Source organism: Acipenser ruthenus, chromosome 4 (assembly GCF_902713425.1).
Source record: "Acipenser ruthenus chromosome 4, fAciRut3.2 maternal haplotype, whole genome shotgun sequence".
NCBI classification, from domain to species: Eukaryota; Metazoa; Chordata; class Actinopteri; order Acipenseriformes; family Acipenseridae; genus Acipenser; species Acipenser ruthenus.
Genome location: NC_081192.1, coordinates 12,040,282 through 12,168,989, shown reverse-complemented (window position 1 = coordinate 12,168,989; position 128,708 = coordinate 12,040,282). Strand labels below are relative to the sequence as shown.

The 128,708-nt window shown below is 37.6% G+C and overlaps 2 protein-coding genes and 1 long non-coding RNA gene across 6 annotated transcripts; 2 read left to right on the top strand and 1 right to left on the bottom strand.

Moving 5' to 3' along the window:
• Positions 1-11,927: 11,927 nt before the first annotated feature.
• On the top strand, positions 11,928-89,615 carry LOC117400318 (neurabin-1-like). The gene is made up of 20 exons (XM_059021186.1): positions 11,928-12,134; positions 13,820-15,273; positions 49,835-49,967; positions 50,284-50,404; positions 54,739-54,843; positions 59,538-59,673; positions 60,032-60,187; positions 61,023-61,076; positions 62,131-62,360; positions 67,826-67,922; positions 68,846-69,026; positions 74,055-74,212; positions 75,801-75,879; positions 77,146-77,303; positions 79,168-79,360; positions 79,799-79,874; positions 80,079-80,162; positions 81,597-81,792; positions 88,265-88,447; positions 88,651-89,615. The coding sequence occupies exons 2-20, from the start codon at positions 13,927-13,929 to the stop codon at positions 88,855-88,857; spliced, it is 3,894 nt and encodes a 1,297-aa protein (XP_058877169.1). The 5' UTR covers positions 11,928-12,134; positions 13,820-13,926; the 3' UTR covers positions 88,858-89,615.
• A 12,094-nt stretch (positions 89,616-101,709) lies between these two features.
• On the bottom strand, positions 101,710-124,571 carry LOC117399513 (pyruvate dehydrogenase (acetyl-transferring) kinase isozyme 2, mitochondrial-like). Of its 3 annotated transcripts, XM_059022011.1 has the most exons (11): positions 124,064-124,569; positions 122,091-122,232; positions 120,633-120,704; positions 117,972-118,156; positions 115,651-115,740; positions 115,204-115,281; positions 110,643-110,719; positions 109,480-109,578; positions 108,908-109,018; positions 107,491-107,604; positions 101,710-106,953 (listed from the first exon to the last, which is right to left on the bottom strand). In XM_059022011.1, exons 1-11 carry the CDS (start codon positions 124,179-124,181, stop codon positions 106,810-106,812), a joined length of 1,230 nt encoding a protein of 409 aa, XP_058877994.1. In that variant the 5' UTR covers positions 124,182-124,569; the 3' UTR covers positions 101,710-106,809. The 3 variants fall into 3 exon arrangements, with proteins under 3 accessions (XP_058877994.1, XP_058877995.1, XP_058877996.1); XM_059022012.1 differs by lacking the exons at positions 101,710-106,953; positions 107,491-107,604; positions 108,908-109,018 and having other exon boundaries at positions 109,480-109,520; positions 124,064-124,570; XM_059022013.1 differs by lacking the exons at positions 101,710-106,953; positions 107,491-107,604; positions 108,908-109,018; positions 109,480-109,578; positions 110,643-110,719 and adding an exon at positions 112,528-114,969 and having other exon boundaries at positions 124,064-124,571.
• Positions 124,572-125,605: 1,034 nt separating this feature from the next.
• On the top strand, positions 125,606-128,412 carry LOC117400734 (uncharacterized). 2 transcript variants are annotated; one of them, XR_009328399.1, is made up of 4 exons: positions 125,606-125,945; positions 126,049-126,091; positions 126,347-126,418; positions 126,737-128,412. It is a non-coding gene; the product is annotated as an uncharacterized LOC117400734 (long non-coding RNA). The 2 variants fall into 2 exon arrangements; XR_004544242.3 differs by having other exon boundaries at positions 126,347-126,465.
• Positions 128,413-128,708: the final 296 nt, after the last annotated feature.

The window sequence follows — 128,708 nt, the reverse complement described above, 5'->3', positions numbered from 1 at the left end:
CTAACAATGTTCACTTGACTGCCACTGAATGTACCATGTACATCTTCCTTGAGTAATGCAAAAATATAGGATTTTCTACCCTCCTTTAAAATGTATTTATTTCCCTTAAAATAACCTTGATGTTTTTTTTTTTATTTAACTTGTAAAGGGGCTGTTGATTGTTGAAGGGATTCACCTGTGTGCTGCATTCATTTCAACTGCGGACATTCTCTCCTGTCAGTCAACACTACTGGCTTCCATATGGACAGGGATTTGGAAGTAACCAACCACCTCTGATCAGCAAAAAAAGGCTTTGAGGGAATGAAAAAAATATATATACCAGTATGCCACCACCTAGCATAGTAAATAAAACCACATGTATAGTGTCTACAGGCGCCTATTTTGTGAGAAAGTGAATTCCTGTTTAGTCATTGGTTTGACATTTTTCATTGGTTGAACTAGCTGCTGGTTGATGTTGCTGGGTCTACCAATCAAAGTCATTAATAATGAGAGATGTGTAGCAAAAGTAAGAATTAACAATTTAGCTACTCTTTTAAAGGAAAACAGGTTTAGATACAATAAATGTGCTTTTATTCAATACACTTGTTGGTGTCATTGTGAAATGATTTTTATCAAGAGCTGCTCACACTAATGCACACCCATGCCTTTACGCTGGAAACCCCGTCCCACACAAAAGCAAGCGGCTTGAACTGACAGAAGATAACGAGTGATTAACCTCATGAAACGGTGCACACAGGTGCACTGTTTCATGAGGTTAAACAAGATGCTCAGATATATTGTGAGAAGCGTTGCATTTAAATCAAGGGAAGTAATGTTAAAACTTTACAATGCATTAGTAAGACCTCATCTAGAATATTGTGTTCAGTTCTGGTCACCTCGTTACAAAAATGATATTGCTGCTCTAGAAAGAGTGCAAAGAAGAGTAACCAGAATTATCCCGGGTTTAAAAGGCATGTCGTATGCAGACAGGCTAAAAGAATTGAATCTATTAAGTCTTGAACAAAGAAGACTACGCGGCGATCTGATTCAAACATTCAAAATCCTAAAAGGTATAGACAATGTCGACCCAGGGGACTTCTTTGACCTGAAAAAAGAAACAAGGACCAGGGGTCACAAATGGAGATTAGATAAAGGGGCATTCAGAACCGAAAACAGGAGGCACTTTTTTACACAGAGAATTGTGAGGGTATGGAACCAACTCCCCAGTAATGTTGTTGAAGCTGACACCCTGGGATCCTTCAAGAAGTTGCTTGATGAGATTCTGGGATCAATAAGCTACTAACAACCAAACGAGCAAGATGGGCTGAATGGCCTCTTCTCGTTTTTAAACTTTCTTATGTTCTTATGTTCTTATTATGTTCTGCTCTGCCTTTTCACACGGTCCTATTAGATACATATAGACACTGCTTGAAAACTGTCTGTTCTCAGTACCACCACTTATACAAATAGCTTTATTTAGGCTCAGGTAAGAATCAGCCCTAAGTATTGGCACTTTTTCCATTTCCAGCAATGTTACAAACTATAATGTGTTTAATATGATGCACAATTGTAAAAAGCCTGTATTGGTGTTAATTGCATGCCCAATATTTAGCATGCTGTGTCCTTATACAGTATTTTAAGTTGTATTAAGGTGCACCATTGTTTATATCATTAAAATAGATTCCAGTGTTAGTGTATATCACATAACTAATGCAATACTGGAATTGGAAAATTGGAATCGGAAATACAATAAGTGTTACAGAGGTGATGCTGGAGTGGCTATAACGTTCAAGGTGTAACAGTAACAACCTCAGACTCACCATCCATCTGCTCGACTGCCCTGCATCTGCTTAATAATATACTACTGAAGTTTTGGCCAATCCTCCAATCAACGTTTTCATGTTTGACATCGGAACATCTGACTAAAACAGCTTATTGACATCAAACATAAAGGAAAAACAGCATAAGCCTGCTATATATATATATATATATATATATATATATATATATATATATATATATATATATACACAGCCATATTGATAGATTAAATAGAAAATCACATGTGTAAATAAACGTGTCTAAAAATATTATATGCAGACCGACAATAGACAATACTGCCTAAAAAACAGCAATTTAATAGCACGCACACGTATAATGATCAAAATGCATGATAGAAATATATATTTAAAAAAACAAATAATACTTATCTAGTTTTTAAAACAGTAAATGTAAGTGTTTAAAAAAGACCAGTTTTCTGCAGAAAAAAAACTATTCTTGTTTATGCCAAATGGTCATGTTTTCCATATGTCTTTTTTAATTAAATAAATTAAAGATAAACCATTTAAATTTGTATTCCCATACATACCAATAATAGAAAAAACGACAAGAAAGCTTAAAGATTCCATTATCTTTGCTGGAAATGTAAGTATATTTCTGCTTATCGTCGCTGATCTCTGTAACTTGACAACAAAGCATCCTCTTGCTACATTCCTCTCTCCCAACGCATTGTGGGAACTACCAAGCACTGGTTGGTTGGAACATCTGGCACAGATGCTGGAAAATTAGACGCCATGTGGGGCTGTAAAGAAAGTGAGATTTAAACAGCTGTGTGTGTGGAAGAGTTAAGAGGGACAAGGGATATCGAGGGAGAAGCTTTCAGAGGAATGAACGGTTATATCTCATTTTTATCTCATTACATACAGTAAAGCAGTGCCTGAAAATATAACATGGACTGCTATTTCTCCACAGTAGTGCATTGCAACTTCCTTTCATTTTCAAATGAGACTTCTAAAACCGAGAGACCACATGAATGACACTTGGCATATCTGATACTGCATATCTGAAAATCACTGGTAAGCAGGTGACCAGCAAGAGGAATTGAAAGACATTTGTTACTGGTTTCTTCTGGATCATCTAAAACCCAGTACAGGTTTACAGCATTCACTTGATGAGTACAGTAAATTCTCTCTTCAACCAACATCAGAGTTTCTTCTAGCATGACCAGATAAAAACCAGCACAAGGTGCCAAAAGGTTAAATGCAACAATACACTTTGGATATGATACAATTTAAAACAGCTTTTAAAATAAAAATAATAACTATAAACTTTAGGATATCTAGGTATTTCACAATGTCTACACCCGTGTCCTACATGATACAGTGGCTCTCAAAAGTATTCACCCCCCTTGGACTTTTCCACATTTTATTGTGTTACAACATGGAATCAAAATGGATTTAATTTGAAGTTTTTGCCACTGATCAACACAAAAAAAGTCCATAATGTCAAAGTGAAAAATAAAATCTACAAATTGTTCCAAATTAATTACAAATATAAAACAGAAAATAATTGATTGCATAAGTATTCACCTCCTTTGCTATGACACACTTGAAGCTCTGGTGCAACCAATTGTCCTTAGAAGTCACATAATTAGTTGAATGGAGTCCACCTGTGTGCAATTAAGGGGTTTCACATGATTTCAGGTTAAATACACCTGTCTCTGGGAGGTCCCACAGTTGGTTAGTACATTTCCTAACAAAAACTACATCATGAAGGAACATTCAAAGCAAATCCGGAATAAGGTTCTTCAAAAGCACCAATCAGGGGTAGGATATAAGAACATTTCCAAGGCATTGAATATCCCCCGGAGCACAGTAAAGTCCATTATTAAGAAATGGAGAGAATATGGCACAACTGTGAATCTGTCTAGAACAGGCTGTCCTCAAAAACTGAGTATCCGGGTGAGAAGGGCAATAGTCAGGGAGGTCACCAAGAGCCCTATGGCAACTCTAAAGGAGTTACAGTCTTTCACGGCTGAGCTGGGAGACACTGTGCATACTGCAACTATAGCCTGGGTGCTTCACAAAACTGGCCTTTATGGGAGAGTGGCAAAAAGAAAGCCATTGTTGAAAAAAAACAACATCAAATCTCGGCTAGAGTTTGCCAGAAGGCATGTGGGAGACTCTGAGACCAAGTGGAAGAAGATTCTATGGTCTGATGAGACCAAAATAGAGCTTTTTGGCCTCAACGCTAAGCGCTATGTTTGGCGCAAGCCTAACACCGCACATCATCCTGAGAACACCATCCCTACCCTGAAGCATGGTGGTGGCAGCATCATGCTATGGGGATGCTTCTCCGCGTCAGGGCCTGGAAAGCTTGTGAAGATAGAGGGCAAAATGGATGCAGCAAAGTACAGAGAAATCCTGGAGGAAAACCTGCTGAAGTCTGCAAGAGACCTGGGACTTGGAGAAGATTCATCTTCCAGCAGGACAATGACCCCAAACATACAGCCAAAGCCACACTGGAGTTGGCTTAAAAACAAAAAGGTCAATGTCCTGGAGTGGCCCAGTTAAAGCCCGGACCTCAATTCAATTGAGAATATGTGGAAAGAGTTGAAAATTGCTGTTCACCAAAGGTCCCCATCCAACTTGACGGAGCTTGAGCAATTTTGCAAAGAAGAATGGGCAAAAATTGCAGTGTCCAGATGTGCAAAGCTGGTAGAGACTTATCCAAATAGACTCATGGCTGTAATTGCTGCCAAAGGTGCCGCTACCAAATATTGACTCAAGGGGGTGAATACTTATGCAATCAATTATTTTCTGTTTTGTATTTGTAATTATTTTAGAACAATTTGTAGATTTTATTTTTCACTTTGACATTATGGACTTTTTTTGTGTTGATCAGTGGCAAAAACTCCAAATTAAATCAATTTTGATTCCATGTTGTAACACAATAAAATGTGGAAAAGTCCAAGGGGGTGAATACTTTTGAGAGCCACTGTATATGACACCTTTGGAAATTCATTCTGCAATAACTGGATGAAAACATGTTATTCAGTTGAGACATAACCCAAGCCAATATTTACTGTCCAAATAACAGGAAACAGTCTTTCTAAAATACTTGATCATATAATGTATTTTCTACATGTATCCTTGAGCAACTTTTGTGCATTACCCTTTCCCCTATTAAATTAAGTGTGGTGGACTCCATTAAGATCACTTTACCCTCCTGTGGGGAAGTGACAGGACAAAAGGCTCAGATAGGTGGTGATCCTAAATCCTCTCTCTAACCATTCTGCACAACTGGAAGGAGGTTAGTACTTATCATGGGGAAGGGATTAATAAATAGTATTGTTGAACTGGGTATTCTTTAACACCTACACCTTCATGCTATTGTTCCTTCAGTCATTTTCTACACAAACTATTTCAATGCCACTAACCTCCCTCCCTGCATGTAAATTGTGAATCTTCATGAGTAGATTCAGAGAAAAAAAAGATGTTTTGCAACAAAAAAAACCTACAAAAATATTTTGTATGTAAGTTGTGCATGTTTTTTCCGCATAGAAGATTGCATGGCAATGTCAGAGGACTTTAATAGGTGATGGCAAGTTGCAGGGTTTTTTTTTTACATTAAATGATATATTTGGCAGAATTCTCCCTGAATGTCATTAAACAATACCTTGTTAGCAAAACAACTATGTAACTTGCTGTATATTGCTGACACTTCTCTATGCAGCCACATGGAACATGGTCTGAACTGTTAATTTAAATAATCAAGGACATTTTTTGGAAAAACTTTCTTCAGTGGAATAGGATTAATAAGTTCATGATCCTTGTAGTGCCTGAATGTGAATGTTTACACTGAAACTACAAACCTACTTAACATTAAACAAAGCTTTCTTTGGGTCGTAAGGCGATCACATGTGCAATCACATCAGCATTCCCATCCCAGGTTTATAGAATTTCTCATTTTCAGGCATCTTTCGTTTGACTAGTGGAGGCGGTGATTTTTGTTCAGTTTTTTCAAATGTTGTTTGTGAGAACGTTCTGAGGCCTCTTCTGAGGTTTTAAATGTTCATCTGAAGTGTTAATCACCTACTGTATAGCTGCGCAGTAACACAATTTAGAATGACAAGACAATATTCTATAAACGGTAGAGTATATGTCATATTTTCTCGTTTTTATTCTTTAATCCATTCAATTTATTACCATGCCCTTTGGGTTGCATGCTGATGCGCTAGGGAGGCTGCACTGTGATTGATCCCCGGAGCCAGCATTGCAGCTGTTGTGTGTGCTGATGCGCCAGGGAGGCAAAATAGGGTGATCCCTGGAGCCAGCTACACTTCAGCCATCAACACCAGGCAGAAGGATATCTACATCATCAGATGTCAAGAAACGCAGACAGATCACATTAGTTTACAGTAAAAGAAGATATGGTGCTTATCTTGCTGAGAGCTGAGTCCAATATCAGCATGAATTGTAACACCTACTCTCATGTTATGGAAATCATGCTGTGGTGCTGCTAGAAATGTCAAACTCACACAGTATGTCTACCTATGCCCTGTTGTCACACACAACTGATTTGATTGATATTGGGTGTGTTTACAGAGAGAAACACAGAATTTTCTAATCAGCCAGAATTTAATGTGTTGAATCTTTAATTATGCTTTTGATCAGTTTATCTGGAGTCACTACACTGACATCTAGAGGTTTAGGACTGAATTGCAGGTTAGTCACGTTGTTCTAATTTTCCAGTGTATTTCAAAAGGGCCCTAGTTATGAAGGAGGTATGTTTTGAATGGATTGTAATTGTTTCCCTTAAAAGAAAGAGTTACTGCCATTTCTTATTTTTCAGAAACATGTCCACACACTTTAAAATATAATTTTTTTTACAGTACATCTAAACATCATAAAATTGTTCCACAGATAAAGAGAGACCTGACACACGGAGAGAAGGACACACTGTAACCTTCCCTCTGCCATTGCTGCTGTTAACATAATGGATTTTGGTGTTTTTATTTATTTATTTATTTAAATTTTAACATTGAACCACAAAGGGCACATTAATAAGAACCAACAAATTTCAAGAGAATTTTTTGAGATTCAATACTATACTAAATATAATAAAATTACAACATCTCTATATAATTTAAAAACACCAGCCTCAATGCATCTTGTTAACAGCAGCACTTAACTAGCCATTCGAACACAATATTGCCACAATATTGCCAACTTGCTGAACTTATTTAATTATTTAATAAATAATCCTTTGATAGAAACCCTTTTCATTCTACCTTGAAGTTTACAAAAAAGGGCATTTTTTTTGTTATAATGCATACTACACTTCATTGTTTTTGAGCATATGAACATAAAAAAAAAACAATATTGCTAAAAGAAGCTTTGTAAACATTCCAGTGTAATTCAGTTGTTTTTCAAATTTTCTACAATAACATAAAACACGTAATCAAACTTATTATTTTTATTTTCCAGATTGCATGTGGTGTCTGCAATCGCTGGTTCCACCTTGTTTGTGTGGGAAAGCCAGAACTGAGCCATGCTGACAGCGATCATTGGAATGTTTGTAGGAGGAAACACCATGTTTAAACCTTGAGTCTGTGGATTGCATTCTTTTTTTTTTTTTTTTTTTTTTTCTCGTTAATCAGAATTGATACCCTGTTGGTACCCGGTTGTTTTCTGTGATTCTCTCAATAAAGCTCCATTACAGGTGGTGTACTGTAAAAATGAACTGTTTCAATGTCACATTCTTTCAGCCTTTAACCATGTAAATGATGTAGACTCCTACTTTACTGCTTTATTCTGTGATTCTTTTAATTCAGTAACAGTACAGCTGGTGTTCAGTTGAAATGTATCGTGCCAAATTGTTTTTTTCTGGACATGTCAATGATACAGATCTTTTTTCTCATTTCTATCATTACTTCATGCTTACAAACCATTTGATCTGATAGGACATAACCCTTAGACTATGGTACCGGAGACACGTTGGTTTTGTTCTGCAAAACTCTAATTTCTATTTGTAAATACTTTTGATATGAATTAAACAAGCTGTATGTGTGAGGACATGGATACACCTATTTTGTGAGTTTGACACTTCTAGGAGCACCACTTGCATGATATATATAGGGGGTACCAAATAATACAGGCATGACATTGTTGGCTGTATAATTTGGTATCCCCCGTGTTTCTCACTGTAAATATGTCCAATGTCAATCAAACCATTTGTGTGTGACAACAGGGCATAGATAGACATACTGTGTGGGTTTGACATTTCTTGCAGCACCACTGCATAACATATATAGGGAATACCAAATAATACAGGCATAGACTATGATATTATCAGCTGTCTAATTTGGTATCCCCTGTGTTTCTTAATGTATATACACCCAATATCAATCTTGTGTGTGTGTGTGTGTGTGTGTGTGTGTTTGTGTGTGTGTGTGTGTGTACACTGTATATAAAATAAATATATAAACAAATAGATGTAAACAATAACGTTATATCTAACACATGTGCATTTTAATATAACTTACACAACTTGTGTTTATTCTAGACATAACAGCACGAGGCAGAGCCACAACATTCATTCTCACATTACTCATTAGAAAACTTTTGTGATCGTTTAAAGTTTTGAAATCCCCCAAAAATATATAAAGAAAATAGGTTACTTTGAAATCAGCACAATCGTTTATATAACACGTCGGTTGCATAGTTCACACACTAAGCATTAATTCGTTAGACTAATGATAAGTATATTGTTTTAACTGCGAGTAATATCATGTAGGCTTGTATTATCACACACAAAAAGACTCGTTTTTAACCAAGACAAAACTCAACAGGTTGCTCAAGTAAGATCATTGTAATAAGTTGTGTATTAAATAACACGTCAAAGACGTTTTTAATGAAAACAGACCATAGCTGATTATACACAGCACAAAGAAATCATGTCTTCATGTCGAAAACGTTATTAAATGATTGCAAATTGCAGACGACACCTGCTGCGCATGCACTTCACTCGTACTTACGTCAGACACGAACAAAACGAAGAATCAGCCGTACCCGTGTGAAGATCTCATTTTACTTATGCGCATTGCGACCGGGGATATAGCTTCCTGAGCGGGTACTGAATTGGATAACAACGGCTTAATAAACCGTGAATTCGAAAACCTACAAAAACTGAGTGAGCCTCCTTCAGTTCTACGCAATGCCACAATATGGATTGATGTATTTATATATTTATTTATGTATTCATTTATTTATTTATTTTTCACTTTGCCATAAAATAACCAGGTGCATGAAACTATAATTTAATTAATACAGAACATTTATTAAATTAGCTTACGTTAAAATGAGCTCTCTAACTTTATTTTATTTCTCTCTGTCCTGACGTACTTGCTTTATTATTATGTTCTATTAAATGTATCTTCTCTTGTTTCTCCATATCTCCTGAAACACACGTCTGTTTTGTTTTTATCCGCTTTCACTACCTTTCAATTACACCTGTCCAACATTACCCACATGTCGACCTGTTCCTATCCAGTTTTAAATAACTTTAGCTAACAGAGGCAGAAGTGTTAAAGGGACTAGGAGCTCTTAAAATCTACAAATCCCCTTGGCTGGATGAGATCCTCCCAATAGTACTCAAAGAAATGAAATAAGTTATTTACAAACCGCCAACTAAGATCATGCAATAGTCTCTTCAGTTTGCAATTCTCAGACTGGAGAATTGCAAACGTAATACCGGTCCACAACAAGGGAGACAAAACCGAACCAGGTGACTACAGACCAATAAGCCTGACTTCTATTACATGTAAACTTATGAAAACTATATTAAGATCCAAAATGGAAAATTAACTATATGGTAACAGTATCCTGGGAGACAGTCAGCAGGGTTTTGGGAAAGAGAAATGTGTCTAACTAACTGCTTGATTTTTTTGAGGATGCAACATAAACAATGGATAATTGCAAAGCATATGACATGGTTTATTTAGATTTCCAGAAAGCTTTTGACAATGTCCAGCATAAAAGATTAATTCTCAAACTGAACGCAGTAGGGATTCAAGGAAGTGCATGCACATGGATTAGGGAGTGGTTAACATGTAGAAAACAGAAAGTACTGATTAGAGAAGAAACTTCAAAATGGAGTGAGGTAACCAGTGGTGTACCACAGGGATCAATATTAGGTCCTCTGCTATTCCTAATCAACATTAATGACAGATTCTGGTATAGTAAACAAACTTGTTAAATTTGCAGGCGACACAAAAATAGGAAGAGTGTCAAACACCCCTTATGGAAAAAACATATTTTTAATCTATGGTAGAAAAGTATGATCCTTATATTTTTCATATCTATAAATTTGCCCCTTTTAATATACTTAAAATATACAGTATTTTAGTCTGTAATCCATATATTTATTTTATATGTTGAAAACATATGGTGCACCATATATTTTCATTAGTCTGTAATCCATGGGCAGACGCATATAAAAATAAATTCCGCATTCAGAACTGGGCAGACACATGGCAAATTACATTTAATATAGAAAAGTGTAAGGTACTGCACGCAGGCAATACAAATGCACATTATAAATACCATATGGGAGATTCTGAAATTGAAGAAGAAATCTATGAAAAAGATCTAGGAGTTGACTGAGAAATGTCTTCATCTAGACAATGTGGGGAAGCTATAAAAAGGCCAACAAAATGCTCAGATTTATAGTGAAAAGCGTTGAATTTAAATCAAGGGAAGTAATATTAAAACTTTACAATGCATTAGTAAGACCTCATCTAGAATATTGTGTCCAGTTCTGGTCACCTCTCTACAAAAAGCATATTAGAAAGAGTGCAAAGAAGAGCGACCAGAAATATTCCGGGTTTAAAAGGCAAGACATATGCAGACAGGCTAAAAGAATTGAATCCAGCCTTGAACAAAGAAGACTATGCAGCGATCTGATTTAAGCACTCAAAATTCTAAAAGGTATTGACAATGTTGACTCAAGGAACTTTTTTGACCTGAAAAAAGAAACAAGGACCAGGGGTCACAAATGGAAATTAGATAAAGGGGCATTCAGAACAGAAAATAGTAGGCACTTTTTAACACAGAGAATTGTCTGGAACCAACTCCCCAGTAATGTTGTTGAAGCTGACACCCTGGGATCCTTCAAGAAGCTCCTTGATAAGATTCTGGGATCAATAAGCTACCAACAACCAAACAAGCAAGATGGGCGGAATGGCCTCCTCTCGTTTGTAACCTTTCTTATGCTCTTATGTTCTTATGAATGTGCGTCATTAACATATGTTTCTCATTTAAATACTGAAGAGTAATTCCGCCATTGTGCTTCATTTTATGATGGAAACAAAGTTCGGGATAAGAGTCTGGTTCAAACAGACTGAGCCCGCGAGTTTCAGACTGTCAGAAGACACTTTTGATATTCAGGGCCACCGTGACAGTAAGCAGCGTCAAGACAAGCCTCTTAATAAAGCTAACTGGTTCCCTTAAGAAGTAGTTTTCATTGTTCCCGATCAAAACAGTCCATTCCAGCAGTCACTAACAGTATGTAGGATTGTTGTTTTTCTGTGAATGGTTGAACTAGTCTAGTCTATAACAATTGTGTTATGAAATATAGGAACAAGCAGAACAAGGTGCAATTTAATCTCAAAGTGTTGTGTCTGGGTATTTTTTAAGTGTTTCATGAGACCTTCCCACAGATTACTGTTTCCAATTTGTTCCGCACTTCTCTGCACTAACTCCATGGTATTGCCAGCAGTTTCAATTATGTGTTGGTATTTACAGGACTGCAATTCTCCCCCCCCCCCCCCCCCCCTCCCGGGTCCCCATCGTAAACTTTCCTTTTTGCAGTTTACTGGATCAAACCATTAAGGGCAGCGAGGTACGCCACCTGTCACACGTATGTATTTATAATACAATCTGTACTCTGCAAGACAATTTTTTTCATAACATCCTATTGTAGTTATATATATATATATATATATATATATATATATATATATATATATATATATATATATATATATATATATATATATATATATATATATATATATATATCCTTGTCGGTTGCCTACGCTCTACAACCACCCCTATATTGTGTGGTTGGAAGTGCCTCTCTTTGCCTGCAGTGGCGTTATGTAGCGGTGTTAGAATTGAAACAGCAGTCTGTCAAACTGGTTGGTGACACAGGTTGGAGTACGACATGTGGAGAAAAAAAAAAGCAAATAAAAAAGGAAACAGACAGCCGAAGATTTTCCAGCTACATGCCACTGTCTCTTGATGTAATGTACCAACCGGAACGACGTGGAGTCTTTTGACCACTATCTGTTCTCTATGAGAAAAGACATGCAAGTAAGTGTGACTCTTGTTTTCTACAACACGTATGCTGGTATTTAGTGAGCTATTTTCTTTGATCTGTTTAGTGGATTTATCAGCTGGTGCTGTTGTGGCCAGACATTTCTGTAGATACAGCGGGTCCTTTCTGCTTGTGAATGTATGTATTGATATATTTTTGACATTCATTTTTATTGTAATGTAATCTAACATTATTGACAATATTTTGATGGGTTACAATATAATTTTTGCAATACCTTGTTGTGTGAACATGATGTATGCAATACAGCGAGTTTATCAAGCTTATGTACTCCTTGTACTGGAGCGTTTTGAAGAAAGTTAGTTAGAACAATTTCAGAACATACATGTTAGAATTTAATTACCGGTATGTTATTTTTTTTTATCTGAAGATTTACACCAAAACCATTACATTAAATCAAGCTGTACTGTTGTTGTGTACGGTTGTTTACGTCACGTGTTAATTCTTACTTTGCAGTAATATGTTCAGGCTTGATACTGTGTAGCCTATTTTTCATAGCCTCGCGGGTGCACTGTGGTTGCAGCACATTTATTCTGATTCAGCACCAAATGGTATGCATTTATTCAGGTCTGCATTAATCTCGCAAAACTGTATGTACTGACTGTCGTTGGAAATGTGTACATGGAATTCATACCGTATTAAATCATGAGTTAATTCATTGGTTTCGTATGTGCTATGATGTATCTGGAAAAAAAACAAACAAAAAAAACTACGGTTTATTGTATGTGTTTGCACTGCAGTATGCAAGCAAAAAGTACTGCCTCGCCTCATATGTTTTTATTAATTTATTTATAAGCATACTACAGTATTTGTAATATAACACACTTTACATGTAAATATATATATTCTAAAGATGTTAGACTGTGCTGCTTTTCAAATCGCTAAATGTAAATCACTAATGCACACCAGTAGCGCTGTTGCGTTGCACGCTAGTCTAAGCCTTATTGAAAGAACTCTTAGGGAATGCGACATTTTTGGATTTGCAAAATAAATAAATAAATAAATAAATAAATAAATGCGGTTCATTTGTGCAATATATGTCAGATTATGTTCTACCATTGCCCTAAGCACTTTTACGACCAAAATGGTTGAACATAACCTGATGCTGCTGTCTGGCAGAGGATATTTGACACAATTTTGCATCATGTTGATTGATATCTACCAGTATAGCTTTGCAGGTTTTTTTAAATAACGTGTCTGCAGTGATGCATTGTAGTATATTATAACTGTCACGAGTAAGAATAATGCGTTTATAAAGGACCATTTAGTGTCATCACACAAAAGCTATACAATAAAATATGATTATGTTTATATTAATGTAATAATAGAATCTGTTGTACAATCATTCAGATAATTATAAAAACGAGTGTATACCCAAACCCTTAACATTTTTCCTCTTATTCACTTTATTTTCATCAAAAGTTTACAGTGCATTTCATGTTAATTATGCAATGTCTGTCTCTTTCTGCCTTAATTTAATACAGAACAGTAGTTGAAAATGTACCAATGTTACTAGTGCCAAAACTTTAGTCGTGGGCGGGTTCTGTTTTGTAGAATCTGGCAGTATTAAAATATGCACCTTGCAGTTTCTAGTTATGAAATTATCAAGTGCTCCTGTGTGAAATATAGTTTATTCTTTCTTTCTGCTTTCTGTTTCTGACAGCAACACCTGAAAACACCTTTATAATTAGATGCCTGAAAAAAAAATGTGCAGGATTTGAAACTCTTGATATGCAGATTGTGTCTCCTGCACTGAAATAAAAAAAAAAAATGATGAAAACAGAGGCATCAGGAGAAAGATCAACCCTTCGAAGTGCCTCTCCTCACCGGAATGCGTACAAGACGGAATTTCAGGCACTCAAAAGCACATTTGACAAGCCCAGAATCGATGGAGAACAAAAACCAAAGGCAGGAACTCAGAACACTCAGCAGACTAGAGGGAGAAGATATGGCTCCAATGTTAACAGGATCAAGAATATATTTCTGCAAATGGAATCAGGACCAAATGACAGTACTGGGACGCCATCTAAAGCGAAGGGAAAACTAGGTACTTCTCCTCAAAAGATACAAAAGCCCAAAGACTTTGTGGATAAAGTGGATGGATCGATTGTAAAAGTGGTAACCACAGTTGGCAAGCAGGTTAGCAAATGTGACACTCGTCGGGATGGACCCTGTCATTCCAAATTCTCTGAAACGCGGAAGATGTTTGAGCAGACCAGCTGTACAACATCTTTAAACAAGGACAAAAAAGGTTCTCAAGAGTGTCTGGATGACTGGAGGGTATCCCGTTCTAACAGAAGCAGCACAGATTCTCTGGACAGCTTGTGTTCAAGGACAGAGGCCTCTTCTCCAACAGTAAGCCAGCTCAGCGCTGTGTTTGAAAATGTTCAACAACAAAATGGAAGCTTGTTGGAAAAGTCTGATGATGGGGGACACAACAAGCTTAGTGAGGAGGACTGTAGCCTGCAGCAATCACAAGTTCAAAGAAATCAGGATTTTGTTGAGTGTAAACAAAGAATTCCACCTTCCTCATCTTCAGAGGACCTCTTAAGCTCCAGTCCTTTGTCAGATAAAACAGAAGAAATGGGTCATCTGGGAACTGGGGGGCAAGACAAAAATGAATTTGTTCTTAGTAACACTGTTGATTTAGATGCTTTGAATAGCACTAGACCAGTGGGAACAGTGACAGATACAGAGTGTCCATTATCACAATGTCCTGACCTCCAAGACAAATCAAAGAGAATGACTGCACAGAATGAAATGGTGGTGGGTCAAAAGGAATTAACAGGAAGTGAGGACTCCTCAGTTTGCTTTGAGACTGAGATCACTGAGTGTACTGACTTCAGTTCTACCTGGGTTTCTGATGACCAGGTAAATGACATACATGTAGGATATGCAGAAAACAAGAAGATAGTTGATACTCCTGATAGAGACATTTGTAATCAGGGTTGGGGTGAAAGCTATACAGAACCTGAGGATCAAGGAGGCAGTGATGAGAGCAACTATTATGAACTGGATAACAGTACTTGGGAAATTCCTGGCTTGCCTGAAGAAGAAGAAAAAGAAGAAGAGATCCCTTCAAATAGAAAAATTAGATTTAGCACAGCTCCAATCAAGGTAAGATTTGTTGTACATAACAGCAGTTTATAATGTGAAATGTTTGGGAGAAGGTAAGTCTTCAGTTGGCAGCAGTCCAGCAGACAATGGTATGTATTTCTTATTCGCAATAACACTGTACCAATGCAGGCTTGAGGTGGCAGACAAAACCAACATTGCTGAGAAGCAAGGGGAACGAGGAGATGACTTTTATTGTAACGTATAGCAAACACTGTCTGTTTTGGGATTATTTTCCCAGAGATTTTTAGCTGAGTGCTGAAAACCTTAATCTTGTTTAAGACCTGATAAAACCTTATTCTTTCAAATATGACATTTGTTTGTGGAGTCAATGAAATGTAAAATGTACAAAATAAATAACATTTTGAATTGAAAACTTTTACAACACACAATTTATGACCAAATTTATTATTAAATATACATACGTTGTATTTTATATTTTTTTTAATTTTTATATGGCGCCTTTCACAGTGGACCGCCATCACAAAGCTCTTTACAGATGCAGACTGTGAACTGTGCATTAATGCAAAGTCACTTACAATAGGACATTGATTTAACACATCATTCGCAGGATTGAGCACAAGGAGGTTAAGTGACTTGCTCAGGGTCACACAGTGAGTCAGTCAGTGGCAGAGGTGGGATTTGAACCGGTGACCTTCTGGTTACAAACCCTGGACTTAAATTTATTATTTGTTTAATTTTAATTTTAATTGTAATAATTGTTTAATATTCTTATTTTAAGCCAAATATTGATTACTCAAGGCTGCTTCTAATTAACGACTTGCTGCTATGAGAAGCAAGGTAGGAGGCCCGCAATCCTTTTGCTAATGGTCAGCCAACACAGCTTAAAGACTCAGACAAGCCTTTCAATATGTCTTTCCTTTTCTCCTCTCCCTGGCATCTGTATCACGCTTTGGGGGTTAGATGGGTCCCTGAACCCAGGATCACTGAGAGTGATTGCAAACATCATAAAATAGTGAGGGAAATGTAAAAAAAAATATTTAAATGCTATTTTTGAAGCTAATTTCTCTTTAACCTAAGGTTATCCATCCCAAAATTGGGCAATGGTTAGAAACACAACATTTTCTATATGTTCCATTATAGTTTACAGAAACCATGGTTGAGTTGTCACCCAATAACCATGTTCCCTTTAAAAGCAAGTCATTAAAGCTAGATAAGGTAGGACAACAAGCAATAGAAAAGTGTTTCATTTAAGTTTTAGATGTATTCATTGACTCGTAATGTGCCACATACGTTATGGGTTTAAAAACAAAGTCCTGGTTACATTTTACCAAAATGAATAAAAGACAACGGCCTGGAAATGCCTCTGTAAATTGATATATTGGTCGAAATATTAGGTTTTTAGTGGATTTTTAGACAGATGGAAAAACCTAGCTATTACTCTTTTTTTTTTAATTATGCAGAGAAACATAGAGAACTATAGTTTGCAATCTTCATATTCTCTGAACAATGCATCCTGTTAATCAGTGTTACATCTGACACAATACCACCTGCAAATCTTTTTTTTTGTATACCTTTGTATTTCTTTCACTCATGATAAATTATCTGCTTCCAATAATCAGTTCAGAGCCAACATATATGAACATTTTTTAAACTGGTTGAATGAGCATTTGGAATACTTCTTTTCAAAAGAATGTAACCTTCCCTAATCTCTCCTTTAAAACTGTGCACTGTGTAATGTAATAGGCAGTTCTTCACATATTGTATGACAGAACAGATTGTTTCAATCAAATTGCCTGTTAGCAATGAAGACTCACTTCAGATATTAAAGAGTTTCAGTTTTTACAAGGGGAGTTGCAGGGGTTTGAAGTTCCTGGGACTACAACATCTTTATATACTCAAAGTTCAACAGGAAAACACGAAGACTAGGTTATTTGTAGGCACCTTTTCTATTGCTTCATTATAGTGTGCATACCAGATTTTTCTAGGGTTGCCCATAGCAGATACTAAACACATGACGTGAGCAATCTTTAGATTTATATTTGTGTGATTGAAACAGCACATTAAGTTAGAGTTGCACTTAATTCATTTAAAATCATTGAAATGCATTCATTTCCACAGAATTGCTTTATAATTAGGGCATCTGTTTTTCGGTGTTTAATCATTTTATTTTTCGGTGCTCATTTTTAGTTATTTTTGAGTTTTATAAGTTTTTTGGGGGTCTTTTGTACTATACTGTATAAAATTAGTGTTTTCAGTTACTTTCCAAAATGCTTGAGCATTTTGTTTTCTGTCAAAATATGTATAGTAGTAACTGGACAGTACTTGCACACTTAAGTTGTACCTTCTTTCCTTTGCTGTCTTCCGCAACGTAAGCACATTCTTCTGGGGTTTTTGTGTGTAGGCATTTTTTTACATTTCGCCACAATTTGCAATTCTGTTTTAAATCCTCCGTATTTTAACTGTAATACATCTTTAAATCCTGCTGACAACTAGGAGTGTCACTATATGACGGTATGATGGTATACCGCAGTATTAACTCACCACGGTATTAATACCGTAGTAAAAAAACATTATCGCGATAACCGTGGGATCACGGTATTGTAAATAAGAGTCTGGAAGGCAGACTTTAGCACAGAATTCACCCGTACTGCACTGCTAGATGGCTTGACTAGTAATAAGGGAAAGAAACAATTGTTTTAATGTAATTTACACACATTATTTGTTAGAAAAAAATACAACTGTTTAAATAAATTAAACTAAAAAAGTCCTCTTTTTAAATTCACTTTGTGGCATTGGCTGACATCAGTATAATGATTTAAGTAGTCTGCAGCGTCTCGACTCCACCAGACACAGTATGTGTTATTCTCTGTTGAACTGTATAACTCACACAGTATTATGAATTCACACTGCCGTAAAACCACTGCTTCATTGTACAGATCCAGATAAAATGTGTCATTAAGCAAGTATAATATCCGTGGAATAGTCTAAACTGGAGCTAAAAATACATTCAAAAAGCTGTACAATTAGCCCTTAATTCACTTGACTCAAGTGAAATAATGTAATTCACTAAATATCCGAAGCTCACCACTGCTTGGACGATTAGAAAAATAATAATTTAAAAAATACAGCGGCAGCTGTAAAAACGAAAAAAAAAAAAAAAGCTAAATGACTAAATGTTTGAAATTTGAATCAAATATACATTTTTTTTTTTACTTAACAGCTAATATTTAACTTTTCCTCACCAACAGTTTACTAAACTCATCAATGCATATTCGCTGGATGTGATTTGAACATTGTGGAAGCATGCGCCTGCGTAGTGTAGATAATGAAACGCGATGCACATGGTAAAGCATACCTGATAAAGCAACGTCAAAGAAGTGCTGCAAAAGAAAGAAATCAACGAAGATCGATTTCAATCGGCTCGCAGTTTAAACATGTTTGCAATGCGATTCCCTCTCATCGGGGCAGTGTGTCATACCCACTCGCAAGTCTCAAAGTCAGCAGCCAATTGTAAATAAAAACGTGATTAGGTATAATTTAATTAAAACACTATTAATATTAAATTAATCGTGGTTGTAGCAACATTTTTTAAGTATTGTGTAAATATTTCATAGTTAAAAAGTACAATGCTTATGGGGTTGTCAGGGCTTGTTTTTAAAAGTTGTCCAACCGGACATATACAAACCAACAGAATACCTTGTATGTATGTATGTATGTATGTATGTATGTTGTGTGTGTGTGTATGTATTAATAGAGATATGCATGTCTCCAGTCATGTGTGGTTTTCACGATCATGCCGCCATCTAGCCAAAATTGTATATAGTACTGCCTTAGCCTTATGTTTTTGTCTATTGTCATTGATTTTACTTACCCAGGTCGGCCAGGTTGTCTTCGGCTCACCGCGCAGCAGCGACCCCTGTAGTCTGGCCGGGCGCCTGCGGGCTTGCCTGTAAGCTGCCCAGAGCTGCGTTGTCCTCCGACGCTGTAGCTCTGAGGCGGCTGCACGGTGAGTTCGCAGTGTGTAAAGAAGCGGGCGGCTGACGGCACACGCTTCGGAGGACAGTGTGTGTTCATCTTCGCCCCTCCCGAGTCAGCGCAGGGGTGGTAGTGGTGAGCTGAGACTAAAAAATAATTGGGCATTTCAAATTGGGGAGAAAATAATAAAAACTAATTGGCAACGACTAAATTAAAAAAAAAAAAAAAAAAAAAAGCAGAGTGAACTAGGTTATCCCCAACACTCTCTTATAAATTATGTCATCACCCACTGGGGGTCAACATATGCAATGCTATCAAGACTTCTGGAGCAGCAGCAGGCTGTTTGCGCAGTCCTTGTGGCTGATAGAAATACCTGGCATCTTGTGCCCGAGGATGGTAATGTAGCAATCATTGAAGATGTGGCCCAAGTGCTTGGCAGTCTAAATCCATTTACTGACTCACTGGTAAGTGAGAATCACATCAGTGTATCTACACTACGAGCGGTTCTGCAACATATTCAGAATGAGCTTCCTTGTAGCTCAGATTAAGCACATGATTTCAACTGATCTCTCTTCTAGATATGAAAGTGAGAACATCAGCAACATCTTAGATATTGCTAGCTTCCTGGATCCAAGATTCAAAGAAAGATTTGTTTCAGATGTTGATGCTACCCGTTTGCTAATACAACAAGAAGCAGTTGCTCTTACAAATTGTAACCCAGGCACAGAACAAGATGGCCACCAAGAGCCCTCCACATCTTTCAATGCTACCAGGCTATGCGTTGAATCTGCTCCCTCTCAGGCAAGGATGTCGCAGCAATCCAGTGTACCTGATAAAACCAAAGGTCTGCCTGGATTACTCAAGTACATAACTCAGAACAAGCAAGCTAATCCTTCTACAATCCCCAGTGACTTGTGTGTAAAGGAAGAACTCTACCACTACAGATCTGCTGTATGTCTTTCCGTGGATGAAGATCCTCTAACTTGGTGGAAACTTAATGCTTCTCATTTTCCATGCCTAGCGAATTTGGCCAGCAAATATTTGAGCATTACAGCTACCAGTGTACCCTCAGAGTGCATTTTTAGCACTAGTGGGCACATTCTAACACCGTTTCTTTCACTCCTAAGCACGAAACATCTGAATATGCTTGTTTTCTTTTTTACAGAAACCTAAAATAGACTTACCGAGCATTCTGATTTTGACTGCTCTTTAAGAAAATAGGAGCATAACTCAGGGCACTATTTCTTTCTTTATTTTAAGTATTCATTGCTCACAGTATTGCGCTGTTTTTTGTAAACTTTGTTTTAATTAGAAAAAAACTTTTTTTTGGATATATTTAAGGCTTGAATGTTGCTTGAAATATGCCTCTTTAAGTGTCCACATTGTTAGTGAAAATGTGAATGTTTCAAGGCTATTAAGCCCTATCTAGCTACTGTAAGAATGATGCTTGAGTGTGAATAGCTGAATAAGACATTAGTTTGGGTATTTTAGTAGCATAAAAATAAAATTGTGGGTATATTTTTTAAACAATTAAACAGACTCAAATTGGTGATTCTTTTTCTTGTTTGTGTATGCCTGATATCATTAGAACGGCATTTTTTAAGAACATGAAGGGACCCAAGTTTGCCCTAATTTTTCTGAAAAGAATAACACAATTTTAAGATTGTTTCTTACTAGTTTTTCAACTCAAAAGAATCATTTAATTACTCCAACCTGCAGCAAATGTGTTTCTTGATAGTCTCATAATATTGATGATGCTTTTTCCTTTCAGAAAAAAATGGGGGAAAACTTTGCAATTACTTCAAAATTGGACTTGTAATATCGAGATACTCACTATATCGCGATCATTTCTGGACTAATATCGTGATAATGAAAAAGTTAATATTGTGACATCCCTAATAACAACCCTCTATTCTGAATTGTAATCTCGTTTTAAATCTCTCAAGAGGAGTCTCCAATGGAAATGTAGGAATGTGCTGTCACTCAGTCGTGGGGGCGGGTTTAATGTATTCAGAACAAATCAATGATCGATACAAGGCAGGAAGGCGGGACATTGCCCAGCTGTGCTGGGAAATGTATTTTTGTATTCGTAGTAGGTTTTATTTTTTAATGGGAAAGGGGTGAAGTCAACGTGAATTGATTAACAATTTCCACGGTTTTTCTGGTGGTTTGCCGTGTTTATTGGCTATCCACCGATTTAAAACTGAAAATCAGAAGCCCTAGTTATAAGTTCTCTTTTAATTTCACAGACTTGCAAATATGAAGAATACAATTGAGACAAGCAAATTAGCAATATTATCAAGATCATTGTAATTCTGTATTGGAAAATAGTTTATTATATACAGTATGTGTCTTAACATGTGTTGATATTAACAAGGCTTATATAAATTTGATATTAGTCTGGCATAGCAGCAATATATACAATATGTACCATGCACCATGACACCAGTGTTGGCATTGGGGATTTTGTCTTCTGTTCTTGGAAAATGTCATGCCCGGAGCAATATAACAATTTGCTTGAAAGTTCCTGAACAAATAAGAAAGGCTCTTCTAAACAAATTAAAACTGACAGCTGTTCCTGTATATTTTCTAGCAACGTTTCACGTTTTTCAAAGGATTTGTATCTCCTTCAAGTCCTTGGGTCACTATTTGTTGCTATTTTGACATATTTTGCCAAGGTTTTTTTTTCTTCAGTGTACTTCCCATAAAGCAAGTCAAGAACATTTTGCAACTAATTTCCCCTGGTGTTCCATGTGTGCGATTGAATTTATAGCAAGATTTTATGGACATACTCTAGTAAGATTGTAATGCCCCAAATGATTTAGTTGTGAAAAGGTGCATATTTTGTCATATATTTCAGAGAAGGAAGTAATGCGGCTTTAAATACAGACACTTTTTCTTGAGCTGTGACCCCTAAAAAATTTAAATCAATGTATGTGGCAGCATACTGATGATGGGGAGATAGGACCTGGTCCATCAGTCTGTGATGATGGGGAGATAGGACCTGGTCCATCAGTCTATGATGATGGGGAGATAGGACCTGGTCCATCAGTCTGTGATGATGGGGAGATAGGACCTGGTCCATCAGTCTATGATGATGGGGAGATATGACCTGGTCTATCAGTCTATGATGATGGGGAGATAGGACCTGGTCCATCAGTCTATGATGATGGGGAGATAGGATCTGGTCCATCAGTCTATGATGATGGGGAGATAGGACCTGGTCCATCAGTCTATGATGATGGGGAGATAGGACCTGGTCCATCAGTCTATGATGATGGGGAGATAGGACCTGGTCCATCAGTCTATGATGATGGGGAGATAGGATCTTGTCCATCAGTCTATGATGATGGGGAGATAGGACCTGGTCCATCAGTCTATGATGATGGGGAGATAGGACCTGGTCCATCAGTCTATGATGATGGGGAGATAGGACCTGGTCCATCAGTCTATTAAAGGTGGCAGGGGCTCCATGCAACCTGAAGGGCATGGTCCGGAAATGGAACAGGCCATATGGGGTAGAGGAAGCAGTTTTCTCTTGCAAGTGAGTGGAACCTGCCAGTATCCCTTCGTCAGATCCAAAGTCGAGATTAACTGCGCCTTTCTAAAGTCCACACAGAACTGAGTGGAGCCATCCTTCTTAGGCACCATCACAATCGGACAGCACCACTCTGTCCGGGAAGGTTCAGTGACTCCAAGCCCGAGCATATCCGCCACCTCCTTGAGAATGGGACCCCTGCGGCTTTCCGTGATCTGGTATGGTCTCTCCTGAACCTTGACACCTGCTGGAATAATAATAGCATGCTGAATAACGTTAGTTCTACCGCGTAAGTCAGTAAAAACATCATCAGACTTTTTCACTAACTCGTAGAGCTTGCATTTCTGATCTGGAAATAACTGTTCCCCCATTGGAATGTTAGCTGTAGCTGGTGGGTTAACAGTGGGACCAAAATCCTCTTCTAAACTGTCATGAGCTATAAATAGGGCCTCCCTTTCCTTCCAGTGTTTTAGCAAGTTAATATGGTACATTTTGGTCTTATTCTGGCGATCGTGTTGTCTAATTTCATGGTTTAGATTACCATTTCCCCTTATCTCCTCATATGGCCCCTGCCACTTAGCATACAGCTTAGATTCCGAAGTAGGATATATCAACAGTACCTTATCTCCTGGCTGAAAAGTCAGAATCAGTGCTTGTTTATTGTACTGCTGCTCCTGGCAATGCTGAGCTAGTTTTAAATTTTCTTGGGCCAAACGATCAACCAATTCCAGGCGGTCTCTCAACATTATTACATACTTGACTATGTTTTTAGAAATGTTTTTGCTCCTCCTACCCTTCTTTCCCAAGATCAAGGATACCTTGGTGCTGCCTCCTGTAAAGCAGCTTGAAAGGAGAGAACCCGGTCAGGCTATGAGGCACCTCTCTCACTGCAAACATTAGGTAGGGGAGGAGTTTAGCCCAATGTTTCTGCTGTTGGTTGACAAACCGCTTCAGCATCTGTTTCAAGGTCTGATTAAAACATTCCACCAAACCATCTGTCTACGGGTGATCAATGGATGTCTGAATGGACCGAATTTGCAATAATTTATACAGTTCCTTTAAACATTGTGACATGAAGTTCATTGTGTGATCAGTCAGGGTTTCTTTGGGAATCCCTATTCTCGCTATGATCTGTACTAACTCTTGTGCAGTTGCAGCAGCACTAGTGGATCTCAATGGTACTGCCTCTGGATATCTGGTCACGTAGTCCACCACTACTAAAATGCGTATATCCAGAGTAAGACTGGCTCAATGGGCCCACTATGTCCATAGCAATGCATTCAAAGGGAATCTGAATCAGGGGCAGTAGGACCTGACATTGCTGACATTTCGGGCATTCCGCTACATATTGTGTCACCTCAGTAAATACTCCCATCCAATAAAATCGAGCCAATATTTGTTCTCGAGTCTTGTCGCTAGCTAAATGTCCCAAACACGGGACATCGTGAGACAACCACATGATCTCACATTGAAAAGACTGCGGAACAAGTAATTGTTATAATCTGACTTGTGCTCGTGGCCTGGGATACTCTATATAGTAAATGCCTGACAATAATGTGATGAGGATATGTAAGCAGTCGATTGCCTTCAACCTCCATCCCCTCGATAGACCGAACCTGCCTCCAAATGTGAGCCAGCGTGGGGCCATTTTTTGGTTCCCACACCAAATCCACATCTCGGTCCCAGCATTAGGGGCCGCAGTAACCTGCCCCCACAGGTCACAATGGGTCCCAATGTTCTTCCCTTGCATTTGGTAGACCTTGAAGATTCCCCCAACAAACCCACAAACCCCAATCTTGTGTCCCATTTTTCCATCCTTCGCTCTCTCTTTGGGTGGAACCGGGAATGGAACAAATCATCTTACAGTGGGAAGTTGTCTTACCGGAGACTGGCTTTACCGTTTTACTAATGACTTTATTAAAATGGGGCCAGTCTCAACCCAGAATCACAGGATACAGTAACCTTTTTGCGACAGCCACAATTACATGTTCTGTCTGACGACCAACTGTCAATTCTGGAACATAAGAAAGTTTACAAAAGAGAGGAGGCCATTTGGCCCATCTTGCTCCTTTGGTCATTAGTAGCTTATTGTTCCCAGAATCTCATCAAGCAGCTTCTTGAAGGATCCCAGGGTGTCAGCTTCAACAACATTACTGAGGAGTTTGTTCCAGACTCCAACAATTCCCTGTGTAAAAAAGTGCCTCCTATTTTCTATTCTAAATGCCCCTTTATCTAATCTCCATTTGTGACCTCTGGTCCTTGTTTGTATTTTCAGGTCGAAAAAGTCCCCTGGCTCAACATTGTCAATACCTTTTAGAATTTTGAAAGCTTGAGTCAGATTACTGCGTAGTCTTCTTTGTTCAAGACTGAATAGATTCAATTATTTTAGCCTGTCTGCACACAACTTTTAAACCTGGGATAATTCTGGTTGCTCTTCTTTGCACTCTTTGTAGAGCATCAATATCCTTTTTGTAGCGAGGTGACCAGAACTGAACACAATATTCTAGATGAGGTCTTACTAATGCATTGTAAAGTTTTAACATTACTTCCCTTGATTTTAATTCAACACTTTTCACTATGTATCCAAGCATTTTGTTGGCCTTTTTTTATAGCTTCCCCACATTGCCTTGATAAAGACATTTCTGAGTCAACATAAACTCCTAGGTTTTTTTCATAGATTTCTTCTTCAATTTCACTATCTCCCATATGGTATTTATAATGCATATTTGTATTGTCTGCGTGCAGTACCTTCCTTTTCTCTATTAAATGTAATTTGCCCATGTGTCTGCCCAGTTCTGAATGCTGTCTAGATCATTTTGAATGACCTTTTTTGCTGCAACTGTGTTTGCCACTCCTTCTATTTTTGTGTCGTCTGCAAATTTAACACGTTTTCTTACTGTACCAGAATCTAAGTCATTAATGTAGATTAGGAAAAGCAGAGGACCTAATACTGATCTGTAGTACTCCATTGGTTACTTCGCTCCATTTTGAGGCTTCTCCTCTAATCAGTACTTTCTGTTTTCTACATGTTAACCACTCCTTAATCCATGTGCATGCATTTCATTAAATCCGTACCGCGTTCAGTTTGAGAATTAATCGTTTATGCAAGACTTTGTCAAGAGCTTTCTGGAAATGTAAATAAACCATGTCGTATGCAAAAAAATCAAGCAGGTTAGTTAGACACGATCTCCTGTTCCTAAAACCATGCTGACTGTCTCCCAGGATACTGTTACCATATAGGTATTTTTCCATTTTGGATCTTATTATTTTTGGATTTTATTACACTTTTAATTTCCTTCCTAGCTCTCTGAATTTGTTTTGCAGGGATCTTGATCTGTCTCTTCCAATGTTGTTTGTACTGATGTGGATGACTACTACTGGGTCGTCTCCTGTTCGTTCTAGGAGCTTGTCCATGTTCTCAGTTATGTGCTTGACAAAGGCTCCTGGAAGGCAGCACACTGTTGTTGTAAGGGGGTTCAGACTGCGCACTGAACTTGCTGTGTTTCTCAATATGGAGTCCCTGACAATCATGACCTCCCTTCTTTTTGCTGCCTGGCCAGCACTGTTTATAGGGTCCTGGATGTTGTTCCTTTCGTTCTCTTGATGTTGGATTTGATCATCTAAATTTTGAAGTGGAAGATGTTTTGATTTCTGGTGGTTGAGTTTGACTAAGTTTCATTTTTTTCCCTGGCTCTGCCTACTTGAATCCAGCTGTTTGTGTCAGCTCTTCAAGTTCCTGTTGCTCTGTCATTTCGTTTAAGCAAGTCCTGGATCTTGCAGCACTTTACACACACTTGGATAAGTTCTGCTGGGTTTTGTTGGATTTCCCACATCATGCAGGTGTCACAGATTACTGGCTTGAAGGCCATTTTTTTAGTGTAAGTTTAGTTTCTGCAGCTGTCAACCTGCTTTCAAACTGCTTCAAAACTGCTCCGTACTTTTACACGAGTATTTCCCTACAATGTCGCTCTCCCACTGTCGCTGTATGAACTGTCTTGCTTTTGTTTGTGCCTGTTTGTGTTATTAGCTCCGCCCCACCCCCTTGTCTCAGAACGGCGCCAGATTTGAATCAGCTGCTCTGAGTTTCAGTTTGTTATCAGAAAAAGACATGCAGCTGTTAGAATTTAAGCTGCGGTAATTTCCCCATTTCTGTATTTTCTGATTTAAGCAGTTAAAGACTGATTTTCTCCTTACTGCTTCAAAAGTGGTCTGTACTTTTCCACAAGTACTTTGCCATGATGTCGCTCTCCTGCTGTCACTGTATGAACTGTCGCTCTGTTTTAGTTATGGGATGTGCCCTATTATCCCCATGGATACAGGAGATGACCACGGAACCCTGTGACCACCAGGGCACCCCCACCAAGAGAGCTTCCTCAATTAAGGTTTGCCCGGCATCCCGAGTCCACTAATGCGTGGGTGCTCATATTACCAACCTGTATATCAACAATGCAAGGCCCCTCCCAATAGACTTACCTGGTGCTGGTGATAAGTAATGAGAGGCCACACCACACTTCATGGCCACTGGGCATTTGCTAGCGAGGTGGCTGGCCTCAGGGCACCGGTAACAGGTTTGGGGTAAAGGACGCCCATGGAGCTTGTATATCCCGCTGCCGGCTTGGCAACAGGGAGGGAGCCCCTGATCTAACCCAGCTGGGGGTCGACCTTGGCCTCCATTGTTGCGGAGGGAGGCTGCCCGTTTGGTGTTGAGGAGGTGTCGGTCCATGGGGGTGGGTGTGTAGTGCTGAGGATGTCCCGTCCTCGGGCCTGTCGTCTTCGGTCGGTTGGAGGGGGAAATGGGCATTGCGGCCATCGGAGGTGCCAGTGGAGGTACAGGCTACGAGTCCTCATACTCTTCAGCCAATCAGACTGCTGCCTCCAACGTCATGTGACGGTGTCGGCTAACCCAATTCTGGGTGTCTGGCCCCAGCACCTGCATGAACTGTTCAATGGCAATCAGTTGTAGGTGCCGGTGCTGAGCCATCGGGTCACGTGATCCACTAGTTGTTGTGCCACCACGCTGGGTCGCTTTTAGTCCTGGAACCGGCGATGGTGTGTCTCCTCTGTGATGTCTGAGCCAGTTTCACTCGGTCGTAGTCTAACGTGACCGCATGTATCAATGCTTGGTAGGTTGCAAGACCACTGGGCTGCAGTTGCCTGCCTCTCGAACGCCACCAGATAGGTCTTGGGGTCATCCTCCAGTGACATCTTCACTACCCTTGTCTTTGGTAGGAGCACTGTTGGTTTGGTCACCGGTTCCCTCCTCGGCTTCCAGGAACATGGTGTGCATTCGCTCCATCATGGCAATTCTCTCCTGATGTCTCTGCTCCTGTGCCTCCAACATCGCCAACAATGTAGCCGGGTCTATCTTTGTATCCCTCTTCTGAACACCAACAGTGATCAAGTGTGAGTGGTGTGTACAAACTGATGGTCCAGACAGTAATTCTTCCAAAAACATCTGTGTTTATTAAATACAAAAATAAAGATCCTCCCCTCAACCAGCGATGGTATCGGGGTTTCCGAAACCCAAAAACAAAATACATAGTAATCCAACCCACGTCCACAGTGCACGAAACAGTGCTCCTTTTAATCCGGGGAAATCGTGGTGCGTGTTGGTGATGTGCAGTGAAGGAAGTGCTCAGGGGTTAGTGCTGGCTTTGCCTAATGAAAGTCTATTTCTTTTTTTTTTCTTCATAAATGTCTTTGATTGTTTTAGGCATATATGCCATAGTTTTGGCCTAGTAACAGGATTACTCAAGGCATCTTTAAACCAGTCAGAAAACAGTTTTCATTGGCTGCAAATGTTGCTCATTGCTGCATCTAGAGTTGTTAGTTTGAATCAGCGGTGCAGCTATTGAGACGGCTGTCATTTTCCTGAACACTCATTTGAGAATAAGATTAACAACAGCAAGGTGTATACATCCAATTAAGAAAACACATTGTTGGTGCAAGTGCATTTCATTAAACTGAAGGAATCTAATATACTATATATATATATATATATATATATATATATATATATATATATATATATATATATATATATATATATATATATATATATATATATATATATCGTCACCTCCAAAATTATTGGCACCCTTGATAAAGATCAGCAAAAAAGGCTGTATTAAATACACAACACAGGTAATGAGCTATATTTTATGCTCAAATATATGGGAAAACCATATTCTTTTATTGTAATACAATTGCTCAGAGAAAAAAGTTTTTTATTAACAAGTAATAAAAAATGTTCTCAAAAAGATAGATGTCAGAATTATTGGCACCCCTAAAGATTCTTATAAATAAAATCAAACAAAATTAAATCTGCATTAACATTCTACTTCTTTACGTTCATCTCAGTCTTAAGGAACTGTATTGTGGCCTTCCATGGCTTCCGTTTCACTGGGGTATAAAAATGAGGTAACATGCAAATGAAATCCATTTGTCATCCATCACCATGGGGAAAGGCAAAGAACTCATAAATGAAAAGAGACAAATGGTTGTTGACCTTCATAAATCAGGCAATGGGTACAAAACAATAGCTAAAAAACTAAATATACCACTTACCACTATTAGGGCAATAACTAAGAAGTTCAAAACCACTGAAACAGTGGTAAACTTGCCTGGTAGAGGACGCAAGTGTATCTTGTCCCCACGCACAGTGAGGTAGATGGTTCGGGAGGCAAAGGGAAATCCAAGGGCCACAGTTGGAGAATTGCAGAACTTGGTTGCATCTTGGGGTCACCAAGTCTCCAAATCTACAATTAGATGCCACCTCCATGACAATAGGCTATTTGAAAGGTTTGCCAGAAAAAAAGCCTTTATTGAGAGCAACCAACAAATGTAAGTGCCTGGAGTTTGCTAAACGGCATTGGCACTTTCATTGGAACCGGGAGCTCTCTGGCCACACACACCAGCGGTGGGTTTGGTGTCGAAAGAAGGATGCGTGTGCAGAAAAGAACCTCATACCTACTGTAAAATATGGTGGTGGATCTTTGATGTTACGGGGCTGCTTTGCTTCCACTGGTCCTGGGGCCCTTGTTAAGGTCAACAGCATCATGAACTCTACCCAGTACCAGGACATTTTAGTCAGAAACCTGGTTGCCTCTGCCAGGAGGCTTAAACTTGGCTGCAAGTGGATCTTCCAGCAAGACAATGACCCCAAGCACACATCAAAATCCACAAAGAAATGGTTAATTGACCACAAAATCAACATTTTGCAATGGCCATCTCAGTCTTCTGACTTGAACCCCATTGAAAACCTGTGGTTTCAATTGAAGAGGGCAGTCCATAAGCACAGACCGAAGGATATCAAAGATCTGGAAAGATTCTGTATGGAGGAATGGTCTAAGATCCCTCACAATGTGTTCTCCAATCTTATTAAACATTATGGAAAAAGACTCTGTGCCGTTATACATGCAAGGGGAGGGTGCACAAAGTACTGAAAACAAGGGTGCCAATAATTGTGACACTTCATTTTTTTTGGAAAGAAATTTATAATTTGAGAAATGTGTAATTTTGGTTGATTCCATTGAATCATTAATAAAGTCAAATATATTCCACATGTTGGAAAATTACAATATAGCTCAGTACTGGTATTATTTATTTTATATCGTCTTTATCAAGGGTGCCAATAATTTTGGAGGTGACTGTATATATACTGATGCACAATTAAAACACAACAGTATAAGTATAACATCAGTAGCTCATTGGGCACATACATAGTGTTATTAACATTTTAAATAGTGAGCAGACAGGTTTGTTTGAGTAGTATTATTCCTTGGGATAACAAAATACTGAGCTCAAGTCTTGTGATTTTATAAAAACACCAGGTGCTCAGTGTTTGGTATTTGAGTTGAGTTAAAATTGCCAAAATGAGTTGATTAAGAATCTGTATAAACAGCCATTCGAAAAGACATGAATTTAATTAATTCAAGAACAGCGAAAGATTGAGTAATGAAGATTGCCAGGATTGTGTTAATGCTCAGGGAGGTCATACCCGATACTATCTTTGTAATGTTTTCATTTTGACAGTGTGTCATGTTTCATGCTGAAAAAGGAGTGTCACTTCACAAAAGGCTGGGGGGTGGGGGGAGGGGGGGTAAAAATGCATTTAGGGGCCCCCTCTCCATGATAATAAAACTCTGCAACAAACTTTTAAAAAAACAAACCTCCGGCATTGCATCAATAAACCGAGTGAAGCAGTGCATGTCGCCTAGGCTTCATTTTTACAATCTTTTCTTTTTTTTACCAATGATTTTTCAGTTGCCATTACAAGCAGATCACTCAGATGAGGATTGGTCATGGAAGTTCGTAAATAAGTTTTGAAAACAGATGCTCATTGCTTGCAGTGGTTTACAATATATATATATATAACTAAGGGATTTACATTTTTCTGTCATGTTTATTTAAAAAGCAGGTGATAAACTAAGTTTAAAACACAAAATGCAGAACTAACACAAATTAAGATTCATATGAAAGCTGTGTGGATTGGACATTAATAAATTGGGGAGAAAACAATAAAAATAATTGGAGACCATTAAGTTAAAAAAAAAAACAAATGAATATAGCATTTATATTGGAAGACCACGTCACGAACATACTCTGCATATAATATTTTCTGGCTTTGCATGGCTTCCATCATATGCAGGGGTTACAGTTTTGTTCAATGACTTTCAGCACACCCACTTTAAAAATTGTTCCAGTGCCACTGCCCGTTGGTGATGCATATTCCCAGAGAATGGAATGTAATATGTCATATAGTATGAATAAGAGAATGCATGAAAGAATCACTGTGACTAGGATGGCTGCAGGGGTGATGTCAGACCAGGAATTGAAACCAAAACAGAGTGGTAAGTGGATTAAATTGCGCTGTTGTGCTGGTTTATTATAAATCAAAAGGTTGAACAAAACAAAAACACTTTGTAAAATAAAAACGGCACAGTAGCCAAAACAGACAAACAAAACGAACAGACACTAACAAACGGGACGAACACTACATAGACAAGTATCGTGGTGGCCCTCCAGCACAATACTTATTTATTTTCTCCTCTTCCCTTTCTTTCTCCCTGAACAACCAGCCTCCAGTGAGTGAAACATTAACCCTTTTATGCACCTGTACCGAGATTGCATTGCTAATCAATCATTCAATTGGAATCTCTGTACATCTGCACGTGAACTACTTTGTACGCTTCCCATGCTTCCATACAAATACCCCTTTTAATCTGCATGTGAAGTGATTGTGCCATCCTTGTGTTTAAATACAAATATACATTTTATAACCCTTGTGCTACATAACCCCACATTATATCCCATGCACCAATATATATACACCAATATTACTACACCACAAGCAACATATAAACATAAAATACACACAGGGGCGGGTGTACACTGCCACAATCACACTGACATTTTTAGGGCTTCTGGTGTTAAAAGATATGTGTGTAGGGAGTTTTTAAACCAATCATAAAGTACACATTTTAATAAAGTCTGCTTACAGGACATTGTACGTGTCACATTTTCTCATGCATATAAATATTTAAGAGCTTTTGCCAAAATTAAATCCCCTTAAACACTATATATAAACACTAGACAGTATAAAAGTAGGGCAGAGCTGGATTTGCTGATGCTTTATAGCAGAAATAACTGCTATTCTAATGAGATTCACAGCCTAGAAAGATAAACGACTTTGTATAACACACAGTTACTTAGGAACTGTTTTCTACTCATTAAACCAGTTCTTCTAATTGTATTCAATTTAATTGTTTTGCATTATCAAATGAATTAACTAGACCTAGTAATGTGTAGTTTTATTAAAATGACATAGTATATTTTAATAGCCTACTGTAGGAATTAGTTGCAAAAAAGAGATTGCTATAAATTAAAGATTAAATAATTGTAAATAATATAGATAAATTCAACTAATTTTGAAAAGAAAAATGTCACATTATTACACAGAACTACATTCTGTATTGTACTGTTCATACAAGTTTTTTATTCATGTTGTATGTTGCACCGAGGAATAAACAGAAGGTATTTAATGTTTTCGATGTTGTAGGCTTTTGAATGTAACTTGACTTGACTTGTTTCCTCCCAATTTGGATCTGGAAGCAGTGTTTTGAAGATGTGGCCTGACAAACTGTACAGTATATAGAACATTCTACCACTTAGAAGTGCTGCCCTTAGCAACAACCTCTCTGACCAGCTCAAAGGCATATGTCTGCAAAATGCTAAGACCCCTCTAAGAATGTAACACATCTGATACTTCCAACAGAAACAGAAACTGTCAGGTTATGATTTATAAACAGATTCTAAGGGTAGGGAATCCAAGCTGCCACCAACAGTCTCTGAGCTGCATCGATCAGAGTTGTATTACAGTTTAAATGCAGGGGGAGCAATGATGGTGTGCCAATTTCAACTCCCCCCCCCAAAAGAAAAAAGCTCAAAGCCTTACATTGTTGCCTGCAAGAAAATTAAAATAAGTCATTTAGGTCATCATAGACAACATGGCGTGAGGGTACATGATTGCTGCAGACTGTGATGCTTGCAAGTCAAATGAAGAAAATATATATCTAAGTTATGTTAAAAACTGTTTTAGAATTGTAAATATATGTTTGAAAATAGACATCCATTCATGTACTGTTACATTCAGACAGTATTTAATTGTTTCCACTTTGTACTTTTAAAATGGAGCTTCGTCAGCCATAGAATGAACCATTCAAAAAGATGCTATTAATTATGCTGTTATTCATCACTGCAAATAACCGTTCCCATCTATCTCACATGTATTGTATATCAAATACAATAACAGAATTTGTTGTTGTGCCTAGTACAATAACAGCATTTGTATTCACTCATGAGACATGGTCAGCTATTAAAACAGCTGTCTTGATTCTTACTATCTGTGGGCTGTACTGTAGGTAGGAGTCATGGCACCAAATGGTAATAAGCAGCCAAACGACATGGAGATGCATTCTTGAGGCACATAAGCTGCCTACAGAGTTAGCTATGCGTTGTGTGAAGAAACATTGATTGTTGAAGTTCAACCTTTAAAGCTGTATGTCCTTTCAGACAGACTGGCCTCCAAGAGAAAATACTATTTTTTATAAAGTTTAATAATAAGCAATCATCAATAAAAACATTTTGGTTTTATGATTAGGCCTTCCTCGTTTTACTGTAGCAGTGATATTGTTCAATTTAAACCTTTAGTGAACCCTCATTGAATTTTTTCACTACAAGCATGCTACCTCACATGTTATACATATTATAGCAAATGCCCTCACCACAATTGTTTTATCTCCTGGTTCTCTTGGGTCATAATCTGCTTTTGGAAAGCTAAACTCATTTCACTCCCCACTTTAAAACAAAAATATCCAGAAGAGATGTAACAATGGTTGTGATTGGCTGATACTGGGGAAACATTAACATATATTAATAATATAGAAGTATTGGTCTTTGATAAGGTAAATACTCAACCTTATTTTCAGTGACTTGACCGATCTCTTAACAGGAGTTATGCACAAATAGTAGATATATTGCTACTGAGGAGCCCAGCAAACAACATCACAAACCTGAGAATTTGTGTATAAAATAGAATGCCACGACTTTAAAGTATGGAAACTACTGTAGGAAAACAAAAATATATTATTAAAGAACATGTGCAATTTACTGCTTATTGACAGATGGTTCAAAAGCTGGCCATCCGTTCTAGTTGCTAGTCATAGGCATAAGTCAGACTAGCTGATCAACCAATGTCTTCATAGTAAGAGCCTGTGTCATCAGAGCACATTGGAACTAAATATATTGAAAGACGTAAACAAAATCAGTAAAAATGTTGAAAAAGTCATTTGAAGTTATTTACTCATTAACCATTAGATTACCTAATCCTGACAGTTAATACTGCGTAACAAAAACAATTACCGATAATTACAGTGCATGCTCTAGTTAATATAAAGAATGACAAGTTTTTCTTTTGTGCCTGCTCCCTTCCTTGCATGGCCAAAAGCTGTGTCCATCTGCATCTGCAGTCAGCCCCATAATGTCTTGTCTCTCTGCTCCTCAGATTGTATTACTGATTGCAACATCAGTGCCTTCTTGTATTAAGGACATACCCTCTGATATTATCGGGCCAAGGCCAATTTGGATTTCTGTCACTTACAACAGGATCACCTTGAAACTGTCCTCTATCACAGTCAGTCCTGCTAATATCACTCATGTTCTTGTCACTCTGCACTATTTATGACCAGTTTGAAATGACCTGGCCAGAATATGAGGGGAATCTATGGGGAAAAAGGTCCTGATAATATCACATTGGTTATTATCACACTCCGGTTAATATCAATCGGGTTAGAATTTTCATTATAACATACTCCCTGAAACTACTCACTGACCTTGTGAAATTAAGGCTCCCTGTATCTGTGTAGGAAACAGGACAAAAACATATATATATATATATATATATATATATATATGATGTAACTTAAAAAAGAGGATGGTGAGTAAGTAGATTCAAGAAACTGCACAGAGTCCTTTTCTTCAGTCAGTTGTTATGTTTATTGAAATATGCAGGGAGTCTGGTCCCAGGTACAGGACACAGAATACTCCTTCTTACAATTGTTGCATGACATTAAATACCCTTCTGCATAGGTGTCTCTCCCCTCCTCTTTCTCTGACACTTAACCAATAGAAAAGGTACAACTCATTATCATTATGTGTGTGTGTGTGTGTGTGTGTGTGTGTGTGTGTTCTAGTGTGAAGATCTCTGAACTCAGTGCTTTCTTCAGACCCTGGTGTCACAAAGGTCCATACATCTGGTTTTTGTCATCTTCCTTGTTCCTATCTCTCCGATTTTCCTAAGACACTTTGATCCCAGTGGCATTATCTCTTTTTGGATCTCTCTGAAGTCTTAGAGCCTGGTCTCTTCGGTCCCCTTTGAAAACTAGCTTTATGACCCCGTCATAAACCAGCTGTATTTTCTAAGCAAAAACCTGTTAACTAGTTTTATAACCCAGTGGATTCCCCAAATTTCATGTCAGGGCTGGAGATCAAAGGACTTGTTTGTACAGCTGTGTTCTGCTGGCCAGCCATTTGCTTTGACACAAATGAATCTTAACTTCTCTACCATATTGCAGCTTTCATCTATCACAGCAGTGCTTGCATTTTTGGAACTAACAGTTTTTTCTATCCAATGTTAAATCACTTTTCAGAAAAATAACATGAATACAGCCGTCATTCCTCATGCGTAGCAAACTGCTATTCAATACTTGTTCCATGTTTTCCAACAATATATATATATATATATATATATACTGTGTTAAAATGGCATGTGGCCTAGACTGGTCAGTGGTACGAATAGTAAACCCAGACTCAGAACTGTAGTTCAGCGTTTCTTGCACACTTTTATTTCTCAAAACCAAAACAAATACAGGAACCAAGCAAAAGGTTTTAAACAAAACACTTCTAAATACTTCAAATGAAACCCCCCAACTTCGGCTATCGTGGTGTATAACCAGAGAGCTAACATGCTTCTCTCTCTCTCTCTCTCTCTCTCTCTCTCTCTCTCTCTCTCTCTCTCTCTCTTTCTCTCTCTCTCGTCAGGCTGAACTATCTCTCATGCCATCTGCTCCCCCCAACAAACATTTCATTGTTCTTTATGTAGGATGTGGCCAGACATTAATCAATAATTCAATCACCACCTAGCCACATTCCACACTTTTCTAATTACCCAGTTGCTCAGTTGTGTTACTCCACAGCTGAGCCAAGATGGCTGCCAGCAACAAAAGCACATTATTTCCAGGTGCAGGGCTTCTGCCCCATCACAATATATATGTATATATGGTGCCTCACCCAGTTTCTAGACTGCATATTATGAGATGCAATTTCAAAACGGCTCACTCTACTGAGGACTATTAACAGGAAGCAGTTATTCACGATATCTTGGTAATCTAAGATTGCGATCAGTTCAGTTACAACTCTGAAGAAGTTGTGAAGTGCTAAGCATTTTCTTCCTACTGGCAAATCTTTATCTTTGGCAGCTGGGTTGAAATAAAATACGAACAGCATATCATGTACAGTATACTCAAGTACTTTCCTGTCGCTTTATCTGGTATTTAGGCAGGATTCGGCACTTTTTAAATTATTTGTTTCCCTTTGAAGTCTACAGATTTTAATTATAATAATGTGAGTCAAGTCTCAAATAATGTCAATTTTCTAAATAAAGATTAAAAACCTGTGATTTACCATGTTGACTTTACCAATGCTTTGGAGGTGGAGATGTTTTCCTGCATTCTCATAATAGAGCATCTCACTAGAGCACGCACTCAATTATGTTGTGATTCATAAACAAAACACCTAAATGGTTAATACAACATCAAGAAGCAATTTAAGATACCATGGGGGAAAAGTCATTTATAAGATCAATGCGGTATTTAAAAAAAAAAAAAAAATCATATACTGTAGACAAATCAGTTTTGCCCAAAGAAAAATCTTTTTGATCAGTTATTCTTCTAATCTATGAATCAGACATTATTTAATTATATGTTAAACATTATTTGTAACTGGGCATTATGGAAACCTTGTAAGTAATTTCTGGATGTTGTGACAAAGAGGTGCAATTCTCTTGAGTGTATTTCTGTATGTGCATATGTAAAATGGGAAGGTGAGGAAGTGAGCTTGTAATATGTGGTTTCCTGTTTTGACATTTAGATGAGTTCGAATTGCACTTGGGTGCACAAACAAACAAGCTCCTGATGAGAGGTGACAGTATGAAAAATGATTGGGACAGCAACTCTAAATGAATTATTAAGTAGAGAAAAGTGGACATTATCATATATCATTGAACAAAAAAAAAATGTGCCCAATGATGGAGCTTCCAGTTTGGGTGATCAAGGCTTTACTCAGCAGCCTCTTTGCAAGATCCAGTGTTACTTTCAAACACAAAAGGGATGTTTGTTGTGGCTGTGTGGCAAAGTGGTAATCAGTTGAGCAGGTGAAGTGCAGGTGCAGTAATCCAACAAGAAAAGACAGACAACAAAGTACGGGTGAAATGGTTTCTGTTTTATTTGTAATCCAAATGGTCTGATGATCCAACAGTAAATAATAGGAGGACTTGCAATACACAGTGATATGTATTGTGCAGGGAATAATTATGGGTTGCAGTCCCATAAACAATAGTAAACAATAGTCCAGTACAAACACACACAAGATACAAACACAATTTATCCGTGATACAATGTGCAGGGTTGTCTGGGTTTAGTGCTGGCCATGGGCGACAGCTCCAGATCGTGTTAGCCGTCTAGTCTTTATAAACAAACAAACAGTACGTTTTAGACAGACAGGCAAAACAAACAAAACACTCATGGTAATAATCACAGTATCGGTTCTTAGCATAACTATCACAAGGAGCAGATCACCTCACTACGTCCCCTTTATATACCGTCAACCATGACCCCTTGGGTAACGAGCGCACCAGCTCCTCCAATCCGCGGATGCCACACCGTTAACCTTCTGTGTCAATGATTTTGTGTACTGTAGCTCAGTCCCCTTTCTAGATGGCCGAGGGAATGAACTGTCGGGCCATCCAGTCCAGGGTACTCTGTTCCCTTTAACCCTTTGCAGTCCATTTATTAAATGCGCGTCAGGCATGCCAGGGCTAATTAATTTTCACACGCGCAGTTAATTTTAGACGCGCTGTTTAAAAGTGTTTTTTTTCAGTCAAACGGGCCCTGCATATCAACAAAGCACTCACTACGCATCTCCAGCCCCGCCCCACCCTTTCGTTTGCTATAGCTTTCACCTCTGTAAGAAATAAATAAATAATAATAATGATCAATCATCTCCTGATCACTTGTTTTATCACCAAACTCCTCAATAATGCGATCCAAGTCATTATTTTATTGCTATAAAAAGCTCTGCAGATGTCCGTGTTCTCTGTGCGGGGACTCGCTATCAGCCAGCTTGTTTACTTATGATCGCCCCTTTATCTGATACCAGGGCCATGTATGACTATTCATGAGATACGCCTTTTTTTTTTTTTTCGACTTGTCTCGGCTCCTGTCCTTCCCACTCGGCCATTGACTGGTTTTCTCGACTTTTTCCGGAGAAAAAACGACTAAAACCCTTTTTTTGCGTTTCTATAATGATGTCGGACAGGGTCCGACAATGGACCTGATAGGAATAATTGCAATGTCGGACCAAGTCCGACAATGGACCGCAAAGGGTTAATCAGCACCCTCAGAGGTTGGGTAGGAGATCAAACACCAAGAATCATTCTATCTCTGTCACAGGCTGTCATGGCTGTAGCATAAAAACTTAAAGAGTTTCAAGGTCAAACTTCTTCAATTAATGTGTAAGAGAGTTGTCTTTATTAGGCCATTGCAGGAGCACATTGATTAAATTTCACAGTTAAAGTTTTTATTGTTTTGCTTCTGGAAGCAGAACATTCTGGCAGTGTTTTTTTATATATATTACAATTTTATTATACTTGCAGTACAACCAGTGCTACAGATAAGGTTTTGGGTCATTGAATAATTAACGCTGCAATTGTTAGTAAAGGCATTTACTCATAAGTAGCGTCCTCATTTTCGGTTTATTCCGAATTTTACCGAAAAATTACAGGGTTTTTTTTTTTAACCGAACCTTGGTTTTTATTGATTTGTACCCCTATTTTATGATTTTCAGTATTTCTTTTCAGTATTTTCTTGGTACAGTTTTCTAGGAAATGTTCAAACATTGCACGTGATTAGTTCTCTGTTGTTTCACAAACATATTATCACCAGATTCTGTTGGCCAATGGTCAATCAAAGTCCGATTATTGTGGCAAATATTCTGCGTAGTAACTAGCTTGATCAGAAACTAAATTGAAATACTTACACAAAAATGTTATATTTTGAGTGGATGAGGAATGGGAAGAAAGCATAAATCAGTTTATGAATAATCAAAAGAAAACAAATGTTTCGAAGTATGCAAAAAGCTAAATAGCAGAAGTGGGTCAGAGGGTGCATTGTGTTGCAAATACTGCTGCATTGAGGTACATGTTCGTGCTGACAGAATAAAAGAACATATTGAAAGTGAACTGGGAGACAAGCAATATATTTCTGCAGCTTTTACACACGCTTTAATAAATGAGAGCACAGAATGTTAATGAGTTTGTCAGAGCTCTGTGCTTTGCTGGACAGCCACTGTTTAATGCAGAGGGGTGTGCGACAGTACTATCCATCCCATTAGCTAAAACATTACCTAATGCCGACAGTTTTACTCGTAAATATTTGACAGAAAATGATGATGCTTTAGTTGGTAAACTTATGGAACTCACTGATGGAAATCTCCAGTGTGATTTTTGGTGTCTCCCGATTGCTTGGACCGTCCAGTTCTGTCAATTTTCTTTTTTAATAGCAAGTTAATTCCTCTGCCACAATATAAAACCCTGCAGCTTTGGCTGAACGTGGTGTGTGTCATGAGACAAGAGAGTCTATATTATTAGAAAGCAATTGCTACCTGTGCTGGTTTACACCAGCATGATACTTTTGTCTTGAGTTCAGTGTTTCTGTTTTGTTTAAACCTTTTATTTTTCAATAAACCTGCGCACCAGCGCATTCATTCATACATCAGTGCTGTCTGTGTCTGTCTCTTCCCTGGTCTGACGTCACCCACCAAGGCAATCTGTGACAGTCACCTTTATGGATGCCACCAATTAACAAGTTTTGAGGCATTATCGGTTTGATCAGCAAACCATTTATGATCTTTGTGAATTACTTAAGGCGGATTTGGAAACATCCACCAACAGAACACACGCAATTCCAGTTTTGACCAAAGTCACTTTGGCCCTAGATTTTTATGGCTGTGGACTAGCACAGATGTCTAATTCTGCAAGGCAGGGAGTATCCCAGTCTTCAGTATGCAAGATTATTATTTGTTTATTTAGCAGACGCCTTTATCCAAGGCGACTTACAGAGACTAGGGTGTGTGAACTATGCATCAGCTCCAGCGTCACTTACAACTACGTCTCACCCGAAAGACAGAGCACAAGAAGGTTAAGTGACTTGCTGAGGGTCACACAATGAGTCAGTGGGATTTGAACCGGGGACCTCATGGTTGCAAGCCTTTTTCTTTAACCACTGGACCACACAGCCTCATTAATGATGTAACTTGAGCCTTGATAAAAAAAAACCTGCTTTTATTACATTCCCACTATCAGTGGCTGAGGAACAGGAAGATGCAGGAATGCCTGAGATAATTGGACTAATTGATTGTACACATTTATCAATAAAACCTCCTGCATTCGAAGCTGTATTTAGAAACAGGAAACAATTCCTCTCCTCAAATGTCCAGATCATCTGCGATGCTCGTTGTCGTATCACAAACATATTTGCTAATTTCGCCGGATCATGTCATGATTCTTTCATTTTACAACAGAGTGAAACTTGTAGAATGTTTGAGAGTGAAGAAATCACGGATTGCTTTCTACTTGGTAAGTGACATTATTAGCATATTGTTATATTTAATTACTTATAATTATGTATTTATAACTTAACAGTTCTGCAATTGTATGTTATATGTTGCAGGTGCCAGTGGCTATCCTTTAAAGAAGTGCCTTCTGACTCCAGTGACTGGTCCTACAACAAGAGCTGAGGAAAGATATAACGAGGCACATAGAAAAACACGAAGCAAAATACAACGTACCTTTGGTATGCTTAAGAACCGCTGTGGTTGCCTAAAAAAAGAGAACAGAAGTCTACAATACGCTCCAGAAAAATGTTGCAAAATAATTCTCATGTGTGCTTTGTTGCACAATATAACATTAATCAGAAATGTCCCACAAATTTTGCAGGGGAACAGAAGACAAATACCAACTTTGGAGGACCCAGATGTTCAGCCTAACAGAGATCAGCCACCAATGCAAGCCACACAAATCAAAAGAATAATAGAAAAATTATTTTTATAAAAGCACTTGTCATCAGATGTGCACAAATAAAACACACACAAACAACTCAGATGCAGTCATTTACTGGTCATTTTTCTTGAAATTAGAATACATCATTTTTTGTCATTGGTGCCTTATAAAAAAAACATTTCTCAAATTAATTCAATTGAAAAGCACAAAAAAAAAGAAAATCCATACATTTTTTTTTTAACTTGTACATCAAACTGGCCATTAAGATTTCAATTGCATTTTTTAAAATATATTTTTCTTCTTGCAGAAAACAAGGAGAAAAATATGTAAATAATTAATATTTACAATACATAATGTACACTCATATCTACCAATAAGAGCACTTGTCAGTCCCATTCAGTTCTACAGATCCTCATCCAAGGCTGCTGGTCAGATATGTTAACAAAACTATATGAAATTATAACATTTTGGCTATACCTTCATCAGTGCTCTTTGTATAGATTATATTTGGTTGTAATTCTTTTTTTTTTTAGCAGTTAGGTTGGTTTATACTTTGCACAGGATACTACAAATAAACTAAAATAAAAGTGCAGTTTACACACCATTGTGTAACAAGTTTACTAAAATTACAAAGCAAATGTGATCATATACCCTTTTTTCTACCATTTAGGGTAAACTATGCCTTATTATAAACAAATAAAAATAAAACATTTTTATACTATAACCCACTTAACCCTGGCCAGTCCAAGCACAACAAACTATGAACAGGGTTACAGTACTGTTGGTCAGTCTTTATAACATATAATACAAACCTCAAAACTGTTGCCAAGTATGTATATAGGCAAAGTTTAAATGTAGTAGACATTGTACAACGTACGTCATAGTACTTTTGAGCACCTCTTATTTCTCTCAGGAGTGTCACCTCATGCAATATTCATTTTAATAGTCATATTAATATTGAATTCTTAAATGAATATGCCAAACAAAGGGGTGTTTGTGTTTAAAATACCATGTTTAGGCAGGGTTATCTTCATACTCGATGCTGAAAGAATTAGAGAGGGAGTTTTGGCATATGGCAGTGTTTGCAGTTCAAGTCTTTAAGTCACTAAAAATAACTAATCCGAAGGGGCCAATTTGAGCATGATGCTGTGATGTGCTATCAACAAGCTGCAGTATTAAACACAAAAAGGGAACTTCTTTTGTGGCAGGAGTTTCGTCAAGCTGTGGAGGAATTTAGCACTCGGCATAAACATAAAGATACCAGAGCAAGCAAGTCTGGGAAGTATCTATAATTACAACATTGCAGAGCAGCGTTATGTTGCATTTGAACTGACCTACATGAAAGGTTTTCTTTATTGATTATCAAAAAACTGTGTTCTTACAAACGGTAAACTCCCCAATCTACTTATATCAGGGATTATAACCCTTTTGCCTTAGAAAGTGCAGCTACCTATGTAACTCCCTTTTTACATAGTTTTTTTTAACGGTTGCTAAGCAAAATGGAGACATCAGGACTCATGCTCAAATGTTTTTTTAGATCTCTGTGCAATGAAAAAGCAAATTCTATGCAGCAGCTATCTGTATTAATTCTGTACAATCCTTTACTGTTTATCAAAACTTAAATCTTCCCATGCACAGTATGAATTTTGTATGTTATTTATTGGGGGTGCTTATACAGTGTGTCAGCCCACCACCACCACCATGTCATAAAACATTTCAGATGCAGGCTTCATATTTTAATTTTTATGGAAACTCCTTAGGGTACCTTTCTCTTTGACCTATCACCTAAGATGGTTGCCATATTGTGGTCATGTGACTTGTATTGGGCGCCTGTGATTTTACAATGCTGCCTCTAGTGCTTCCTGTCTCAGAAACTATTTGAGATACCGGTGCTGACTTGATGTTTGCAGTGTTAAACACTGCATGATAAATACTGTACATTGGTGACCTTGTCATTTGACTTTTGAAGTTACAGCTGCATAGAGTCAGTATATTTATTTTGAGTTATTGTCTTAATATTTGGTACACAGCTGTGTTCTATGATTCTTTTTATCAAGTTCTATTGCCAATGTTGTGCCACATGGTTTTAACCTCTGACCATATGAATATTTTGCATGTATCTTTTACTTTTTCATGTTTATTTGATGAGCTATCACCCCAATTTTTTTATTGTGTTTTATTTTGTGTAAATAATTAAAATGCCTACTTTTTATTTTTATTTGATGACATTTGCAAAAGTAAGTCAGTGTCTGTGGGGATGTTACATGGGGATGTTCATTTTTGGTTCAAGCAGTGCAGATCTTTCAAGTTTGGAAGATGTATGGATTAGTATGCAGCCCTTGAAAGATTTAAATCGTAGCGTGTAACCATGACTTTTCTAATGCTCCTGCTGGTGGAGGTTCACTTGAGGTCTGTGGTTATCATTAATTGGCAATAGATATGTCACATGAGTCACCTTTTCTGTAACAACATCCTGCTGAGTCAGTTTTCACTCGGCCAAGCCATCAATTCGACTCACGTATTATTTTGTTTATTTGTATTGCTTGGTTCACCAAGTGGAATTATTTATTACAAACCATCAATCCTAAGGAGCAAGTTGGCTGTTAGCTCTGTGCTCCAGTGATCCATCTATTTATCCACATTTCTTTCTGTAAATTGTCCCTGAAAAAACAACACCATTATCTGACTACCGCTGACAAAGTATTTCATTGAGGACAGTTTAAGAAACGCAGCTAGCTTGTGGATACCAGGATTCTACTGTTAGTCTTTCAATCACTGATCTTCGTAGGGAAGAGTGTAATGGAGAAGTTTGTGTTTCTGGGTTTTTTGTAATGTTTAACAGAAGGGAATGGTCACTGGTTCAAGCCTAGCCTCTGCCTGTTGCAGAGATTTGTAACCTACTAGAACATAGTGTCAGCAACATGCCTTTCTGACTCGCAGAGTGATATTCTGGCTTTAGAGTTTAAAGAGGTAAATGAATGCTTAAAATTCAACAACATAATGTAACTGAGCAAAACAAAGTATTCAATTGAGGAAATGAAAAAGCAAAGCGTATTTACATTTTTTACGTCGATGAAGTGAGTAAATTACTCAAAACCCACATACTGTTCAGGTTTTCAAAATCAGACTCATGTTGCATATTCTGCATGAAACACAGACACTGGTGCTTACATTTCTTATACCAAGACTGCAAGGTCTTTTACCGTAAAAAACGGTGAATAAGTCGATTTTCTAGGCATTTTTGCGGGGCCCTTCAAAGGGGGGGAGCGACTAATACACAAGTGTGACGTATGCGCCGGTGTGTCTGATATTAAACTGCTGTACCAGCGCCACAATGGGATTACTACAGCCACGGTTAATTTAACTGTCATGAACCCGATTTATGTTTTCAGGATCTACGGCATTCAGGTCATGTTGCTAGGTAGAAACACAAAACCACTGTTCTAATAAAAAGGTTTAATTTGTAACTCTCAATGCCCTTAATCATTTTGAATGTTAAACGCAAGCTTTCAGACTCTTGACCGACCTCCTCTCGAAAATGTCACAGCTATACTGCTTCACTTAGTGTTAACACAATAGCTGTCAGTCTCTATGAATTTCCTTATTCCCACCCTCCCGAGCCACTGATTTGTCAACATTCAAACTGAACCCGCCCCTGTGATCTGTACCAAGCCGAGTAGTAAACTTTTCAAGTCTTCAGTTCGTGTATGTAACTGCAATGCTGTAATAATGCAGGTGACTTTGAGACTGGATGAATTAGGACAGTAAGAAAAAAAAAATGAAAATGTTACTCAACAGGTTTGAAATTGCATGTTGTTGAATTTGCCGAAATACATGTTAATCGCAATGCTGAAAAAACAGTATGTGTCTGGAGAGAAACTTAAAAGAGCTGATAGGAGGAAAGTGTTTATGGCCTGATTTAGAAAACATTTTGTTTGAATTGAGTACTTTGAATAACTTTAATACATACTGTAACTTGTTCTATATGTCAGTGCAACGCAGTGGTACACTTGTAAAGTATGTGTGTGGTTATGGTTCTGATTAACAAAACAAAATGCATGTATTTGTATAGCTGGAAACTGAATGCAATTATATTGCACCGTATACAACACTAAAATGTTTTGTTTACTGGTTATTAAATGGTGCACTGTTTAGTTTATTGTTTTTTTTTTGCTTTTTAATTGATGAAGCAGCACTATTTAATACTTTTCTTTTAAATTTGAATTAATACAACAAATTTGTAATAGCTAATGCAGCTGGAACTATTGTTTAAGTATGGTTTTGGAAACAAATGTTCAGTTAAGCAAATAATTATGTTCTTGAACTTGTTTGGGTACTTGATAAGCTAAAATAAAATACAGGTAGTTTAATACAGATGTGATGTGTGATGTATAACTTGATTTTTTTTAATTATTACTTTTTAAATTTTGAACAAATAGTTTCTAGCAATTTAACTAAAAATTATTAATGGAATAAAATGTTGCAAACAAGGGTTATTTTGAAACCAAACCTGTGTATCTTTCTTGATTTATCGGTGTTGAGCATGTAGGGAAAAAATGAATTGAAAAAAAAAGTATTTAAAACACAAAAAAGGTATTTTCCTAAAATTGAAGTTTCAAAAAGGAGGGAGTGACTTTTACGCTAATGCGACCTATAAAGCGATTTTTACGGTAATCCTCTTATAATCACCCAATCATACGATACCAAGTGGCACCAGATGTCTTTCCTGCTAAAATATGATTAATTTACAGTAACGTTATTATTAATTAGTCATTTAGCAGACACTTTTATCCAAAGCGACTTACAGAGACTAGGGGGTGAACTATGATTCAACAACTGCTGCTGCAGAGTCAATTACAATAGGACCTCAGTTTTACGTCTCATCCGAAGGATGGGACACAAGGAGCTTAAGTGACTTGCTCAGGGTCACACAGAGTGAGTCAGTGGCTGACCTGGTATTGAACCAGGAAATTCCTGTTAACAAGCCACTTTCTTTAGCCACTGGACCACCAAGCCTGATTCATTGACCCTAATTCAAAATAATAAAGCTTTTATAAAAATGTTATGGTTAATTTCAAGCCCATGTATGTACTGTCCATTGTGATATGTAATGTTTTGTTCTGTTAGATACTTATTTTGTAATGGTAAAATGTAGATCAAGGACAATGTATTATCCCTCCTTTGTAGCAATGCCCTTTAAAACAGTGCAGCTGTCTATCTTAAGTACCTTCATATTGCAACACGACTGTAGATGACAGCAGTTCTCACTAGAGTCAACAGCAGATCATTTTTATTCATAAGATTTGAATTGACTTTTTATTTCCACCAAGGTGAACAATGCCTGTGATCCTAACATAGAAAATCCTGTGAATTATATATATTTTAGGGATGCTCCGATTCCAGGATTCGGTGAACCGAATTTGAATCCTATATCTGCCCAGACGCACATCCATTTTAATACATCCCTCCAATGTGTGCAGTTCTTCTTTAAATAAAAGACACAAACCGATTGAACGTAACTGTTAACAAGAACTGCCTAAATTGTGTACGTTTCAAACTGAAATACTGAAATAAAGGGATACATTTCCATTCGGTAATAAAAATACTATTAACTAAAAGGCTCAAAACTATAGATTGTGTGTGTCCCTTGTTAGTAGCTGCCAGTCAGTTTTTCATTCAACAGTTTTTGTAGATACGATATTCGGTTCGGTATTAGGCCGAATCTTTTGAGATGGATTCGGTATTCGGGCCAAATCCCAAATACTTGGATTCAGTGCATCCCTATTTTTTTGACCAAGACAGCCTTATTTTGGGTTCGTGCCCCAATAAAAACGTGACCCAGAGACTTAACTTGATGTTTCCAGCACACAAGGCACACTTTTATTATAAAAAAATAAAAATAAACAAACAAAAACCTAGCTCTTCTGAGCACGTACTACACATGTACAGGTTCCTGACTAACTTGCAGGACGGCTAAGCCGTTTACCGGACTTACAGAACAAACACACATAAACCAAACATAGATTTAACTTTTACACAGTACCTTTTTACACAGTATACCGCACACAGTCGGCTCTTCACACAGCAGCCTTGAGCGGACTGGCTGCTCTCCTTTTATACTTGGCAGCTGGCCTCAATTTGCAATAACGAGGCCAACTGCCAAAACAATAAACCAATTAACAAATAAAAATTAAATCAAACAATAATACAATTAAATCAATTAAAGAATTAAAATAAACAAAAAATGATAAGCTGGCAGGGAGGCTTTTCATCCTGTCCCTGCCACACTATATATATATATATATATATATATATATATATATATATATATATATATATATATATATATATATATATATATATACAGTGCCTTGCAAAAGTATTCAGACCCCTGACCAATTCTCTCATATTACTGAATTACAAATGGTACGTTGAAATTTCGTTCTGTTTGATATTTTATTTTAAAACACTGAAACTCAAAATCAATTATTGTAAGGTGACATTGGTTTTATGTTGGGAAATATTTTTAAGAAAAATAAAAAACTGAAATATCTTGCTTGCATAAGTATTCAACCCCCACACATTAATATTTGGTAGAGCCATATTTTGCTGCAATAACAGCTTTAAGTCTTTTGGGGTAAGTTGTACCAGCTTTGCACACAGTGTCGGACTGATTTTGGCCCATTCTTCTTGGCAGATTTGCTCCAGGATGTTCAGGTTGCTTGGATGATGCTTGTGGACCGCAATTTTCAAATAGCGCCACAGATATACTGTATATATATATATATATATATATATATATATATATATATATATATATATATATATATATATATATATATATTCATCATCATTAGGGCAGTTAGGATTAAGTATAAAATAGGGGACCATTGAATTTAGAGCAGATGAAGACTCTGGAACCAGATTAGCACCTCACTGTATGTTTTGGGGAACAGTCTAGTTGTGGGGTGTGATATGTATGTGGCAATCTGGCTGTAGGCGTGTGATATTTACATTTTCACTGAGACATTAGGACCATGCCAAAAAGAAAGGTGTCTCTCCTGGCTCCATGTTCAGCACTGGTAAAACTGCCTATCAGGGCCTGTTAATTGTCATGCAGTGAGTATACTGGTCTAACTAGTGTTCACTACATCCAACATCATTGTCCTTTTCCCAGGCTTCCTAGCGGTTCCTCAACTAAGGGATATTACCCCCAAGCCAGTTACAATAAATTATTATCCCCAACAGGAATGTGAATTTACAGCAGTAGAGAACAAGTAGCCTTCTTTTTTCATTGATCTGTGTGACAAAAGCAGAAAGACACTGAAGACCAGGGGTATCGGGCTGAAATGCCGGTTAGGCACATTTGTATTAACCATAAGCTAGCTGAACACCATTAAAAAGGTATTCCAGATCATGGAGGCTATTGTAACAAATGAAAAAAAAACAGCAAAAATAATAACTGTGCAAAACACTATTGTAATAGTATTGGTTTAAACAAAATAGCCTCCCCACACAGCAGGTACAGTGCTTTCCCTCCCTCTACTTGTTTAACTAAGCTTTCCCTAGGTACCGGCACAGCAGGCTTCACCATAACATTCATACAGTTGTTCACTTTTAGTTTTCTCACCATTAACACCAGTCCCTCACTCTTTTCAGCAAAATGGCCCAGTAATCTGTCAGACCAGACTTTTTATACCATCCAACATTATAATTGTTTAATTGAATCCCGCCCCACTTTTAACTCAAAGCATGGAATTCCAGGCATTTACAATTAAATTAACCAAAGCACATTTTCTTAACCTGTGACTTGCCCAGTTTTGTCAGCTCTCTGCAGTCTTTCCTCAGGTTCTTAACAGCAGGCAGGCTTTGTTCTTGGTCCCTTTTGTTTAACCTGCAATTATCACTGCCTGACCTACTGTTACAGACTGGTTTGACATGCATTTGACATGTATTTAAAATGCGTAGAGCAAGATCTTGAATTGCCTTCTGAAATGCTGGCAAATGCACCATGACACACAGGCTTCTTACACCACATAAAAGGTCAAACAGGATTTGATTGAGGAGAGGCAGGGGAAACTTTTAACCAAAAAAAAAATATATATATATTCTTAAAATGTACATTCTTATTAATGAAAATATTGATGCTCTATAATTTCCCTTGTAAGTGAGTGGGTTGCTATGTATTTTCACAGGTCTTCAATACATATTCAAATGAAGATTATGACAGGAGGAATGAGGAGGTGGACCCAGTGGCTGCCTCAGCGGAATATGAGCTTGAAAAGCGTGTGGAAAGGCTGGACCTTTTCCCTGTCGAGCTTGAGAAAGGTAAGTGAAATGTGGTACTTTTTGACTTAAACAAAAACAGGGTTTTTGAGGTATGGAACTGCAAATAACTGCTCTATAGATCACAGAGAGTTTATATGAGGACAAGTTTTAAAAAAAATAGTTAGGGCTCAGCAGGGAAACATTTTTGATTAGTTAAATGCATTTTGATTCACATTGATTCTCAGTACAGGAATGTGTGCCATTATGATCAAATTAAACTTAATTACCCATCTCTGCATACCGATTTGCTAATGAACGTTTCAGTCTCAATTAGTGTGTTATTGCTACCAATGTACTTTTCCCTTTCTTTGTGCAGATGAGGAAGGCCTGGGGATCAGTATCATTGGCATGGGAGTTGGTGCTGATGCAGGTCTGGAAAAACTTGGCATTTTCATCAAAACGGTCATAGAAGGAGGAGCAGCTCAGAGGCACGACAGGTAGATGACTGTGCATCCCTAGATACTTGATGAATTAAAAATACTTTCCCAGCTCTCCGCTGGTCTCATCATTTGGATGCTGAATAAAATTATTGGCTCATTAAAATTTATTAGTCAGTTCCTGATCTCTGTCACCCTTCAGCTCTTTTCTGTGCATTGCCTTCAATTTGCATATTGTGCCAGTTCATACCAGTAGCTGATCAGACAGGCGTTCTTTTCCTTCAGAGATCTGAAACTCTTTACCCATCTCTCCTTTTCTGAATTGCTGTGTTTCACAGTCCATTCCCTTGGTCGCTAGTCTGTGATCAACCATATCCTGCTTATTGTCAGAAACTCCCTGTCCATTTCAATTTACTTCAAAATATCTTCTTCCAGGATGTAATTTTCAACTGTTTCTTGGTTTTTGTCCTGTATTGTTATTCCCATAGTTTCTGCTACATACTTTACATACATTGTCCTAATGTAGAATTGACCAATGACATTCTGTGGGATATGCATCCCAGGACCACTTTAGCATGCCCAAGATAAAGTCCCCTAACAAACTGATTGTAAAAACAGTACAGAGAGGAGTACTGTGGGACAAACTGAAAAACCTACTGCTACTAGCAGGGTGGTCAAACATATTTTTCGATTTAAACAGAAAAAAAAATCATATTATATTAATCAGTTTTAACCTAACTTAAAGATATCTGAAACAAAAAACCGCTAACCTAATATTTTGTTGCACAACCTTTAGAGGCAATCACTGCAATCACACATTTTCTGTAGCTCTCAATGAGACTTCTGCACCTGTTAACAGGTAGTTTGGCCCACTCTTCCTGAGCAAACTGCTCCAGCTGTGTCAGGTTTGATGGGTGCCTTCTCCAGACTGCAAGTTTCAGCTCTTTCCATAGATGTTCGATAGGATTCAGATCAGGACTCATAGAAGGCCACTTCAGAATAGTCGAATGTTTTGTTCTCATCCATTCTTGGGTGCTTTTAGCTGTGTGTTTTGGGTCATTATCCTGTTGGAGGACCCATGACCTGCGACTGAGACAGAGCTTTCTGACACTGGGAAGTACGTTTCGCTCTGGAATGCCTTGATAGTCTTGAGATTTCATTGTGCCCTGCACAGATTCAGGGCACCCTGTGCCAGGCGCAGCAAAGCAGCCCCAAAACATAACCAAGCCTCCTCCATGTTTCACTGTAGGTATGATGTTCTTTTCTTTGAAAGTTTCATTTTTTTGTCTGTGAACATAGAGCTGATGTGACTTGCCAAAAAACTCCAGTTTTGACTCATCTGTCCAAAGGACATTCTCCCAGAAGGATTGTGGCTTGTCAATATGCATTTTAGCAAATTCCAGTCTGGCTTTTGTATGTTTTTCTTTCAAAAGTGGAGTCCTTCTGGGTCTTCTTCCATGGTGCCCACTTTCGCTCAAAAAGCGACGGATGGTGCGATCAGAAACTGACGTACCTTCACCTTGGAGTTCCTACTTGTATCTCTTTGGCAGTTATCCTTGGTTCTTTTTCTACCATTCGCACTATCCTTCTGTTCAATCTGGGGTCGATTTTCCTCTTGCGGCCGCGCCCAGGGAGGTTGGCTACAGTTCCATAGAACTTAAACTTCTTAATAATATTTGCAACTGTTGTCACAGGAACATCAAGCTGCTTGGAGATGGTCTTGTAGCCTTTACCTTTACCATGCTTGTCTATTATTTTCTTTCTGATCTCCTCAGACAACTCTCTCCTTTGCTTTCTCTGGTCCATGTTCAGTGTGGTGCACACAATGATACCAAACAGCACAGTGACTACTTTTCTCCATATAAATAGGCTGAATGACTGATTACAAGATTGGAGACATGTGTAATACTAATTAAAGAAACTAATTAGTTTGAAATATCACTATAATCCAATTATTTGTTATCTTTTCTAAGGGGTACCAACAAATGTGTCCAGGCCATTTTAGAATATCTTTGTAGAATAAGCAATAATTCATCTCTTTTCACAGCTTCTTTGCTTTATTCTATGACATACCAAAGGCATGCAAGTATACATGATAAAATAGCTTTTAATTTCATCACTTTTAAGGAGGAATGAAGCATTATTTCAATGAGCTGTAAGGGTACCAACAAATTTGAGCACGTCTGTATATATATATATATATATATATATATACACATACATATAATATATATATATATATATATATATATATACAGTACTGTGCAAAAGTTTTAGGCAGGTGTGAAAAAATGCTGTAAAGTAAGAATGCTTTCAAAAATGGACATGTTAATAGATTACATTTATCAATTAACTAAATGCAAAGTGAGTGAACAGAAGAAAAATCTAAATCAAATCCATATTTGGTGTGACCACCCTTTGCCTTCAAAACAGCATCAATTCTTCTAGGTACACTTGCACAAAGTCAGGGATTTTGTAGGCATATAGTCAGGTGTATGATTAAACAATTATACCAAACAGGTGCTAATGATCATCAATTCAATATGTAGGTTGAAACACAATCATTAAATGAAACAGAAACAGCTGTGTAGGAGGAATAAAACTGGGTGAGGAACAGCCAAACTCAGCTAACAAGGTGAGGTTGCTGAAGACAGTTTACTGTCAAAAGTCATACACCATGGCAAGACTGAGCACAGCAACAAGACACAAGGTAGTTATACTGCATCAGCAAGGTCTCTCCCAGGCAGAAATTTCAAGGCAGACAGGGGTTTCCAGATGTGCTGTCCAAGCTCTTTTGAAGAAGCACAAAGAAACGGGCAACGTTGAGGACCATAGACGCAGTGGTCGGCCAAGGAAACTTACTGCAGCAGATGAAAGACACATCATGCTTACTTCCCTTCGCAATCGGAAGATGTCCAGCAGTGCCATCAGCTCAGAATTGGCAGAAAACAGTGGGACCCTGGTACACCCATCTACTGTCCGGAGAAGTCTGGTCAGAAGTGGCCTTCATGGAAGACTTGCGGCCAAAAAGCCATACCTCGACGTGGAAACAAGGCCAAGCGACTCAACTATGCACGAAAACACAGGAACTGGGGTGCAGAAAAATGGCAGCAGGTGCTCTGGACTGATGAGTCAAAATTTGAAATATTTGGCTGTAGCAGAAGGCAGTTTGTTTGCCGAAGGGCTGGAGAGCGGTACACGAATGAGTGTCTGCATGCAACAGTGAAGCATGGTGGAGGTTCCTTGCAAGTTTGGGGCTGCATTTCTGCAAATGGAGTTGGGGATTTGGTCAGAATTAATGGTCTCCTCAATGCTGAGAAGTACAGGCAGATACTTATCCATCATGCAATACCATCAGGGAGGCATCTGATTGGCCCCAAATTTATTCTGCAGCATGACAACGACCCCAAACATACAGCGAAAGTCATTAAGAACTATCTTCAGCATAAAGAAAAACAAGGAGTCCTGGAAGTGATGGTATGGCCCCCACAGAGCCCTGATCTCAACATCATCGAGTCTGTCTGGGATTACATTAAGAGAGAGAAGCAACTGAGGCTGCCTAAATCCACAGATGAACTGTGGTTAGTTCTCCAAGATGTTTGGGCCAACCTACCTGCTGAGTTCCTTCAAAAACTGTGTGCAAGTGTACGTAGAAGAATTGATGCTGTTTTGAAGGCAAAGGGTGGTCACACCAAATATTGATTTGATGTAGATTTTTCTTCTGTTCACTCACTTTGCATTTTGTTAATTGATAAATATAAACTATTAACATGCCTATTTTTGAAAGCATTCTTATTTTACAGCATTTTTTCACACCTGCCTAAAACTTTTGCACAGTACTGTATATAAACATATTTATTCGAAATGAATTGCCTGTTTTGGCAACTGTAAATTGAGTGGGATAAATTTTATTGGCACAAATAATTCATGTAAAGAAGGATCGGGCATAAGGCATTTCTTACTATCTGATATATATTAAATATTTTAGTTGTGTGACATTTAATTTAAGGCATCTGCCATTAGTATCTAATTTTATCACTTATTTAATCAGCATTTACTTCCCTGCAGCTGACAATGAATCAGATTCCCAGGAGGTTTGAGTATTCTTGGCAATGATACCTCGGACATTAAATAGAAGTGATTCAATAAAAGCCTGTATGTTTATAACAACTTTAAAGTATTTTTAATCTTCAGAATTTGTTAGCTCAATGTAAAAAGTAAGTGATTATTGTGTAACCATTTTCTAATAGTAGAACAAAATTAACTGAGATTAATACGAACACAATGCATTGTTCAGCCTTAGCTAACCCTTGCAGTAAATTAGTATTATCTCTAACACACATTGTCTTTGACCTTCCAGTTTCATGTTTAACCCATTTTCTTTCCCCACCAAGAATCCAGGTTAATGACCAGATTGTGGAGGTGGATGGAATCAGCCTGGTGGGAGTAACACAGAACTTTGCTGCTGCTGTCCTCAGAAACACAAAAGGCACAGTCAGGTAAACAGACTGTTCTACAGCAAACGCTTATGTTGTGTGCAGTCCTTTCTGGCTTGCTGTCATAGAGAAAATACTCTGCCACCTTTAGATGTCAGTATTTATGTTAGGACCCCAGAAAAGTCAAAGAGCAGTTTCTAACCTGGAAATAACCTGGAATGTACACTTAGTAACAGACATATTCTCTTGGAAAACTTAAGTCTATTACCCCTGGCCATGCACAAAATGTAAATGGAAACTGAGGGAACCATATTTAAGTAGGCCTTCAGGTAACCAGTTCAGCTTAGCTTGAGCTGAACGAGGAATCCTCATACTAATAAACTGTTGTGTAGAACCAGCAGAATTTAGTCTAGTGGGTGGATTTCTGGATTTAATGGGAGTCCTTCAAGCCTACTGTGACAGAGAAAGAATGAATCTTGGTTATAAATCTCCCTCCCGACCTGTGTAAAGGGAACAGAGTGCTCTGGACTGGATGGCCTGAGAATTCATTCTTAGGGTTAGGTGGATGTCGGCCATCTAGAAAGGGGGCGGGGCTACAGTACACCAAGTCATCGCTCCAGAGGGAAAGCGATGTGGCAACTGTGGATTGGAGGAGAAACGGTTGCACTCGCTAACCCAGGGGGCGTGTTTATGGTTAAGAGAAACGCTGAAGGACAAAAGTCAAATAACTGTGAGTGTTTAGTGGTTGTTTGTCAAGTCTAATTGTACTGTTTGTTATTTATTAGACGGCTAATACGATCTGGAGCTGTCACTTAAGGCCAGCACAAACCCGTACAACACTTCACCATTGTTCACAGATAAATTGTAATTACACCACTTGCACGTTAGCACTCACTGTGGACTTGAGATCGTGTGTGTGTCACCGTGGGGGTTTAATACTGTGTATATTATTTCAGGACTGTAACCCGTGTTTAAACAATGCGATACACATTGCTGTGTATTGCCTGGGATTATTGTTTACGGTCACAAGCAACTTGGATTACAACCCTTTCCCAAATAAAACATTGTTTGGACATTGCAATCACTTGTTTGTCATTACTTGTGCACCGCATCACGTCTACACCTGCGCACTACAGACACTTTGCCATACCTACACTTACTGTCATTACATACATCCCGTAGAGAATAAAGCTCAACTGACAATATCAGAAGCAGAAACACATCCAAGGTAAGGTACAACAGAAACAATACGCAGACATATGTTATTTCCTTATCTTCATAAAAGGAGAAACTCTAAATAACAACCCTCAATATTTTATATGAAAATACCACAAATGATGGGAGAGCACTATACAAATAATCTAATTTTAGTACCGCCCCCCCCCCCCCCAACACACAAATTCAATAAAAGAAAAACACTGAACATAAATTCGGACTTCATACATGAAACGGGGCATGTAATCCTGAAAACAAGCTGTCTGTCTGGAGAAAAGTACAGTCACCAGCAATAGAAATAAAGCCATTAAAGTGTGCATAGTAAATCAGACACTTAGTCCATTTTCTCTACCCCATCATCCCAACACTTTATTCCAAGTTTTTCCAACACTTTCCAAACCCCCTTCCATCAGAAATGAGAAAAAAAAACTTGCAGCGTTTAATAAACTTTGATTAAGGTACTAGATTATGAATCCTCTAATATGGTACACCCGTTTTTCAAATTAAAACAATTTTTTTTTTTATCATAATAGGGTACATTAGTATATTTGATATGATAGTATAATCCAAATGGTTTAGGTAACCAGGATTCGAAGAATTCAATAACCTGTCATCCTTCTGTGCCCTCCAGTAAACCGATAAGACGTATGTTCTGCCGTCCCCCCGGTTTTCCAAATCATCAAGCTTCGTTGTCATATCGAAATTTTTTTCAGCTTCGGCGAGTTTCATTTCCATGGCTGATACTATATCCTCAGTATTCGAGATGTGCGATTCGACTTCTCCCATGCCCTTTGAGTTTTCTTGCACTTTGGTAGTTATTAATTCTAGAGTGTTGGAGAACTTAGAAAATGTATTCTTCATCACTTCGGTGATGTTTTTTGTAATTTCACGAACTATCCGCGCTGTATCAGCATTCAGAGTTTCTGTGGCGCCATCATTGGTCTCAGCATCCGGGATCAGGCACTGCACAGTTTTTTTTTTCGACTTTCTTTTCTGGCAGATTTCGGCACCAGACTGGCAGATTTCTTTAGTTGTTCACAGCACACATTCTAAGGTTCAATATCCATATTACTGGTTTTAGACTGTTTTAAACGTTAAAAAGGGGATAGTGGTGGTAAGAGCTCAGGGGTTCTGCTTCTCTCAGACAAACGTCATCACATGACCCCCTTCAGATGTTTTTTAAATTGTTGATAGTAAGATGTGCTTGAATATCTTTCTCGATATAAAAGGTTGTTTGTAACTTGTATGCCATTCCCCCACTACCACAGTGTTTTAACCTCTGGTCATATCAGTGAGATAGTGTCTTCACATTTGGTATATAGCTGTATTCCACGATTCTCTTAATCATGTTTAATAATAGTAATTGTGCCATTAAAAAAAAGAAAGAAAAAGAAGTTATGACCACATTTTTGTTTCATCCTCAGCAAGATTTCAGAACCATGACATCCCCCTTGTATGTTTTGTTTTTGTTCACATAAACACCAGGCATTTGAAATGGTCTCTTTTTCGCTTAACTGCATGGTTAATATGGTTTCCCCAAAGGAGCTCTTCAGCTGGAAACATTACATGGTGCTGCAAATGTATTTGAAGAATGAGATGAATTGCCATATTTCAAAGAACACCATACAAGTTCAGAGTTTAATCAACATTGAATTAGACTAAGTGAAAATATGGTTCATAATTATGTGACTGGCAAAATAGTATTCTAGTCTGTTGTCATTTCATCAAATAAATCTGATATATTGAAATTGATGTCTTTTATAACAGAGGTGGCATGTGATTAATAGAATTGTATTTTTCTTCTATTTTTCATTACATAGTTATGTTATACAACAACCTTAATAATAATTTTCTGTAATAAAAACCAAGCTGCAATTTCACTGCAGTGTATGAATTTGTTACAAATGCACAGGTGGTTGTAGAGTACAGAAAAAGAGAATTTAATATTTAGATTCAAATCGTTTCCTTTGTCAGCTCTGGTTATCTCATTTGTTTTCATAGTTTCATTTTCTGTATGAACTTCTGCCTCTAATGTCTGTCTTTCTCTGGAGCAGTTGCTTCATAGAAGTGCTTGAGGCTGATGCAGTAATCTGTGTCAGACTTAAACTGAGGGTTGTGTCACATGCATTGCCCAAGAACTAGGGTTGTGTCACATGCATCGCCCAAGTGCCATGAAGAAACAGCACCCAGTAAACCTGTAATTTGGAGCTGAAAAACAATCCAGCCAAATAAAGCATGAATTACACTTTTGAATTGGTGGTTTTGTAGCACTGACAATAATAATAGTAAAAAAACCAAACTTGCACTTAAAACATGTATAACTATTTTTGATCACTTGTATTTCCACCAACCATGAACAGAAGAATATACCTTTTTGAAAAACACACACTATTTAAAAATTGGGGTTATGAGAAAATGTAACAGTTTGTGTGTGAGTCAACAATATGTAGATGCATTCATGAAACTGAATTCTGAACTTTCTGGAACTTTATGAAATAATGGAATTGAATGGAAATACTGTATCAAGACTAGGCAGCTGGTGTTATTGCCTGCTGTACATTACTCCAATGCAAGTAATAGTGGAATGTTGTTGGCATCTGATTCCATTTATATAACAGGTTTTGTTACAGCTTGTTACAGTATTTGGTAAACAATTCTAATACAACCCTCTGATTTAGAATTGTGTTTAATTGCATCAGTAACAGTAACCATTTTAGTATCATATACTGTAAATAATATGTTATTGACATGGCACTCAATTAAAGCTATTTAAATCCAATTGAATTTAATATAAATATATAAAAATATATAAAAATATATATATATATATATTCTTCTCTTGAAGATGTTGGTGGAATATGCCTTATTTTGCATCAAACACGTGCCACCTGGTGGCTGTATGTTTCTGTGCAGCCTGAAAATTTAAAAAGTATGACTCATGTTCCTGACTTGCTTGGTTTTTTTTTTTTGGGGGGGGGGGGGGGGATTTTCAAGATAACAACCAAAATGACATCTCTTGAATCCCAATGAATCAATTGGCATCACTTGTCAGCTTATTCTTGCATCAGCTTTAAAGGGGTGAGGGGTTACTGTTATGTACAATGCTTTTGAAGTTGATTTTGCTATAAATTGCCTTGGGAGTGTTTCAGCATATGAAGAAACAACCACCAATAGCATAGAGTATACTTTAATGGCACAAAAGGGACACTTTCCTTGCATATTTTCATCAAATGCTAACCATTTGTAATCTTCAGGTGGTAGAGCCATCAGTTGTTACACACCTGCATGCTATAGAACTTGCTGCCCTGATGCAGAATCAGTTTACATCCTTATGCTTCTTGTTCTGCAGTAGTTCGTGTTGTATGTGCCTTGAGATGCTTGTACCTGAAAGGAACTGTAAGATATATATATATATATATATATATATATATATATATATATATATATATATATATATATCACGCCACGCATAAGCCTGTCTCTGGAGAAATCACGTTCTACATCCAGACAAGACAGAGATTTAAAATGGCCTTTGTCCGCAGGTTCCTTATTGGACGAGAGAAACCTGGACAGTCTAGTGAGGTTGCTCATTTAATAAGCCAGACTCTGGAGCAGGAGCGACGTCAAAGAGAGATGATGGAGCAGCAATATGCACAGTATGATGCAGATGATGATGAGGTGAGCTGTATAGACATGCTAAAGATTGGTGCAATGTTATACACAGAGTGTTATCAGTACTGTTTTAATATGAATCAAAGTGATAGTGAGTGACTTTGCAGTTAGAGTTCTTTCATGTTTCACATAATACTGCTAGGAAATGTTTAACTGAGGCAAGACCTTTCAAGTTTCATCCATTGTTTTATTTTTGAAAGATGTTTTTATGTTGCTTCTCCACTAATGTGGGTGACTCTTAATGTGCTTTTCATTCCCACTGAAACAACCCTTTTTAGTAAAAAATGAATATGATGAACAATTAAGTACCTTGAGATTTTTCATTAGTTCACATTTACCAGTATGTTAATGAAAACGTTTACAGACGGGGGAATACGCCACAGATGGTGAAGAGGATGACACAGCCCCAGAACTCAAAGGTGCAGAAATGGCAATAGAAGTTTTTGACCTGCCTGAAACAGAGGATATGTTTTCCCCAACAGAGCTGGACACCACAAAACTTTCCCATAAATTCCGAGAGGCAAGTATCTGTGAAAGTGGACTGAGGCAGTTTCTCATTCTTTTTACACCATTGATTAACTAACAGGATAATACCATTGTCTTCCGCTCACTGATATCGTAAATCACATGACAAAAGCCACTGTATTTTGTGTGTTGATTTTCAGAAAACCAATCCATATTACTATATAGTTTTATCAAGTGGGGGGCAGCAGTGTGGAGTAGTGGTTAGGGCTCTGGACTCTTGACCGGAGGGTCGTGGGTTCAATCCCTGGTGGGGACACTGCTGCTATACCCTTGAGCAAGGTACTTTACCTAGATTGCTCCAGTAAAAACCCAACTGTATAAATGGGTAGTTGTATGTATAAATAATGTGTAAAAAAAACATAAAAAAAAAAATAATGTAATTATATGTAAAAATAATGTGATATCTTGTAATAATTGTAAGTTGCCCTGGATAAGGGCGTCTGCTAAGAAGTAAATAATAATAATAATATCAAGACATAAATCTCCATAATCTTGAATTTAAAATGACCAGTCTTCTAAATGGCAATGTAGCATTACAGATACAGTTCTTTATAAAACAAAATAGTTGGTTTTAATAATCTCAGTGAACTCAATCGCAGCTTAATTGTGCCATTGTTTAGATCAAGTTAATCGTAGCTGTCAGTCAGAAGAGGTTATTCTTTTAACATTCTGCACAGTGAGCCATTGTGCATGCTAGACACTCTAATTTACAGCTTACTGCAGTGCAGTACTTTGCACAGGCTTTCATAGTGAATGATCTTGGTCAGTGGAGCTAAGAAGCTTATTTGCCTTGTTGTTGCATTGACTTGTTTGTTTTTAACTTTCAACAGTTACAAATCAAGCATGCGGTCACTGAAGCAGAAATTCAGAAGTTGAAGCACAAGGTAAGACGGTTTAAGCATTATATAATGCTATTTTGAGAAGTGCATTACTGTGGCACACGGAATTGTCTTTGGGTGTTAGAGTGTAATACAAGTGTTTTAAGCATGTTTCCCTGATAATTGTATCTGCACATCTGAACAATATAGATGATGCTGCACTGTATACACTAGGCATTAGCTGAATCCAGTGGAAAAATACTTCTAAACTGAAGTCTATAGAAGCTAAAAAAAAACAAAAACCTGGGCATTGATTGCTGCTGTTGTTTGCTCAACTTTATTGCAGTCCTGTGCAATACTTGTTCAAATGTTGTTTTACAAGGAACAGGAGCTCAGAGCATAGATATAGTTATGCCTGATATACTTTTATACTAACATACTGATTAATTTAAACTGGAGTTGTCTGCTTTCTAAAGAGTAGTCTCTTTGACGATATAATATTCTCAAGATAAGCACATATCTTATTGCAAATAGGTGTGCCAGAATAACTTCCTCAATGGGTGCTCTTTCAGAAGATACATTTCCCTTTCTACTGTTAATGCCCAGGGTGGATGTTATTTCAGTCAAATCACAATCGTGTGAAAATGCATGTCTTACACCCATGCAGGTACTGCTGAGCATGGTCAATGATCTGTATAATATGCACTATATTTAAATACACTGTATAAACATTATACTGCTGACAATATTATTGAAAACATCGTGCCCATAACTAGACTGGCAAGTCTTTCATAAAATCACATGCTCAGCATTTATAATACAGAATTCAGCCCACAGAAACCACATGCAACTTCTACCAAAGTCAAGGTTAAAGTTTTAAACATTATGAATGTGAAAAATGTGAGCAGAGGATGGGTTATATCTGTCATTGAGAAATAGTCTAAAATTCAAGTGCGCTACAGCTTGAGGGACAAGATAGGTGCCACAATCACGCCTCAACCTATTAAACCTTAATCCAGGTTATCCAAAACAATGTTGAAGTAAAGTTCTTCTTTTAAAAAAGAAAATGTTTGCCACTTATCTGGTCGCCAGTTTCATTAGCTTTGTGATCCTCCTACAGTTGCAGACTGCTGAAAGTGAGAAAGTCCGATGGGAGTGCGAGAAGAACCAGCTGAAACAAAGCATTGAGGACAACAAGAGCAGGATGCTGCAGCTGGAGAGTTACTGGATTGAAGCGCAGACTCTCTGCCACACCGTCAACGAGCATCTCAAAGAGACCCAGAGCCAGTACCAGGCCTTGGAGAAGAAATACAACAAAGCAAAGAAACTCATAAAGGACTTTCAGCAAAAGTAATTGCCAAGCAACACTGTTATATGACTAAGATCTTGTAGAACATGTATTAATTTGCCAATGTCATTTTTTTACATGCAGTACATAAATTGGTTTAAAAAACAAACAAACATATTTTTAGGAAGTCGAACATATTTAATATTTTGTTTTAATTTTAACCTATACTATGGTTTGGGGGTGGAGCTAGGCCCCTTGCATCCTTTCATCTTCTTTCATCAATTAAATCTAACTTATTTAGCCATCAGTCATCATCAGTCGTTTTTGACGTAAACCTAAGTGGATTTCAAGACTCTGAAATTCTATTGAGCATAATGGAGAACTTACAGCATCTGTCTTCCGATTAAGAGGATTCTGGGGATTTCCTGTCTATACCAGACCATTCTCCTCCCTCCAGCCCCTGATTTTTGTATCCCTCTGGCATTTCATTTAGATCCAATCAGGTTGCCATTCAAGTTTCTCCATATTTACCTGCCACACAAGGTCCTAATCTTCGCTGATCCAAGCGACTACAGCCTCAGGATGCTCCTCCCGAGCAGTTTTGGAAGGACTGGACCATAAACAAATTAATAAAAACCCTCCTTAAAAACGACAGTGCGATTCCAGCAGGGAGTGATTGATAGGCAGTTCCATTTCAGCATAACCAGTTTTTCTGCCTAAAAAAGCTCTTCAGCAGCGCCCAGCCATTCAGCCTCTTCAACCAGACAACCACACTTCTAATCAGCAGCCAGCCGCGCCAGCCAGTGAAATTCAGCAACAGCACTCCCTGATATTTAACGAAATTAAATTATTCATGCAGCCTTTCACCGACACAATATCTTCAGTCAGTACCAAACTGAGCGATTTGGATAAAAGGGTATCTAATATCGAGCAAGAGAAACAAAGTTCAGCTCTCTCATTAATTCCTGCAGCAAACACTTCCGGTTCCGCTCTAGCCTCTGTCATTTCATTAGACCCTCCAATCTACAACAGTGCTACTGCGTCTGCATACGGCTCCTCCTCTCCAACTTCAGCTCAACGTCACTCAATATCTCCGCAAATCAGGCGCAACATAATCTAAGGTAGGAGACCCCAGACTACTCAAAAATTTAACATTGGGGGAATTCGTCCTTGCCTTCTCTATATTCAGAGACGTGCTGTTCTGCATATCCTAACCAAAGAGCTGAACTAGACGCCTATGAATATTACATGGTGGAATTATCTGTCAGATATGGAGGGACCATGTTTTTTGATTATCATAGAGCTTTTTCAGCAAAGCAGCAGCTATTCTGGGTTCTGATAACCACATAATTAACTGGGCACAACTCCCCCATTTCCAGTCTACAGAATTAATCCTCTCGGCATCGCCACTCGGAAAATGTCAGGAAAAAAGCGTCTCAGCATCGATTTATCAGCACCGCGGTGGTCAAGCACCAGCACCATCAACTTGCTCATTCCTCATGATCAATTTTCTCTTCATTATATTACCATTTCAGATGCAATTTACGCTATTAACCCTTTGCTATCCTATCTGGTCCTATCTGGTCCAATGTCGGACCCTGTCCGACATCATCAAAAAGATGCAAAAAACAGGTTTCTAGTCAGTTTTTTCTCCGGAAAAAGCTGAGAAAACTATTCAATGGTTGAGTGGGAGCGACAGGAGCTGAGACAAGCCGAAAAAAAAAAAAGTCGTATCTCATGAATAGTCATACTTGCCCCTGTCATCAGATAACGGCGGCCAGAGAATATCACAGACATTTGCAGAGCTTTTTTGAGATGTATAGTAATAAAATAATGACTTGGATTGCATTATTGAGGCGTTTGGTGATAAAACGAGTGATCAGGAGATGATTGATCGGTATGTACAACTATTATTATTATTATTATTTATTTCTTAGCATATGTGAAAGCGATAGCGAACAAAAGGGTGGGGCTGGGCTGGAGATGCCTAGTGAGTGCTTTGTTGATATGCAGGGCCTTTTAAACCCGTGGAAAAAAAATACTTTTAAACAGCGCGTCTAAAATTAACTGCGCGTGTGAAAATAAATTGGACCTGACGCGTCTGACACGCACTTAATAAGTGGACTGCAAAGGGTTAAATTAGCAGGCCGAGGTTCGTGGTTAGCTAAAGCAAATACATCAGATGCATTTAAAGTAATGCCAATCCATCCTTCTCTTCGTCATCTATTTGGTATATGCTGGAAAGTTCTATTATGCTAATCAGTTAACTTTTGGCTGCCGCAGCATCCCGAAGATATTCAATACACTTTCAGAAGCATTATGCTGGATACTTCTCAATGCTTACCATGTTTCATTTCTGTTTCATCTTCTTGACAATTTTTTATTGATCTCTCCTTCAGATCCGCCAGCAGAAGCGATTTCTAATCTTAAAAGTTTATTTTCAAAAGTTGGCGCTCCACTTTCAGAAGAAAAAGCAGTCAGCCCCTTACATTCTCTGGAATTTCTTGGAATCATTCTAGACACAGAAAAGTTTGAAGCCAGCCTACCCGAGTCTAAACTCAACCATATTCGCTTGCTTATTCAGAACTTCCAGATCAGTAAAACAATTAGGAAATGTGCACTGCTTTCCTTGCTGGGTCATTTCAACTTTTTAATTTGCATTGTCCCCCAAGGGAGGACGTTTATATCTCTACTACTTGCGCTTGCATCAACAGAAAAAACCCAGACTCTTACATTAATATTTCCTCAGAAGCTAGGACATTAAAATGTGGTCTGCTCAGCACTGGAATGGCCTTTCTATGTTTTATGACAAACTTATTTCAGCACCACACGACCTGGCTTTGTTTACAGATGCCTCATCTAAACAATCAGTGATTTTCCAGTACATGGCCTCATGAAAATCTCCACATCTAAAATACACAGATCTTCTTGAAATATACCCAATAGTTGCAGCTGCACAGCTATGGGGTCATATCTGGTCTAAGAAATCATTATTATTCTACTGTGATAATATAGCTACAGTGCACATTATAAATAAAGGATGTTCCAGTCCCCTTCTTATCATGCAATTACTGCGGCGGCTAGTATGGATTTCAGTTTCCAACAATTTCCTAATGCAAGCTCGCCACCTACCGGGCTTTTATAATAATGCAGCTGATGCTCTTTCTCGTTTACAGATTTCCAAATTTCCAAATTCCACAGTCTGGTCCCTACAGCTCTGCCATTTCCAGCAGCAACTCCACAGTTCAATCAGCTGATTTTCAACTGAATCCAACTATCAATAAGCTACTTAATTCATCTCAAGATTACATGGTTTCAGCATTTGCCCCTTCTACCAGATTCTCATACTCTACAGGTTGGGCTTGTTATGTAACTTTCTGCTTCCAACGCAGGATTAATCCTACTCCATTTAACCAGGATTCGATTTTATAGCTCATCTCTACATCTGGCACCAGCTACAATCAAATCCTATTCATATAGAATTCCACACCAATTTCGCTTGATGTCTGTCACTTATCCAACTATACTGTCAATCCCAGCTGTCTGTCTCCTCCTGCGAGGAATTTCCAAGTGCTCACTGGTTCCATTTCCTGCTCGCCTGCCTATCTCTATAGACATTCTCAGCAACTTGATTTCAGGTATCTGCCAAGGGTGCTTCTCTCCATTCGATGATGGAAACCATATACCTATCCACATTTTGGGGGTTTTTGAGATGCCCCGAATATACAGTTCCTTCTGTTTCCACCTTTCCTACTTTAGGTATCTGCTGCAGTGACCTCAAGCTCAATCCAGATTCCCATTTCATCCTATCCCTCTGCATTTCAAAAACAGATCAGCTGCGGCAAGGACGATGTATTCAGCTTTCAAAAATCAACTCTACTCTATGTCCCTACACTTATTATTATTATTATTATTATTATTATTATTATTATTATTATTATTATTATTATTATTTATTTCTTAGCAGACACCCTTATCCAGGGCGACTTACAGTCGTAAGCAAATACATTTCAAGTGTTACAATACAAGTAATACAATAAGAGCAAGAAATACAATAACTTTTGTTCAAGCAAAGTACAAGTGTGACAAACCACAATTCAATAATACAGCAGATAATAGTGATAGTGACATCAGGATATGATTAAATAGTGATAGTTACATCAGGATATGATTAAATACAAAGTACTACAGGTTAAACACTTGGCAGATTACAGTATTCTGAAGTACAGGATTAAATGCAGTAAAATAGGGGGCAGAGCAAAATAAAGCACATTTACATGAAGGGTGATAGTGTCCCAGGATACAAACAGAGGAGTTCTACAGGTGCTGTTTGAAGAGGTGAGTCTGAAGTGAGGTGAAATCTGAAGGAGGTGCCGGAATGTGGTCAGGGACTGGGCAGTCCTGACATCTGTAGGAAGGTCATTCCACCACTGCGGAGCAAGGGTGGAGAAGGAGCGGGCTCTGGAGGCAGGGGAGCGTAGCGGAGGTAGAGCTAGTCTTCTAGTGCAGACGGAGCGGAGAGGTCGAGTGGGGGTGTAGGGAGAGATGAGGGTCTGGAGGTAGCTGGGTGATGAGGGTCTGGAGGTAGCCGGGGTACACTTCCATGCTGTACATCACAGAACGCCAGGCTATTTCATCCTCTGAACCTTTGTTCATCAGTTCAAACCGGTCCATTGTATCAAAACATTGGTGTTCTCCAGAGCAGGTCTTCCCCTGCAATTCTACACTCATCATTCATTCAAAACGGGCAGCTACATCAGCTGCAAAAGCAAATATTAACCAGCATTTAATCAAAAATATGGGACGCTGGACCCCATCAGTAGTTGAATCTTATATTCGTTCTTCATCATCCGAAATATCCTCAGCCCATCAGTCCATTGCTGGTATGAATGACCTTTCTGCCAGGGCCACCAAAGATTTCCTCCTAAAAATAATAAAGTTTTTTTTTCTTTCCACCTATGTGAGGGTCCCCAAGCGGTGGAACCCCTCATGTTTGTCGCGTCTCCTCAAAGACGGAACCCCCTTCTATTATGTTGGGCTTTTTGAAGAGGCGGAACACCCCACTCTTTATGTTCTAATATCTACTAACTCCATGTTCTTTTTTCCAGTTCGCGAGCCTCTTGTATGTTGGGTCATCTCAGAGACAGTGACCCCTCTTTGCATGTCGGGTTACCTCAGAGACGATAACCCCCTTCCTGTGTGTCAGGTCTTCTCAATGATGGAACCCCCCTATACGTTGGGCCTTGAAGCCTTGGAGCCCCTCTCTCTACATGTTTTATATGTTACTAACTCCATGTCTTAAACACCACATCAAATGGCCTTGCTCCACCCCGTGAATTATTAAATATTTTACTAGTTTGAAAATGTGTTGTTTCTTGCTAATTGTATACCACTACAGTTTTTTTTTGTATTCATAATTGTCATTTCCCTTTGCACATCTTTCAAAATAGGGCCCTAAATGATACAAAGGTTTCATCTGCATTTGATTATTTTTACATTAAGCTGAATTATTTGAATTGTCTGACAGGGAACTAGATTTTGTCAAACGTGAAGAAGTTGAAAGGAAGAAGTTTGAAGACACAGAGAGAGCACACCTGGTAGAGATCAAGGGACTGCAAACTCGGGTAAATAATGATCTATAGTTATTTTATGGTAATACAAGATGCAAAGGCCTATGCTTTTTTCCATTATAAGTTCACAGGACAGGAGAAAGGGCTGCATGGAGGGTACCTCAGGAATTGAAATTAGGAGAGCAGTGCTTGTGACTTGGAAAAAAGGACAAGGTTTCCCCTTGGCTCACGGAGAGCTGCCCTCACGGAAGTGAGCAAACTGATCGGTCTCCAAGGCTGGGAAGCAAGCATTTCTTCCCCTAAGGGGAAATTAAATAGGACATAAATAGCAGACAAATCAAAAAGATAAAGAGAAATCCAGAGGATTCCCCTGCTTGCAAGAGTCGCCTATGCTGAGGGAGGCTGGCGAGGCCAGACTTCCAAGGCTGAGTAGCGAGCTTCAATTCCATCACTACGAGACTGGAACCCTGAAAAAGAAATAAACATATAAACGGGGCCAGAAGTCTTCCCCCAGCTTTCAGAGAGCCTCAGAGGAGTCAAGGCCACATGGCTGGGCTCCGAGGCTCAGAACAAGCTTTCCAGACTGGCATGGGTGAAAAAGGATAGAGGCCTAGCTCCTGCCCCCTGAACCACACTGAAGGGTTACAAAAAAAACTTGGTTTCTGTAAAACATTACGTTACTCTACTGTACACCTGTAACACAATGGGCCATTTTTAATTTTTATGAAAGAAATATATTTGCACAAGACCACTGGTTGCTCTACAGTACATAAAGCCAAGCCAAGCCAAGGCTTGTTAGGTTGTCATCAGCATACTTGGAGGAGATGTAAGACCAAGGTCCTATTGTAAGTGACTCTGCAGCAGCATAGTTCACCCCCTGGTCCCTGTAAGTCGCTTTGGATAAAAGTGTCTCCTGAGTGACTAATTAATAATAATAATAATAATAATAATACCTGATTAACATGTGCTTCTTACAGATCTTGGATCTGGAGATAGAACTCTTTAGACTGATGAAGCAAAATGTGACTCAGGTGAACAACAACAATAACATTGCAGAGAGCCGGTCCTCCCATGGGTTTGTGAGGAGAGGTCCCTCAGGAGAAGCAATAGAAAGCTTGGAAGGAAGGCAGAAGTCTTGTCAGGCTGGCCCAAATGGGGGTGAGTCTAAAATGTAGAAATGTATTGTTTTTAGGAAACAGTTTAGGGGAAATCCAATAGGCTTTAAACCCAAAGTGTGTCCATTGTTTTCTGAAAAAAGAAAGAAAATTAATTATGAATCATGAAAAAATGGTGCTCATGCCACTAAGGAGCAAATGACTTTGTGAATTTCCACCTTTAAATTTGAATTGTAAATTGTATTGTGTTGGTGGTTGTTTCTCTTATCTTTAACTATACATCAAAATGTACTGTTGACTTGGCTTTTTAGTATTTAAAGGGTACATAAGGCCCTTTTTATTTTATTGTGTTACATGTTCCCATGTTTTGATACAACTGTTTACGTAAGGTGTGTGTATTGTTTTATTTTTAATTTTTTTACAATTTGACCACTTTTTTAAACTTTTAAATTGCATTCCCTGCCTCAAGATGGCTTCCCATGTACCTGCATGGACCTCTCAGATCTACCTTACCCATCATCTTCCTGCTCACATTCCCATCATCCTCCCTCACTGGTAAATCTATGGGTGCGTTCACAACACGCAGACTTTCGTCATTCTGCACAGAATCTGCACAGAATCGAAGCAAGCAGCCAATGAATTTTCAGAATCTTTGCAGAATCTGCGCAGACTTAGCAAAGTCTGCCTCTTGTGAACGCACCCCATCTGCATATGTGAGCAGGACGATGATGGGAAATGTAATTCTGAGAGGTCCATGCGGGTACATGGGAAGCCATCTTGAGGCAGGGAATGCAATTTAAAAGTTTAAAAAAGTGGTCAAAATGTAAAAAAAATAAAAAATAAAACAATACACACACCTTATGTAAACAGTTGTAGCAACACATGGGAACATGTAACACAATAAAATAAAAAGGTCCTTATGTACTCTTTAAGAAATGCCTGTAATGTCCTAATTGCAATATGTTGCATTTTGTGGATCTTTAGTTGCAGAATATTGATACAAATGTTGAAATAAATCATTGTGGTGGATATTCTTCAAATGTTTTATATTTCCTATGTGGGTATTGTGAAGGTCATTTGTATAGTGTTTTTGTATAAAATAATAATAAAAGAATCAATCAGTTGAAAGACTTCTAGTTGAAACATTTGTCAAAGAATTGTAATAGTTACTTTTCATATTACTACATGTACTACCTTTGAGTGTTATAGTATGTTTTAACATTTTTAAAACACAAAAAAAAATGTTTTCTTGCTCATATTTTGAAATAACTTCTTAAGAGAGTACAGCTGCACAACGTAAGAATCTGTACAAAAAACTCACCTTGATCCTCTTTAAATAATTAATCAGCCTTTTGTAATACACAAGCCTACCCTCCTCTGCTCTGGATTGTTCGGCGTGAAAGCGATTCTGGCTTTAGGCTTGTGAGATTGGAGGATGCTCACACGCCCTCAGAACGTCTGTGGACATTCCAAATTGGGGGAAAATAAATCAAATTAATATTTGGTCACTCTAATATAAAAAAAATAAATAAGTAAAAAATAATGCTGGCTAAAAAAAAGACGTTTGTAATTTTTACAAGACAAGTATGCCTTCATAATGCGTAACAGTTATTTAGTTAGTATTTGTTTCACATACGAAAACTGTTTCAGTTAATGGCGGCTTTGAAGTGGATGCTTGGTAACCCCCCCAACCCTCACTAAACCCCTGAGAGCTAACATTGCTGTTTCATCGTATTGTGCTTAATATTACACTGGCTAAGAAGGACTGACCAGTGTTGAAAGGACGTTAACTGTATTAACTGCTTGTACATTTAAACTATAGGTTATGTATTACAAACGTATATAAATTGGTGTACTTGCCGGTGGGAGGGGGAGACCCATGAAAGAAAAAGAAAGAAGAGTTAGTAATCTGTGTAAACATGGTGAAATGCTTACATTCTTTAATGAAAGGGTGCACTCTTTTGTTGGAAGAATATTACCGGAGGGAGGGTGTTTGAAAATACAAAATGCACAGTAAAAAGAAAATAACTTCGTTTTGAATTCTTGTGCGTGAGAAGGTGAGCTCACTACTCCGATTAAAGAAGAGGGGGTAGGGGGGTGAATGTTAACTTTAGTGATATAGGAAAATACCTATATTAGAAATAATATTAGTAACCAGAAAATCTAATGGCCGTTCTAATGTACTTTATTTGGTTTTATGTAAAGTATGCAAATTAAATGTTTTATAAAATATTTCGAAATAATTACTCCCTTCTCACTTGGATGAGCTGATGATAGTCAGCTGTATATAAGCTCACCAAGTAAGAAGAGAGTGGGTTGTTTGGTAATTGTGGTCCGACAGCCTAAAGCAGCAGCAGCAGACAGGAGTTCAGTAACTGTTTTGATGTTTGGAGAGGCTAGAGGGCAAGCTAATCCTCTGTTAAGCCAAGCTTAACCCAGTATATGGGCTGGCTGTTAATTAATTATTATTTTGGAATTTTGAAGAGCTGTTATTTTTCTGTTTTGATAATAAAATTTCAAATACTGCACCTTCCATCTTGCCTTGCTTTCTGCTCACCATTACTGCTGTTCGGCAACCTCACAACACCCAAACGTTTTTCAGTGGGATGCAACCTCAGGACCAGGTTTTTTGTTTTTTTTTGCTGAAGTTGACTCTCTTCCTATAGAAATTCACTAAAAATCTTTTTTTTTTTACAGTAGCAACTTGGAATTGGTGTCCTTTTTTTCCAGAACACTGGGGAACATTATAAAGTACTTCAGAAACCATACAAACTTTTCGCTTTTTTTTCCAACACTATATATATATATATATATATATATATATATATATATATATATATATATATATATATATATATATATATATATTGTTTTTTAATAAATGTTTTTGTATCATTATATGTTCATTAATCTATGACCCAAGGGACCTTAGAATACTTCCTGGAAGCTGTATTGAAAAATGTTGATGTTTGGGCAAATTACAAGACATTGTTTCTCTTGAGTGATTGAAATGACACAGTACATGTACTATTCTAGATTATCTTCTCAAAATAAATATTTACAAATAAAATAGTTAATTCATTCCATTATTATCAGTAATAAGGAAAGAAAACCGTACCTGACAAATTTAGTTCATGAAACAGTATCTGCTTATATCCACTCGTTTCTTGATATTTATAAATGTTGTAAAAACATACCGTACATATTAAAACACATGAGACAGAATAAAAGTTCTAATGTAACAATGTAAAATACATCAGATTTACAGTGGTTTTTTTCTTAGCTGTCAACAAGTTCTTGTGTCATGTACAAATTAAATGCCCATCTGTGACAGAGAGCGAGTGAATCCAAGTCATAAATCTCCTTCCCGATCTGTGAGGACGTTACATAACAGGAACAGTGTGCCCTGGACTGGACGGGTTGGCAATTCATTCCAGGGAAAGTCATAAGTCGGCCATCCAGAAAGGGAGCAGAGTCACAATACCAGAAGTCATCACCTTAATGTGGTAGGCGATGTGGCAAACGTGGATTGGAGGAAAAGCGATTGCACTCGCTACCAAAGGGGGCGTGACTAAAGGTATATCAGTGGATGTGGCAAAGCAATCTGTTCCTTTGTTATGGTTGTGAAAAGACCTGTAAAGGACATGCAAGTGAAAAATAACCATGAGTGTTTTGTGTGATCTCTGTCTGTCTATTAATTGTCACATTTGTAATTTATAGACAACTAAAATCCGGGAGCTGTCGCTATCAGCCAGCAACCAACCCCGGACTACACTGCACTACTGTTTCACTAATTGCTGTATAATTCATCACTTGCACTAGGAGCACTCACTGTTGGATATTGTGATTGTGTGTGTATAGTGTGTGGTATTATTATTATGAGACTGAACCCCGTGGTTTTAACTGTGCCATACACATCTTTGTGTAGAGCCAGTTATTTATTATTTTGCTTTCAAGAAACCAGCCAAATAAAAGAGTTGTTTTTCACAGTGAACTGTCTTGTGTCTGTTATTCCTGAGCACTGCATCACCTCTACACTTGCTCACTGCAAATCACTTTGTCACTTTGTCTCGGTGACACGGAAGAACGAACAAGCAGACAGTAAAATTTAATTCCTGCCCTGTCCAAAAGCTGTACTGCAAACTGTGCTGCAAATTATGGTGGCCCATAACGAAGTGTGTTTTTTATCATGTTTACTCGATCATAGGCCCAGAATGACACTTCAAACACGATCACAAACTGTTTGTTGTGTTGCTTAGAACTGCCTAACCAAATTTGGGGAATTGTTTGCAGACCACCTGGAGTTTTCTCACAGACCACAGGATGGGAACCACTGGCCTAACCTTAGACAACACGCTGAACTGTCCAACTTAAAAAAAATCTTTTAGTAGTATTAAACTTGGCCAAAATAATTGCATCTATTGATCTGAATACTTGCGAAAATGGTATAAAGCAAGGTAACATTTAGAGTTGTTATCATGTTGTATCAATTGTTGACCCCCCCGCCCCAAAAAAAACCATTGGATTTCAGATAGATAACATAGACCAAAATGTGTTGCGGTTTTTTTGCCTTGTTTTTTTTACATAAACATTTTCACGCCATTTTTTATAGTATAGATTTTTGCTTTTGTAGTTTAGTTGTCAAGGAACAAATTCATTTTAAAAATGCAGTACGTTTGTTACACAGAGAGAGTAATCTTACACAGAAATCATCTTGTTAAAGGAACAATTCTACACAGCCAATTCAATTCTTAAAAGCTCCAAAATAAACTATTGATGTTACACTTCAAGCTGCACTCCACGATAAATGTGGCATACCCTGACATGCATCGAGTTACCGTAAAAATACCGTAAAAATAATGTGATATCTTGTAACAATTGTAAGTCGCCCTGGATAAGGGCGTCTGCTAAGAAATAAATAATAATAATAATAATAATAATAATAATAATAATAATAATAATTTTCCATGGAACACACTGTTGCTCCCCCTGTTGTTGCCATTTTATAACTTAGAATACTATAGTGTTTTTGTTTTTAAATGTATAAATACATTCCTTTTACCTTTTGAAGATTTTAATGAAGCCGTCCCTGAAACAGAAAGGCTAGACAGTAATGTGTTGAAGGCACGGGTGCAGCATTCGGTGAAGAGTAAAAGACACAGGCCCTCACGAGCCAGGCTGCGGGACAGTGTCAGCTCCACTGATGGGGAGGACAGCCTGGAGAGGAGGGTAAGAGACAGAGAACCTGAGACTGGGTATTAAATATACAGCTTTTTCAAATCATACAATATTGAAATATGTGCCTGCTTTAAAACAGCTGCAGATATTATTCTGCCAGTTTCTCTCCTGTACCCTGGAGTTCGAAAACAGCATTACAAAGTTTTTCTAGCACCCCTACTTTAATGAAATATCACAAGCTCCTTTTTAGACTGCAAATGCTCTGCCTTTAACCTCAAGCTTGAGAATGTGGTAGTAAAGGAAACTGGCAAAAAAAAAAAAAAGTCTCTTTAAATTTGTCAGCTTCCTGCCAGACTTCAATAAAAAAAAAAAAAAAGATTATTTTGCCAAAAAATGTTCAGAGTGAGTTCAAAGTGTACTGCCATCTCAGGATGTTTTTAATGCTGGCTATTTAAGGTACTCGCAATTCAAATATTCCATTTCGATGTCTTCATGAAAGGGTGTTGAAATCTCGAGGCATATCAGTATATACAGTCTTCTATGGGGAGTTTCCATGTGTGGTTACACGTGAAGTGGCGATGCACGTGCACATGTGGGAGAACAGCTTGAGAGGATCAGGTTTGTGGCTGAAAATAACAGCCACAGAGAGGGATAGGGTAAATCTAATTTACTCGTGAGCATGACGTAAAACACAGGTAATCCATGCCCCTTTTCACATGGAAACCCGCATTTCATGTGAAAACATCCACTGCTCCCAATCCAGGCGAAGGTGTCTATATATATATATTGTTTTTTAATAAATGTTTTTGTATCATTATATGTTCATTAATCTATGACCCAAGGGACCTTAGAATACTTCCTGGAAGCTGTATTGAAAAATGTTGATGTTTGGGCAAATTACAAGACATTGTTTCTCTTGAGTGATTGAAATGACACAGTACATGTACTATTCTAGATTATCTTCTCAAAATAAATATTTACAAATAAAATAGTTAATTCATTCCATTATTATCAGTAATAAGGAAAGAAAACCGTACCTGACAAATTTAGTTCATGAAACAGTATCTGCTTATATCCACTCGTTTCTTGATATTTATAAATGTTGTAAAAACATACCGTACATATTAAAACACATGAGACAGAATAAAAGTTCTAATGTAACAATGTAAAATACATCAGATTTACAGTGGTTTTTTTCTTAGCTGTCAACAAGTTCTTGTGTCATGTACAAATTAAATGCCCATCTGTGACAGAGAGCGAGTGAATCCAAGTCATAAATCTCCTTCCCGATCTGTGAGGACGTTACATAACAGGAACAGTGTGCCCTGGACTGGACGGGTTGGCAATTCATTCCAGGGAAAGTCATAAGTCGGCCATCCAGAAAGGGAGCAGAGTCACAATACCAGAAGTCATCACCTTAATGTGGTAGGCGATGTGGCAAACGTGGATTGGAGGAAAAGCGATTGCACTCGCTACCAAAGGGGGCGTGACTAAAGGTATATCAGTGGATGTGGCAAAGCAATCTGTTCCTTTGTTATGGTTGTGAAAAGACCTGTAAAGGACATGCAAGTGAAAAATAACCATGAGTGTTTTGTGTGATCTCTGTCTGTCTATTAATTGTCACATTTGTAATTTATAGACAACTAAAATCCGGGAGCTGTCGCTATCAGCCAGCAACCAACCCCGGACTACACTGCACTACTGTTTCACTAATTGCTGTATAATTCATCACTTGCACTAGGAGCACTCACTGTTGGATATTGTGATTGTGTGTGTATAGTGTGTGGTATTATTATTATGAGACTGAACCCCGTGGTTTTAACTGTGCCATACACATCTTTGTGTAGAGCCAGTTATTTATTATTTTGCTTTCAAGAAACCAGCCAAATAAAAGAGTTGTTTTTCACAGTGAACTGTCTTGTGTCTGTTATTCCTGAGCACTGCATCACCTCTACACTTGCTCACTGCAAATCACTTTGTCACTTTGTCTCGGTGACACGGAAGAACGAACAAGCAGACAGTAAAATTTAATTCCTGCCCTGTCCAAAAGCTGTACTGCAAACTGTGCTGCAAATTATGGTGGCCCATAACGAAGTGTGTTTTTTATCATGTTTACTCGATCATAGGCCCAGAATGACACTTCAAACACGATCACAAACTGTTTGTTGTGTTGCTTAGAACTGCCTAACCAAATTTGGGGAATTGTTTGCAGACCACCTGGAGTTTTCTCACAGACCACAGGATGGGAACCACTGGCCTAACCTTAGACAACACGCTGAACTGTCCAACTTAAAAAAAATCTTTTAGTAGTATTAAACTTGGCCAAAATAATTGCATCTATTGATCTGAATACTTGCGAAAATGGTATAAAGCAAGGTAACATTTAGAGTTGTTATCATGTTGTATCAATTGTTGACCCCCCCGCCCCAAAAAAAACCATTGGATTTCAGATAGATAACATAGACCAAAATGTGTTGCGGTTTTTTTGCCTTGTTTTTTTTACATAAACATTTTCACGCCATTTTTTATAGTATAGATTTTTGCTTTTGTAGTTTAGTTGTCAAGGAACAAATTCATTTTAAAAATGCAGTACGTTTGTTACACAGAGAGAGTAATCTTACACAGAAATCATCTTGTTAAAGGAACAATTCTACACAGCCAATTCAATTCTTAAAAGCTCCAAAATAAACTATTGATGTTACACTTCAAGCTGCACTCCACGATAAATGTGGCATACCCTGACATGCATCGAGTTACCGTAAAAATACCGTAAAAATAATGTGATATCTTGTAACAATTGTAAGTCGCCCTGGATAAGGGCGTCTGCTAAGAAATAAATAATAATAATAATAATAATAATAATAATAATAATAATTTTCCATGGAACACACTGTTGCTCCCCCTGTTGTTGCCATTTTATAACTTAGAATACTATAGTGTTTTTGTTTTTAAATGTATAAATACATTCCTTTTACCTTTTGAAGATTTTAATGAAGCCGTCCCTGAAACAGAAAGGCTAGACAGTAATGTGTTGAAGGCACGGGTGCAGCATTCGGTGAAGAGTAAAAGACACAGGCCCTCACGAGCCAGGCTGCGGGACAGTGTCAGCTCCACTGATGGGGAGGACAGCCTGGAGAGGAGGGTAAGAGACAGAGAACCTGAGACTGGGTATTAAATATACAGCTTTTTCAAATCATACAATATTGAAATATGTGCCTGCTTTAAAACAGCTGCAGATATTATTCTGCCAGTTTCTCTCCTGTACCCTGGAGTTCGAAAACAGCATTACAAAGTTTTTCTAGCACCCCTACTTTAATGAAATATCACAAGCTCCTTTTTAGACTGCAAATGCTCTGCCTTTAACCTCAAGCTTGAGAATGTGGTAGTAAAGGAAACTGGCAAAAAAAAAAAAAAGTCTCTTTAAATTTGTCAGCTTCCTGCCAGACTTCAATAAAAAAAAAAAAAAAGATTATTTTGCCAAAAAATGTTCAGAGTGAGTTCAAAGTGTACTGCCATCTCAGGATGTTTTTAATGCTGGCTATTTAAGGTACTCGCAATTCAAATATTCCATTTCGATGTCTTCATGAAAGGGTGTTGAAATCTCGAGGCATATCAGTATATACAGTCTTCTATGGGGAGTTTCCATGTGTGGTTACACGTGAAGTGGCGATGCACGTGCACATGTGGGAGAACAGCTTGAGAGGATCAGGTTTGTGGCTGAAAATAACAGCCACAGAGAGGGATAGGGTAAATCTAATTTACTCGTGAGCATGACGTAAAACACAGGTAATCCATGCCCCTTTTCACATGGAAACCCGCATTTCATGTGAAAACATCCACTGCTCCCAATCCAGGCGAAGGTGTCTGGCACAGATCTCTATAATCCTACGTCTCCACCGGTTTTCAGCCATGGTGATCTGCAATAGCTGGGTTGGACAGTTTCATTATATACCTCAGGTTAAATATTTTCTTTTTTCTTTTATTAAGTTGTGTGATAAATTAGTTGAAATATTATTCATGACTAACGACATGCCACCCCACCAATGAAAAACAATTTGGGCAAGAGCAGTAAAACACATTATTAAACAACCAGCACGAGGCATTTGCAAATCACAGCTTTATTACATGAGCTTAACACTGTGCTTTAAAGTTTCACTCAAACAAGATGTCACCTGACAACTGTGGATTTCCAGGTGAGATTCTCTGCATGGAAACCACATTTTCCCGAGCGGTCTGTGAAAACAGCATGAGAATGTTTCACATGGCTAATTTGCATATCGACCTCCTCCTTTCCCCATTATTTGCATGATGTCAGGTGAAAAGAGGGTCTTCTCGAATAAAATAAATCGAGCCAATGGAAACCCAAAATGTATAGGGCATTTTACATTTAGCTCGAGCATAATGTGTTGAGTAAAATTAGAACACACATGGAAACTCCCCCATTGAGATGTGAAAGCTACAATCTCTGACTTACAATACCACCTTTTTTGTTACAACCTAGTTTTCGGTTCACTGAGCTACTAAACTCTAAAGTGACAAGTTGGACTTAGCCTGTTTAATATATGAAGTAGTTATTTTTGCAAGCTATATACACTATAAAGACTGCAGAATTAAGGCATTTAAACATTCCAGTTTATCTATCACAAGGAATTCACCATTAAACCTAAATGGCACTTAAAATACACTTTTTACACTAGTTTCAAGCTGCTTCATTCAGCTCAACTTCAGAGATAATTACTGTATTTTGAAAGAAGTCCCCTCTCCTGCCTGCCTCCACTGTACATCTTGCCTGCTTGGCAATCACATCTGGCTGAGTGTTCTAGAAAAGCTACAGGCAGCTTAATTAAAATGAAGATTGTACGATGTCAGCAAGCACTCACTTACCAACACGGTTTTCTACATCATTTAGCCATTTACAGTTTTTTTTTTTTTTTTTACCTGATATCCAAAAGAAAATAGAGCTCTGAGAGCATGATTGCTGTTTTCTTGTTACCTTACTTCCTCAGGCTTTGGCTGGTTCTGGCAGCCCCTTGCTCAGTGCCAGGTCCCCTCTCCCTGTGACTCTGAGAACCTGTTCAGCTGCATCAGACTCGGGTGCCTCCTCCCTGTCCACTGCAGCCCTCTCATCTGAATATACACCAGAAAACCAGGAGGAAGGGCAGGAGCACCATCACCCACAGCAGAGTAAAGAAAGGGAAGGTATTCAAATCATCTAAAAAGGCACCTGCATATGCAGTATGTCCCTCCCTTTGTTTAAATACAATACATGATACCAGTTCAAGTTTCTATTGAGATTCAGCTGGCTTGTGTTTTTTGTTTTAAGGTTGGTAAACTGAGTTTGCTTTTAATACGTCATGATGACAATGAAATCCAGAATATTAATAGTAAACACACAAATTACTCCTGAAATTCACTTACATACCTTTTTATAGCACATAAACTCTACATGCAGCATTTAAGATTACACATTATACCAGCCTTACTATATTAAAATACATTTTTAAAAATGTTTTACAAAATATTATTTGTAAGTTTCCAACAGTTTTTGTTTTTTCTTAGTTCATCTACTCAAGCTGTGACCTAGTTGCTGTGCATGCTAGTAATCTGACTGTGTATTGAACATATCTGACTTTGCAGATCTTCAGTCTCCAGTGCTTTCCAGCCCTTCCCTTGGACAGGAAGAAAAGGCTAAAAGAAAGCTTATTGACCTTGGGTAACATATTCAATACATACCTGAGCTATTCCTTTAATCACGCTCTTAATCAAATGCAGAACTAGAGAATTACTCATGGAAAGTCATGCAATTGATCTCATGCAGAGTATCAATACAAATAAAAAAGGTTTTGTAATATACTGATAGTGTCACATCCAGCACTTGAAATGAAGTTTGCTTTGAATGTTTGCTGTGTAATCACAGGGCTCCCCAGCGATGGAGCTCTGGCAACGGGAAGAAGGGGAGAGAGAATGATAAAGAAGCTAAAAGGTTATCATCTGAAAGCAGGTATGTAGAAAACATCATTACACCAAAACTGTTAATATATCAGTACAAGCAGGAACAGGACTGAAAGTATATCAAAACATCTGCTTTGTTAACATCTACTCTAATCAGTAAACTAGGAATATTAATCCATAAAGCATGCTTAATCATTTCAGCCATCCCTTGCTTATGCCTTCACCCAATGAGTCTACATTTACCAGCAAGCTGTATCTCATTTAAGATGTTAGAAGCCACTGCCATTTTGCAGCTCTTTCTAACTTCATTTGCAGTATTTTGCCTTGTTGTTTTGATACATGCATTATTGGTTTTCTGCCTGGTTTTTCATTTTGACACACTGTTTTATGCAGTCCTGGATTGTTTATTTCATTTCATAATTCATAGAGCTACTTGTGCAGGTTTATGCTACTGGAAGTGGGGTGTTAAAAACATTATGATGAAGCAAGAACTCACTTACTTGGAAAAATTAGTCAAGGGTTCATTTTGCTCTGCTGCCGGATTCTACAGCTCTGGCCAAAAGTTTTGCATCACCCTATAGAATTAACTAATTTGCTTCATAAAGTCAAGTGAAACCTGGTGAATAAGGTTACATTAACATATTGCATTAAATACCACTTTGCAGTTTTCCCATATACTTAACCAAAACTGACAAACAATTGAACAATGTGACATTTCAAAATCTAACATGAAATACTGTACTACTATTATGGCTTCCGGTAGACTTTTTGCCATATCATTTTGTAGTTACTTTGACTACATGATGTTCAATAAAAGATTTAAATTATGATCATGTATTTTTTTAATGATGTCTCAATCCTAAAATTCAAGATGATGCAAAACCTTTGGCCATGGCTGCAGGTCTGCCTCATTCACTTGATTTACTTGGAAGAACTCTGCTGGCAGCTGCCATCTCTGCTGCTAACGAAAGGGTGAGATCAGACAGACGTAATTGCACTGAACCCCAGGGTATTTTACAGCTCTGAACAAAGCAGTGAACAGAGAGTGATGCCATGATAGAGGTTTCAGCTTCACTTACTCAGCTGTGACACATGAAGCGGAAGTCATTATGATGACAGCTTTGATTATTACAAGATGTCATTTAGATCATAGATTGAATAATGCTGTCACCTGGTTCCCTATGTAGACCATTATTTTTACATTAAGTTCAAAGCATACTAGGAAATGTTTTTTTAAGTATTAGCGGTGAATTCTGTTCTGTTCTGAGAGTAAATTTGAATGATGGTGGTGTTATGCTTTTAGCAGCTTTAAAAGGGCACTAAAAATGCAATTATGTTATGTTGACTTCTAATAGTTTCCAAATATCAGCCTTAGAAGCCATATCTCAGTTTTAGAAATGTATACAGTGCCATATCCTTGTAGATTTTTTTTCACAACAGCATGTGATGTCCTAAAAAATAGAACTTTGAAACATATCTCTAGGGCTTCTAAAGAGACCCAGGAACACTCAGTGACAACCTCCTCAGAGGGAGCGACCTCCTCCTTCCGGCTCCCTTGTGTACTGCTCCCCTGGTTTGGAGAAGGGGCCAAGGATTCCACATCATCAAGCAACTTTCCCTCTCTCACCAGCTCGACAGAGCCTTCCTATGAAAACAGCCCAGAAAAACACAAAGCCAAGGTATGGCACTATGTAAATACATTGTGGACACCAATTCAGTTTTCTGACAGACAGCCTCTAAAATATTTGAGCTACTGTTCCCAATACACTTCAGTTACCATCTTATAATGTAACTACAGTAAATTGTGCGTGGGTTCTATAAAACAGAATGCATGTCTCCACTGCTGGTTGCTCTCTCGCTGCCTGTGGGTCGCTTCCCACATCCCTGCTGTGGACTTTTCCACGATGAGCTGATTAGCTCAGCAGAGTCCATTTTGCGCACTTATATTTACAAAAAACAAAACAAAAAGCAAAATTAACATCTCTTTTCGAGCACTGACTAACATTCAGGATCACCCTGACTACACACCAGACAGCTAGGCTGTTTACCGGTTGACATACACACACAGTTTAAACAAACCACAAAAACTACACACAGTACCTTTAATACGATTGCGCACCTCTTCAATCAGACTCCTTCCCACAGCAGCAGCCCTGAGCAAACTGCTTTCCTTTAATACCCTGCACCTGGCTCTAATTTACAATAATAGCCAGGTGCAGGTGATAATTAAACAATAAAATAATTAACAATTTAGTTTGGCAGGGAGATTTTAACCCTCTACCTACCACAAACACACATTTTCCGTGCGTAGGGCTCATAAACCTGACACTATATATATATATATTCATCTCTCATGAATACAAATTTCAAGGGACCAGCAAAAAAAATCAGTAAATCTTATTATGAGGAGTCTAAGCCAAATGCATACTGTCAGATTTGTATTGAAGATACAGTAACACTGAAATCACATTTCAATTACAGAACAACAAAAAGTATTCTACATTTAAAATAACTCTGCATTTTATTGAAAATACAGTTGTAAGTGAACTTTTAAAAAGTATACATTGCAAATTAACTGCACTTGCAATCTGTATGTTGCAGCTGCTGTGCTAATTTCTCAGCTTTGTGTCTCATAGTGGTCCCAGAGGCACATTCTGATCACAGGCATTTTTAAACCACAAAAGCAAGGTGTCCTCAACATCAGGGTATTCAGCAAACAAATTTTGTTTACATTACACTGGAACTATTTTTTGTGCTTAGTGATATTTACTGTTATTGAACATATTTTTTTAATTTGCTGTGTTAATTTAAAAAGTAAATAAATATAGTCATTTTAAATGTGATTTATAACAGCATTAAGGCACTCCAGGGGTGGGTTAACATGAGATAACCTCACACTGAGGGTTTAAAGGTCCTCTGCTTCATGCCGGGCCTTATAACTCCCTAAGTGTGCGGTTATGTCATGTTAACCCACCACTGGAGTGCCTTCATGCTTCAGTATAGTGACTGTGTGTGTTTTACATACCGTAGGCATGGGAATAAAATGTCTCTTTCTAACACTGCACTGGACACATTTCTTCTCACATTCATATAACTTGGTATCGTATTTACTCTTTGCATGTTCACTTCAGTCACTTCCGATAATAAAAAAAAACAAGTATGATTTGATTTGAAATGACATTCTTAATTTTAAATAAATAAATAAATCGGCATTGATATTAGATCAGTTCAAATCAACAATCGATTACCAATAATTACCAAACCTGTTGATTTTTTATGCATTTTATTTCTTTAAACTGTTCATACTAATGCTTTATTAAAATATTTTTTTGGTCAATTTATTTATAAGAACATAAGGACATAAGAAAGTTTACAAACGAGGGGAGGCCATTTGGCCCATCTTGCTCGTTTGGTTGTTAGTAGCTTATTGATCCCAGAATCTCATCCAGCAGCTTCTTGAAGGATCTCAGGGTGTCAGCTTCAACAACATTACAGGGGAGTTGGTTCCAGACCCTAACAATTCTCTGTGTAAAAAAGTGCCTCCTATTTTCTGTTCTGAATGCCCCTTTATCTAATCTCCATTTGTGACCCTTGGTCCTTGTTTCTTTTTTCAGGTCGAAAAAGTCCCTTGGGTCGACATTGTCAATACCTTTTAGAATACTTGAATCAGATCGCCGCGTAGTCTTCTTTGTTCAAGACTGAATAGATTCAATTCTTTAAGCCTGTCTGCATATGACATGCCTTTTAAACCCGGAATAATTCTGGTCGCTGTTCTTTGCACTCTTTCTAGAGCAGCAATATCCTTTTTATATCGAGGTGACCAGAACTGAACACAATATTCTAGATGAGGTCTTACTAATGCATTGTAAAGTTTTAACATTACTTCCCTTGATTTAAATTCATCACTTTTCACTATATATCCGAGCATCTTGTTGGCCTTTTTTATAGCTTCCCCACATTGTCTAGATGAAGATATTTCTGAGTCAACATAAACTCCAAGGTCTTTTACATAGATTCCTTCTTCAATTTAAGTAACTCCCATATGATATTTATAATGCACATTTTTATTGCCTGCATGCAGTACCTTACACTTTTCTCTATTAAATGTAATTTGCCATGTGTCTGCCCAGTTCTAAATGCTGTCTAGTTCATTTTGAACAACCTTTGCTACTGCAACAGTGTTTGTCACTCCAACCACTTTTGTGTCATCTGCAAATTTAACAAGTTTGTTTACTATACCAGAATCTGTCATTAATGTAGATTAGGAATAACAAAGGACCTAATACTGATCCCTGTGGTACTCCACTGGTTACCTCGCTCCATTTTGAGGTTTCTCCTCTAATCAGTACTTTCTGTTTTCTACATGTTATCCACTCCCTAATCCATGTGCAAGCATTTCCTTGAATCCCTACTGCGTTCAGTTTGAGAATTCACAGAATTTCAATGATGATTTAAGTCCCAGTAGCACAAGCTCTGAAAATGTTGGTGGTTTGGTAGCAGAACCTAAAATAACAGGTTGATCGCACACCTTGGTTTTGTCTTCAGATGAGGTGAATATGCACATTCTGTGAATATTGCATCAACCCTGCCCTCCCCTCAGCACAAGCATGTACTGTAGCAACCCTTTGAAACCACTTCTGAACATTCAAGACAGCAATTTCAAACTGTGCCTGAACATGTGGGTTGCCTGACCATTAGGGGTTGCTGAAGTGCAATGAGGTGAACTAAACCCAGTAGACTTTCCTTTACAACCTCTGGGGCTCTCCCAGCTAAGGCTGGCACAACCAGGATTCCAACCAGCAACCTCCTGATCACGTGACTCTTCCTGCCCTGCAGTCATGCCTTTAGTGAATGAGCCATTGGGGCCCTTAATAACATGTTTATTGACTATCAGGTTTTTGTTTGTATCTTTATATTCTCTCTACTACTTTCCTGTATGTATCAGTGTCCCAAGCTTTGTTCTGTTTCTGTGCTCTTCATGTTCTTTTTGTCCTGATAACCCTGTTCCGCTTACTCTTTCCAGCTGCCTCTCAGAGCCTGGATATGATAGGTGATTGTGGCAAAGTGGTTGATTGTGTACAGGTGCAGGAGTGATGCAGTGCGTAATTAACAGACAGAGAGTTGTAATCCAGTTGGAAAGGGTTTTTAATTATAATCCTGGTCTGGTGACCAAACAATAACTCCAGGCAATACACAACAATGTGTAATTTGCAGTCCCAAATAATAAACATACGTATCTTTCCCACAATATACAAATACGGTCACCGGTCCTGGGTGCGTGTTGTAGTGCTTGTGGTGGGTGATACAAGTTTATGCGTGACAAAAGTGACGTGCTGTTCCGGGTTTTGGGCGACAGCTCCGGAACATGTTCGCCGCCTAATAATAACAAACAAGACAATTATAGACAAACAAACAAAACAATCACGATAGGTTTTATCACTGGGTCTGTCACGGGTCCTTTCAGGTTCAAATCACAAACCAAAGCGTCACATATGACCCCTTGGTAAACGAGTGCAGCCGACCCTCCAATCCGTGACTGCCACATCGTTTCCCTTCCGGGTCGATGAATCCCTTGAACCCTGGGAAAGAACTGTCAGCGAGCCCATACAAGGTACTCTGTTCTCGCTGCTTAGCGCCCTCACAGGTCGGGAGGGAGATTTACTACCAAGAATCATTGTATTTCTGTCACAGTGATGAGGTGAGATACTGACAGATACTGACTGTGTTTTGCATCATCTCATTGCATACTGTACATACACTATCCCTTAGGCAATAGTGCCTGCACAATCCTTCACCCTTTTCCACTATATGTAATTATTCTTTGTGCCCTGCGTTTAAAAGAAAAACCCGAATAAACAGTTTTGTACTTTCATAAATATTAGTCTTTTGTAGTCATGCTTAAACCAGCTAGATTTATACAGAATATATGATGTTATGGTAGTGATGGGCAACCCGCAGCCCGCATCTACCTGCGGCCCCCTCATCCAGCCGAAAAAAGAAAAAAAATACCCTCGGCCCGCGACTCATCTATCTAAAGAAAAAAAATCCCTAAGAACGAAAGTGAGTTCATGCTCTCTTCCATTAATGGATATAATTTACTGTGTTAACAGAATGCTGTTGCAAGGTATGACGGTTCAGTTCGCGCGAGAGTTTTGTCGCTGATTAAACCCGCCAGTTTAGTTGAATACTTCTCTTTGGTAATAATTATAGTTTTAAAGAAAGAAGAAAAATGAAATGGACCGATTTGTTACCAGGTTAGGTGGAAAAGATGGTGGAGAGCCGAGTTCATCTGCTGCTTCAAAAAAACGATGAAGGATGCGTCAAAAAGCGAAAGATTGGTGATGAAGGTAGGACTCTTTAAGAGAGCTGGGAGTTGGATTTTTTTGTTACTGACCACAAGGGGAAGCCATTTGCCTCATTTGCTAGGAAGCTCTGTCAATTCCAAAACGGTTCAATATTTACAGACACTACGAAACTCGCCATTCTGCCTATGAAGCAAAGTTTCCCTTGGGATCTGCCCTACGCACTTGGCAGCTTGCAGTGCTTAAGAGTGGCTGTGTTTCACAAAAGCAAGTGCTTAAAAGTGCTTTATCGAGTCTTCTGGGATTTTATGCAAAAAACTTCTGGGAGTTCAGAAACTGAGAGGTGATTCTCAGGCTTATAAGAAGTCCTCAACTCAGCAGAGTCAATGATATTTCAGACGAATTGGCCAGTCAACTTTTTTGCATACTTCATTCAAGTGAGACGTTTAGTGTAGATCTGGACGAGTCGAATGACAGCAGTGATATTGCTCAGCTTTGCATATGGATTCGATGTGTGGACAGTTAGTTAAATATAACAGAGAATTTCAGGGACTGACTTTTTTGAAGCATTTGTGAATGTCACAACAGATGGCTGTCCTTCTATGGTGAGAGTAAAGCGTGGATTTGTGACATTGTTGAGATCTCACTTACCTAACTTGTTTGGGGTGCATTGCATAATCCACCAGGAGGCTCTCTGTGCAAAGCTAAGGCAAGGGAGATAGACTGAAGGCTGTGATGGACAAAGTGGTGCATATTGTTAATATTATATGTGCGCGACCATTGCACCACCTGCAGTTTATCGAACTTGAGTCAACTGGATAATGAATACGGGGACCTCCTCTTACACGCTAAAGTATGTTGGATAAGCAGGGGAAAGGTACTTGGTCAGTGGTCCCGTGAACAGGCTGAACTTGACGTTGAACAGTGGGTACTGGATTTGGCATTTCTCTATCACCGGTCATCTCAACATGCTAAACTTGGCTATGCAGGTGTAAAATCACCTCCTACCTACCCTAATTGCCAGCATCAGGAAATTCATGCTACAGTTACAGTTAGTGTCAACTCAGCTGCAGTCTCATGATTTCATGCATTTCTCCCATCTTAAAGAAGCAATTAACAACTTCTCTGATGCCAGCGAGACAGAGTACTCGGCATCTATTCACACAGGCATGCTTACTGGATTGGCGGAGCTGAAGCCATTCATGTCATTACTTACAAACCTGTTCGGATTTGACTTTGCTAACAGTGGAACTGTATGCCAGAGGCTTGGGCTTGACAAGAAAAACTTTGAGGAGGAATTCCTTCACATGCGTGCACTGGATGAAGACGTCATCAACCAGCTGAGGAAAGAGGGCATTCCCCAACTATGGCAAACCTTTCCAGGCCCTGTTCTCTGACTTTGCGCTGCAAACTGTTGTCAATTTTTGGTTCAACATATACATGTGAACAGACATTCTCTGTGACGGAAAACATCAAAAACAACAAACGCAACAGTCTGAGAGCTGGAAACCTCACTGCTGAGGTGCGATGCGCCTGCACCTGCCTTACTCCTAACTTCAAAAAACGAGTGGAAAATATGATCACACAGAAGTCTCATTAAGTAGTATATCTATGACTTAAATGTTTCTTTCTTTTGTATTGATGTGTTCAATCCTTAATCCTACAATCTTAATGTTTACATAATGTAATATATAGATCTTTAAATTAAAATGTATCATTTTGGCTTGTAATTGCGGTAAAGGGGGTCTTGCAGCCCTTGGAGTCGTTTGAGGGCCGGACCTGCGGCCCTCTGATTAGCTTAGGTTGCCCACCACTGTGTTAAGGGATGTTTTTCACTGTATGTGTACAGATTCTTGATGAGGGACAGTCACCGAAACACAACCAGTGGCAGAATCGAACTGTTCTCGAATGGAGCTGCAAGCAGGTTTCACATTGGTTGATGGGACTAAACTTGGAACAATACATACCAGAGTTCACTGCCAAAAACATTGATGGGGAGCAGCTTCTTCAGCTAGATGGGAGCAAACTGAAGGTATTAATGTTATCATATTAAAGCTTTATGTGGGTATTTGTGTTTAGGTTATTTTTTTTTATTACCAACCGAAAATCAGTCATTTTTTGCTAACCTAATTATTACCAGTACAAAACTGCAATGTGGTGGATTGCATGATAATACTTCTGTCGTAAGATTTGTTAGAAAGAAAGTTATTAGTTCTGCATTTTCTCTGCTTGCAGTCCCTTGGTATTACTACTTCCCAAGATCGAGTACTTCTCAAAAAGAAAATTAAAGACCTGAGGGTATACATGGAGAAGGCTCGCAAGACCAGAGAGAAACTGGAAAAGCACAGGGAAAAGCTACGCAAGAAAGAACAAGAGCATCTGAAGAAGCAAGCTAAAGCAGGCAAGCCCTTAGCAGGACCAAGAGAGGGCAGCACTGAGTAAAACTTCAACCCTACTGATTGCTTGGAGGATTGTGATACCTGAAAGACTCAAACCTGGATCTGCTATTCTAGAAACATCATCCTTCTTAATACTACGGTACTATTAATGCTCTTACAAATACATTTGGCTCTGAGGTGGAAATTCTGATGCTTCAGTTATTTTATTTAGATTTCTTGTGCTCAGTTATATTACCTTTAGCTGGAGCTGCACTTTTGGAACAGGGTTGATCCACTCATTGGACTCTGTCTAGTCATCCTAGAGATTCATCAGGAAGCCAGCCAAGCAACAGCAAGGTGAACTGCCTGTTTATGAAAGTGCATTAGAGCTTCTTCATGTTGGGGTGATCTTACTATCTGCACCAGTATCTCTCAGCAGTGTACATGAACTGTATCTGTTAACTAATACTATTACTGGATTACTCTCTCTTCTGAATTATATTGTATGTCTTGATTCTTTGGTCTGTGTTATACTGGTGTCTTAACTGAAACAAAGTGGTATCATTTTAATAATACAAATTGTAAAAATGGTATGTTCACAATATTTTACATGTATATCTGCATAACTCTGGTGTCTGTATCAATGTGATCTTGCTGGGGTTCTGTAAATGACAAAACTGGTACCTGTGGGGTTAGTTTTTATTTGAATTTAGAAGTGTAGGACTGGTCTTTTAATCATGTTTTACTACGATTCTTAAAAGCATAATCACCTGTGTAAATTGCTATAATTGTATTACATGTTCTTGCAATTGTTAACAAACATTACCCTTGTATATATATATATATATATATATATATATATATATATATATATATATATATATATATAATGTCATTTCATTTTAAATTGCATTCTGTTTTTAGAATGATTTATTTTAAATTGATGGATCAGATGTGGATATTAATGGTTTTACATGTGTTAGTCATGACGCAATATTGATGGGATGTTGCCTGGTATGCATTGTGGGTCAACCTCTTACTTGTATATATCCCCAGTCCATGCGTTTGTTCTTACTGAATTCTGAGCAGACACAAGTCATTTGCTCAGCTCTGCAGGTTTCATTATTATTGTTTTCTGTCTGCTGTTCATTTTTTCATAGTTAGGTACGACTGGCATAACACTTTAATATTCTTAAGCTTAATGGTATTTAAATGACACCAGAGCAATAAACAAAGATTTGTGAGGGAATTGATTAAATAAAAGGTCAAGTTTACTTCATTAGTTTTAATTTATAAAGCTGAACATTTTAAAAAGCTGTCACATGTTCAAGGTTACATTGATCAATCTACACAGTATATCTCAAACCACACAATGTTTTAAAGGTACTTAAGCAATTATTACTTTTTAAGTGTACAAAGAAGTAAACATTCTGCATTCTAATAAATGACGCGGCCTGCCAAGTTGTTTATTTTAAGCCCCTTTTCACACTGGCGTGCTCTACCTGGGTCGGAACCTACCAATTGGATTGATTCAGATCTGATTGGTTTAATAGGTTGTGATGGTGTATGCTAGTTTATATACTTTTGTTTGTCTGAAATATTCATTGTAGTCCACTGAAAGAGTTAACTTTCTGAAAGAAGTGCTTGAGTGGCAGTTTTATTGATATCTGTCATTGATATCTGCCTTTCCGTTATTGAGTATTAACATATTGGCTGACCTCAATAGAAATCAGTGAGAGGGCAGTGCTCAGTTTTGTATAATGAGGGCAGTGTTCAGTTTTGTATAATACACTGTATGGTACAGGTACTGCATATAGGCAGTTGTGTAGCTGTAACAATCTGGATATATTTTGTTAAAAACTGTACCTACTGAAGATAAATTGGGATAAAACACTCCTAATGTATGGGTAACTGTTACCGGAAAGTATTCTGTCATTTGACTGAAAATATAGCTTAGGCAATTCCGTGTGAACATTACATGATTTGTTACTTTGTTTGTATATGTTGCAGCTGGCTTGTTTTGTAGCCAATCATTATTAAACAGATTTGAAAAGAGGAATAGGCAGCTAACAAAGAAATGCACTGAAAGAGTTTGGTAAAAAAAAAAAAAAAAAGGTTTTTTTTTTTTTTAAAACATGGGTGTTATAGAAGGCAGATAATTTTAAGAAGCAAAGCTTGTAAAAACAGCATGTTAGCATTACAACAAATGTCTAATTATTATTAAATGTATATTTTCTTAATTGTTAATTATTTTCATGAAGGAACTAAGTGGAAAGAGCAGGTGCCAAGCTTAAACTAGTTTCTTATAAGCTCCTAAAAGCCTGTGATTTACTACTAGTTTGTGTTCCTTCTGACGATGAGTAACACGTCAAAGAAACAGTAAAAGTTCATTTAAAATAAAAATGTGTAGTTTGGCCTTTTTATGTAGCAGGGGAAAAAAGGTGCAGGCTACATAACAAATAGTGTCATGGAATGAGATTCCAGAGATAAACGGCTTCAGTTAATAAACTAATAATCACTCATACAGACAGGATTACCTGTGTTTGTTAATAAATAACAGGTAATATTAAGAGTAAAGAGAATCTGAATGAAGAGAATGTTATAGCATGCAGTGAAGGTATTTGGCAGCAGCAGGGTATTCATATAGCACTTTAAAAATGACTGTATAGTTTGTACAAATTTCAACCATTTTAAATGAAAACAAGCACAATAGAAAGGCTTCAGGACACTTTTATTAGTCACATTTTCCAGTTTGCAACACAAGGTATAAAGCTTTAGTGACAGTTCGGCTGGGCTTGATGTGATTTGTAATCCAAACAGAAGACATTAAGGGAAGCTGTTATTGTAACAATAAAAATCCATTCATATTCTGCTTCTGCATACATGAATGCAAGCTTAGCATTACAATATTATACCGGAATTTCATTTTAAAGAGTGTACACATCTCCTTTATTAAATACATACTGTATGTATAGGTTAGAAACTACAATCCTTATTGAAGAAAGCTGCTTTTCTTTCAGTACAATCTCAACTTCTCCAATGTGTGGTTAATTCAAATCTGGATTTAAAGAAAAGCTTAGTTTTGCACTTCTTTAATTTGTGTTTAATTTCTATTTGTGATATTCTTATTTATATACCCTGGGTCTTAAATCTACTGAAGAAATTTACCAAATCTTTACTCTGAATCAGCAGTCAGACACCATGGAAACTCCTGGCATTTACATCCAAATAAAATGCACTTAAGATATGGCTGACACAGGTTCTTTGTTCCTGCACTATACATAGCATGTGAAGATGATGCAGTGTATAGGTATTGGCATGGAATATGTGTCAATAGATTTTAATCAGAAGATATTTGGTGATTTTGCTGGTACTAATTTGACACATACACTGTTTACAAAACAATATATATATATATATATATATATATATATATATATATATATATATATATATATATATATACACTACAACTGTGCTGTGTTGAGGGCTTTAATAATAAAAATAAAATTATCTATCTACTACAGTTCCCTAGATGCAAAGACATTTGCTTAAAATGGTCAGAAGACCTGGTTTTGTTAAAAAAAAAAAGAAAAAAAACATTCAGTTTTCTATTTGATTTTTTTTTTTTTACTCTTTTCTAATACTTTTGTCACTGCAGTAAATTAATATAGATCGGGCTATAGGCTACGAAGAGAAGCTCCACAGGACTGGGCAAAAATGTTGATAATAAGCAGCATTGACGTTATCAGTAATTCACTGATAACCTGGCAGAATTAGATTTTCTGGCTACCAACAATAATGAAGCACACACCAGCGCCAGTACAACTGCAATGTTTTATTCATTTATTATTTACATTTTTGTAAACAATATCTGAATGTTCAATTTCAAAGTAAATGGCTGCACAACTAAAATATCATTTTTTTCAAAATCTTCATAGTGTATAGCAAAGTTTTGAAATCCTAAGGACTCTATCCCTGTTTAAAATGGCTAATGTCAGAAGAGTAAAGGCTGGTTCACACTGGGCATACGATTCAGACGGACACAGGATGTAGTTCACACTGACCGATCTTCTCCCTGCGTTAGTTCATTCTGATTGGTTTAAAAAAGACAACACTCTTCTGTGTGACTGACAGCAAATGCCACCATTCAGTTTCATGGTCACTGACATTCGCTCAGACTTTGTTGAGCTGACCCGCTCAATTTAACCATCCCGCTTTCAGTAAACACTGTACGTAAGCTGCTGAGAGACACACATCAAACACGGTTTAAATTCCTGAGTTGTTAGTTTTCATTCTGATTATTTATCTGTTTCATGCTTAATTATTAGTTCTTTAGACATTTCCCACTACATCTATACAAGTATAATTTATTTCAAATAATAAACGATAAATTGTATTTTACTTGTAAAATTCTAAAGAGAAGCGTGTGATTGGTTGAACGCTAGTGACGTCAACAACTTGACACAGAGATGCTGAAATCTACCAACTCGTCCGCAGCGTCTATGATTTGAATGCAAGGTGATGCGTTCGTAGCGTACGTATGAATCGTATGCCCAGTGTGAACCAGCCTTAAGGCAGAAACAAATGCGTGAATTATGACGTGTTTTTGCCATTTACCGAAGAAGCTGTCTGCATTTGTTTCATCTTCATTCCCCAGTTGATTTATGATCAAGATATGTGAATAAAAATATCAAAACAATTAATATTATGCTGAAAAATATATTTCAGCAATATAGCACAGGAGACAGCAATTGTTAGTAGTGTGTTTGTTGCATTTTTTAAAATAGATTTCCCATGGGAGTTTTCCATAAGGGAAACTCTAAATGGTGTTCTGTAACACTTCTGGGCTAAAGCAACTCAGTAGTACATTACAGGAAAATTATACTGCAGTGCACAAGAAATGCTGCAGCAAAAGTTACTGTAACTTAGTAATTTTTTTAAATGTATCACTTCTCAAACTTTCCCTGATACAACTGTTCTGAAATTGAATATAATAAAATTAAAACAACTCATATACACAGAAACATCTCCAATGTTTGCAAGTTTCACCCCTCTTCATAAACCAGTGAATATTTTCTTTTTAATGACATTAGATAATTTTACATCCCTCCATATACAACATTATTAACCCTACTTTCACAGTATTTTTGGAGGGGATATGGGTGTCGGTGGGCACCTGTCATGAGATACAAAAACTACATTTTGATTGACTGCTCCAGATCACAGTAAAGTGCTTTGTGAAACACGGTGCCGATAAGGAGTTTTCCTTTGTACAGTGGCTCTCAAAAGTATTCACCCCCCTTGGACTTTTCCACATTTTATTGTGTTACAACATGGAATCAAAATGGATTTAATTAGGAGTTTTTGCCACTGATCAACACAAAAAAGTCCATAATGTCAAAGTGAAAAATCAAATCTACAAATTGTTCTAAATTAATTACAAATATAAAACAGAAAATAATTGATTGCATAAGTATTCACACCCTTTGCTATGACACACCTAAATAAGCTCTGGTGCAACCAATTGTCTTTAGAAGTCACATAATTAGTTGAATGGAGTCCACTTGTGTGCAATTAAGGTGTTTCACATGATTTCAGGTTAAATACACCTGTCTCTGGGAGGTCCCACAGTTGGTTAGTACATTTCCTAACAAAAACTACATCATGAAGACGAAGGAACATTCAAAGCAAATCCGGAATAAGGTTCTTCAAAAGCACCAATCAGGGGTAGGATATAAGAACATTTCCAAGGCATTGAATATCCCCCGGAGCACAGTAAAGCCTATTATTAAGAAATGGAGAGAATATGGCACAACTGTGAATCTGTCTAGAACAGGTCGTCCTCAGAAACCCAGCGAGAAGGGCACTAGTCAGGGAGGCCACCAAGAGGCCTATGGCAACTCTAAAGGAGTTACAGTCTTCCACGGCTGAGCTGGGAGACACAAACATTCCAAAGCAATAAAATTCATTAATGTGGTTAATGTAAGAGATACAGATGCTCAAAATGTGTATATAAAACTATAAAACTGAAAGCATTCAAAACTTATTTTAAAATAATGTATTTATAACTGAAATTATAACTGTGTTTGCTATGTGCCCATAAGTAGATATTGTCTGTGATAAAAAGAAAAACTAAAGAGTTTTCATCTAGGTCTGACAGTTTGACTGGTGTTATAATTAAACTTTACCACTGGGTGGAGACACATCTCCAGGGAAAAGAGTCATGAAATAGTCACTTTAATATTACCGTCTAGGTCACTGACAATATAGGTCTCACAAGTTTAGTTTTGAGGTTGTCATGACAAATGTGTATTTTAGAAAAGTACATATTTGGTAGAAATGTTTACAGGAAGTCTGTATTTCTTGTACTTCCTGAAGGACAATATCCGTCACCCATAACTTGAAATGCTCTTGCACCACACCACCATATCTGGTGCTTTGCAAACTTCTGTCAAAAAAACAATTTATAATACTGTATGGCTTGGACATTCCCTGCATCCTGATTGAATGGTGCCGTTCCAATGCCATATGATTAAAAGAGTAAAAACTGGTTTGAATCTCATTTCATTCTAATCAGGAAAATGGTTGCTCCAAAAAAACACCTAATGGGAAAACACCTTTACATGTGTAATGTGAGGTATCCAACAGTGACCGCATTGCTCTGCTTCTTATTCAAGGAGCAAAAATCAAGTTTTTTCCTTGAGTGGACACACTCTATTGCATTACTGCACTACAAAAGAAGCAACAGCGTGTGCTAAACAGCTCATTTGGAAAGGTAAGAATAACAATTTTATACTATTCATTTCTACAGTATTATTGGTTTTATTCTTTTTTATTCAAGTACTGCACATCCTTAATAAGTTGACATTTGAAGGGGTTATAGCTAATGGAATAAAAAATCATACTTAGTTTTGAAAGAAACACATAATATAGCTTTTTTTTGAGGGGGGAGGGGGATATCTACAGTGCCGTGAAAAAGTATTTGCCCCCTGTCTGATTTTCTGCATTTTTCATATTGTATTTGGTCAGATTTTTTTGTGGGTTGTAGTAGTATGTAGAGGGAGTCTGAGAGAAAAAAAAATGACACGAAAGTTTGGTGCTTCTTTCATTTGTTTGGTGTGCAAGGTAATCAAACATGCAGTCTTCAGGTGTGAAAAAGTTATTGCCCCCTAGAGTTAACTCAACCCAATTAAAGGGATAATTAGGGTCAGCTGTTTGAGTACTTTGGTTAACAACCAGGCCTGATTTGGGCCAGCCCTGCCCAATATAAATCTGACTAACTTTGGCCCTTACCATCAGAGTGAAGTTGTCAGCACACAGGTTCTAGATGCACATCATGCCACGAACAAAAGAAATTCCTGAAGACCTCTGGAAAAAAGTTGTTGATGCCTATCAGTCTGGAAAGGGTTACAAAGCCATTTCTAAGGCTCTGGGGCTCCACCGAACCACAGTTAGAGCCATATTGTCCAAATGCAGAAAGTTTGGGACAGTAGTGAATCTTCCCAGGAGTGGCCGTCCTGCCAAAATCTCTCCAAGAGCAAGGCGTAAAATCATCCAGGAAGTCACAAAGAACCCTAGAACAACATCCAGGGATCTGCAGGCCTCTCCATCCCCGGCTAAGGTCAGTGTTCATGACTCCACCATCAGAAAGACACTGGGCAAAAATGGGATTCATGGCAGAGTAGCAAGGTGGACACCATTGCTCACTAAGAAGAACATGAATGCTCGTCTCAAGTTTGCCAAAAAGCACCTGGATGATCCTCAAGAGTTCTGGAACAATGTTCTATGGACAGATGAGTCAAAAGTGGCACTTTTTGGCCGACATGGGGCCCGTTATGTCTGGTGAAAACCAAACACTGCATTCCACAGTAAGAACCTCATACCAATGGTTAAGCATGGTGGTGGTAGTGTCATGGTTTGGGGATGCTTTGCTGCATCAGAACCTGGATCCCTTGCCATCATTGAAGGAGCCATGAATTCTGCTCTGTATCGGAGAATTCTACAGGAGAACGTCAGGCCATCCGTCCGTGAGCTGAAGCTGAAGCGCAGCTCGGTTGTGTAGCAAGACAATGATCCGAAACACACAAGCAAGTCTACATCAGAATGGTTGAAGAACAAGAAATTTAAAGTTTTGGAATGGCCTAGTCAAAGTCCAGACCTAAACCCCATTGAGATGTTGTGGCAGGACCTGAAACGAGCAGTTCATGCTCGAAAACCCACAAATGTCACTGAGTTGAAGCACTTCTGCATGGAGGAGTGGGCCAAAATTCCTCCATGATCGCTAGAGTGCAGGATGCGCTCTATAGCCTGGACGTCGCGAGTTCGAGTCCAGGCTATTCCACAGCCGACCATGGACGGGAGCTTCCAGGGGGCGGCGCTCAATTGGCCGAGCGTCGCGGGGGGGGGGGGGGGGGTGGGGGGGGGAGGGAGGGTTAGGTCGGCCAGGGTGTCCTCGGCTCACCGCGCACCAGTAACCCCTGTAGTCTGGCCGGGCGCCTGCGGGCTTGCCTGTAAGCTGCCCAGAGCTGCGTTGTCCTCCGACGCTGTAGCTCTGAGGCGGCTGCACGGTGAGTCTGCAGCGTGTAAAGAAGCGGGCGGCTGACGGCACACGCTTCGGAGGACAACGTGTGTTCATCTTCGCCCCTCCCGAGTCAGCGCAGGGGTGGTAGCGGTGAGCTGAGCATAAAAAATAATTGGGCATTTCAAATTGGGGAGAAAATAATAAAAACTAATTGGCAACGACTAAATTATTAAAAAATAAAAAAACATTCCAGATAGATTCAGTGCTGAGTAAACTTGGAGTAACTTCTAGAACTTTCCAGTAATATAAATAGCTGCTCCATAATGGTAACAAGTACCCGTCTCTTCCCCTGGCTCACTCGGTGCACCTCAAAGAGGATTACAACAGCATCAAGACCTTGCTGGACGCCTTGAAGTATGATGTGTACGGCTGGGAGGTCATAGGAGACTTCAAAATGGTGGCATTCCTGATGGGTCTCCAAGGCGGTTTTACCAAGTTTCCCTGCTATCTTTGCCTTTGGGACAGCAGGGACACCAAGGCGCACTACCACAGGCGGGACTGGCCACAGCGGACCGAGTTCTCTGTGGGGAGGAACAACGTCAAGTGGGAGCCACTGGTGAACCCCCGGAAGGTGCTGATGCCACCACTGCACATCAAATTGGGCCTTATGAAACAATTTGTTAGAGCTCTAGATAAGGAGTCGGCAGCCTTCAAGTACCTTCAAGACTTCTTCCCTAAGCTGTCTGTGGCAAAGGTCAAAGCCGGTGTCTTCGTCGGACCACAGATAAAGAAGATCCTGGAGTGCAATGAATTCCCCAAGAAGCTCACTAGTAAGGAGAAAGCGGCTTGGAACAGCTTTGTCGCAGTGGTTCGGGGCTTCCTGGGCAATCACAAGGCCGAAAACTATGTGGAGCTGGTTGAGACTCTGGTGAAGAACTACGGCACAATGGGCTGTAGGATGTCCCTCAAAGTCCATATCCTTGATGCTCATCTTGATAAATTCAAGGAGAACATGGGAGCGTACTCGGAGGAGCAAGGTGAGCACTTCCACCAGGATATACTGGACTTTGAACGCCGCTACCAAGGACAGTAGAACGAGAACATGATGGGAGACTACATTTGGGGGCTGATTCGTGAAAGTGATTTACAGTATAATCGTAAATCTCGAAAAACTACTCACTTCTAAATCTATTGTAGTCATTTTTGTATTACTTTAGTATAAATACATGTTAATTTGGATTCATATGTTGTTTTTTTCTGACTTTATGTGAACGAAGACACAAATTCGCCCGTTTTCTCATTGGAAATAGGTAAATTTCAAAATATCACTGTCCTGGTCACAAAAGCAAAGTTTGTGGGGAATAATAGTCATTTTCTATACTTTTGAGGCATAAGCAATTAGGAAATAACACTTACTACCCAGGAACAAAAATTGTGTTACATAGTGTAATTATTGAACTTCCTAGGTCATTTCACCTACAGGCTGAAAAATTCACCACCCCAAAAGATCCTTCTTTCCTGAACCAACCAGTTGCTTCCCCTGCTGCTGATTGCTTTGAACCCAAAGTCTTTGCTGAGGGAATAACAGCCATTCACTTTGCTCAACCATCTACCTTAAGGCTATCTGCGAAACATTTCTTGTGCATGTACAGTCGCAGACAAAAATATTTGGGCAGTTAAAAAAAAAGAGAAAAACCATAAAGAAAGTGATTTCTATAATTTCTAATGGTTCCATTGAAAGATTTGAATTAGAGATTCAGCTTTATAATAAAACAACAAATTATTATATTACATGCTGTGGCGGAGTGTCCTGCCCCTATTTATTATTATTTGTATTTTTGTTTGCGGCGCGGATAAAAGCGCTGCGTCTTTTGTTATTGTTTTTTATATTTACAATTTAAAAACCCCGTGAGGATGCATGACTGATCAGCTACTGATTCTTTAACTAGCTGACAGTCATGCATCCTTACCAAACGCGTGCAGACTGTGGCCGAGGGGTAATAAGATAATTAACAGCTAGTTAACCCCTCGGCCAGAGTATAAGAACTTGCAGCTGTCCATGCTGCGGGGTTGGGGTGTACAGAGAGGAGGTACGGGGATATAGAGAGGAGACAGAATATAACAATTGCTAAAACGTGCTGGATTAGCCAGCACGACACTTACTTGTTTGTCTGTTTATTCGTTTGGCCCTCGTGCCCTTTGGTTTCTGTTTTGTTGTTTTTTTAAATCTTTTATTTTTGTTTTATTAATAAAATCACCTGAACGCCGTTGCGTTCAGCTTCACCCGCCCATCCATTGTTTTGATTCAGTTACTTCCTGGTCCATGACGTCACCACACTTTACCACTTCAAGCCAGCCTGCCACACATGCATAAAATGAAAAATAACATGCAAAAACGAATTTCATATGTTGACAAAAGTATTTGGGCAGTCAATATGTTTCACATGAAACCCATTTGTTGCGGATTATTGACAATTACCATGATTGAAAACCAACACCTGATGATGATTATAGAATAAAGAAATACATAATCATCAAGTGCTGAAAAATAAATTGGAAATTTGTCATTCAAAAAAGCAACAAAAATGGTTAAAAGTAAAGAGTACAGCAACAATCTCACAATGGCAGTGATACAACTGAACAAAAAAGGAGAAACTACCAGATAAATAGCAGAAAGACTCGGTTTACCGAAAAGCAATGTGTGGGCTATTATTGACAAATACAGAAGAACAGGAACTACTGCAACTAGCTTCAAGTGTGGAAGACCAAGAAAGATATCTACAAAATCTTGAAGAATCATCGTTCGAGCAGTCCGGCAAAATCCTGGGATTACTGCAAAAGATTGGACATAAGAATTGAGAGAAGATAGTCAATTCAACGATACCTTAACAAGATGAATGTCCATGGGCGAAAACCAAGATGAAAACCTGTGTTAAAAACTGTAGAATGTAGCAAAAGAAAGCAATTGGAGATTTCTATTATATACTTGAAGAAGCCTGATGATTTCCTTGACCACATTTTACGGTCAGACGAATCCAAAATATAACTTTTTTTTAGCAAGAAAGCAACAATATGTTTGAAGGAAGAGAGAAGAATTTAAAGAACTGTTCATCATGCCCAGTGTTAAACATGGTGGAGGTTGTGTGATGGTATGGGCTTGTTTTTCTTCCTTAGGCACTGGTGACCTTTGTATTGTAGAAGGATCAATGAATGCAGCAAAATATCAAGAAATTTTGCACTCTCATTTGTTACCCAGTGCTAGAAGGCTTATTAGATGGAAGTTTGTATTCCAGCAGGATAATGAGATGTTGTGGATTGACTTGAAGGCTGATTGCAGAACTCAAAGTTGAATGTGTTGAAGAATGGGTAAAAATGTCTACGGAAAGATGCCAGGAACTGGTTTCAAAATACAAAGAAAGACTGCAAGCTGTAAAGGAAGCAAAGGCTGGGCACACAAAATACTAATGTAAGAGTGCCCAAATACTTTTGTCAAAGAATCAAATTACTTTTTTCATGTTATTTTTCATTTTATGCATATGTAATAATGTGTTATTTTATTATAAAGCTGAATCTCTACTTTCAATAGAACAATTTGAAATGATAGAAATCACTTTCTTTGTGGTTTTTCTCATTTGTTTTAACTGCCCAAATACTTTTGTCTGTGACTGTATGTATTTCATCAGGATCTAATCTGGATGTTCACAGTAACAACAATGACGAGAGCTGTTGGCTTTATATGGTGGCTGTTGTGCAGACGTTGATAGCATAAACAGTCATATGGAGACCCCATTGATTACTACTGACTTTTGGTCACTTAAACGAATAAAGGTTTGAAAGTAAAATTTGTACAGAAAATTGTTGTTTTCACAATTCTGATTTTTTTTTCTGATTTGGTAACTTATTAGGTGTTTTTTTACAGCCATTTTAGTACCATATTACTCATTTTAACTAATAATTTAAGATAAGATAAGCCTAACCAGCTTTTAGAGGCAGCAAAGCCCATTCACCATTTCAGATGATGTTGTCATAGGATGCTGCACTGCCCAATAAGCCAACAGTATTCTTAACAGCAGCAGAGCCAGCTAAAAGCAGTTAAACAGATAAGAGGAGCAACTGCATACAGCAAGAATCACGGAATCACCTAGAAAGAGGTGCTCCAGTAATTCAATCAAGGTATAAGTGGCTGACCTGCTGAACTTTAGACAGGTGTCTGTACCAGCCATGTTATGGAAATGATCTTAGCTGCTTATAACAAGTGTATAATATAGTGAGATACAATTCCCAAGTTAATGTTTTTATGTTATGTTTTCTAATTGGTGCTGCAATCGTGCATTCTTTCCCCAGGGCAATTGAAATAATGATAAATTCATACGATCATATAAAAGCCACAAGTAAATGAAGAACAGTTTAATGTTTTTTAAAGTATAAGACTTCAGTAGGAATGTATTGTAAAGCATTACAGCATATGTACAATTGTATTTAAAATATAATCCTCACAGCATAACCACAATTGCTTTTACATGTATATTACAGCAACACCAAGATTTCTATACTCCAAGCACGCTTTTGCACACATCAAGGTGTGTAGTTTGGGCAGCCTTGAGAAATAGATGCCATGGCAACGGAGACAAACTGCTGCTTCCACCTTCATTTAAAAAAAAAATGACTTCTGGAAGGATTGGATCACTGTAATCCTGACTTGGGTGAATGTACCTCATCACAACCAGTGTAATGTCAGTTCCACTAATTATACAATTAAAAGAATATGCAAGTTAAAATCCTAACTTGAAGCGATAATGACAACAATAATGCTAACAGTAAATCATACAAATCATATTTATGTCTGTGGAAAAGTTTTGAATGGGTGGTACAATGTCATATCTTTGACATCATGATAAGGATCAGTTATGCTGTTAATCATGAATTGTAAGTTTCATATACTGTACAGATAACACTAAATGTCATACATACTGGAAGTATTGTAGTGTTATTTTTAAACTCTATAATACAGCAATATCTTTGTTTAAAAGCAACAACTTGAGAGACAAGATTTGTTTACCTAAATGGAAATTAATGGTGATATCACTTATTAAAATGCACACAATTGAAATAATCAAATAAAAATCATGCCTGAACTAATACCTTATCCACACTACCTAAATAAAGCACAACCAATACGCATTAAAACCACGATTGCTATTCCTCCTCTTCATGATTTGCATCATTTAGGTGGTATGAATGGGCCACATGGGCACATACCTGGCCAGGTCAAAGTGCTCTAATAAATGAGCAGTTATCAAACTGTGCTAATGTAAGATGCCAAGAAAGTATTAATTCCCACTGGTTCATGTATGAACAAGCAGGCTATGATTTAAATCACAAACACATTCAGAACAATTATGCTTTCTGAAGCATAGATCATTTTTCACAACCAAGAAGACTGCTGTATCTACTAAAAAACGCAAAATTCCAGCCAGAAAGTATTATTGTTACACACACTGTGCCAAAAACAACTTAGCCAGCAAGGAATATAATCAGTAACTACACTTATGATGTATCTTTTCAGAGGACTCTGAAATTAAATTCATGACATCTCAAAGCCAATTTAGAATGGTGTAGTATAACTGGATATAAACTGAATTCAGACACATTTTTTGGCTGTTTTGTCTATTGGTAGGTTTAGACAAGCAAGCTAAGCTGTTTCACATTTTTTACCACATGGCAGTCATTACTTGTGTGGGCCTCTGGAATTGGCCTTTTTATTTTCTTCCACTTAGCAGGAAAGTTTTGGTCTTTGATTACAGACATCAGTAAGAACTTTACCCCAGAACAAAAATATTTTAAAAACATAAAACAAAACTCCTTCTTAATATTAAGGGATCCAATAGGCACACATTCTTTCTTTTTTTGTATGGTAACATGGCGCAAAGTTTGTGTTCCATTCGGCCAATGACTATTTTGTGTTTAATATGTGAAATGAAAATGAGCTGATAAGACACAAAGACAGTGCCATTAACTGTTTGTGTGCTTGTGTCTAGACACTGGTGTAGGTTGTGAACTTGGCAACATGTTATGTATCGACAAAAAAGGCATCTAAAGCTATTCCTGCTATGTACATTACTGCTGAATTTGGAGTTGAAGTCATGAGTAATATAATGTTATTTAACAAATTAGTGGTTTCAGAAGGCTTGCAAAGCACTGATTGGGATATTCAAAAGTGCGTCACGACACGGTACAATTTTTCCGATTAATGTTGTTCACGTCCAAGAATTTGCTGCCATTTGGAACAAAGCCAAAACGGAACACTGTTCTTAAAAAAAAAACAAAAAAACAAGCAGCAAGAAAAGGTCAGCCAACTAAAATCATAGCAAGAGATCCAAAACATGTATCCATGCACAAATCCAGTCTGCCTGTGCTTACTGTATCATCTCCTAGAACCGGTTTTGAAAGTCAAGGCTTCACAATAACCTGCAACACATTCAGTCTTTGCTTTTCCAGCACATTGTAAACCCAAAGAGCCTGGCCTCACAGTGTAGAACCACTTCAGCAATTTGGAGACCACAGAAAAGTGTAGGTTACACTCCCAAATAAACTGCAGTGTGTGTGTGTATATATATATATATATATATATATATATATATATACATATATATATATATATATATATATATACACACACATATATACAGTATATATATATATATATATATAAATTATCATTATTATGGATTTATTTGGCAAACAGCTTTATCCAAGGCAATGTACAGGTGTTATAGTACAGGGTTACAATGCAAGATTAATATTTAAGTACAGTATAGTTTACAGTAAGTGCAATAATACTAATAGAATACAATATGAAATAGGATGCAACAAGTTCTGAATATGTTTGTCAAGAGTAACACTTTCCAATAATGTATCTGACCATCACTATATTCCTGTTAGTGTTTCCCTGCCTTTACCCACACATCACAATTCTTATCGGCATTGTAATTGCAATTTACTACAGGTTACTCTGGTTAAGAACATGCTTATTTTATTTTGGGAGAGATAGAGAGCGCAGAGACATCTGTATGAGTCGCTGAGACATTGGTGGGGCATTGGTTAATTTAAGATCAAAACGTTCTGCCAGATAGATATAGACAGACCTACACACAGTACACACAATAGCATTGTGAGGTATGGGAACATGTGAAATCATATACTGTAAACACTAGTTACACTTTTCAAAATCAAAATTAAGAAATAATAGCCACCATTTGTAATTGATGCAAGTACTGAGCCACCTGCAATACTTTGAAAATGTATTTTATTTTCTCATTGATAAGCACTATTCATCATTGATTTTACACTGGAATGACTGGCTCAGATGCGACCATTACAAAAACAAGTTCAGCAACATGATATCATCTAAATAGTGGTAGGACCAAATATTATTATAGGCGTATTAAAACTAGAACATTTCTACTTTGTTCCACTATTGCGGTTCATTCTTCGGCTAACATGGGTCCTCCTGGTGGAGGCCTACTTAATTACTGTAGACCAGAACAAACAGCTGAAGCAGGAGTTTAAACTAGATGACCTCACCATTTAATTTACTCAAGTCCAAAAATAAACCCTGGAAAAAATTTCAATGAATTGGCATCTAAGCCCATTGAACTGTATGGAAAGGCAAGGGCTGGGCGCAACCCGCAACCACATGGTTCAAAGACAAACTATGCACACTATAACAAGAGATATTATACAATGCTAGAAACATTTAGCAATTTGACTATGAATATATGCAGATAAACAGAACTTAATTTTGGCATTAGCATATGGTTATGGCAAGATATTGATCTAGCAAAATATACATTGACCAGTACCAGCACTTTAAATGTGTTTGATAATGCAACAACCATTTTATTGGCCTTGAAAATACAGCAAATACTACTACTTATAATAATACAACAACCTTTATTGAAATAATTGATACTTACATTTGCTTAGTCATTTAAAAGGCATTTAAAAGCTTTCTACAGTATTTGGCACACAAAATAATGCTTTTTGGTGAGGTACAAACAGCTTATTTCATCAAATGAACTTAGTTTGACAGTGCTTAATATATATTATACACTCTGAAAATAGAGCTTAATATTTAAGATTCACGATCATTGATTCGTTTTTAAGCGAGTATGTGTGTGCGATATGAACAGTAACATTTTAACAAACCAACAGCTTTATATACTATCTTGCTACTTTGATTGACAGTTAAATAAACACTGAAATTGTGTTAGAAAAATAAGTTACTTATGTCAGTTTTGTGGCAATTATGAAAAAAGTTAACCACACTCATTAGGGCAGCAGTGTGGAGTAGTGGTTAGGGCTCTGGACTCTTGACTGGAGGGTTGTGGGTTCAATCCCCAGTGGGGGACACTGCTGTTGTACCCTTGAGCAAGGTACTTTACCTTGATTGCGCCAGTAAAAACCCAACTGTATAAATGGGTAATTGTATGTAGAAATAATGTATAATGTGATATCTTGTAACAATTGTAAGTTGCCCTGGATAAGGGCGTCTGCTAAGAAATAAATAATAATAAATTATGGCATACATTATTATTATTATTTATTTCTTAGCAGGTCACCAGATTTTTTACTTTAACCTTTCTACCCAAATTCAAAGATGTAACCGGCTTTTTAAAAAATGGTGTTCCTCTGTTCCAGCAGTAAAGTCGTTTACCCGCTGAACCTGAGTTACGGACGCTACCAACCAAGGGAACCCTGGAGACAAGAGCCCAGTATGGTAAATCTCTTCCTGGAGTCTTTTTAGTAGTGACTGACTAGTAGGGGTTGTTGGAGCTCAATGAGCACGCGCACTGGGTAACGATAGAACTCAATTTGCCACTTTGCTATGGAAAGGCAAAACAAAATAAGCAACAACATTCTTTTGTATCTTATGCCCAGGAGAGTATCTAGAGTCTAAACCGTACCATTCATGCATTCACACAAAGATTAATATGCTGCTGACAGTATACTGTATTTTATATTTCTTCTAAATGATGAGTAATCACTGTTCAGTAAACAGAATGAACGGTTACATTCTAAAATGGCTGTGTGGTCCAGTGGTTAAGGAAAAGGGCTTGTAACCAGGAGGTCTCCGGTTCAAATCTCAGCTCAACCACTGACTCACTGTGTGACCCTGAGCAAGTCACTTAACCTCCTTGTGCTCCGTCTTTCGGGTGAGACGTAGTTGTAAGTGACTCTGCAGCTGATGCATAGTTCACACACCCTAGTCTCTGTAAGTCGCCTTGGATAAAGGCGTCTGCTAAATAAACAAATAATAATAATAATAAAAAACACTATGGTAATAATGTTCTTCTCTCCATGTGTTTTTCTGTTGACCTGCAGTTGAGCTTCTGGGTTTGTGTTTGGTGACCAGATAGGAGTATCAAGTGTGGCAAATGTCCAAAATAACTCTTTGCTCCACACCCAGCTTTGCGTAAAATTCTATGTCTCTCATACTTTGACATTGTATTTGCCCAGCTTCTTCGGCTCCTTGCTGGGCATGCACCAGTCATCTGCCTCTATACTTGTCTGGTAATGCCTCCAGGCTGATTTGTTGAAAACGGGCAGTCTTTCCACAGATTCTGTTGACAAAGCCTTAAAAAAACAAAACAGAAGCAAACTGTTGTTCTTGTAAACCTACATTTGTATTTATTTGCATTTGTACACTGATCTGATGTGGGGTGAAATGACTTTGCTATTAGATAAACATTTTAATTATCTTTTTTGTAACACTTTTAAAGCCTTTTATAATTTAGATATTGGGGTAAGGTCCACAAATTCTGTGTAAATTGTCCATATTAAGTATTTAAGCTAAACCAGCACCACATTTGTTCATACCAGACACTGCAGTGAAAACGAGTACAGAATATTATTTGAACAAATTATTTAATTGCATGGTGGAACCAAACAGCCAAACCACCAAGTCGCAGGATGAGCTTTGTTTTGTGTAACACACAACACACTGCTGATGCCGCAAAGCTTGGCATAGCAGGATCTGCAGAGTGGGAAAACTCATTTTGCAATCTAGGCTATGGATTTAACCTTAAAGGAATACAATTACTGCAATGTGAGAATGATGGTTAGGCTTCAGATCTATAGCAATGCAAATCTATTTCACAAAAGGAGTTTTACCTTTAAATATATAACAGCAGATGTACCATATCCTTCCATGGAATACAGCTGCAAATATCCCTGAAAGTATTTGGCATAAAGACGAGAGATGGGTAGACCGTAGCCAAAGCCAGCCTGAAAAAAAGTTTAGTTTTTTTTTTTTTTTTAAATGTTAAAAGTTAATTTTAAAGCTCCAAGAACAAACTTGACCAGTGTACAAAGAGCATTAACACCACAAATGTTAACATGACAAAGGAAGTGGATAACAGGAAATAACAGGGAGCTTAATTAGGCACATTACAGAGCAACTTGACAATAAAAGAATGTCACAAAGACGGCCGGAGTGGGTGGCGTCAGACCAGAAGCAGGGAGTAAACAGACAGAGACTTGGAGTTTTGGTGGAGCTGAGCGAATGGTTTCGCTCAGCATTTAATAAAACAGCACAGAAAATAAAAGGTTTGAAACACAAAAACACGGGACACAGCACTACACGCCTAAAATAAAAAGACAAACAAAACGGACTACACAGTAAACAGACAGACAAACGAAACACGGTGAGTGAGAGAGTTATTCACTTTTATATTTACGTTATTTCTTATTATTTAATTTCTCCTTCTCCACACTCGTTCTCCACTCACCGAACACCTAACCCACGAGTGACTAACCGTGCATCTATTTATACTGTTTGTGCTGGGATTCAATTACTAATTAATTATTCACTTGAATCCCAGCACGTGAATTCATTACGTGAAACCCCGTGTTCACATATTATATTTTAAATGCACGTGCGTGATGTGCAATCCCGTGCCTAAATACAAATATACACTTTTTAAATACACGTGAAACACAGACCCGTTTATATCCCGTGTACCAATGACTATACACCAACATTAACACACGCACGCAACACACAAATGCACACAGGGACGGGGCACATTGCCACAAAGAATTAAAGATATTTCATGATTAAACCCGATATTTATTAAAGCAGAAACACATAGCATCTCACATTCAAAATTAATCATTTTCTTCTTATACAACATATGTTCCTAAATATTTAAATGCTTACCTGAAAAACAGTAAATGCTAACTTGTAGAAAATTTTGTTTTTTATGTCCACCTTTTAAAGACATTCTATTTTCACCAGCAGTGAGTTATCAAACACAGTAAAAATAAAATGTAAAAACAACAACAACAACAACAGGCACGTGAAATGTGAAAATGTACTGGACAGAGCGATCTTTAGAAGAAATATTTTCGAACTTCGATGCAGCTGGTGTAAAAAAAGTGTATTTACACTGTTCTTTCAGAAATGGGAATTTTCACAAGAGTTATATATTGGGTAAACTGTGAAAAAAATACAGCCTGAAATTATATGGTTCAGTATGTATGAAGTGGGACGGTTATGCTGAAGCTGGTCTTGAACATATATTCTTACCAATGGAGCATTAAGCGAGTTGTCCATGACAGGCCTTGGAGCTGTAGAATACATGTAACTGAAAAGCCGGTCAATCTTTCTCAAAGGAACGCCTCCACCTCTATCTAACATCTAGAACAAAAGGCACACAGGTTGTCAATAAGCTGTCAACAATGACTGACAGTAAAACATTTTAAAAACAATACACTTTTTATATAAAAGGGCTACATGACTTCATTTTCTAACCGCTTATCTTGAACCATTAGAGCAGAAAAATGAGCAACCAAAACTAGGGGCTCCTCATTTAATGTACTGTACAATGAATGTAATGTTTAAACTAAACTGTGAGAGGTCAGTCACTAAACTGATTCAGAAAGACATGCTTTAGAAGTACCTATTTTAGTAATTTTTTTATTGCTTACTAAACAGGGAGCAATGCATCAGAATAAATTACATAACTGCTGAATGTTAGTTTTACTTAATAATAGTTTGTCCAAGTTTAAACTGTGCAGTTCAGTTTACTGCAGCTATAGTAAACATTTACAAATATGTGTGTGTAAGCATTTGAGCCTTAAGACAAACATTTCCTTTACCTTTATTGTCAGGTCTTCATCTCCCAATGAAACCATCACTTCTATAGGAGGGAGGGAAGGGCAGGACTCATGAGTCTCAACAGTGGCTCTCATTGCATTCTGTAAATGATTCATAATGCCTTATTACATAAACAACTTCATAAGAAGAAAGACAAAAAAATAAATAAAACGCACTTTAAAGTTTGTATAAAGTGGCACTTTCTCTACCCAGTTATACCCAAAGAGTAGTTGGAGCTCATTTAATGCAGAGTGAAGCAAAGCTCAGTATTATTATTATTTATTATTATTTATTTCTTAGCAGATGCCCTTATCCAGGGTGACTTACAATTGTTACAAGATATCACATTATTTTGACATACAATTACTCATTTATGCAGTTGGGTTTTTACTGGAGCAATCTAGGTAAAGTACTTTGCTCAAGGGTACAGCAGCAGTGTACCCACCTGGGATTGAACCCACGACCCTCTGGTCAAGAGTTCAGAGCCCTAACCACTACTCCACAGTGCTGCCCACTGAAGTACTATGTCTGCTCAGTGGAGAAACAGAGCTCTCATTGACTCCAGTGCTGTAAATCTAACAGATTTTACAATAAATAATAAATAGAAAAGTACACTCAACTTGCACTTTACATATACAGAGACTACACAGGGGTTGGACAGGGTAAACAGGGATATGAGGCACACACATGGAAATGGAGTTCCTTGTGTCCAACTCCATATGCATTGCTCTTAATTAATAGAGGAATACATATCCTTTATAAAAATAGAAAAGATGCACAGTTGAACATAATATGAGACACTTCCTTTGCTAGCTGGGCTAGTGTTGGAAAACGCGAGTCATTTTGGAGTGATATTCCTGATCTGTTTCGCATGGCACACAGAGATGGACCCCGATGGGCGTGGCTCAGTTGATCTTATGTCTTTATACAGAAATCCCACAGACACAGACAAAGATTTTTAGAAACTGTTGCGCAAATTCTGGCAAGTTAAAACATGCGACATGTATTTCTCATTTTTATCAATTTTGTTATCTCTGGCAGACACAGACATGTTTGTCTGAATATTCGGATATCTGTCCCAGTACTACTGGTCATCAAACAAAATAATGTGGATTGACTTTGAAACCTTCAACACTTTAAAACACATGACAACAGAGTACTGTACCTTGAAGAGTTCAAACAACATATGGTACAGATGGGACGGGACATACACAATGTGGAGAGGTTGACCCACCGCCTTTGCTAAAAAGAATGAAAATGGTTAAATTAATTTCCAGTAGTCTTTTCCTTTTAAAAAAAAAATTTTTTTATTTTTATTTATCACATTATTCACAAGCAATTATAATCGCAAACTGGCATCATGCTTACTCAGTTAGACTCATTATTCTAAAAGCAAACAAAACCCTATTGCTTAAGTCTGGCTAATTGTTAATACACTGGCAGTAAAAAGGGCTGACTATGATAAAAAAAAAAAAGTCTCTTCTTTGGAAAACAGAACACCTCATGCAGAAAATCTAATCTGTCCTTGGAAAAACCTGGAATTGATTCAACAATGGAAGACTAACGACAGAGTAAAGCTGTCATTTTAAAAGACACCAATGCTTTTATTTCATACTACAAATCTCATTTGCCAAAGGTAGCCTTTTCAATTGATGCTTCTGAATTATATTTTCATTCCCCAGCAGACAAAATACAGTAAAAATGAGTTTTTCTATAACTGTGTGCCGTACTGCTGCAACAAAACAGTGCGTCTTACAATTACCCACCTACAACCCCCAAAACAGTGCGTCTTACAATTACCCACGTACAACCCCCAAAACAGTGCGTCTTACAATTACCCACATACAACCCCCAAAATGGTGCGTCTTACAATTACCCACGTACAACCCCCAAAACAGTGCATCTTACAATTACCCACGTACAACCCCCAAAACAGTGCGTCTTACAATTACCCACGTACAACCCCCAAAAGAATATCAGGGCTTAATCTGGGAGCGTCAGCTTTGGAATTTGGACATGGCATTCAGACTTTCAGGTGTAAAATTAGCTTATGTACTGTAAGCGGCTGCCTGCCAGAACTCCTTATCCTTATGTCTTGGCTACCTCGAAAGTTAAGTCACTAAATAAAACTGAAAACATTTTACTTTGTTTTTGTTTTACAAATCTAGCAATAAACAACCAATATATTAGTCTCTCTATATATATATATATATTATATATAGTGCTCACCCATTATAACTTGCCTCGTTATAGTGCGGAATCGGTTGTAACACGGTAGGGTCATGGCTCCCATATATATTATTTATATATACACACACACACATTTCGTGAAACAAAGAATTTTATGAAAAATCTTTTGCAGCAAAAGTTTTGCTTTTGTGCATGAGGAAAAAAGTTACAAGAAATAGATGTCTACAATTATTTATTTCAGCAATTATTTTGCAAAACTCCAAAAATGCTAATTCAAAAGTATTCATACCCTTTGATGCCATGATAGTATTATCTACAAGGTGCTAGAAATCTCAACTGTCTCGTTGTTTATGACATCACAGCAACCCTACATGGAATTATTTTCCTGTAACTCGCTGAAGCCCACTATTATTCTTATTATTCTTATTAAAATGTCAGTGAATCACATCAGTTTATGAGTAAAGGAAAGTGCTAATTGTAAATGTATTAAGGTGAGTAATAAACTGACTCCTTTGTGATTTAGCAGTTGGGTCAAACAATTTAACAACATATGCTGAATTGTAAATAAATATAAAATTATAAAGAGAATCCAGAAATAGGAAAACAGGGTTATTATTCTGGGTTGTTATTTGGATTTTAATAATAATAATAATAATAATAATAATAATAATAGCATCTGTAATAAAACAAACTTAAATGAGATGGATGCAGTCATTTTATCAATTAAATATGCAATTAAAACCAAGATTTACCGAGATAAAAAAAACTGGAATCGCTTCACAGCCTGTGAAGGGTACACCCCACCCCTGTGTTTATTTTGTATTTGTGGTGTATTATTATTATTATTATTATTATTATTATTATTATTAAGATGTAAGGTTTTGTGGTTGTTTTAAACCAAGTTTTGTTATTATTGTTTGCCAGCATGGATAGAGTTAAAATTCCCCATGCAGCTAAAACTCGTGAGGCAGCTAATCATTTATTGACAAATTGGCCATCGACCACGCGTATCAGAAATCCCTGCAGAATGTGGTCAAGGGATAAACTAGTTAATTATTAGCCAGTTAATCCCTCGACCACATTATAAAAACCAGCAGCTTTTGGAACAAAGCAAAAGTAAGAACTGAAAATAAAGAAACCAATTGTTACTTGTTTGATTACTGTCTGTTTTGTTTTGGCCATTGTGCCGTTCTCATTTGTAAAAGTCTTTTGTTTTATTTAATTATCTGACATCACCACCAAGCCATCCTGCCACACAGCCCTAATATACATAAATATAATATAAATATATAAACTGATGCGTCCTGATAGTACTGGTAAATCTGCTCTGATAACACGCAGTCTGTTGTGCAACATCAAACTACAATAATAAAACATGTTAAAAAATATGACCTGTTTCCTTTTTAGTTACAAAATAACCTGTAGCTATGTTGAGTCATTTAGAACTAAATAAGTCCATATCTGTCCCTCTAGGGTGGATGCCACAGCCTGTATGATGTTCTGTATCAATTGGTTGTTTGCAGGTTATCTGACTACTAGCATATGGATGCAATTTTCAAACTTTCTTAGACAGGATCTGGACAGTATTTCAAACAATTTATCCTTAGAAACAAATGTGGCAGGCCAGAATCCGTGGTTTCTCAATCACAGTTTTAATTAGCTAGGGCAATAAGCCATACTTTTGTTTGCTTTGGCTACACAGCTGTCACATTTTAATGTTACCAACATATTATTTCAAAACATGTCACTACTTGCATGTATAATTATCATACTGAAGAGTATATTTTTATAAACGTCATCGGATTTAGAGAATGGCTTTACCTGCTTTGCACAGCACCACTCTATTGGCAAACTGAGTATCAGATCAATTGGTTTGTAAACATAAAATGCAAAAAAGATTTGTCAAGGTACATTTTTACTGGAACTTTGAGAAGATTTTAGAACAGCTGTGTCAACTAGGCAATGACAGAATACAGCTGTGAACCGAATATGAAACTAATATCTCAGATTCATGTAGAAAACAAACAAACAGTCACAGCCATCTTAGCTCACAGGTCAAAGGAAAGACAACATTTTTTAAGATTTATGTTGTCATAAAAAATGGTAGTAAAACAAAATAAGTGTTAGCCAATTCTGAATACTGTGTCAGGCTGTAATCAATGTTTTTTCTTTTTTTTCTGTTAAATCATCAAAGAACTGTTGTGGAAGGACAGCCATTTCTATGACTTAAGGTATGTATAAGCTGTAGCCAAAATAAATGTTTAGGTCGATTTGACAAGGCTTTCCAAAATATACTGATTATAACATATGCTACCACATGTATGAATTTTAATCAGGAAAAACGCACGCATAATAAAACAACACATGAAACTTTTAAGTAAGAAAATCATTTAAATACAATTTAAAAAATAAAATAAATAAATAGCAATACAGAATATCCTGTTCTCCCCTGGTGATGACTTTTGCCTGGTAGCTACTTATAATAACTTCTGACAGCCAACATCATGAATCAACATGAATGTTTAACTTCTGACTGCGTGCACAGCAGCTTATAATCACAACACTGGATATCTGCTCTTATGAAGTAACTGTACACAAAAGAGGACATGTGTTTTGTTTCATCAGTTTTGAAGGAGGAAAATTGTTAACTGGAGTCACTATGGGGGAGTTTCCATGTGTGGTTGTTTACACGTGAAGTGGCGATGCGCGTGCACGCTTGGGAGAACAGCTTGAGAGGATCAGGCTTGTGAACGAAAATAACGGCCACAGAGAGGGATAGGGTAAATCTCATTTACTCGTGAGCATGATGTAAAACACAACAAATCCACGCACATTTTCACATGGAAACCCACATTTCACATGAAAACGCCCACTGCTCCAAATCCAAACAGCCTTGGGAGCATACGTGGGAAGGTGTCTGGCACAGATCTCTATCTAATCCTAAATCTGGTTTTCAGCCATGGTGATCTGCAATAGCTGGGTTGGACAATTTCATTATTATACCTCAGGTTAATTATTTTCTTTTTTCTTTTATTAAGTTGTGTGATAAATTAGTTGAAATATTATTCATGACTAATGACATGCCACCCCACCAATGAAAAACAATTTGGACAAGACCAGTAAAACACATTATTAAACAACCAGCACGAGGCATTTACAAATCACAGCTTTATTACATGAGCTTAACACTGTGCTTTAAAGTTTCACTCAAACAAGATGTCACCTGACAACCATGGATTTCCAGGTGAGATTCCTTCCTGTACCTGTTCTCTGTGCATGGAAACCACATTTTCCCAAGCTGTCTGCGAAAACAGTATGAGAACGCTACACATGGTTAATTTGCATATCAACCTCCTCCTTCCCTCTTCATTTGCATGATGTCAGGTGAAAAGAGGGTCTTCGAGTGAAATAAACCGAGCCAATGGAAACCCGAAATGTATCGGGTCATTTTTCATTTGGCTGGAGCACAATGTCTCGAATAAAATTAGAACACACATGGAAACTCCTCATATGTTACTTTCACTAATTTAACTTACCATGCACCTGTCTGATTATCACCTCAGGGGATGCCAAGTAATACTGATCACACAGCATCTTTGAGCTTTCACATGCATCTGTTAAAAATACAAACAAACACATTCAAAGTCAATGATTTATAGCGCTAGGGGTCACTGATGTTTTACTCGTATTTGAGTATCTGTTTAAAGCTGGTTTGCCAAGTAAAACTTTTAAGACACTACACAGATGTTCTGGGACAAAACATGAAAGCTTGTGAAAAGTGTCAATTAGGCAAGTAAATGGAGGTTGTTTTTTGACAAAGCATTTTTTTTATTAACTAGTTAGTAATTTCTGCTTGTATTATTTATTTGATATACTGTATATTGCTATTATAGGTATGAATCAAGTATGAAAGAAGACAGCAATACAAACTCGCTGTACCTGAAGTGATGCCAATATTTATCTTCCTATAGTCACATCATTACCTTTAACAACTTCCACTACATCACAGTTAGGGTCAATGCTTCCTATATGCTTAGGATGGGCAGGATTTGTGCTTCCTTCAAAGATAAGAGCTGGAAAGAAAAATAGAGAAATTAAGGCTGCCAAGCGATTACAAAAATGAATTGTGATTAATCTTGCGATTAAAAAAATGAATCTCAGTTCATCTTGGTTTTAATCGCATATTTAATTAATACAATTACTGCATCCATCTCATTTAAGTTTGTTTTATTACTGATGCTATTATTATTATTATCATCATCATCATCATCATCATCATCATCATCATCATCATCATCCATAAAATCATCCCATTATAAAAACCCTGGGTCAATTCCAGCGTACCAATGATTTAATCTGTATCAAGTGGACTAAAATCCTCCAGATCTGTACTAACTTAATCCTAATTGCAGCGTACCAAAAAGGTGATCCCGGTAATTGATTTAACTGATCGGAACAAGTGGAAGAAGTTACAACGATAAACAGTACTAACCTATTGCTACGGCCAAAGGTTTTGCATCACCCTATAGAATTAACACATTTTGCTTCATAAAGTCGAATGAAACCTGCTGAATAATGTTACGGTAATATATTAAATGACATACCGCTTGAAAAATGTGACATTTCGAAATCTAACATGAAATACTGTACTACTATTACGGATTCCATATAATTTTGTGGTTTCTTTGATTACATGATGTTAAATAAAATATCTAAATGATGTTAATATAGCTTTTTTTATTAATGTCCCACAAATATATAAAGGGATCCCTGTACAAAAAGAAAATCACATTTTTATTACATCAAACATATTTAAGTAAAATATGTATTTTTGTGCACATTTCAAACTGGCACATCATTTGCATTTTAGCTGCCGACACTGCTGCTGTATAGGCACAGAAAAGTTTAATTGCATGATAATGGACCATTAGTTGTTAACAGTTAAAGCTATTAACTGAAATTGTATTGCATTAAAAACACAAAACAGTATCAAAGGTACATGATTAAAAAGTTTATTTTAAATGTAGGACCTATATTGTGCAAGACTTTATTCTCACCGATCTGACTGCCCGAACGTGACGGACATAAGAAGTGTATGGAATAAAGTTTTCAGACGTACTACTCAATTCAGGGGAAAAATTTCACTGTCGCTGCAAAACATTTAAAGCAGTAAATGCAGTCTTATCCTTCACAGTATTAAAGTAATCCACTTGAACAGGATCATTACAAATCTAATTTGTTACGCTGCAATCAGGATCTTGTTTAGTTCGATTTAGCAGATGATCTGCATGTGAGGATTAGCTTTTGGTACACTGCAGTTGGGATTAGAAGGTGTACGAACTTCAGTCCAATCAAGTGGACTAAACCTGCTTAATCCACTAGTTAGACACATCAAGTGGACTAAATTTGGTACCTGCGATTGACCCTGTTTTCCTATTTCTGGATTCTCTTTATAGTTTTATATTGATTTACAATCCAGCATTGCTGTTAAATAGTTTGAACCAACTGCTAAATCACAATGCGAGTTTAATGTCAGTTTATTACTCACCTTACTGCATTTACAATGATCTGTTTCCTTTACAGTTTCCTTTACTCATAAACTGATGTTTTTCGTTGCCGTTTAAATAATAATAATAATAATAATAATAATAATAATAATAATAATAATAATAATAATAATAATCATTTAAATTCTCTTTTATTAATAACTTCAAATTGCATAAATAAAACGTAACATTCACTGAGTAACGGTTATATTCTCCATAATTGTAAATAACATTGTTTAAAAATAAATGTGGTTATTGAAATAAAACAAAGCTACAATGTTAACAGGTCTGCAGTCGGTAGCTATCCAACAGCACTGGTTATACTTCTAGTATCGTACTTAGCTTAATTCATGGGTTTGCAGGGATCCTAAAAGAGTACTCTGTCGAAACTGACGGGGTTCATTTGTAGTTGTTGTGCTGTTGTCTGTAGCAGAAAAACTACTAGAGTGTATTTTGAGAAGTGAAAGCATGTTCAGCATGCAGATGGTACAGAAGACTAGACGCACTTCTGTGATACTGGAACTGTAAATGCAACTAAGCCTCTTTCTATCCAATGAACCGTCAGAAAGTTTTAAAAAAATAAACAGCCCATTCACGTCCTTCAATTTGAGTGCTTTGCTACATAATGCGGTTCCGTAACTCATTTTCTACTAAGACAATGAAGACACGCATTCAATCCTGGCATGCGCTAAAATGGTGTGTTAAAAAAAAATGTATAAATAGTCTCTGAACATTTCAAAATGTCCTATTGTACTTACTATGCTGGTTTATGAGCATGCGGATAGAAATGCGGCTCATGTAGAAACGGTCAAGGAAGTACTGGACATTCTGATTTGTGACTGGGTCCACGCCAAAGGACTCTTTATACTCGATAACCCCCTGAGCCATGGTAGGGATCACACTGTTGTGCCTGTTTCTGATGTTCACCAGAGTCTCTGTAAAACTAAACAAACATCAATGTGTTCAAACTCAGAAGGGTGTATTTAAAAAGCTGCAAGTCTGTTTTAATGGATTAAATATGTCCATTTCATATTTTTCAAGATGACTATTAAAGAAAACCAATAAATAAAAAAAAAAAAAAACACTTATCTTGTGTACAGATATCATCCCAATGCATAATTATGGCACACTTCTGCAGTAGTAGTTTCTGAGAACAAGATTTATTTTTGTGATTTAAGATACCGCATGTTAAAACAATAGGTTGTGTGTAGGGCATCATTTTGTAGATTGAGTATCTCAAGCTACACTCAAGCTACAGTATCACCCAACATATTAACTTATATTAAAGGCTCTGTCCACACTATGCCTTTAAACCGTATTAGTTGCCTTTAAACCGGCTTAAAAGTGCTAAATATGGTTAGTGTCTACACTACCCAGACTCAAGACGACCTCAGGGAGCAGAGTTCAGTTCTAAATTCGATCGCATCAGGTAGTACAGTTTGTCAGAAGTGTGGACGCTGTAATACCGAGATACATTTTTTGTGTATCCTCCAATATCCCAAAATGCTTTGTGATACGTTTTACACGTGGACATTACAAATACAGGACTCAGAACAGGTGCTTAAAGGAGCTGAGAACGACTATCAAAACTGCTGCACCATGTACAATTTCTGAGGCTTGTTGTAAAATGGTGGATCATGGAGTGACGTGATCAGATGACAAAATCAAGGCACATTGATATCTGGAGAGATGAAACTGGTCAAGGAGAACTTCAGAGTTCAAAACGAAATGCACACGATGATAAAATGTACCTCGTGTTTAACACATTTGATACTAAAAGACTTAACAATATTTACTGAAAACTTGAATTTTCTGAACTATTTTCTTTAATGATTTCTGCGGTTTACATGGATTGAGCAACATCATTGACAATTTGACCAGAGGAAGATGGACACGGCAAAGGAATCTACCACCAGTTTTATTCCTGACTGGAAGATGATAACCCAGGGCATCACATCAGGTAAGCATGCGCACAGAACATACAATTGCTATTTGACTTTACTTAAAGATTCAATGTGATTGTAATTGTTCCCAGATTCTAAATAGAAGTGAGATCATTTTGTTGTTTTTAATTACTTATCTTTTTTATAATACGTATTGAAAAATAAGTAAAACAACTGTGATTGCAAAAAATATATACACCAGCATTAAAAAAGCACACTACAAACAATGTGATGACACAAAGGTGGCAACATTTTCTTATATTTTCCTCCAAATAAAAGCATAGAAAGCCTTGCTGAAAAGTCTACCCCTGTCTCTTAATGTAATTGTAAGGTAATGTTAAATATAAGGAAAAAGAAAACATCTCCGTGTCTATGAGTATTGAAATGAAACCTGGGATCATAAGCAATGTAATAAATGTGATTGTGTGTTTCAGATGAAAGTACACGTTGTTATATATTTATGTTAGAATTGTGCAGAACTAAGCAGACTAGAGATGGGGACGAAATATCACTTTGTACTATTCAAATATAAGTAAAACCGACAACAAGACGAGAGGAACATGAAACAGTATAAACAATCTAAAAATATAAAGCTTATCTTTCAGAATGACTTGTACTTTCTTGGAATTGGTTCGAAATAAAAGCAAAAAATACAGTGATAAAAAGGGGATGGGGTAAAAGCCTGTGTTTCAACGAATTCAGTGCCCCCTAGGATTCATGTGTCCCCGATGGATGTGCGCATGCACTTGCAACAAACCTTGCTATCTGCCAACGGGAGTGTGTGATTCCTCGCTGTTATTGCAATCCACTGGACTAGAGCAGCGCCTGCTGCAACATGAATGTGCGCTCTGATGCAAACGGCAGCGAGTTTATTGCTTCTGGACGGAAGATGTTTGTGTAAGCGTGTGATTTCGGCAATTCTACATCCAAAATAGATTGTTTAAATACAGTAACAACAACAACTATATATTGTGTTTCTTGAAATGTGTATAAATTAGCTAGTTAAACTTACTCTTATTAGGACGATAGTATTGTATGTACTCTTACTATATTGTGATTATCGAACTGTACATGTATATATTTTAGTTAAAGTTGCTTTTATCAGGACTTAAGTTATTGAATATTTTTATCTGCTCTTACTGTATTGTTAAATATGTATATTTTGTGACAACTGGGTAAGGGCATCTGCTAAGAAAATTAATAATAAAAAATAAATTGTGCTGCTAGGAACTACATCCAGACTATTTCAATAGTGTTTCTATGCATTAAGCCCGACTAAACATGAAACAGTACTTTAGTGTGGACACTTTGAGCTGGATTAATTAAAACGTTATTGAGTACAGTTCTCGAGATCGGTTATGTAGTGTGGACAGGGCCAAAGAGTAAGCCAGGTGATAAGTTTTTTGTTAAGCTGTTTTTTCAAGAGAGATGGAGTGTACACCAAAGAACTATACACAGCAGGGATGACCAACTTACTTAGATAAAACTTTTCCATCATCAGGATTCTTCTCCTGGAACTCCACTATTTCCATAAGACTCTGGGCATACCTGTTTAAAAAAAAAAAAAAAGAAATCAATGGTACAGTAGGCTATCCTTTTGAGAAAATAAAAATGTAGGTATTTCATGCATGAGCTCTTCAGCGATAAACAACCAAAACGGTTCCACCTTGTCACTGAGCAAATACATGCATGTGCCACTTGCTAAACCTGAATTTCCTGTACACCGAAAAACACTCCTATTGTATTGTTTTTGACTACTGTATGAGCATATACTGTATGTGGCTATGGATGTTCTTAAATTGAAGCTACATTGTGTATGCACCAATATATTTAAAAAGCTCTCCAATGATAATCCCATGAGAGGCATTATCTTGTTTTCACATAGATCATTAAATACACAGCAGTTCTAGAAATGAAAACTATAGTTTTGGTGCAAAATATTTATTTTAACGATGTACTCTACAGTACTACACAAACATATAGTCTAAAATGTAATATGAATGAAAAGGGATTAACTATTGTACTGTACTTTTAAAAATGAATGACAAAAATAAAACCTTTGCTGCAATTGTTTACATTTTCAAAATAAAAATAAATTTTAGGTTTACAAGCATTTGTCTAGAAGACAACAGAAATGAACATTTATTGGTGAAATTAAATAGAAAAATAAAAAGGCTTTGAACACAGAATGGAAATAGGTTCAGACAAGTACAGACTCAGAAATACAGTAATATTTAACAATATGTTAGTCACATACTGTACATATCTCCAGCTATGTTCTTTATAAGAGCAACAAATTATGGGTCATATCATATTGTACACAGCATAATAAATAGCTTAAAGGTCCATCCATAGAGTCATCAAAATAACACAAGATGTCATTCACGAGCTTAGCAAATCAGATGTCAGTACTGTGAAAAAGTATCTCTCTGTTCCTTTGCTTGTTTGTGAAATACACCCTCAATCTATTAAGAATGAAGCACTGAGAAAGAAAATGGCCCATGTAAACATTGACCTCAGTATGGGAGCCGTATTAGGTCACAGTTCAAAGCAACAGGTATGGTTACATTTTGATGGAGAAAGTGTGTGTCTCAAGTGTTTTCTGAGATACAAGTTATTGAAAAAACATACCAGCTCCCCTTACAGGTATGCTTTAAAACAGCTTTTGTTCCTACTGAGTATTGACTACTCCTGTAATGTCTAGCAACCAAGCACAGTAACAGGGACCAAATGTTAAAAAGATCTGCCTAGCTGCTGTGCTACACTGTATAAGATGTACTTTAATATCATGCTTATTATCATAAGTGTTGAAACATACTGCACAGGGAACAAGCTTTAAAAAGTGACTGCTAGGTTAAGACAAACATAGTGACATGGTGCAATGTCTGTTGACAATGTTACACAAGTCAGAGAAGAAGGTCATTCTCAGTTTACCAGCTCTGCAGCAGCTGTAGTGAAGGGGTGCACAGCATCTTGTCAGGAAGAAAATCAACCTCTTTCATGATGTTGGCCAACCTGACAGGAAGTTCTTGCCTTAAAAACACAAAAGAAGTCTTCTCGCAAGCATTGGCCGAACCTATTTAAAAGAAAAAATAACTCAATTACCATGAGGTAATATAAAATGTAAAACAACAACTGTGACTCGACAGATATTCAACTCTACAGTATAAACTACGCCAACCTACAGATTGTTCAAAATCACTAAAACAAAACTATCAACAGTATATCAAATTGATGTATTGTTAATAATGTTTTTTCTTACATTTTACAAATAACATAAAGACACTGCCTGCAATATTTTTGTTTCCGTACCAGAATATTGCATCTTTCATAGCAACATGAACACAAAGTTATGTATTATTCAGGTAGAAACGGGACTATAGAATACCTTTTTCCATACTGGTAAGTATTTCAATTTAAAGCTGTGGATTCAATGTTGTGCCCCACTGTAGCTCAGTAACCTTTTACATAAAAACCCCATGATTCAAATATATACTGCTTCCAATAGGAACTATAACACTGTGCCGACACAAATAAATAAATGGAACTGCATACTAACATTTTCTTTTTTGGTTTTGTTAATTTAAGACTGCCTTTTTGGCCTCACAAGCGATAACAGTCCTGTACAGTGCTCTGTTGAACCCATTACGTCTTTCATTGGCAACTTATACAGCAAGATGCATATGCACAAAGTGTGCCTCCCCCAACCCATCTAACATAACGATTAACTACAAATCATACACGTATTTTAATCTGTTGAGTTCACCTATCAAAATACAGCACTGTATTGAACTACACTAACTAAAAGACGTCCAGCTAGCTTTTAATGTCCAGTGGCAAACACCCTGGTCTAAATTTAAGCAAAACATTTGGAGAATGACAAGCACTCCCCACCACAGCTATAAATACAAGAACCCCTTCCTGATAAACTTGTGCTAAATAATCTCCAAAGCCAATTCTGTCACAACTGAGTAAGTGCTTCTCTAGATACACTGTATGTAAAATTATAAGTGCAGCATACAGACAGAGAGACAGTCTCTTTATACTCTATGCCCCCATGACCTGACACTCTCAAGTTTCATCTCAAATGGGATAACCAGTTCTCAATGCAAAACATGGATGGCCTTCATATACCCAGTTGGGAATAATACTAGTGTTACGGTACAGAACCTGCTGCGCTGTATAAATTATGTGGTATCAATTTTGCCACCAAGACACCATAAAAGCCTGAAAAGGCAATTGTGAGCAGCTGGCTGGAAAGGGGCCTGCACATCACTCAAACTGGTTACATTTTGAAAAACACTGCTTCCAATCAGGGCAAGTGATGCTTTAGAGAAATGGGACACATCAGAGCACGCAGGTTATCATCTTGATCTCGTTTAACTGATCAGAACAGTAGCTTAGGTACTGAAGACACAGACACCATATTCAAAAGGGATTGCTAGTGTGTTAGCAAGACCTCATCTATTTCATATCAACGGCAGTTGTCTAATAAAAAAATGACACAGTAAATTGGATCAACAAATAAAAGAAGCTCATCAAATAAGGTACAAATGCCGTTAATAGCATAAAATACAGTTGATTAAATTAATTAAATTATTGTTATTAAACATGCAATATACACACACACACACACTGATCAAAATGCACATTTATATTTTAAAGGAATACATGTTAATAAAAACAATTTGATAAACAACTTGGGTTAAGGATTAATCTAATTATAAAATACCTTCATATAATTTAAATGCACGAATTTAAGTGTTGTTGCATATAACTAACTGAACCGGCATGGATACTGTACTAAACTCTTCGGCATTAAGGAAATAAGTTTATAAACTTACTACTACAAAGCAGTCGTGAGCAAAACACCATTCCAAAAAAATGTAAGCAAAAAAATATCTTACCAAAATCAAGGAACTGCTTCATTGACAGAGGAGAAGGTGAATACTTGGAGAATCTCTCGATCTGTTTGGGTATGTTTGCCAAAGCAGTATTTCTCATTAAATACCGTGCAATTTTCATATTTAACTCTGTACTTAAGATTTAATACAAGCCAAATGACCAACGACCTCCACTCTGTAAAACACCTTTTTAAGTCCTTCACAGTTCAACTACTCAAACCTAATATAAATACCACCCACCATGCTTGGGGGGGAGGATAACATAAAAAAGTAGTTTGATCTCAAGTGTTTTGATACTTCCATGCGCTTAGCTATAATCTATTCTACGTTACAATCCCCTGAATATTCACGAACTAAAGTTCAGGAAAATAACGTTGTTGTTATTGTCGGATATTAAATGAATGACATTTACACAAGCCAATTAGAGTAAGACCTTAGACGGCTTGGGAGGCTGGGTATTTTGAAAAGTAACAGCAGGCCTCGGGGCTGTGGAATCACCTGTCAAAAGACCGGAAGCAATTGGGATAATTTAACGAAAACGTTAAGTAACCGCTTACAAAAAATATACTTTTTGAATGGTGTTCTCTTTAACACATAATTAAAATAAGAAAACTTAGTGTGTGTGTGAGAGAGAGAAAACACTTTGTTGGTTTTCTAGATGCATTTGTATTTTGCTTGTTTGCAGACTATATATATATATATATATATATAACAAAAATATCTCATCACCGAGCATGATTTAGACCAATTTTCATATACTTTTTTTTCCCGCCTGTATAGGCTTACTACGATATAGAAAAGTAGTAAATCTATGCTATACCAGACGTCCCGGGAACACTGCGGTTGTATTATTATGATTACTGTTATAAAGAATACTTCTAAAATGTATGTCGTAATAACAATGGACACATATTTACTACAGTACTTACTGCTGTAAATTGTATGTAGCATAATTAATCCCTCATAAAACATCTATGTCCCCCGTACAAGTACTTTAAACCTGCCCTAATCTCACGGCAATGTATGGCCGTGTATTAAATGATACCACCGCAACATGATACAAACCTGTATTTATTTATTTAATCTATACTAATAGTATCTAAAATAGCTTGTTCTCACCCTGTGCGGTTTAGTAAAATATAGTCTCAAACATACTTCTTAAGTAAACACTACAATGTACAGCAGTGTTTTGCTGTAAAGTGCATTTGTTTAAATACTGCATTAACTTCATTGACCATTGTACGCTCTAGACTCCAATAACCTTCTTTTATTTTCACCCTGTCATAGCATTCCACAGTATTTACTATGACATATTTCAAGGTGGTTTCTTAAGTATTTATTGTGGTGTCTGTATTTTTTTTTAATAAAAAACAAACAAACAAAAAAAACCCATGTACAATAGTTTACTAAGCCTACACTTCATTTATAATTGTATCAAATGGGAATCATCACAGTATCGTTAAAGACTCAAGATATACTATACTGCCCCCTAGCCATTTAATAAAGGAGTTGTCACTAAAATCTACATTTACAGTATGACGAGTCATGTACCCAGATGTATTATATATTTTTTTTAGATCTGCAGTAGCTTCATAACTGACAATAACGAAATTATGTTGTGAATAACACGCACAATGTGAACTACACCTACATAACTGGGTCTAACTTAACTACCCGTTTTATAATTAACACATTGTGGCTAACTTAGTTTGTGAAAAACATAAAGAGTTAGACGACAGACTCTAAGGGGCTAAGGAGGTGGGATTTCCTGTACATCACACAATGATAACCGGCGACTGGGAGCAAGGAAGTACAGTACCAGAATCAGGTAGCACACACAGAAGAGCTTTAATCAAACAGCAATCAAGTGTCTGAAGTCCCGCAGGTAAAGACGTAAGGAATGCATAGACCATTTTCAAACAAACTCAGAATACAATTCCACCTACTGCGTGTGTTTATATACTGTGTACCAATTGTCTAAATTGCAGATATCCGCACAGGGGGAGTGTGTCGTGATTGAGCAGCCTAAAGGTACGTATTTTATTTATTTGTGCATGCATAATATATCTTAATGAATAATGTTCATTGTGGGCATACATGGCACGCAGTGAGTAAGCTGAATCAGCCGTGCTCTGCCAGTTGCATCACTGTCACAGTTTTGTACGAAGTCCGGTTTCATATGCCATATAGCGAAAATTATGAATACAAAGACATGTCTGTACAGAAGAGTTTAGTAACACTTTTTTTTTGACAACCAAATTTTTACGCAACGTTTTGTATTTACAGTGCTTGTGATCCAGAGAATGGCATGAATGCGTAATGCGTCAACCCGCCACAAAGCCTAGGATACTGAATTCGGTGATGCTGAAGTTTTAATATTATTAATGAACTAAAACAATATAAAGGTATTTTAGAAAAAAAGTATGTTTTACATACCATACATTACATGTACTGTTATACAGATACGTGTGACTACTACAAAATAAAATATGCTGCTTTTAAATGTTTGCTCTCTAGACTTTGGTTACTGCTGTGTTTGTTTTTAGCATTATTGTTTATTTGAATGTACGTTAGCTTAAATATTTTTGTTTTTGTTGTTTGCTTTGTACAATGAACATTGTCTTTGTCAATCCAGTTATATTTTGTTGTAAGTTTTTTTCTTCTTCTCTGTTTCAGATCTGTGTGTGTCTATAATGTACCTGGAGTTTTTATTCATCTGTATGAACTGTTATTAATTTCAAGCCACACTACAACACACGCGTTTTGGTCGGCATAAATGATGTGTTTCTGATCGGCTAAATCGAGAGCAGCAGGGCTGACTATAAAATGAATTTTAAAAGTATTTCAATTTAATGAGGACGAAGTTCTGTTTATTTTCAACATTTCAGTAACAGGGATAACGACATTTTCATTCCATCCGGGTAGCACTTTTCCAGTTGTGAATAACGCAGACATGCTCTTTCACATTCACCATGAGACGCCTGGAAATGTTATCTGACATGGTTTTCTTGAAGGTCTCCCATCCAAATACTGGATTTGAAGTGTAATACCCCGTCTGATGTAGAGAAGCCTTTCTTTAATGCAATTTATTTTAACTTAAATACTGAGTTTTTGACTATAGTAAGTACCCGATTGAAAGCCTTGTAATGAGCTTATGTTAGTTAGCATTAAAATATTAACTGTTTAAAAAAAAAAAAAACTAAAAAAAAACTTGTCCGATTAGGCCTATATTTGGAAATGTTTCGATGGCGGCAGCCATAGAAGTCGGGGGTCTCACCTTTGGGGGTAAGTGAGGCTCACTTCCCCGACCTCTATGGCCGCCGCCATCCATGCCTCTGCCGAGGGGGGGTTCTCACTGCGTGAGTCAGAGGGGACCCCGGCCACACACTCTATCCTACATTAGCTTCAGTTCCCTTTGCATGACCCTTTGCCGTTGTTTAGTTCAACTAATTTCTAATATGTTTTCTTAACCTTCTTAAGGTAAAAAACATGTCTCAGTGATAGAAATTGAAAGTTCAGTTGCAAATGAGAAGCAGTGAAGGGACCCATTCAATTAACTTTCAGCTGGGAAAGGCATACTATGAAATGCAATTAACATAGCATCAAAATTTTGATTTAGATTTTATTAACATATTATCACTATATGATACTTTTTTTTCTAAAATGCTATTTCTTAGCTTCACGGGGCGAGAGCCCGGGCTGGAGTGAAAGGTCGTTACTTGGAGAGGTAGTTTGAGGAGTGGCCTCAGGGGACAGGATAGGAAAGGAAAGAGGTTCCCGACCGGCCAGAGGAGAGAGAGCGGCCTCAAAGGCAGGCTGTTTAGCAGCCTTGGGAACCAGAAAACACACAAGATAGATTGGCTCGGCAGAGCCCACGAAAGGCTCTGTGGAGCGGCAGTCGTGTAGGAGGAAAACAAGAACCTGGAAAAGGAACAGAATAGAAAGCTGGAAAAAGAGCCCAGTCTCGATTTGAGTAAGATAAAGAGCAGGAGCTGAGTAGGGTAGTGAAATTGTTTGTAAAACCTTTACAGTTGTATCACTTTATGGTATATTATGCATGTTTTACCCATTCACGTTCATTGTGCATTTCCATTTTTATTTATTTTTGATTTATTGTAGAATGCTTCATTATGTTGATCTCATTCATCTTGCTTGATTTTAGTGTATAGTTTAGTATGTATTTAACTGAACTAATGTTTGAAGCTATTATACTGCTTTTGCCTGTCCTAAATACATTAGTATATCCATACCAACTACCATATCATACACTGACTGATACAATGTGAGATTGTTATTAACTGTTTTACCTGTTACAATATTTTCTTTTAATAAATGTTTTTGTGCCTTTTAAATCAGTATAAATAGCTAACGAACACACTGTATGTACTAGGTCAGAGAAATAATAGCTGTAATTCACCATGAAGGAAAAACGAACAGCATGGTCCAGTCTGACTAATTATGGAAAACCTTGTGCAGGACTAAAGTTATTATTGGGGGTTTTGTATAAAAAGCAGCAGCAGAAGTTATTAATTAATGTGATTAACGATGTCAGTCTTAGTGTTTGTCCTGGACGTCTCTAAACCAAGACTGCCAGTTTTGTTGAATTTTCACAAAATGTTTATGGTGGTTTTGTTATGAGGACTGTTAA

Coding starts and splice junctions, on each gene's coding strand:
- LOC117400318 (XM_059021186.1), top strand. CDS start 13,927: ATGATGAAAACAGAGGCATCAGGAGAAAGATCAACCCTTCGAAGTGCC. Junction 54,844..59,537: donor AACACAAAAGGCACAGTCAG/GTAAACAGACTG, acceptor CTTTGTCCGCAG/GTTCCTTATTGGACGAGAGA. Junction 69,027..74,054: donor TCAGGCTGGCCCAAATGGGG/GTGAGTCTAAAA, acceptor TACCTTTTGAAG/ATTTTAATGAAGCCGTCCCT.
- LOC117399513 (XM_059022011.1), bottom strand. CDS start 124,181: ATGAAAATTGCACGGTATTTAATGAGAAATACTGCTTTGGCAAACATA. Junction 122,233..124,063: donor GAAGCAGTTCCTTGATTTTG/GTAAGATATTTT, acceptor TCTTTTAAATAG/GTTCGGCCAATGCTTGCGAG. Junction 109,019..109,479: donor ATGAAGACCTGACAATAAAG/GTAAAGGAAATG, acceptor CTTTTGTTCTAG/ATGTTAGATAGAGGTGGAGG.